The sequence below is a fragment of the Ictidomys tridecemlineatus genome, chromosome 4, assembly GCF_052094955.1.
Source record: "Ictidomys tridecemlineatus isolate mIctTri1 chromosome 4, mIctTri1.hap1, whole genome shotgun sequence".
NCBI classification, from domain to species: Eukaryota; Metazoa; Chordata; class Mammalia; order Rodentia; family Sciuridae; genus Ictidomys; species Ictidomys tridecemlineatus.
In genome coordinates this window covers 80295918-80440096 of record NC_135480.1, presented here as the reverse complement: position 1 = coordinate 80440096, position 144179 = coordinate 80295918, and the positions used below count along the sequence as shown (strand labels likewise).

Here is a 144179-nt window from a genome sequence, read left to right as displayed (position 1 = left end):
TATAGAAGTAAAAAATACAACTGATAATTTAGACTTAATAGTCATATATAGACTATTTCATCCATGATGACTGACTACACTTTCTTCTCTGCAGCATAGGTATTCTTCTCTAATATAGACCATGTTATGTAAGCTATAACATATGTTGGCATACTGTGGGGAGTCACTCTGAATGACCCAGGCCTTCCAGTCCTGAAGCAAGAGGCTCTGACCAATCACTACATTTGGGTGACTTGGGCATTGTCCCAGCTGGAATAGCAAAGGCGTGTCTTCAGGTGTAGGCGTTACCCGCCAGGGTTGAGTTACACTCACGTGTCTCTTATAACTCTGCCCCTTCCTGTCCTTTTCTGCATAGAAGTTTCTAAGAACAAGAGTTCCCCCAATAAAAGCCCACTTCTGAACGTGCTGGCTCTCTCTCACCAGCCTCTCGTGACTTTCTCTTGCTCTTCCTTTTGGGGAGCCTGAGGCTGAGAGCGGAGAAGCTGTCCTGAAGCTTGTTTAAAGGTAAAGTGTGTCTGTGTTTTATCTGGTGTCCCTACAAGTTCACACAGGTGACCTTAAGTTCAGCTGCCTACACAGGTCGGTGGTGGCAGGTACACAAATTTAATATTACTTTAATGTATTTTTAGCATCTGAAGGGCTATCTGATTGCTTCCTTTTCACTGATATTAATTTTTTTGTTCTTGATTTTTTTCTTGATTAGACTTGTTTGATTTTAATCAAATTTTAGATGTATTATTGCTTCTGTATTTTATATATTTCTGCTCCTACTCTTTTTTCCCTTCCTACTGCATAATTTGAAAATAATTTAATTGTTATTCTAGCTTCTTTCTGATACAAGTGCTTTAAGTTATAAATGTTCATCTGAGTACTGTGATGTTCATAGTGAGATCCTGATATTTTAAGCTTTTGCACTTGGTTCAAAGCAGTTTTTTTTAACCATTCTTGTGCTCTCTTCCTTGACCTCTGAGATATTTATAAGTATGCTATCTAATTTTGAAATCATGGCATGTGGGGGTATGGTTCTATATATCTTAAGGTGATTAATTTCTAATGTAACAAATCATGCAGGAAACACAGTCTGCATGATTCCAATTTTTAAAAAGTAAGAGAAGTGCTTTTTGTATTGATTGTACTGGTTACATACACATCAAAACTGATTAAGTTGCATACTTCAAATATGTGCATTTTTATTGTACTTCAGTTTTACCTTAATAAAGCTATGGGGAAAAGGAGAAAAACAAATCAGAGAAAAAGTGGGCAACTCAGCCAGGCTCATCAATCTGAAGCAAAATCACAACATTCTCTCCTGTTCAGGATAAGGTAGAGCCAAGTCTTCTCTACAGCAGGACAGGGTAGAGGTGTGCCCCTGAGAGCTTCCCTTTTTCTTAGGCATTGTTTGGCCCTATGGTTAGAATGGTCTGAGGATTGGAATATCACTAGGATTTTTCCATGGAACACATCACTGGCAGAAAGAAAGTCTTTAGAGGTTAAGTGGAGTGATACTTGCTACTTCTGGCACAGGGAGACAGTGAAGGAAGTCCCACTGCTGCCAAAATGTGCAATGAACACTTTCCTAAAGCACCAATCATCTTGAGTAAATTTCAATTGTCTTGAATACACAGAAGTCTTCTTAGTAGAGGACTTCAAGGGCATCAAGCCCTGAGCTCCCAGAATTTGGAAGGGTGTGTATCCAGAAGCAAGACAAAGACAGAGTGGGGGTACCCCCAGTTCAGTGCAGCATGGGAAAGAAGACAGTACTTGAGTCCATTGCACACCAGCTAGGGGGCCTCCTAGGATCATTACAAGGGCTATTGGAGGTAATGCAGGGACAAAAAAACCAATATAACACCTGATTCTAAAATCAGAAAATTTACTGTGTACTATTCCCAACTCTTCAAACACATAGTTAGACATACACAAAAGAAACATTCAGAAGGGGCTAAAAGCTATGAAAAATCTTCCCTGAACTCATCCCCAAGCTCCTGAAAAAATTAGTTTCTTCAACTAGGTACCCCCATAGCATCCTATAATACCCTGGCATAATACTAATCATACTTCCTTGTAGTTGCTGGCTAAATGACACTGAGCTTTCCTGATTAAAAGTCAGCTCCATGAAAGCAGGGACCATATTTGTCTTGCTCCGCAATATATTTGTGGATGTATATAGGCTAAACACAGAATAGGTGCTCAATATTTGTCAGAGGAAAGAGTATCGGAGAGTCAGCACTCCTAGGTCCTCAAGATTGTTGGCCTATCTGTATTAGTCAGGGTTATCTAGAGGAACAGAATCAACTGGAAGTATTATAATAAGGGGACGTATTAGGTTGGCTTAAGTTTATTAGGTTGGCTTAAGCGACCTGAAGCTGGATAGTTCACAATGTCTGACTGCAAGATAGAGAGCTGGGGGAACCGGTAGTTACAAATTCCAAGAGGCTGAAGCCCCAGAACAAGGAGGAATCAATGGTGCTACCCTACTCTGAGACCTACACCTTCTGAGATCACTGTCAGAGTCTGCTTTGGAGGAGTGAAGAAGTAAGAATCTGATATCCTAAGATGATCACAGCAGCAGTCAAGAACCTGTTCAAGAAAAGCTTGCATCTGCTGCTGCTTCTTTGTTCTTCCAAATTTTATTCCAAATAACCCATCATCCTATTGGTTGGTGCTGCCTATGCTTAGAGAGGATCTCTATTTCAGTTGGCTATCCCACATGCCAATCATTCATAGACACACTTCAATGACACAACCATCACCATCTTAATCCCTGACTCCTCTTAATCCAATCAGGTTGATAATTCAAATTAACCATTACATTACCTACGTAAGAAATTTTGGGAAGAACATCCAAAAGAGCCATAATAAATTTCTGGAAGACTCAGATGCAGTTTGGTTTCCAGGTCACCCAATAAGTCTTATGGTCTGACCACCTATGATCTGACAAGGAAGGGGTAATGAAAAGATCACTCAATCAGAGCTTCTCAAGAGCAGATTATATGTGTGTGAGATTGATCCCATAAGACTTTTAGCAGAGCCCAGGATAGCTGGAAATCACAGGTTTGTTTCCTGCAGCCAGAAGCAGTATCAAGCATTATCCCTGGGTGCCAGGTAAATATCCTCATGCATGACATACTGTGGAGAATAAGAAGTTGGGAAGTACTGGATGAACAAAGAGATGGTCCCTGGCCTAAGTTATTATGAGGATTGATTTATAAGACATTGTGCAATTGAAGGCCTGCAAAGATACTTCTAGTACAGAGCTAACCTGAGAAAACTGAGCTGCCCAAGAAAAAAAATCAGTGTGTGCTAGGGGAGGTGTGAGGAGGGGGAAATGGGGGGATGAGATCTATCTATGGTGCTGAATCATCTCCCAGCCAGGCTGAGCCCATCTTCTCTTACTTGATCCCAACCTATTATTTTGATCTTTCTTTCTTTCTTTCTTTCCTTCCTTCCTTCCTTCCTTCCTTCCTTCCTTCCTTCCTTCCTTCCTTCCTTCCTTCCTTCCTTTCTTTCTCCTTTCTCAAACTGGTCTTAGAATGATAAACTTAACCTCATTTTATCAGCCCACTGCAATCAATCATGGCAAATTCATATGTGACCTAGTCCAGAACATTCATTGGGCTGGCAACATTCATCACATATGAGGGTGTCTGCCTCAGCCATATAGGAATGTGCTCCTCCCCAATTCTCCTCCTCTGGACTCTATCTCCTACAGATTAATGGCTAAAAATGTGGTAACTAAAGGTTTAAGGGACAAAGAGCCAAAAGAGTTGCTGTATGGGGGAGGGAAGATCAGCTGGGCATGATGAAACTTGCTTTGATTACCGAAAGAGTTCAGTTTGAGCTCTAAGGGAGAGAAGCGCAGGCATGTATGGAATCTGTCAGTATTAATTAGGATAGGTTTGGTTATGCTGTGGTAACCAGCACAATCTTCTTGGCTGGCCATAGTAAGTTCTTTCCCAAGCAAAGTCTGCTGCAGGACCAGATGAGTCCCCAGAGTAAACATCCTTCATGTGTTGGCTCACAATTCCAGGCTACTTTTTCCTTATAGAACCTCAGTCTCCAAAAGTGCTTCTGTGTATTGGAAGAGAGTGAACTGGTGAGTTGCCACCAAGAATTAAGTGTTTTGGTGGCACACATCCCTTTTGTTCTCATTTTATTGGCCACATCTGGTCACACACCATGTCCACTTTCAAGAGTCCTGGAAAGGATATTGCATTTACCTGAAAGTAGAGGAGAATCAGATATTGATATCTTTTGTGTCATCTAGAACACTGCCTGACATAGAAACTTGATGCAATGAATTTAGGTCAAACACACCCTGAGTCCCAGTCCTGCCATTCTTAAGGACAAGACATTCAATCTCCCTGAGTTTAGTTTCCTTGTGTAATGGAGATGATATCTGTTCTTACTGTTGAGACTCAAGTCAACTAATATACTTGCAAAATTTTGTTGTTGTTGTTATTGTTGTTGTTTTTTATTTTTGTACCAGGGATTGCACTCAGGGGCACTCGACCACTGAGCTATATCCCCAGCCCTTTTTTTGTATTTTATTTAGAGACAGGGTCTCACTGAGTTGCTTAGTGCCTCACTTTTGCTGAGGCTGGCTGTGTACTGGTGATCCTCCTGCCTCAGCCACTGGAGCCACTGGGATTACAGGCATGTGCTACTGCTCCTGGCTGCTTGCAAGTGATTTGAGAACTGTAAGTATTAGTTATTAATTGCTAGAATTATTAGAAATCTTCACAAAATTTAGTTCAAGAGGGTGCTGAGGCTTCTAAACAGAGAAACAAAAAAGTACAAAAATACCCTCAGGGGAAATATTTCTAGCTGCTAGGATTAGAGAAGGGATTAAGCTTCATTTTCTCCTTCATCTTCAGTGCCTTGTACCCCTATTATTGTTCACCCATCCGTGAATTGTTGATTATCTTTCAAGTACATGTTTAAGATTTAAGGGACAATAAATAGCATCCCTCTACTCTACCTGAATTTGGGACCAACTGAAAAATTAAAATGAGTCAAGCAGAGGGAGAATAAAATACCATTTTGTTGATAATTAAGCTGGCATATAGGGAAACATGGCATTAGTGTGCACAACAGTGAATTTGTTAATACTGAATCCTAGAATTAGATATAGTCCTTTAAATCATTTCAGCATAATATAAGTGTCTGCAGAGAGCCACAGAAGCAGGGAAAGGACAGATCTGTGGTATCAAAGCAAGTATACATTAGGATGCAGACCCACCATGCATGGCTATATGGGTTGTGTACTACACAAGTCTGGAGGATGCTGTAGTCTATGTGTTACCCCCGTCCCAATGAACCCACTCCCCAATCCACCAAGTTCAGTAAGCACCGTTTAAATGACTATGCATGGTGATCCTATAAAAAAGAATGGGTAACCTTTTGAGGGTGTGAACTGCTCTGAATATTTAATGAAATACCTGGATATCTCTATGTCTAGATCTTGTATATGCTCATAGTAGAGTTTTGCTAATAACTTCAGGGGTGACATGAACTGTATAAAGCCCATCTCTGAAGAGCTCCTAAGGATTCCTTTAGAAGATGGTCTCCAAAATTCTTCATAGATTTGATGTTTTATTACTCTAGGGCAGACTTATGATTATACTGCAGGATTTTTCTGGCAACAACCTAGGGAAACTGTACAAATGATAAGGTTCTGAGAATTGGCCAACTGTAAAGCCCAATACACAAATCAGTACAGAGTGCACATCAGCCAAACCTGAAAAGCTCCTGCAAAAGCCATCAGTAACCAACAAGTTAGACTTTTTATTTCTCTTTCGACATTTAAAAATTTACTGTGCTATTTTTATAATATTTAAATGGAAGAACGGGAGAGGTAAACAACCCCTGTGTCGTCTTTGGCATTTCTTTGGAAATGGTTTCTGTTACAGCAGAGGAGATGAGATCTGCATCACTTCCAGGGTTGCCATTTTGGTTAACTCTCCAGTGGTCACTGTCCATCAGACACACCTCATAGCCCTTACTTCTGACCCTGTTATACTTCTGAAATCACAAGCAGGAGAAAGTTAGACAAGCAGAGCCATGTAGGGGAACCTTGACTGATCTTTGAAATCTCCTTCCAAGAGGCAGTGGACCCTGCAGACACAGGTGGGCATATATTAAACTTTTTACCTCATTTACATTCATGAATGATGATGCCTCTTTCCTTTCCCTTCCCCTCAGTTAATTTATAATGCAATCCCTCAAAAGCAGATGTTATGGTTTGGATATGAAGTGTCACCTGAAAAGCTCATGTGTTAATGTAGAAAGTAAAATGATGAGACTATGAGAGTATAACCTAATCAACGGATTATTTATTTGATGGATTAATTTGAATGGATTACTGGTTGGTATCTGTAGGAAGGTGGGAGCATGGCTGAAGAAGTTGGTCACTAGGGACATACCTTGGGGATTATACATTCTGTCCCTGGATTCTCACACTCTCCCTCTCCTTCCCAGCTGCCATGATCTGAGCAGTTTTCCTTTGCCATGCCCTTCCACCATGATGTTCACCTTGAACCCAGAACTATGGAGTTGTGGTTATCATGGACCGAGACCTCTGAAACTTTGAGCTTAGAACTGAACTTTTTCTCCTCTAAGTTGTTCTTGTTGGATATCTTGGTCACGGCAGTGGAAACTGACTACACTAGACTTTACTTTTAATGTAAAGAAAATCAATATATTTTTGCAGAAAGCAACTTATTTTCCTTTCCCCACAGACATAGGAACACATGGGGGTGGGGAGAGAAGCAGAGTGCACAGGTTGTTGGTGTCTCTAAGGACATTGGGAAATGGGAAGGGAGAGAACATAGACGATAGGACTGTTGTTCTCTCCTGTGAAGGACTTCTCTCTTTTGGGAGCCTCTGAAAATGACATGTAAGAAAAAGGTAGCAATAACTGCTGGGGGAGATCTTGGGGAAATTATGATTTTCTGATCTTTACCAATTTAGACTAGGCTAAACAGACATTTGATATATGTGTTTATTTTATTACCAAAAGTTGGTGCCTACTGTTCTGTGTAGTAATGTCAACCACAGAATAGTTGTTGTTCTTGAGCTTCAGAATCACCTAGATGGTTGTTAAAGTAGTTGGTTCAAGGGACTGGGAATATATCTCAGAGGTAGAGCACTTGTCTACCATTGCAAAGCCCTGGGTTTAATCCTTAGCACTGAAAAGAAAGAAAAAAGATGGTTCACATAGCTGGCCTCATCCTCCAGATTTCTGACTCAGTAAGGGAGACCAAGACTTTACACTTCTAAGAAGCTCTCGGGTAATGCTGATCCTGTGCTATTTGTGCATAGACTACACTTTGACAAACATCGGTTCAACTATGCGCATTTTTCCACTTTCTGCTTTCAGAACGAGAAAAGTAGGAGGGAAAAGACACAGAGTTTGTGTCAGTCAGTAGAGGGATGCTGGAGAGAAAGGGAGGGTCCACCTTCCCTGGTATGTCAAGCAAAGAAATCTATTTATTCCTAAAGTAATGAGAAGCCACTGAAAGATCTTAAGAGGGTAAGTCACACGATCTAAATTAAATCATTAAAAGATTATTCTAGAGGTAGTCCTATCCCTCTTTCCCCTAGAGAGACAGCAGAAAAATGTTAAGTGTTTATGTTTAAGGCCAAGAACTCCAGGTGGACAAGGGATTGAATTTAATAGCAGCAAAGATGATACCCACTGGGGAGTCAGTGAGGAAGACTGAAGTGGAGGAAGTGGATGAGAGAGAAGCATGATTTATCGGCTTACAGAATCCAATATCTAGGGTCTGGGACTAGGTTAATTGTGTGTAGCATGCAGAATTACCAATTCTTCATGTTCAAGTCTTTTTTTTCCTCCATGTAATATTCATTAATCATATCCCATGAAAGGACATGTTGATATAAATAAAATTACATAACCCACCACACAGATCAATAGACATTTCACAAATGAGAATATAATGCTGGACTTAAGGAAAACCACTGGGTAGGAAAGGAGGAGGAACTTCAGTTATAGCAGAAGAATGCATCACATATGGGATGGAAGATCTGTTTGTGACATTTCAAGAAGGTAAGCATTTTAGTGGCAATGCATATTTGATAACAAGTGAATGACACTTAAATGTATAATTAAACAGCATCACATTAGAAGTTGTTGAAAGGACTTAGAATGGGGCAAATCCAGAGCCTTTTTCATTCTATGAGTTCAATGGCTTTCAGATCATGAGAATTAATAATGCCACGAGACCCTTTAGAACTACAAATGGGAGCTATTCTCAACTCATAGCAGGATGTTTGCAAGAGCGGTCACATGTTTCTCTGAGAAACATGAAACGTGGAGAAAGACTGAGAGGAAATTAATGGCTCTAGTAAACTGCCTAGGTGAGAAGTCGCCCTTGTCATCTTGGTTGGGTCTTGGTTCTGACTGCCTTTGGAGAGTGGGTTCTCCTGATTGTTTTCTTCATTCCTCATCCTGATTCTCAACTTTCCAATCAGGAGCACCTCTGGATCTAGGCTATCACCAGAACACTCACTGAGTTCTCCCTTCACCAATAGTTTCTACCTCTCCTGCTCCTGATACTATGGAAACTGGCATCTACCAGTTCGAAGAATCAAGAAGATGATCTTTTCCCCTGAAGATAATTTCCAAGTTCTGGCTACATTGTTTCTGGATGTTATATCTGTTTTATGCTACTTATGTCTTAAAAGCTGAGAGAGGACTTCTGCCACCTAGTCTCCCCTGGTTCTGGTTCAGAACTGCCCAATCTTTATCTTCATCATTTCCTTTTGATGGGTCACATTTGGGCTGCAAGATGTGGTTTCTGCAGGCATTTTGGGATTCAGAGCCCCATAAAACTCTGGGTGAAGTAGAGCAGACCTTTTATATTTGATTTTAGTATTCCACTACCTTAATGGGTTCTGTTAACTCTGCCCAGGGGATGCCTGGCTACAATTCATGTCTCTTTCTGAAGGCAAGCTGTTCCTCCATACAAGATGTGCTGGATCTGCAATGAGCTTTGAGAAAACCACTCTACCTCCTTAGTAGCTTCAATTATATATACAAAGAAAGAATTTTACACAAAGCTGTCCACAAAAGAATCTGGTTTGGCCATTAATTTGGGCATACTCAAACCCAAATTTGGTTTCCTTTCACCCCAACTTTTTGAGGTAAAATTGATAAACATAAATTATGTATATATGAGATATATTTGCTCTCTTAGTCCATTTTCTGTTGCTGGGAACTATGAAGACTAGAGGTTTATTTAGTTTATGGTTCTGGAGGCTGTGAAGCCCAGGAGCACGGTACCAGCATCTAGTGAGGGTCTTCTCACTGCTTGAGAACATGTGGGAGGGCATGACATTGTGAGACAGAACAAGCATGCTATTCCTAGTCCACTTCTTATAAAGTCACTAATACCCTCATGGGGCCTCACCCTCCTGACCTCAGCTAATCCTAAGTACCTCCTAAAAGTACCACCTCCAAATGTCATTAATATGACTGGACATTAAATTTCCAATCTTTGAATTTAGGGGGACATACTCAAAACATAGCAATAATATTCTGATATACAGTATAAACAATACCACAATCAAGCTAACTGATATCCATCACCTCATATAGTTACCATTTTTAATAGAAATTGAGTATTTTTATCTATGAGTTTTGAAATATGCATACATTGTGGAATGGCAATTAACATACACATTAATTTTACATACTTACTTTTTTGTGATGAGATCACTTAAAATCCACCTAATGATTTTCGAGAATATAACACGTTGTTATTAGTAATTGTAGTTACCATGTTGTGCAGTATATCTGTTAAACTTATTCCTCCTATCTAACTGAAATTTTGTATCTTTAGTTTAATATCTCTCCAGCCATCTCTCCATTTCAGCCCATGATTACAACCATTTTGCTTCATGTTTCTATGAATTCAACTGTGCTGAGTTCTGGGAGCAAGAAAGAGAAGGCACCTGTGGAGCCTCCCCCAAAGAAATGACCCACAGGCACCAAAATGCTCTGTACATTTCACCTTCCCTCCCCCAGAGCAGCATCTCCTCAAATGTGCCTCTATGAGTGGTGAATGGATCTTATGCAATAGCGGGTTCAATTTTGCAGGAGAAAATATATACTTGAACATTCCAGGGCACCACCTTAGGAAAGATAAATGGCAAAGTCTTAGCTCTTGGTTTGGCTTTTTGGGATCAAGATAAAAATGCAAACATAAGAATTCCTTCCCAAGAGGAACAAGAGATGTGGACTAGGCACATCCATACAAAATGTTTGAGAGAGTCTCAGACTATCTTGTTAGGCTGACTAATATGGGTGATTCTCTACTGATGAAGGTCAATAAAGACAGCAGGAAGTAGCTATTTCTTTAAATGCATAGACAATAATGCACCACTTAGAGGAACATGAAAAAATTAAGAAAATATGGTACACCAAAGGAACACAAGAATATATCATAATAGACTTCAAGGAAATGGATATCTACAAATTGCCTGACAAAGAATTCAGAAATTATTGTTTTAAGGGAGGTTGTAAGCTATAAGAGAACACAGTCAACACAATGATATCAGGAAAATAATACATGAACAAAATTAGAAGTTTGATAGGGATAAAAATAATTTTTAAAAAAACCCAAATTCTGGAGCTGAGGTAAGAAAGAAGTAAGTCTCTTGGGCAGCACCCTGCATGACTGAGGTAGCTGGGTACTCACTGAGCTCTCAGAAAATGCAGGCTGAGGGGTAGTCCCTCTTGGTATTGAGCTGTGATGTTAAGGTCTGTAAACAAGTCAAAATAACACCTGGTATTTTGCCAGGGAAATGTTAGAGTTCGTAAAGAAGTCTGGATGGTGCCTGGCAAAATGCCAGAGGGAGTGGTTTGAGAAATAACAAAAGCAAGCCATTAAGTGTGGAGATTCCTTATTGGTTGACTGATGTATCTAGTTTATGCTAATTAAGATAAGCTGTGCAAAATGTATAAATAGCTCTGTTGTCCTACAATAAACTGCTTCCACTCCTGCTGCATCAACGTACACAAGTTATTCATCATCCCCCCCCCCCCCCCTGGTTATTATGCTGCAGCCGGACTGCGGCACTGTGACACCTTGGGGGAAGACTGATGTGGGCCAAATGAAACTTTCATCTTACTCACAGCAATGTATCTATCTATTCTCAGATTTTTTCCCAATGGTGTGCTTCTCCACTGGACTCCCAGACACACACAAAGGTGCTCTTTTTGTAAGCAGTTGTTAAATTGAAGCTTCTGTATGTGTGTGTGCATATATGTGGTGGGAATAACAGTAAAAAATAGCCTATTATGCCAATTTCTGACATCCCAAAGTTGGTTTCTAAGAATATATGCTCTGTATAAAATGATAATAAAATTCTAATAGATGACTGTAGATAACTTTTATTGAGCAGCCTCTGGCCTGGGAACCTTGTATATGTTATCTGATGTTGGGAATAATAACATCTGCCTTGTGTGTGGATTTCATGGGCTAGCCTCCATGTTTTATGTCATTTACTCAATGGATCTTCTCAACTACTCTATGTTCCCATTTTACTGTGGGAACTCAGCACACACCTTTTAAGTGACTGAACCTGAATTTGAATCTCAGCCTGTTCATGTGAAAGCCCAGCCCAAACCTGTATCCATTAGGCCACTCTGACTTCCTCAAAGGGAAGATTATAGCATGTCCAGCTCTAATACCCTCTGCCACCTCAATACACTAGGTGAAGGCACTCAGCCACATGCATTATGGCCCTCTGACAGTCAGAGTTCCTATCAGCTGATTCATACACAGGGAGAACAATGTCAGGTCCCCAGAATTGCTCAATTAGAGACACTATGTGGTCTGTTAATAGATGTGAACTTACTCAGTGAGCAACTTGGCCCTTGCTTTTAATTTCCCAGAAACCCCCTGTCCTCTCTCAGGGAAGGGGATCTAGAGAACCAGACTGAGAAGCTCAGGCTGAGATCTAGCTCTCACTGCTGGTCTTTCTTGGATGAGGTCAGACCCTCATGTTTTTCAAGCATGCAGGCCACCTAGTTGGGAACTAGGCAAAAGGTTGTTGCTTCCCTGGCCCAGTAAGTCCTGTTTCTTTGTCCAAAAAATAAGAGGATTAGACAAGAGAAGTAGTTTTTCAAGCTTAAAGACTTTTTCATAAGAAAAAACAGTAGACTCCTAGAAATTACATTTATTTATTTATTTATACAACATATATATATATATATATATACATATATACATACATACCAGGGATTGAACTCATGGGCACTCAACCACTGAGCTACATCCCCAGCCCTATTTTGTATTTTATTTAGAGGCAGGGTCTCACCGAGTTGCTTAGGGCCTTGCTAAGTTGCTAAGCCTGGCTTTGAATTTGTGATCCTCCTGTCTCAGCCTCCTGAGCCTCTGAGATTACAGGTATGTGCCACTGCATCCGGTACATTTTATTAATGCATTTTCACATCTATTTGCTTGTTTTTCCCCACCCCAATCTTAGTCAATTTTGGATACTATAACAAAAATACCATAAATTGGATGGATTAATGAATAAAAAAATGATTTCTCACAGTTCTAGATGCTAGGAAGCCCAAAATTAAGGCACAGGAGTTGCAGTATTCAGTGTATGATGAAGGCCCCTCCCTAGCTTGTAGACAACCACTTTCTTGCTATGTTCTCTCATGGGAAAAAGAGAAAGACAGAGACAGAGAACAATGAAAGAGACAAAGATAGAGAGAGTTTTATACATATTCATCTTCCCACACTGTAACATAGTACTTGGCACACAGTAAACATTTGGACGATATTTGATTAATAAATAAATCAATGTATAAATGAGTGAAAGAATGGATGGATGTCTGAAACAATCAGAAGAGTTGCTAAAATTGCAGGACTAATCTATATTGGGGTATTGGATAACTTCTTGATCTAAAGGACCATGAGAAGAGAAAAAGAAATGCCTTGCCCATGACCCACGCGGGTGATGAAATTTGGGGTTCCTTCGCATGTAATGGGCTGGCTGTGCAATAAAGCTAAGAAAGAGAAAACGGTGAAGAAACTACAGGACACAGGAAGTAATTTTATAAAGTGGGGGAGCAGGACAGCTCTCCAATCTTAGGGATCAAGCTTCCATACTGGAAAGAGAGAGCAAGAGCCTGCACTTGCTTTATTTATACGGAGGGAAGCATCAAAGGATTTCCATGGAATGTTCTTTTGTCAAATAAGGTAGGAGGTGGGCTGTCCAGTTTCTAACAGGTTGTGCCCATTCCAGAGCTACAAGAGTGGTCTCCCTAGCAGAGCGAAGACAGAGGTCACATACATTATGCAATCCATTGAATGGGAGGAGCCACAGAATAGTTTGCCCGTGCCAAACCTAAATTTCCCTAGATCAAGGCTGAGTGAAGATGCTCAAATAAGCTCAAATAATTCGTCCCACAGAAATGCACTATAAATACCTTATTCTGGTAAAGATATAGATGTGTTGATGTCATGAAGCTATTGATGGATTCAGCAATTCCTTAAATAGACCACCTTTAGGACCCATTATATTTGTGTGTGTGAGTGTGTGTGTGTGTGTGTGTGTGTGTGCGTGTGTGCGCACATTCTAGAACTTTGGTGAGACCTTCAGAATCAGAAATTAGTAACAATCTTTTCCCTTTAAACGCTCTTGATTAGGAAGACAGACAAATGTATAAACAGAGTTATTACAATATAAGGATTTTAAAATGCAATGTATCAAGCAAGATAAGTCACTTAACGCTACAGTTACAAACATCCCCAACTTTCAGTGTTTTTAATTGATAAAGCTCATGTTCATCTCCCTAATTTCCACTCACATTATTCTGACACTAAGGCCCAGGCTGACTTAAGCAGCCATTGCTTGTTGCTATGGCAGAAATGGGGAGCCTGGCATACTATTCATTGGCTCCTTAAGTGAATGTCATTTTTCTCACATTTGATTTATCAAAGTAACATGAACATATCTAATTCCAAGGGGACAGGGAATAATTTAACTTCAAGCATACAGAGGAAGAGTACAGAACATCTGGTGAACACTATTATGGTTATTGCAGAGAGGTATGAGTGAATTATACTGGGAGCATCAACAAGGGCATTGCTCTGAGTAGGTAGCTAGAGTCCTGTTCACAAAGGAGCTGCCACTTGAACTGAGTCATGAAGTCCAACACTAGTACAGAGGAGGCCAGTCAGCTGGTGGCTCAGTCACCTATGTGCTGTCTGAAGGTACTCCCCTGGGCATAACTCCACCTGCAGTAGTTAGCAGTTTGGGTTTGTTAGAATCTACAGCTTCACTAGAGACATCATGATTATGTTTACTGAGTACCTTCTCTGTGCCCAGGAAAACCTGGGGACAGACAGTTCACCTGAGTAGCTTATTCACAATGGACCATGAATTTAGACTACTGTGTCATGTTCAAAAAGATTATAGAGAAATTCACAGAGATTTCCTGAGAAAGAGGCTATTCATCACACATGCTTGTATCTAACTTCTGGACAGAGTCCATGAGGACTCTGAATTAGTATTTTCTAGAATTCCTGTGATCACCTTGCACTGTATTTTTAATACTAAAAATGACAATTCATTAATGCACACATTTAAGCTCTTCCCCAAATTAAGTAATTTTGTTTGTTTTTTCATTTCCTACCTAAGAGCCTTAAAAAGTGGGATGCTCTGAGTCCCTCCTGACTTGGGCAGGGCTTCCACAGGTTCTAGGCACTCTACTTTCCATCTTACTTGCATCATTTCATTTATTTCTTCATGGCAAACAAAAGGCAAAGGTATTGTTATCTGATTTTACAAAGGAGGAAACTTAAATTGGTGAAGAAAAGGAGATTTGTGCCCAGGCCTGTCGTGAACTTTTTATACCCATAACCACTGCATAAGCTGCTTCTGATGGAATTTTCCATATCTCAGGGGACTTGCACCTTCCTCTTTGCTTTTTTTCCACTGCAGTCTACCACTATCCTCACCTTTCTTGGAACTTCTGCTTTCAATTGCTCCTCTGCCTAGATGGAGAAGCAAGCCCAGAGAATCAGATTTTTTGTCAAGCATAAGGTCAGGAAAGGATCTCACAGTTACACCGGAGTCTGGGTGGTTCCCTTAGCAACAGAATCAATCAATCAATCAGTCCACATGAACTTATTGAGTGTTCCTTATAAACTCAACCTGGTGTTACACCTGAGAGGTGGGGATATAGGCAGAGGGTGGGAGCAGCAACAGAGGTGAGGGCAACAATGGGGTGCCCTGTGTGTGTGTGTGTGTGTGTGTGTGTGTGTGTGTGTGTTTGGTTGGTTTCCTGCATCAAATCTGCACTGAGAGGCCGAATTTGGCTGTGATTCAGACAGACAGACATCATTCTCAGCCATTGCTTGCCACTCTGTCCCCTGTAGCAACTGCTGGTTCGTTCATTGTATTTAAGCATTTTCTGGCTGCTCCTGAATGTCCAAAGAAGAGGAATTAGGGGTAGTTGTTGAGTTAGTTGGGCATGGACTAAAGGTTTTGTTGAGAAACAGCGTTTATATAGAAAGCATACTGACTTTTACTTAAGCTGCATGATGATTTGGGCCTGCAGGGAGGTGGATCTGATGAAAATTACTGGGAAATAAGCCACCAACCCTGCCCTTGACAACAAGTATTTATCAAAGACTTTTAAAGTATCTATCACTGTGCTTTTTCACTGGGGATTTTATAAGTAGGACAAAAACTGAGAAGAATTGAATACACTCTAAGAAATGGTGAATTTAATGCACTCATTACTTAAATATAAATTGTTAAATTGAAATACTCCAGAATAACTACAGGGCAGCTCTGCTGCCATTCTCCAGCTCCTTTTGATGAGGCCAAGAGGAAAACTCTCAGCAGGAAAGGCCAGACATCTCACTCCTGCTGATGCACAGTTTCTCTTGGTGGTTTGATCACAGATGTCATACCTCCAGCCATGGAGGTAGCTTGCTCCCCATTAGCTTTAGGAGACTGAGCCTTTGCCAACTGTATTGCCAGAGTATCAGCTCCTGCTGCTGCCTGCTGCTGTGTGCACGCCTATTTAAAGACTGGCACTGAGAGAGGGGAGAGATGATTCTTGATCTTTGATGTACTTAGAATCATCTGCAGAGCTTCTGAAGAACTCAGTTTCCAGGGCTTCACCATGGAGATTCAATCTGTGAGTTGGAGGTGGTGCCAGGAATCTGCCTTCTCCAAACACTCCAGAAGAGTCCGAAGCCTGTGGGAAGCCACCCTGGGAAACACTAAGGTGCACGGTGGTCAGGAAAGTCTGTGCTTCATCTCTCAAGTCCCATCGTCTCAATTTTAAAGTGGGGAAAAGAGCACCTTGCCATGTGGCTACTGGGTGGCCCTGCAGCTCACAAGTAGCAGAGCAGACTTGCACTCAACTTTATTGACCCTAAAGCTTGCTTGGCCTGTATTCTAGAAGACATCTAGAGGCTGCAGTATGACCCCTTTCCAGGTCTCTAGCTTTCACAGGCCAAATTGGGGTGCATTGGCCATGAGGACATATGAGAAGTGCATGGCCCAGAGAGGAGGTACTCAAGAAATGTCCAAAAAAAGGTTAATCAGAAAGTAATTACAGGAGGATAATTTATGAAGTTTAGTCCCATCTCTGGCCAGGCCTTCTGCTAGTGCTTCTGAGACCTGAACTGCTGGAGATGAGCCATGGTCTTTTTTTCATACAGTGGCCACTTATTTGATGGCTACCAGCTCTCCTCCTCCCTATCAAAAGACAGGTCCAGAGATATGACTCCCTTTGCCCAACACCTTTCCACTCTACCACCACACTTCCTGTCTCAGTTCTCATCTTCCTTTCTGTAAAATGGACATATTCAACTCTCTTTCTCCTGCTGTTTACGAGAAAAATGATATCATACCAGAGTTATGAATTGAATGTTTATGCCCCTACTCTATTTTCTATATTGAGACCCCAACTCCCAATATGGTGGCATTTAGGAGTGGGGCCTTTGGAAGGTGTTTAGGTCATGAGGTACTCATGAATCAGATGAGTACCCTTAAAAGAAGAGGTAAGAAAGTGAGTTAGCGCTCTTTTAGTCATGCAAGCACAGTGTGAGAAGATTCCCTTCTGCAAACCAGGAAGAGATGTCCCTCTGCAAACCAGGAGGTAGGGTCCTCACCAAGAACTGAATCGCCAACACCTTGATCTTGGATTCCCCAGCGGAATCCAAGATTTTCCTTACCAAGATTTTCCCTACCGTGAGGAAAATGTTCCTGTTGTTTAAGCCACCCAGACTACAGTGTTTTTGCTTTAGCAGCCCAAAGTGACATAGACAACTTTGTCAAGTGCTTCCTACACATAAAGGATGTTCTGACCCTTTTCTCCCACTTCCAACTAAGGATGGCCAACCACATTGGTAGTAGCACTTGCCAGAGTTCAGAGCAGGCTACTCTCAGATTAGAGATGTGGCACAGAGGGTCATCAGAGATACTTGTCCCTTGGGTCAAAGTGGTCAGCTGAGAATGAGAAGTGGACAAAAACTGGTGCTGCCCTGCTGTCTCTTTGAATGCAAGTGGTTCTGGAGAGCACTGGGGATTTGTCTTTCCTTGGGACTGGTGAAGGAAGTTGGTGATGTTTGCCTAAGGGAACATGGAGGCCTGAAGTGGAGGTGTTCCCTGGGACCTTGATTGTTCCTGCAGCTCCTAAAAGCTCCTAAAGCACTGGCTTCTTTATCAGCCAGTGTCACCAGACTGTGCTCTCTCGGCTGGAACAGTTGCCCCTTCTTCCAGCTGTTTCCCCCTTGTCCTCCTGGTTGAGTACAGAAGAAGCAGGGCAGCACAGGAATTCTCAAACAGTGGACACTTGAGTCACCAGGAAGGAACCACAAATGCACATCCCCAGGCCCCACCCGAGGGTTCTGACCAGTGAATTTGTGAAGAGGCCCAGAAATCTGCCTTTTAACAAGCATGTCTGTGAGTTCTGATGGAGATGGTGCTCAGGCCATATTGATACTGACATACCCTGGGTTTGGAGGTCTAGCTGGCCCAGGATGAGATCCTGACAGCATGGTATAGGCAGGCCTGTGGCCTCATCTGGGGAGGGTGATGGAATTTAGTGTGCAGTGAGGAGTAAACTAGACAACTTAAGTGCTTGCTGTGTTTGGACGTGGTCTGTTCTTCAAAAGTTCATGTGCCAGAAACCTGGTCCCCAGTGCAGTGATGTGGGAGGTGGTGGGATTCGTAAGAGGTGGGGTATAGGGGGAGGTACATGGGTCATTGGGGTGCTGCCCTCTAAAAGAATTAGGTACTTCTTGAGGGACCCCTGAGTTAGTTTTCACAAGACTAAGTTTTTGAGCCTGACCCCTGGATTGCTCTTTGTCTTCCTGTCTTGCCATGTGATCTCTCTCATGTTCTTGCCATGAGGTCCTCATCAGAACTAAGTAGATGCCAGTACCATGCCCTATAACCCGTGAGCTAAGTAAACTCTTTTCTCTACTAAGTTTCACAGCTACCTGTATTTTATTATAGTAATGGAAAACAGACTAATGCAGAACTCAGCATCTAAGCAGGTGCTTAATGAAGGCAACTCTTTTCTTTGGGCAAGACTTCCTTCCTGTCTCCCAGGCCTGTGCATCACCACCTGAGCACATGTCTCTTCTGATGAATTCATGGGGGTGGGTTCTCTGAAGGCAGGCCTGGCTTGTTATGGGGGCTGTAGGAAGAGGGAGATGGAATGATCCTGGAATGGAGTTAAATTGAGGAGAAAGAGAGCCCTCAGCCCAACCCTGCCTTGTCCCTCATTCCTTTTCACCTAAAGGCCTCTAATCTTTCTCTGAACTACAGGCTGCATCTCTCACCTTTGGTACGTACGTGCTTTTGTAGTTCCCTTCCTAGGTTGTCCCAGCTCCTTAATGTTTCTAGGCTCAACCCCAAAGTGACCTCTTCTTTGTTTCTGCTCTCTCTGTTCCAAAGCAATATTCCAATGGTGTTTTACACATACCCTCTGACAACAAATTGTGTTGGGATTTCATCCTCCCTTCGTTCCTTTACTTCTAGACTGTAAGCCCTCAAGGGCAGTGACTAGGTCTGATTCATCCCCAGTGTCTGTCACACCACTGGCTACAAAGATGAAGCATATAACATATTTGTTTAATAAATAAGTGAATGGATGACGCTGAGTTGATTTTGTTGCAAGAGCCTCAGTCCTTACATTTCAAAGAAGAGCATCAGCCTGACACAGGGGTGAACTGCACAGGGTTTAGAATCCAGATTTTTCTTATTTTATTAAGTTGCTTAGTTTGGGGTGAGTTAATCTCTATAAGCTTCACTTTGTACATATGTACTATTGAGATTGACGGGATCCATCTCAGTGAAAGTATCTATCTTATGTGGTTTTCAAATGAATCAATGCCTGTAAAGTATTCAGCATCGTGTCTGACACATAATGAGTACCCAACAACTCCCCAGTGTGACACTCACCAAGCCCTAATCAAGCCACACACATCACAGAAATTTTATTATTACTTTTTTCTGATGTGTACATTCTAGATTCTCCCATATTAACGTATATTACTACTTGTTATTTTTTGCATATAAAGTGTCTCTCAAAGACTCTTGTATTGAAGGTTTGGTTTCTAATGCAGCAGCGTTCAGAGGTGGATTTTGGGGGAAGTGATTGGATCATGAGGGCTCTGACCTCCTCAGTGGATTAATCCATTGATAGCTGAATGGACTATTGGGAGGTGGTGGAAACTGTAGGCAGGTGGGGCATGGTTAGAGGAAGTAGGTCACTAGGGGCTTGTCCTTGGGTACTGTATCTTGAGCTTGTGCTTGGTCCCTCTCCCTTTATCCCTCTCCTTCCCAGCTGCCATGAGCTGAGCAGCTTTCCAAGTTTTTCTGCCATGGTGTTTCTACCTTGGAGGCAGCCAACCATGGACGGAAACCGTTAGTCAAATGAAACTTTCCTCCTCTAATTTGTTTTTCTCAGTTATTTGCCACAGCCACAAAAACAAAACAAAACAAAAAAACAAATAAAAAAATCACTAACAGACTAGTCTAACCCAGAAAAAATATGCATATACTTGCTGTTCATCCCTGCCCTGCAGAACTGACTCCTTGGACTTGAATTATACGCCATCAGAAGCCTAAGTGCATCATGCTCCTTGTTGGATGGATTTCTTTTTGTGAATGACCAGCAAGAAGCTGAAAATGCACTGAAAGATTACTGTCCAAGAGCAAAATTACAAGGCAAACACAACAGATTCTGATAAAATAAAAACTGACATCAGGCTCCACCTGTGCCACTCACTATGACTCTTCACATCTGCCCCTTCCTTTCATCTTCACCACAGTCTTTTGAGGTCAGTGACCTTATCCCCATTTTCAGTCAATTTCTATGGAGATTGAGCAATTTCAAGTCATGCAGCCAACCCACAAACAGGAGCCGGTCTGCTGACTTAAAAGCTTCTTAACTCTCCACCCACAGAATTCCTCTCAAAGCAGTGCATTTGACTTAAAATTAACTATGCCACAGAGCTATAGTAACAAGAGCTGTATGGTAATGGCATTAAAAACAAATACATAGAGCAATGGTAAAAAAAAAAAAAATAGAAGACACAGAGACAAACCCACACAGATACAATTCATCTGATCCTTTATAAAGGTGCCAAAAACATACACTGGAAAAAATACAACTTTTTAAACAAATGGGGCTATGAGAACTGGTTATCTATCTGTAGAAGAATGAGACCAGACTCTTATCTCTCACTCTGCACAAAAATGAACTCAAAAATAAACAAAAAAACTTAGGAATTAGACCAGAAACTGCAATTCCTAGAAGAAAACATAGGGTCAACACTCCAGTACATAGGCACAGGCAAAGGCTTTCTTGATAGGATCCCTAAAGCTCAAGAAATAATGCCAAGAGTTAATGAATTCGATGACGTCAAATTAAAAAGCTTCTGCACAGCAAAGGAAACAATTAAGGCAAAGAAAAGACCCACAAAATGGGAGAAAATCTCTGATAGCTACTCTTCTAGTAGAAGATTAATATCTAGAATATATAATAAACTCAAAAACCTTTACATTAAAAACCCAAATAATCCAATTAATAAATGGGCAAATGAACTAAACAGATACTTTTCAAAAAAAGAAATGCAAATGATCAACAAATATATGAAAAAATGTTCAACATTATTAGCAATTAGGGAAATATAAACCAAAACTATAGCGATTTCATCTCACTTTAGCCAGAATGGCAGAAAACCAGAATACGAGTAATAAAAATGTTGGAGAGGATATGGGGAAAAAGGAACACTTGCACATTGTTGGTGGTTTTATAAATTAGTATAATAATTATGGAAATCAGCTGGAGATTCCTAGAAAGACTAGGGATGTAACCACCCTATGACCCAGCTATACCGCTCCTCAGTATTTATCCTAAAGTATTAAAGTCATCACACTACTGTGATACATAGCTGTTCATGTTTACAGCAGCACAATTCACAACAGCCCAACTATGGCTTAGCCTAGGTGTCCATCGAGGGATGAATTGATATAGAAAATGTGGTATGTACACATAATGTAGCATATATGCATAAAATATACATACATTTTATTTATTCAGCCACAAATAAAAATGAAATCATGTCATTTACAGGAAAATTGTTAGAACTTGAGAACATTATGTTAAGTGAAATAAGCCGAATTCAGAAGGTCAAAAGTCCTGTTTCTCTTGTATGTAGTAACTAGAGAAGAAAAAGGAAAAGAAAGTGGAGATGGGTGGGGATTGGCAGATCTCAGGGAAAGGCACCATGAGAAGGAGGAAGGCGAAGGGAAAGGGGAAATTCTGGGAGTGATATTGGACAAATCGTATTTTTATATTGTGTCCATGTACAAATATGTTAAGACAAATCCCAGCATTATGACAACTCCAATACATCAATTAAGAAAAAAGAATTTTTTTAAAAAAACAAACAACTAGTGTCTTGAAAAAAAAAAAAAGAAAGACAGATGTTCTTAAATATATGTGTTAGAAAACTATGGTGCTCTTTCCCTTTTGGAACAATTCAGACCTAAATCATTAAGCAGGAGAACAAGGCAGATGTCTGGAGATGTAGCTTGACATGGGGAGTAGGAACCCAAGATCAGCAAGAAGTAAGAGACTGGTCACTCAGCCACCACTGCGACTCTGTCGGGTAGAGGCAGCAATGGATGGTGGATTTTTATTCCATATATATCTGTACTCTCTAAATTTCTCTCTCTCTCTCTCTCTCTCTCTCTCTCTCTCTCTCTCTCTCTCTCTCTCTCTCTCTCTCCCTCTCTCTCTCTCTCTCATGAATAGCCTACTTCATTTCTTAAAATTAAAAATAACATGAATAAATGACAAAAGAGAAAGGGGGGAATAGAAACAGAAGAGCCACAGCCAGTTTTGGCACCTGCGGCTGCCAGGCGGGGAGGACGAGCTGGTGCCCCGGGCCCAGGAATAGAGCGCTGACGCCTGGGGAGCCCAGCTGTGTCTGCAGAGCCCACGCGATCTTGCGCAGTGGCCTGTGGGCTGGGGTCCCGGGGTAGCTTCTCCAGCCTCTGCTCCATATGCTGGGGAGGTTCACGCCCACTGTGCCCATCTGGCTCATCGTCTGGGGGCTCTCTGAGTCAAAAATATTCCTGAGTAGGGTTCCCCCTCCCCGCTTTCTTTCTACGTAATTGTACATGGCAGCAGAATGCATTTCAATTCTTCCTACACGAATAGAGGGCAAACATTTCAGTTCCCTGGTTGTACACCGTGTAGAGACGCACCATTTGTGCAATCATACAAGTACCTAGGGTGATGATGTCCATCTCACTCCACTATCTTTTCTACTCCCATTTCTGAATAGTTTTGAAAATACCTCCCTCACCCTCACAGCTCTGCCCAATCTTTGATGCCACTCCACAGGGTCCAAGGACAAAACCTGGGGTTGAAGAGCGGGGCAGAGGGTTACCCTTGAAAAACATGGGGTTTTCCTATTTTAGCAACTGCTCTTTCCAGGGTGCTCCAGGCTGAATTCTCACCTTTGAGTTCCAAGAAGCACGGCTAAATGACTTCACTTTCACTTAGCTGTTGAGTGTTTCTATTTGAGGTAAGAAAAAGAGCTACTATCTTCTGAGCTCCCCTTGAGTGTCAGGTGTATTATCTAATTGAATCCTAGGAACAACCCTGAAAGGAAGACATTGGTACAGAGAAAAACACTATAAGTAACCCCCAGGGCATGGCGTGTGAGGATCAGAGCTAAGACTCCATACCAGATTTTCTGACATCAAAACCCAAACTGAACCTTTTTTTCAGTGCACCCCGCTGCCTTTCTCTTAAGCTCCCATAGTTTGGGATTTTAACTTACCAAATATGATTTACATTGTGAGCAAAGAAAATACTACTAGACTTTAAAAACAAATAAAAAGGCTATTTATCATATCCGGACACTGTGTTTAGTTCCTTTAATCAAATTTAATATTTACCCAAACCCCACAACTCATCTGTCACAGGCCAGGAAAGCAAAACTTAGCAGTGTCAGGAGTCAAGGTCAGTTAGGGGGCAGCCTGACATCAGAATCCAGGCAGCTTGTCTTGAGAAGCCATTCCTTAAGTGCCCCTCACCCCACAACTAAGGGAGCATCCTTCCTGCATTCTGAAGATTTGTGAGGTGTATTCTTTTTTCTTTTTCTTTATTTCATGTAAGTTTATTTCCTCAGGGATAAAATTATAAAATGAAAATTGATCTCAATAGTCACGAATTAAATATAAGAAAATAAACCCTGTTAACTTCAAGCAATGGTAAATGCAACATACAAACTTTATTTAACAAAAGTAACAGGTAGTGTCAAACAGGCACTTATATTAAGAGAAAAACTGATGAGAAGAAATTTTATCTTAAACACCTTACAATAACCTTCTTGCAGTTGCATTTAACTGAGCCCTGTTGCTGTGAAGATTACAGCTCATGCACAGGTCTGGATGAATGATTTGTACATTTTTTAAGTATTCACTGAATACTACCTTATATACACATGTACATTAAATTTGCAAAAGATTTAATTGATGATCCCAGATAGACTTCATTTGTGGTGCGCTTTTGGAAGAGGTTGTCTAAAGAGAAGAATATGTGGTTCTGGCTTGTAAATCATGTAATGAACGCAGCCTAGACTCTGTTGGACACCAAGACTCCTCCACTCCTCTTCAGATATTAGATGAATTTTGGGTACTTGATTGGAAGGTTCTCTGGGTAACATGACATGCTGGTACTCATAGTGCTTGTCGAACTACTTGTCTGAGTAGTAGATCTGCTTAGGGGCCATACTGCCGGCATGCAGCCGGGCAGAAACGAGGCGGAAACCTGACTGCAGAATGGGCGAAGCAGAACACACATCCATTTCAGGCCAGGGCAACGACTCCTGAGGTGTATTTTTAAGTGACTAGCACGTAAGTGCTCAAGAATTATTAATTGTTTTTTTTTTCCTTCTGTCTGGGTTCCGGGGAGCTAGTGTAGGACACTCTGGGAGAAGAAGGAGACCCGAGAAGTACAGACTGTTACACTTTAGAGGTTATTTAGTCCAAGACTCTAACTGGGCCAATGAGTCAGTGGTGATGTTATAGTGGGAAACAAAGCTTTCCTCTCCCTGACCTTCCCCTTCCTTTTTGCCACCATCATTTCTAGGAAACTCCACAAGCCTAAGTAGCCTGCTGCATATTCTCTCCATATGCTACCACCTGACCCAGGAGGGGTTTGAAGAACCTCTGTTTGACAGATGCATGCCAATCTCACCTCAACTGGGCAGAAGTTGAAGCCCCGAAGGGTTTTTCTGCACAGGAGATTTGTATCTTGGGAGAAAACGAGCATCCTTGGCTCCCTGTGCCAACTTGATCAGTGCTCAGGGATGATTCACCAGCTTGGTTAGGAGCCCAGTTTCCCAGCTGACATGCTACCCAACGACTATCCCAGGCTAAGTGCAGAATTCGCCAGCTGGCATAGACTGTGGGCAGGAAGTAGGCACAGTACAGTGAAAAGGGCTCTGCGCTGAGAGTCAGGGACCCAGGGTCTGATACTCCTGGCCACACCTCCTTGGACTTTCCTATCCTTGACTCTAAAAGGAAGAGACAGGACTGTGATCACACCACAGGGCTTTACAGAAAAGACAGAGCAATGGGGGAAGGAGGAGGGTGAGTTCATAGCCAATGACAACTACTGCCCTAACTGTTCTCTATCTTCAGCAAGAGCTCAGAATTAGAGGCCAGGAAAGAAGACCTGACATTTACTAAGTATTGTGTTAGTGACTTACCTTTATACACTTTTTGTGGAGTCCCCCCAAACAAGTTTTATAGAACACTATTCAGCAATAAAAAGGAACAAACTACTTATATATTCTTGGAAGAATTATCCTGAGTAAAAAAAAAAAAAAAGAAAGAAAGAAAGAAAGTAAATCTCACATTATGTTTTATGATTACATTTTATAGCTTTTCAAAATTACAAAATTATAGAGATGGAGAACAGATTAGTGGAGATTAGTGGTTTCCAGGGATGAGGAATAGGTTATGGGTTGGGGCATGGCTATAAAGGAGCAGCTTGAGGGAGTTTTTTTTTTTTTTAACTATGTGATGTTCTTTACCTTGATTGCTGTGATTGTCATACAAATCAATAAATTTGGTGAAATTGCATAGAACTATACACACATGTGTGCATGTACACACACATAAATTCATGTAAAACTAGTCAGATCTGAATAAAGTTTGTAGTTAGTTTGGACCAATTGTACTCTCATTATGCAAGGTGTTACCATTGAGGAAAGCTGGGTTAGGATACAGGGACTTCTGTTCCTTTTTCTCTATTTTTGCAACTTTTTATTTGTCCACAATTACTTCAATATTAAAAGTAAAAAAAAAAAACAACAACAAAAAAACGTGTTTGAGATATTGTTAGTCCATTCTATAAATGAAAGATCTGAAAATCGCAGAGGGCCTAGAGGGTCATATAGCTCTAAATAGTAGAGTAAGGATTTAATTTAATTTCTCTGACCCAAAAGCCATGAGCTTCTTTCTCCATCCCAGGGCTTTAGGTATGAAAAGGAATTGCCAGAAGCTGGCCTATACAGTCTCAAAATCTCCTCTTCTTCAAGAGAGCACATAGGTGTGACTTTTTTTCCCACCTTGGCAGTGGAAGTCTATGACAGCCAGTTCATTTCAGAGGGACTCTTCTACCATACCCTTTTATTACACATCTAACCCTAGGCCTATCCATCAAAGCTCTGGTTAAAGAATAAAGAATGACTGAGCATCTGCAGTTTGATCTCAAGGAGTGAAACACACTCATCGGCCACTTGTTGATTTTCCCTAGGTCCTCTCCCATCTCCCTTCAACTTGCTATGTGCTTAGCAAGTGGTAGACTGAGGTTGGGGGTGGTATGATTTACAAAGATTCTTCACTTGAACACACTGTAGTCAGTCTCCTGAGTCTTCTCCTACATTCATCTGGGAACTTCCTTATACAGTTGTTAGTACGAACCCTGCCAAATCAGTTTAGCAAGAACCCTCTACTATCAATACCTAATCTCCATATCTGATCAGGTTCCTCATCCTCCACTATCCCCCAGGTGATGTCCAATCACCCTGGCCTGTCTTTAGCAAGAACCCTGTCAGGTCCAGGGACCCAGAATCCCCCTAACCTCCGATGATTCACCTTAGTTACTTTCTACCACTGATGCCCATTCTTCTTGTTTATATATTTCCAGTTACTCTGTACTTGGAGTTGAGCCCAGTCTTCCACTGCAATAATCCCATTGAGATTCCTCCTATACCTATTGAGATGGTCTTGAACAGTATGTTTTACCATGCTTTACCAATTGTTATTGAATAATTTTGTAACAAATTCTACTAAGAAGACATTAACACAAGATGCCTGAATTTTTCAGAGTTCACAAACCTGTTTGAAGAGAACAAGGATACGTAGCAAATGAGCAAACAAGACAACAACACTTAAGACAAAACTGTGTAGGGGCTGGGGAAGCAACCACCAGCTTTCACTCTAGACCAAAGCCGCTTCAAAGCTAGGAGGTATTTAACCTATTCCAGCCCATCATTCAATTTTTATTTTATTTTATTTTATTTTTTGGTACCAGGGATTGAACTCAGAAGCACTCGACCACTGAGCTACATTCCCAGCCCTATTTTGTATTTTATTTAGAAACAGGTCTCACTGATTATTGCTTAGCGTCTCACCATTGCTGAGGCTGGCTTTGAACTCATGGTCTTCCTGCCTCAGCCTCCCAAACTGCTTGGATTACAGGCATGTGCCATCTGCGCCCGGCCCATCATTCCATTTTTGTTTCATTTATGGAACACTTAAAAAAAATAAATAGAGCAACAAATATAATACTAATTGTAACTTTGAAATATTTATGTTTTTAGAGTTCTGTGGTTTTGATAAAAGCAATAGGTGAATGATTCATGATAATATTAATGTATTTAATGTTACTAATGGCAACAAATTACACAATAAGCTCTAGGTTGTTATTTCCAACCTATTTTAATGCATCGGTGTCAATTTCATTGAAATATTCACAGAATTGAAAACTTGGGACTTAATGGGTTAATGGGCAACTTGCTGTGAGCTGATGGTAAGCACTCACAGATTTGTTGAGTTTCAAAACAACAGAGAATAAGCACCCAGTCAATTAATTCTGTGTAGAATTAAAGATTATCTGTAGAAGGACAGATAATCTTTCAGAAAGGTGATTTACTTAATGGACAGAAAATCCCATACTAAAAGAAAGGCACTGATAAGGATGCAGGGACACTAAAGTACATACTATTAGGTGGGAGTAGACATGCGTTGATATGGCTGCCACTAAACAAACGTGACTTCTGGGTATTTTAAGTGAGATGTACTATAAGTAAAAAGTATATATATTTTCAAAATTTGGTATGAAATATTTCTTATATGGATAACATGATGAAATAATATTTTGGAGAGGTTAGTTAAATATTTACAGAATTGAAAATTAAAATTAATTTTAATTTCAATCATTCCTTTTTTTATATGTGGCTACAAAGTTTAAAAATTACTTACATGTTTTGCATTATATTCTGTTGGCCAGATGGTCCAGACCATTCTGACTCTATCTACAGATTAAGCTTTCTTTTGCTCCTCTTTGCCGAAGCCATCATTTTGTACAATTTCTTCTTTCTAAAATGAAGCTTTCCTTCTCTCAAGGGGGGGATATTATTTATAAAGTACTTAGCAAGATGGTAAGGAGCCTCAAGGGCCTCTGTACTTAACAATGCTTCCTTTGTTAGCAGGCAGTCTTGATATTCAAAGTGAATAAACGAGATGAATGTTAAAATCTTCGAGTCTCTTTACCTCTGAAATTACTGTTAGAACATTACCTTTTATTTTCCTGAAGTTTCCATGGAAGCTCAAGTTGTACTAGACAATCTTTGCTTCCTGTGGTAATGCAAATTTCATTTCTGGGGATTTGGAAGTGATTTTTGATGACACTTTAGTTTCCCTTGTTTTTCATTTCCTGTGTCTGAGAAAAGACATATTGATACAGGTTTCTTGGAAAATGTATTCTTAGTTCTCTTCATTCAGAGGGTCCTCTTATTTCTTTCCCTGAGGGACCTGCTCTGGCTCTGTTTTTTTGTTTTTATAACAAAAAACCCACAATATTCTCTTTTTCTGTTGTTTTCAAAGAGGGGATCCTAGCACACTGATGTTATTGGAGGGGGGAGGAGGTAGGATTTGAATCTGCAAATTCTCAATTGTTCTTCTGTTTGGATACTGTAACCAGTTTCATCTGGAAGGGCCTGAAGCCTCCAGCTCAACATCTCTCTCTTCCCCTGCCTGGATAGGGGGATCACAGAATAAACCTCTTATACACAAAAACTCTATTGCTGTTCTGACTATAATGACCATCAGTACCTTAAGTCAACAGTACACCCAGCTGCACTCAAACAAGGTGGTGTATGTGAGAAACCACTGAAAATGAAATAAGCTGGCTACTCAGGGTCAGCTGGTGTGGATGTACATGGGAGAAAACACTGCCAAGGAAAGTTTCTTAGAAATGCACCAGAAAGAAAGCCCTGGGTTAAATCCTCAGTGCCTAAAGTGGGAGAAGGAACTGGAAGATGAGGTATACTTGGCCCCCTCAAACCAGACCAAATGCAAGGAGTGTGGTGGAGATGGAAGACTGGCTCAGGGTAGAGTTCACTTCTAATCTGATGCTGTCCCTAACACAGGGGCATTATCAGAAGGTACTCACAGGGAGTGGGGGCATAAGTAAGTAATTCCTTAGTGTCTGGGTGCTGGGCGTACAGGAAGGAGGAAGCCTGCTTCCTGGCCTCCCAGTCTTGGGGGAGGGACAGAGGAGAAGGCATAAAAATGCAGCAGTTCTAAGCATTGAGGCAGTGAGCGATGGTGAGCACAGGAGGACCATCCAAAACCAGGCCAGAGGAAGAAGGAGAGCTTAGGAATGTCCTGAAGGAGATGCTGGTGCTGGTTTTTGAATCGAAGGTATGGGGAAGTGGGAACAGTAAGAAGAGTGAGAAAGCAGAGGCCTTTAAGGACCAGTGTGTGTGACTGCATGAGAAGAGGGAGGTAGGTGATCCTGAAGAGGTGGGCAGGGGTGGCCCATGGCCCCTGATATGGACTAGACCACAAAAAAAAAAAAAAATGCTCATTATCCTGAAATCCAGAGTCCCGAGGGCTTTAAAAGTGGTGATGGAGGATGTGGTAGGACAGGTTGGCATCATCAGATTTGCATTCTAGCAAGCCCAATAACAGGCATGTAGAAGATGGGTTAGACCCATAAGACCTTTTGAGGCAGTCACTAAGGAAGAGACAAGGGCCTGGAAGACAGCACTAGGAATGGAGCAGCCTCAGATGAATGGGGAGGCATAGGAACTAGTTTCAGAGACAGTATGGATCATCTAGGAAGATGGATCATGCTTCTCCTGAAGTTATTCCCCTATACAATCTCCTCTGAGTTTGGGTAGGACCTGAGACTTATTTCTAGCCAACAGAATATGGAAGGAGAAATTTTGCAGATGTCATATTAAGGTCCCAAATCAGTTGATTTTAAGTTAATTAAACTGAATTCTGCTGACAATGCAAAGTAGCTTACAAGAAGCAGCTTCCCAAGTTGAACCTCCTGATGAGACTACAACCTGTCCACATCTTGATTGTAACCCGTGAAACCCTGAGTAAAAGACCAGCTAGGCTTTGCCCAAACTCTTAACTCAGAATACCACAAGATAATAAGCATGTGTTGCTTTGAGCTACTTAGTTTGCAGCAATTTATTATGAAGCAATAGAAAATGAATACAACATCCAAGGTTCCTGGGGATGGCCCCCTGAGGAACAGCTGGAGAGCACTGAGGATAACCGAAGCTAGTAGCATTTATGGAGTGCTTAGTATATGTGAGGCATTGTACTATGCTCTGGTGCATGGCATGGTTCTGGTTTATTACAGTAAAAGGTGGGCAGGATCACGCGTCTATCCGCATATGGTCCCTGTTCCTTCCTTCCCGAGCTCAGGCAAATAACTCTCAGAAAGCATGTGATTTCTGCTTTAGATATCCCAGAGTCTATAGGCTTTTAATCAAGCATTTCCTTCCTTTAGTTATTGCCAGCTGGATTTTAACAAATTCCATGGAGCCTACTCAATTTTATGCATCCAGCCAGCGGGGAGGGAGCTTCAAGACATTTCAGAACTGATGTCCTGTTATACCTCCCATGAAGTAAAGGGAAGGCAAGAATTTTGTTTATTCATTTTTAAAAATTTTTTATTTGTTCTTTTTAGACAGTAGAGTGCATTTTTTGACATGTTATACACACATGGAGTATAACTTCCCATTCTTGTGGTTGTACGTGATGTGGAGTTACACTGGTTGTGTATTCATATATGAACATTGGAAAGTTATATCCAATTCATTCTACTGTCTCTCCTATTACCATCCCCCCTCCTTTGCCTTCATTCTCCTTTGTCTAATCCAATGAATTTCTATTCTCCCCCGCCCTGCCCCCCTTATTGTATTAGCATCCACATATCAGAGAGAATATTCTGCCTTTGGTTTTTGGGGGGGAATAAGGCAAGAAACATTAAGACACTTTTTATTACTTAGAGAAGTTTTATTTTGGGGGACACCACAGTGCAGAATTAAAACATTGTTTCACCTTTGTCTCACACCAGCCTAAGCTCTTGGCTTCCAACCCTCTTTACATGAAAGTCAGCCTGGTCAGATGCAGAGCTTGGCTGAGTGACTTACATGGAGATATGAAACATAACAGGGACAGCCACCAAAATGCACCACTTTCAAAATTCCTGTGTTTTCAAGAATAATCATTTTCTAACACATCATTTGTTCTCATCTTCAGATCTTCATGGAATAAAATTCATGATCTTAATTTTTAAAGTTGTTCTTCATCAGTTGGCAGCATTCTTACCAAATGACACAGCAAAAGTGCATATGTTTTTCTTCAGAAGATCTGAAGAAATTCAGCCACTGAAAAGAATTTAACTTGCACAATCAGCATCACTCTACTGAAAGCCATTAAATTGTAATTATGGTGATTTAAAGAAGTCAACTTGTGAAAGAGGAGCTGATTGTTTCAGTTTGTGTAGGGGACACTAATAACACTGTAGAATCCTACAAGGATTTTTCTCCTCTGATGGGCAGGGGGAAAAGGAAAACACTTCAAGACATGAGAAACTTCTATAACTTTATGGAACCTGAAGAATAATGACTGCTCAAATTGCATGCTTTAATGACAAAGTATTTTTACAGCTAAGGGGGACCCAGAAACACAATACATTTAATAAGCAGGTAGGAAAACCACTCACGAATTAACATCTATCACATTCCACAACATACTAACATCTTTGTCAATCTTTTAAAAAGGGTTCACTGTTCCTATGAGAAATAGGGTCAAATGCCAGCGATTGCCCAGATAAAACCTCACCCTCAGATTAAACCTCTATGACTGGTAATTGCAAATTTCAATCCACATCACCTTTTAAGAGACTTATTCTGGGGACTCAGACTAGGACTTTTAAAACTTCATTTTCTCTAATCACTGCAAGATAATATCAAACTTGTACTGAACTTGGAAAGTGGTCATGACTCACTCCACAATAATAAGCTAGAACTATCAGTGCTTACAGTGGAGAGCTAGTCATTTGCAGAAATACTTTTCTTTACCAAGAGGTTAAATGAGCCTCCCCTCCCTCCTGTCTCTTGCAGAGGACCATATGCCTTTAAAAATACATTACTAGTCGTCAACAAACTAGGGTTGGTTCTCACAGTTAGTCTGCTCATTTATTCAACAAGTATTTATAGGATACCTATTATGTAGGAGTCACTATTTCAGGAACTTGTGGTGATACAGCAGTAGATAATCCCCACACCCCCATAGATCTCCTATTTAACCTAGACATAAGCAAAATAAACCAAACCCAAAGGCTTTTAGAAAGGAAAGGTGTGTAACAATCTGTTTCTCAGATTTTCACAGGAACAAAGGCCACCCCAGCTCACTCTGGATGGGAAAGGGTATGTAATAAACGGAGTTTCCACACACAAAGCATAAATGTGAAAACCAGACACACCACGCAGATGGAAGTTTCTAGCTTTCTCACAACACATCTCTGAAGAAGGATGACACATTTTATCCATGCTATGTCCACCCTCTCCACACCTGGGTGAAGCTGGATGGGACAATGACTTAAAGAAGACAACAAGGCATTAGCCTCGTGACTTGGAAAAAACAGCAGTCAACAGAGCTGCCTGCTCACTCCAGGCCCACTGCTGCTCCATTCACTCTTTTACTGACTTTTTTTGGACTAACTCTAGTAAATGAAGGCAGTTACTTAAAAATACACAAATAAGATAATTAAATCTGAGGCCTGATTCAGAAGTAGTATCCTCAAGAGCAGAGGAGCCCTATTCTCTACGAGGGGCTGGCTCTTCCATTAGGCCACAGCTGCTTCTTCTCAGATACACAGGTAAGATCCTCTTGGAGTTATGTTTCAAATGATGTAGAAGCATATATAGAATTTTTGGTGTCTGTATGAGAGGGTCTGCAGCTTTAAAAATATTTGCAAAGGGGTTTATAGCCCCCCATAGTTTAAGAACCTCTATATTAGAGGCCTCTGCCTGTTGCTTGATAAAATTAAAGGTGTGCTGGAACACTGTTTTAGGAATATCTGTGCTGCTCCCAGCTGCCACACTATTGTTATGAGTCGGTTCAGCAGCTTCACAGTAGTTCCCGAGGGAGACATGAGCCAGAAACCAAGTCAGCAGTCCCGGAGTGGCCATTAAGGGTCTGTGTGTGTGTCCTTCATAAAGCAGCGAGTGCTGATGAAAGCATTCCTCCTCACCCTCAGAGATGGGCTCCCAAAAGCGGTCCGCTAAGCCAACAATTCAGTGGTTGGAAGAATTAACTTTCAAGGCCAAGATATGTCGCCAGGTATCCACACCAACTTTTCAGAGCTATGGCTATTGCTCATCATCAACTACTCCACAGCTTTTCTCCCTGCTCCCCTGAAGGAAGGTAGAGAGGGTAATTGTTCAAAATTACAATCTATGATATTGTTTTGCCCAAACATCAACCTAGAGGTTTTGTGACTATTAGGAGGTTCATCTGCCTCTAGGATAAATTATAACTATATTCTTAAAATCAGCTATGTGAGGGCAGATGGGGTTGGGGGAAAGACAATATGGTGTCTCCCAAGAACATGGAGCGTTTGATAATTTTCTAGCAGGGCTTTTATTGTGGGTGATATTTCTCTTCTTAGTACCTGCCTCGTCTATAGCCTTTTACGAGATTCTCAAGTCTTCCATCATGGGTCCTTCCCATTTGTATCTGCATGGCTAATCTGCCTAGTTGATTCCTGGGATACTGCATGTCCTACTGGAATTCAGAAAGTGAGACTGGGAAAATTAAGTGAAGCAGAGGTCAAGGCCCCCAATTATTTGAACTCTGATGAAAGTATTATACGTGGTAGGACTTGGAGAGTTCCTAGTTTCCCAAAATATCCATTTTTACCATTTCAAAATACAAATTAGGGGTAGTCCACAGGGAAGATGCAGCTTCTGAAAAAAAAATCATAACTTAGAAAAATATATTTTAAAAATCTTTTCAAATTTTCAATAAAGAAAGCAGAGAATTATGGTAGATTATCTCAGATACAACAATATAAAAGTAGCAAAATCAGTGACTTAGGTTACTGCCATTTCTAAGTCACACTATAATTCAAGAGTAATAAATATCATGCAATGGACAATAATTTAAAGCACTGATTGCATCCTTGATATTTTGTCATTAGCCGTCCTCTTCAGAAACTGTCACAGAAGTACAAATAAAATCTGCTTTTCTGTATATTCTGAAAGGCAGATAGCAGCTTATACAACTTCCGTTCTTCACCAGAATGCTATTGGATTAGGTAAACAACTCTCCTCGAGGGCCAAAAGTAAACTCTGAGCTTCCTGAGGATTACTCGTGTAAGTAATGTATTAACTTTCTAAGAATTAAATTGGAAGAACCAAAGATTAGAGATTTTTGTGTATAAAATGGGAACATACAATATATTTACATGGCAGAAATGTGAAGTTTTTTAAACATATTATGAGTTAGCCTTAAATATTTATGAAATAGTGTGTCCATTCTTATTCAACCATTTGTAACATTTATGTTACAATTTTCCATCAATACTAGGATGTTCTTCTCAAAAAGTCTCAATTCTGACACAGTATGAGTGAAAATACATTTTTAGAAGCTGGCTCCAAGAACACCATATGGCAAATGTCATTTATGTGCTCTAATCATATTAGGCCAAGTGTCCTTGACTGTAAACATTCCTGTGTTCTGATAATATTTGAGTAGAATTCTGTTTTAGATGTGTTTGACAATGCCCTGTAGATAACCTCTTTGAAAGTGACTGATTTGCTTCTTCTATAATCTCAGATTTGTCCTTTGGGCTCTCTTCCAAAGCCTTTTTTCTTGAACTGAGGTCACTGTGGTATTAACTGAGCACCCTTTATAATCTATCTCATTAACTAAGTTTTCAGCCAGATGAGCACTTGTGCCCGCTGCCCTTCACAGCGGAGTGAAACACACAGTGGTGAGAGGGCCACAAATGGCCAAGGTTGACGAGGAACTGTGGAGACGGATCAAGTGGATGAGAGCCAAGACACCAGACCTATACCCAGCTGAGGATCCTGCCAGGCTCAGGTCAATCTAGTGGTCCTCAATTAGCCAGTGAAGGCTTTTCTTGTCCAAGTCAGTAAGGGCATATAAGAAGATTCATATTAACTTATATTCTGACATGTTTATTATTATTTCATAAAACAAACGTCCCAAAGTGCCTGCTTTCTAGTAGCTCTTGGTCTTGTGGTAGCATGGGTACTGAAAGCTGTTTTTCCGAAGCTCTGAATGGCTCTTCATTGCTCTTACTAATCCTTCCTCTTTTCACTGATGAAGACTTAACACATGTATATTGCTAGAGTTTGTAATCTTCATGTTGCTTCTCATAAGAAAGTCACAAACCATTCTTCAAAATATCTTGCTGCCCATTATGTTCCTTGGTAAGACAAGCTCAATCTCTCTACCAAGACCCATTCATTTACCACAGATCAGCTGTGAACCCAACCAGGGTGCTTTAGCCAAAATGAATTCATGTCACAGAAGTCACAGATTGGTAATTCAAGAACAAAATCATCAGCAAGAAGAATTTAGAAGTCTCTGTCGAGCATTCTTCTCTCCATTACTTGCTTTAGTTTCACTGTGTATGTCCAAATCTGTCAAAATTGAAAACAAATATTTATGAAAGGCATGTAGCAGGAAGTATCAATACTAAGTAACTTCTCTTCTAAAAGATCCTTTTTATCTACTTTGCTTTACTCCTTAGCCTAATTTCAAAGCAGTGAGTTAGGTCAAGGCAACAATTAAATCAAAAACTCTCTTGGTTCCTTTTAAAAGAAAAAGTTGGAGAACAATAAATGGGTCAGAGGTACAGAGAGAAAAGCCAGTAAGACAAGACAAATAAAAGCAAGAAAGACAATAAGGAGGGGTGCTGGGGCAGCAGGCAGAATATGAGACAGAGAGAGAGAGAGAGTCAGAGAAGGAAGACAGAAAAACCAGAAAAAGCACAAAGTGATCATGTTTGGAAATTTGGGGTGGCACCAATTCATTCCTTCTCCCTTCCAGTCTTGGACTCCCCAGGGACCATAATAGGACAATGATGGTTCAGATGACAGATGGGATAAAGATGGTCAATATTCATAACGGGCTGCTGCAGAGTACGCTGTGCCTCCACAGCCTCTGCCCTGAGAGCCAACCCTACCTTTGAGCTCTGCCATCTGGGCTTCTCCCTTGGTCTCTGCCGACATGGGAGATTTGCCATCCACAATATCCATCTTGATCATGCCAAGGTTAGTCAGCAGTAGCATTGGGTCGATCCCCTGACCACTGCTTTTAATATTCTCCAGTACCTTAAGACACTTGTATGACTTGAGTTCACTTATATTCTCCTCCAAGAAAAGATTGTAGAGGCTCAAGTCGTTGTACCCTTCAGACTTGAAATGCAGAACATCAAACGTGGGCAGAATTTCGTACACTTTGAGAACATCTGTCTTCTGTCGCAATGGAACAAACAGTGTATAGATAACCACAGGGGCCAGCAGCACATACACCATGAGGTTAATGAAGCTGAGCAACTGGAAGATGCCGACTGCAATGAGCTTGCACTGAAACTGATCGGGGACAGTGCTGTCGTTTCTCAGGATCCCTGATTTGATGCTGCACACAAACTCATCTGAGAGTGAGGACAGGCTGAAGTAATACCCCAGGTACATGCATGCTAACAGTATGACAGTGAGTGTTATCAGCCGGCAGCCAATGTACTTGACAATTAAATTACTGGAGGTTTTCTTTGTCTTCAAGTACTGTTCCACAATTGGGTACTTGAAGTGGCTTTCAGATATCTCCCACAAACTAAAAAGAAAAGGAAACAAATGAAAATAATTTAGATACTCAAATATCAAAGACATAAAAACATCCAACAATGTCACTAAAAATTTCAAACACCCATATTTCTCTACCTATAACTTTATTAGGGTAGAAAGGAATAACATTCAAGTTGAAAAAGTGGGAATAAGAAAAGAAATAACAAAATACCTTTCCTCTTAATATTTTAAAGAAAGTCTAGTTAATTAAATGAGTTAGTACTCAGAAATTCTTAGAATAATACAGGAGCTTAATTAAGTGTCTGTTAAATAATCAGTTCCTAAGTAGGAACTACTGCTTTGGTTAGCTACAATTTTTTCACAGAATACATTATTCTGCAGAATAAGCTAAAGAAATGTTCAGCTCAATTGCAACACATAAGCATTAAGCAAAGAAGGTATGGAGACATTTGTGGGCACAGGCCTATGGGGCCCAACTGAAATGGTTCTGAGCCCAGCTGTCTCACTTACAGCTATTGGGACAGTGCTTTTATCTGGAAAAAACAGGTAAGTGGAGGTAAATAAATGCACTTAGTTAAAAATGTTGTTCTGAGAGTCAAATGAGATAATGTACTCAAAGACCACAACACAGTGTCTGGAATATACTAAGTATTAAGAAAAAAAAGTACAGCTATTATCATTACTGTTAATAACAAGAACTAGAGGAAGAATACAAGAAGACAAGGCACTACCAACTTTTTTTTCCCATTTCTTTCATACTTCTTTTTCTGTTTGATTCTCAAAATCCTCTGTGCTTTTCCAAAGAGGAAGCTGTATACAGTACCTTCATCTGCTGCCCCTGTGAGAACTACATATAAAAAGGAGATGCTGACATTTTACTTAACAAGGATGGTGTCTTGATAGATGTTGGGAACATATGGGTGGATACACTTTGGGGAGAGTGGGTGTTTCTGGCTCCCATAGACTGTCACTGGGTGGATGACGCCTCTCCCCTTCCATTTACAAGCAGAGGGCACTCTAAGGGCAGACTGGCAGGAGAAAGGCAGAGAATGAGTACTACCGAAACTGTTGAGCTACCTGCTAGGGGCTAAGTTACCTTTGCCCTATGTTCTCATTAACACCTGGAACCGGGCAGGCACCATCTCTGAGATCCAGATCACGTGCACTCCTTGCAGCCTTAATTGCTCGGTTGTAAACTTTGTCAAGTTCTTCCATGATAAACTTCAAGTCTGAGCAAAGATGAGGAGCAGCTGTGAAACGCCAGAACAACGTGGGCAGGTACAGGAGGATGGCAAATAGTAACAGGATGTAGGGGAAAAACTGAAAAACAAGAGGGCAAAACATAGGCTTAACAGGCTCCTGTCTGGTAGTAACAGTCACCTAATCTGCTATGTGTGGCTCACTTCTTATTTTGAGACAAATGTGCATGCCCCTGCACTTATGGAAACTGGGTTTATTACTTAGTGACAATTGCTTATGGCTAAATGCACCTGTCCAGCAAAACGTAACCAAAACTTAATTTCACAGATATTAATTTGAAATAGTCAACAACAATGTGACACAGTATTTTCTTTCTAATCATAGAAGAAAAAGAAAAAAATAAATAAAATCACTCTCATGTCCTAAAGATCAATCTCTGAAAAAAAATTCCAATAAAAAAAAAACAAGTGAATGTCATAACAGACTACTGGATTTTTTTGAAAAATCATTTATTATAGGTTTAAGAAGCAACTAAGGATTAAAACTCTGATTTTCTTTACTCTCTGGAATCTGGTAAAATGTCAAAGAAACATGTAACCTCACCCAAAACAAATGAGAAAAATTCTGGCTTCAGTGATTATCTCAATAAGACAGCTGGAAAAAGCAGTGCAAATTCACAGAAATGGAAGGAACCATTAGTGCTAGAACAAACCAGGAAGATCCAACAATCCAGCCCCCTCATTTTACAGTTGAACAACCTGAAGTCCAGAGAAGCCAACCACCACAGGCAACAGAATCGAGAAGAGGGCTCTTGGATATGAGGTACACATAAAACAGAGGAGAGGGGATTTGGAGTCAACAAATGTCAGAGGCGACTTGGAGCCTGGCCCGCCAGGGTAGGAAGGCTAAGGAAGATCTGACCACAGCCAGCAATGAGCTTGATTGAAACTCAGCTTTGTGTTCAGGAACAGTGAGGTCACTAAGCCTCTAACTCTCAGTGTCACTCCTCATGAAATGGACATGAATACGGGTGTGGGGAAGATCAGATCAGATCACATATGAAAAATGCTTCGCATGGTACCTGGCATGTAATAGGCACTAAAATATGCCAAAACCAATAGAAGGGCTAGACAGGTGGGTGGTTATTTTTAGCTCTCACAATGACCCTAGCAGAGCTATATGGATTGCTCCATTGCCCAAAGGAAGAGAGGAAGCTCAGAGCAGTTTCTCGCCCCAGATCCCAAAGCTGGTAAGCTGGTAATACCTCTCACCCTAGAACCATGCCTTTTGCATCCCAATATACTCTACTTCAATTTACTTCTCTGGAAAAACTCTCCTTACCTTTGGAGTGGCCTGACTCCACAGTTCTTTGGAGTGGTACCTGGAAGAGGCCACAATGGCCTTGAGATGATGCAAACCCTGACCCCAGCATCTGTGGGAGTGGCCATCAGAGCCCACTCCACAGCTCTCTCACTAACTGCAGCTGCACAGAAGACAGTATAGTTCCCATGACCTCATCACCATTCCCCCTGTAAGAAATGGATATTGGCACACCACTAAGAACCATGCTCCTGACTTTCATCTGGATTTCATAGTTTTTCCATCTTTGTCCTCTTTCTGTTCCAAGACACAGTGCCAGCACCCAATGTAGTTAGTTGTCCTGTCTCCTGGCTGTCCTTGGTTTTGTGAAAGTTCCTCAGTCATTGTTTCATGGACAATTTTTTTTTTTTTTTAAACAGAAAGGAGATCAGTAGATTACAGGAGGAAGACCAGGGGGAGGGAGGCAAGGAGAGATAGGGGAGGTGCTGGGGAACGGAACTGACCAAATTATGTTATGTATATGTAGGAATATGTTAGGATGAATTCTACTATTATGTATAATTATAATGCACCAATTAAAAAGTTAATTAAAATGTTCTAAGTGTATAAACAATACACATATATTCACAGGGAAAATGGGATTACATTCATGTAAAGTTATCAAGACATTTTAAAAACACATGAAGGATCCACTAGATGGTTTAATAACTCTCATACATTTGAAGTAGTGAAGAATAAACAATATTCCAGGGTACCTGTGATTTTGGTGGTGACACTACCATATGTTGTTACCTACATACAATTTTTTTAATGTTAAATTTTAGTGAGAAGTGAATGAAAAATAAAGCTGTTATTTATTTTCCTGTTCCCATTCATGGACGCCCAGTGCTATTAGGACCCACATTAGGAATCCCTAAAAAGGGGGAAATGAACAAAACGACCCTGAAACTTTATAAAGCCCTCTCACCAAGGCAGTGTTACTTTGGGTTCTGGCATGGAATAGGGTTTCTCAAAATTATTAACCCAATCTGCAAAGGGTACACCAAGTCATGTGTGGCAGGCTACAATTAGTTGAATTTTGGCTGCATAACTCAGAGTTGGCTCTAAAGAGAAACAATGCTCATTCAATCCCCGCCTACTCTGATGGTTGTCCATTAGTATAAAAATGGAACTGCATGACTGTGCTGCTTTCACAACTAAGAAAGCCTGGCATTTCCTCTGGGAACCACAGGGAAAATTATTTCGAACTTGGGCTTGTGAAATGTTTTGTATGTCACTTTTGTTTCAAAGCTATTTGAACAACAGCATTTTACCTCAAACTGTTCTCCTAAATTAAAAAGTGACTGTTTATGGTCTGTGGCAATTTTTCTAACATGCCCAAGCTATGCAATGATTATTAGTACCAATGAACAGTTCAGAAAAGTTTATTGTAATTAGAAAAACAAATATTTAAAGGTATTACATATTGAGTATTTTCCTTTTTCCTAAATCATCTTGTACCCTGATCACCTCTGTAGGAATGTAGCTGAACACTCCATTTCCTGATTTTCCCCAAGCTAAACTGCTTTGCTGCCTGTCAAAAATAAGACGGCCAACTTTCAGTGAGACTTTAACAAGGTAGTAACATCAATTCAACTGAAATAGAAATCCAGAAAGCATTAAATCATAGTCTTTAGAATCCTTTCATCCAAACAAGGAATATAGAAGACATGCAGTGCTTTGAGAGTGATTTGTTCATAGGCTCCGTCTACTCCATGTTAAGTCTGAGATGCTCAGCATCTCTTAAAACCGTGATTGTACTATTTTGTAGGATGTATCAGTTAGTATTGAGCTCTTCTAAGACAGTGAGACACTAAGCAGCTGTTCCAACAATCTTCAGTCTATTTGCTTAAAAATTTCTGTTGCTTCTGGAAAGGGCTGTAGTTAGAATAAGAGAACCTCCAGGTGGAAGAATCCTTAAAGGTGATCCAGAATACCCTCCCTCCATGGTAAATCCCTGCCACTCTATCTAAGGCAGAGAACCATCCAAGTAGGATGAATCACTCATCTCTAGAATGCATATGGTCTTGTCTTATGGGTTTAAACACAGATAGGTGAATTTACTCAGAAACAACTTCCAGGGACCTGCTTTGCACCATAAAGCAGACAGAACACATGCCCTCTCAGACTAAGTACAAGATCTGTCCCAAGATCACAAAGCATGAAGAATTAAATAGCTAAAGCATAGAGCTAATGGCCCTAGAATATGTAGGTACTAAATACTGAGGGAATAAAAAATTTCTGAGAAGGCCACAAAAACTTCATAAAAGAGGTAACAAATACCTGAAGTATGTCTTAAAGTATATAGGTAGGTAATAAAAATTAAAACAAAAATAAAACAAAATCTTATTGTGTTAAGACTCAGTCATTGGATTAGAAACCACTCTAATTGCTATGAGATTGTCATATTAATTACGTATACAATGACCCCATTTCCAAATAATGTCATATTCTGAGGTTCCAGAATGACATGAATTTTTAGGGGACACCATTCAACCCAGAACACTCTTCCAGCCTCAGTTCTTTCTACTTTCTCATTTGTGAGCTTGTTTGTTTATTTTGATGTCTTAGATGGCTGAGAATTCAGAGGAGAAAGGCTTCTGAGCAGGGGAGGATGGATTCCCACAGGGCAGCAAAGGAAGAGACTTCACTCAGGTCTGCATGAAAACAGAAATTAAGGCAGGGAGTTCCCTCCATGGAGTCTTGTCAACTAGTGGTGGTGAGTGTCTTTAGGATTCTAGATCAGGAGTCTGCAAAGGTTTTCCTTTAAAGAGTTGAAGAGTAAATACTAGAGGCTTTGTGAGCCATACAAGTTTCTGTTACAACTATTCAACTCTGCCATTATGATATAAAAGCAGTCACAGATAAAGTATAAATAAATGAGGAAAGCTGTGTCCAAAAAAGCTTTATTTACATAAAAAGAATAGGTTTGGCCTGAGCATAGGTATCATGGTTTGCCAACCCTGGCTCTGGATTCTTGCTTCTCAAAGATTGGTTTGGTCCACAAAACAGTAACTTCAGTTATCTCTGGGAGGCTGTTAGAAATGCAGAATTGGAGGCCCCCATCAGGCCTACTGAGTTGGAGTCTACATTTTCACAAGATGCCCAGCTGATCTGCACGAACACAGAATTTGAGAAACAGCAATCTGCAAGAATGGTGCCCATGTTGGTCTCCATTCCAGGCTGGAAGCAGCAGAATCTCCTGTGAAGCTGATGAAATTTCCAGAGATTCCAATCTAATGGTCTCGGTGGGACTCAGGACCTTGTATTTTCACAAGCCCCCTCAGGTAATGCTAAGGAAACCTGTCTGGCAGCTTCAAGGACTCTTCTAACTAAGTTTCTGTGAAACTACTTAAGGGAAATAAAGGAAGATTTGCCCACTTTGTTTAACATTTTTTATTCTTGTTGGTTTTATTTTTCGTTTTCTGTTTCAGGCGGAAATCTTACAAATAGTTGCTTGTCTACACTCTAAACTTCAAGAACAGAACATAAAAAAAAAAAAAAAAAAAAGGCTAGTAATAAAGCAGTCCCAGAGCACCACCTGCTGGTGTTTCTGAATGCACCCACACCTCCAGCCAAGACCCCTCTCCCGCTCTACTGGAGGCCATCAGCACTGAATGGAGAAGGGGGGGGCAGAAAAAGGAGAAAAGAAAAACAACGGAGGTGGAGAGAAATTGTGCCACTGACTATACCAGTGCCATAAGCTCTCTACACTGATTCTCACTTCTATTTTACAATGAATAATGTCTTTGGTAGGATTTGAGTCTCCAGGTTTTAACTTCCACATCAGAACTGAACTGAGGAGTGTTTAAATAAAAACTGTGCCATTAACTGTGCCGTCCTTAGTCAGACTGCCCTGGAGAACTAAGTCTGGTTCTGCACTAGGACACACAAGCCACCCCATTCCTCCTTTCTGCATGAGCATCCTGAGCACTCACTATGCGCATGCTATGCTTTATCCCAGGGCATAAGATGAACAAGATCTGGGCATGGGCTATCTGCATGGGACTTATAGACCTCTAAATAAAGAATTCACAAAGTAGAAAGGGAAAGGGGAAAAAGCTGGTCCTGCCACGGGGACATCTGGTAGGTCTGATGACAGGAAGCTGAGAATGCTCTCATGACAAGCTTTCATTTTCTCTGAAAGCAGTGGGGGAGGTCTTCTGAGGGCAGATGGCGGAGGCAGGGACTAGGCTGTTCAACTTTAGTTCCAGATAACCAGTTTGGAGGGAGGAGGCAGTGGGAGTACATGGATGAAGTGAGAGGAGGTGCAAGTCCTTGGAGATGATGCAGAGAATGGGCGATAGGGTGCCATGCGGGAAGACACAGAAGTCACCTCAGGGTGGGGAAGGAAGCGTCACTACCAAAATCCTGCACAAATGATAAAGGGGTGATTGGGAGGATGACAATATGAGGAGGACTGAGAAAGGTGCAGTCAGCATTTCAGAACATCCAAGGAGCTGGGCTTCTATTGAAGGAAGAGCAATCAGGGTAAGAAACAAGGACATGGGAAGAAAATACAAACCTCCATGATCATCCTGAACTAAGGGCCTCCTGGTCAACTTTGGGCTCCCTCCCTGGGTACAGCTAAAGCTTACCAACTGGCAACTTTCACCCACAGGTGGGTCCAGGTTTCTGAAGCCACAGAAATTAAACCTGTATCTTTTCACATGTAAAAAACATCTGAAATCTGAGGGAGATGCTGTGCCCTCCATCAGGTGGCTGTGGGACCTCAGATAAGGCATTCACTGCTTTGGCCTCACCTCTGAGCGATAAAGAGCCTGAAGAGAGATGACCCCAAACCAGCTCAACAGCCTTAAGTCTGCTGAAGGTAGAGAGGCCAAAAGAAGACCAAAGGGAAAACCTTTTTCAACTTGGAAAAGAATCTAGCAATTCCACTTCCAGGTATATGCCCAGGAGAACTGAAAGCAGGGACTTGTACAGATGTTCACAGTAGCAATATTCACAAGGGCCAAGTCAAGTGTCCCTTGATGGATGAATGTATAAATAAAACATGGCATAAACTTATAAGAGAATGCTATTCAGCCTTAAAAAGGAATGAAATCTTAAAACAAGCTACAATATAAATGGACCTTAAAAACATTATGGTAAGAGAAATAAGCGAAACACAAAAGACAAATGTATGATTAACTATGTGATCTATCCAGAGTAGATAAATGCCTTTTTTTTTTTTTTTTGTACTAGGATTGAATCCAGGGGTGTTCTACCATTGAGCTATACCACCAGTACTTTTTATTTTGCAACAGGATCTCACAACTTAAGTTGTGCAGGCTGGCTTTAAACTTATAATCCTCCTGCTTTAGTCTCCCAAGTAATTGGGATTACAGTTGTACACCACTGCACCTGGGTAAAAATTGACAAATTCTTAGAGACAAGAAATGGCAGCTCCCAGGAGCTGGGGAAGGAGCAGTTGTTTAATGGGCATAGGGTTTGGAGTTTCAGTTTGGGAAGATGAAAGAGTTCAGAAGATGGATAATGGTGGTGACTGTAGAGCAACATGAACTTAATGTACTTAATGTCACAGAAAACTACATGCCTAAAAATGGTTTAAAAGGTAGAATTTTATGTTGCGTATATTTTACAAGAAAAAAAGAGAAACTCTGAAAAAGATCAATGTAGGAATAAAAGAGCTATGATTACCAACTCTGACCTGGCTAAGAAAACCACATTAATGTTCACACCTGGAAGAGGTGTATTCTTCTAATTAGGTTGAATCTTGATTTATCTCTAATACACCTGTATTAGTTTCTTAGCGTTGTGGCAACCAAATCCCACAAACTAGATAGTTTAAAACAACAGAAATATTTTCTCTCACAGTTCTGGAGGCTAGAATTTCAAAGTCAAGGTGTTGCCAGAGTCCTGCTCCCTCCCAGACCCTTCCTTGTCTCTTACAGAGTTCCCTGTGGCAGCACAGCTCCAAGCTCTGCCTCTGTGGCCATGTGGCCATCTTCTCCCCAAGTGTTGTACTGGATCAGGGGCCCATGCTACTCCAGAATGAATTCATGTTAACTTATTACATCTTCAACAATTCTATCTCCAAATAAGGTCTTGTTCTAGGGTCCAGGGGGTAAAGAGTTCAGCACTTTTTAGGGGACACTATGACACCCCAACTGTGGGGTTTATCTAAGTCTCAATCCTAACCTCACTTGCCCTTTTGGCAACATTTAACACAGGTTATTATATTGACACAAGACTGCTTTACAGGATCCCCTGCCCTTCATTCACGTAGCACACGCTTCTCCTTCTCTCCACCCCCAGCTCTCTATCTCTTCTATTCTCCATGTTGAGTCCCCTTGTAGACTTTGCCCCACTAAAACTCACTCCCTTGGAAACCCCTCCAAGTCCTGCAGCTTTCCACACCATCTGTCTCTTGAAAGACCACAACATTTATAGCTCCAACTCACCCTGCGATCTCCAGATACCATACCCACTATATACTTGGCACATCCTGTGAGCCATAGAGCACCTCCGATTTAACATGGTCAAGCAGGACTATCTGGTTGTCATTCAAAACCTGCTCCTTCATTAGGCTTCATCAAAGCAGTGCATGGCCTCACCTCCACCCACCGCTTGCAACCAACCTTGTTTATGTCTTGGATTCTAATCTTTCCCTTATTCTTCCACATCCAATCAGAACATTTTGTTGTTTCTACCTTCTAAGACACTAAGAACCTACCCACTTCTTAACACCTCCACTGTTACTGTGTTAGCCCAGGGGTAGGCAAACTGCTGCCCCTGAGTCGAATCTGTTCACAACCCATCTTGTACATATTGTTTAATTTGGCAGAGCTGAGTAGCCACAATAAGGACTGTGTAACTTACAAAGACAGAAATACTCTGCTATCCCGCCCTCCACAGGAAAGTCTGCTGACCCCTGACCTAAGCACTTGATATCACCTTTCACTATCCTTTAGGGTAATCTTCTAATCAAAAAGTGCTGCTTTTTATTTGTTCTGTGCCTTCTCAGAAATATCGGCTTCTCTTCCCTTCTGTTCCCTGATCAGAACCCTCTCTCTGTGCCCAGCTAATGGTTCTCTCTCTGCCTCTACTCTCACCAACACACCACCCTAAGGATGAACTCTTGGAACCACCAGGTTCACCCTGCTCAGGCACCTGCAATGGCTCCCATGTTCCAGCATTTAGCCTGCACACCTCATTAGCTCTCACAGATCCTCTACAACCTAGCCCACCTTCCAGTCAGTCAAGGCCCCACTGCTTCCCAACAGGACAGGCCTCTCTCAGACCTCTGTACCTTCCCCAGGCAGTGCTTTGAGCTGGTTGGACTCCACACCCCAGCCTCCTCTCTACCTTCTTACTCCATCAGCATTTAGGTTTGTTCAGAACTGTCCTATTCCAAAATCTCTCTGGACCTCAACCTTCCCTACAGTTACTACATAGATTGTTACTCATTCTTCCACTTACTGGGAAGAGAGATTTTTCTGAAAAGGAAAAAAAAAATTGAAGAAATTGTCTACTTGCATCATTTCCTTTCCTCACCTCCCATTCACTCTTCACCCACAGCCATCTGGCTCCTACTTCTGCAATAAAATCCCTCCTGCCACGACCACCCGTGGTTTAATTAAATCCAGTAAGCTCTGATCCACCCTAATCATAGTGGCAGAGAATAACAGAGCTTCCTGCTCCATCTGGAAACACCTTCCTTGGTTTCTAGAATAACCACACTCTTGCTTTCCTATCTAGCTTTCTGATTACTCCCTCTCAGTATCATCTTTTTTTTTTTTTCATTAACTTAAGAGGTATTGGCTCTAAAACAGACACCGTTAGAGTTGACACACAGTGCTGAGGGACAAAGTCAAATGATAAAATATCAGATGAACACCTAAACCAAAAAAAAAAAAAAAAAAAAAGCCATACTCAACCAAATGTTTATTATTCCTTCAAAGATAAAATAACAATTTGACTTTGTTCACCCTAGGGTAATAGACTGTATCGGGTAACTCCAGTTATCTCAATGGCTATGGGCCATGCTGCACAGATCATATATGTCTGGTGAGATTAAGTGAGAACAGAAACTGTTCTTTCCTGTACTAGGGATTAAACTCAGGGGCACTTTCCCACTGAGCTACATTCCCAGCTCATTTTAGGTCTTATTTATTTATTTTTAAAGTTGTCAATGAAGCTTTTATTTTTATTTATTTATTTGTTTATATGTGGTGCTGAGGATCAAACCCAGGGCCTCACACATGTCAGATAGGGCAAAGGGGAGGGAAGGGGAGGGAGGGGGCAAGGGGGTTAAAAAAACAACAGAATGAGAAAGATATAACTACTCTAAGTACATGTATGAAGAAGACACGAATGGTGTGAATATACTTTGTATACAAACAGAGATGAAAAATTGTGCTGTATATATGTAATATGAATTGTAATGCATTATGCTGTCATATATAACAAATTAGAATAAAAACAACAAAAACCACCAGAAAAAAAATATCCCCAGATACAGGTTTAAAAATTTCAGTATAGCCAGATGCATGCCTATAATTACAGTGACTGGGGAAGCTGAAGCTGGGGGACAGCAAGTTCAAGGCCAGCCTCAGCAATTTGATGAGACCCTGTCTCAAAATAAAACCTATGGACTGGGGTTGTGGCCCAGTGGTAGAGCACTTGCCTGGAGTGTGTGACGCCCTGGGTTTGATCCTCAGTATCATCTTATGTGTCTGCTTTGCCACCAAGGAGTGAGATCCACGAGGAAGGGACCATGTCCCTTGGTAGCCCTCTGCTATCAAGCCCACGTCCTAGCTTACTGAGGGCCTTCAATGAACGTCAGCTGAAAAAAAAATTTTTTGCACCTGCTGTTTGAGAATTTGTTTGACTCTTTTATGAAGTTTCCAGTTCTGTGAAATTCTCCACATTTTCATAACTCTTTGAACTCATTAGTAATGATTTAAAATGGGTGTCTGAAGTGGATTTCCTATAGGTCTGTTTCCATTCTGATTTTTTTTCCCTTCGTTTTCCTGCACATCTGAATCTCTGAGTTAAGTTCTAAATACCTTATATGAAAAACCAGAGCACAAATCTGAGGCTGTAGTCAGTGACACCTTCCTCCAGAGAGGACTTATTTTTCCTTCTAGCAGGCAGGTAGACAAACTAAAGACACTGGCAATGCCAGACCTCCTTCATTCCAATGGCACTGAATAATGCAAACCAGGACTCTAGTTCCTGTGAGGGCTAGTTTAATTCTGCATCACCCCTTACTCCCAAGGAATGGCATTTCAGGGTCCCAACCTCCAAATGCAGCAGATCCTGACTTCAATTTCTGTTCCCAGCCCTGTGAATCTGGCAAGAACTCTGCTCATCTGTCCAAACAAGGTAATCTACTGAGAAAGAACTTCTTAGTCTCTCTTGAATGTAAGGTAATCCAAAGCTTGACTACCCACTGACTGTTCCCATACCCCCGCTTCCTTGATGTTAGGAAAATGGGCTGGGAGTCTGCAGGCCTGAGTTCTTATCTGTACAGCTGGCAACTAGTCCTGACTCTTGGGCCTGATCTCTCAAGGTTCTCTAACATGTGAAATGCATCTGGACAAAAACCTTTTGAGTTTCTTCTTGTTCCAAAAGTTTCAAAATCACAAATATTGCTGCAAGCTCTTAAACTAGACAATCCCAGTTATACAATCTTCTTCAGTGGCTGCCTTAATGCCCAACACAGTAGCTGGTTACAACTCTACATTTCCATAACTGCTTTTAATACATGGATGTAAATTTCCACAGCATAGACTGAGATTTACAAAGCTGTCCAACTTCAGGACCTGTGTCTATTTGTGCCACAGATCCTTATGTTATGTTGCCTTGGCTACAAAGCCAGGCAAAGCTGGCAAGGATTCATCCAATGGCTCGGCTGAACATCAAAGAGAAAAGCCCAACCCAAATACAAACAGGAGTCACTGTAGGGCACCACAATGCCAAACTACATTCAATAAACAAATATGATGGAAAACAGGCCTGAGTTACAGCAAACTGCAATTGTTCTTTTCAAAAGGGAGGATAGTGACTGGTCATCCAGCAGTAGTTTAAAGCAAGAGAGAGTCAAACAGAACTTCAGTCTTTCGGTTTTCAGAGCTAGAATTTTTTGCTTTCCTCAGTAGATGAGAATACCTGAAGATATACAAACATCTTCTCATTTCATGAATGACAAAAGAACCAGGGGTTGAATCAATGACAGGCGGAAAGGAAGACAAAGTCCTCCTTTCCTATGCACAGAGAAAACCTAATGTAGTTACTTTATTGCTCACAATGTTCTTCACAAACTTGCTAACTCCAGCCCAGGTTCTTAGCTTCCAATCTCTATGTGTTCCTGCTCCATAGCACTCCCCTGACCACAGAGCTCCTGACTTGCCTCTCTTCTCTATAGGACACAGAACCTAATATTGATGTCTCTTGTGTAGTATCTCTCCTTCCTTGCAAGGCCTGGACCCATCAGAAAGCAAAGGAATCTACTCCAAAAGCCGTGTTGCACCTAGCACTCCCAGAAGGAGTCACACTTTTGGGCTTCTGAATGCCCCAAAAATGCTAGAAGAAGCCAAATTCTATGTTGGTCCTTACTTTTTCCAAGATACCCTGTATGTGACAGAAAAGTCACTGGTGAAGGAGTTTTGCTAAATCCTGACTCTGCTACTCTCAGCCCTGCTCTTTCAAACATTCAGAATGTACTGAGAACCTCCTAGGAACCAGACATTCTGTTGGGTATTAATGGAAAGTAATAGAGACCAACAAGGTGCTTCTGTTATAGAGCTGAAAATCCAAAGCACCTGTGTCCCCATCTGCTATGCAAAGCTGCAGGACCAAGGAAGATTTTGAATTGAAAGTGCTGTGGCTTTATAATCTGAGAAACAGTCCTGTTGGCCATACCTATCCACAAGGCTGTGGACAGGCACAATCTCTCTAGGCTTCCACTTGCTCATCTATAAAACAAGTAGGACAGATTGGAAAGTTTCTCTATTACCTTATGCAGCCACAGTGGAAGGTTTCCAGACTCACTCTGCAGAGAGTTCTTCTGTTGAACAGCAGCCCAGCAATAAGAATCCACAAAGGCAGCCTGACGCCAGGAGAAAGAACTTGGGGAGAAACAGCTTATTTGGGTACCTGAGAAGCAAAACAGATTGTTTGGAATGAATTAAAATGCAAGAGCCTAGACCCTCCCCCACACTACCCACTCCCTGCAAGACTATGGCAGGAAATTAGCCAACAGGACCTTGGGGGCCAGGGCAGAGCTGTGTCTCATAGCAGGCACAGGGCCTGGCACTGAGCCTCCACTTGCAGCCACTGGTCCAGCATGCTCCCTGGTCCACATCAAGCATGCATGGAGTGGGTGTGTCACAGGCATAGGGACCAGCTGCTGGGTCCCTTGTAGGCACAGTCTCTCCCACAACCTATGCAGCATGGAGAGTGCTAAGTGCCTGGGCTTTGACAGAAGTTGTATTTAAACCTGACTCTGCCATTCATAACTGGGTGACTCATAGCTGATAAGTCACTTAGACTTCCAAAGCCTGAATCTAAAAAAAATGAGATTGACATTAACATCTACATTATAGATTCGCTGTGGTGACCAAAAAAGGAGGGCAGTTTTGACAGCACTTATTACAGCGTCTGATTCCCACTAGGAGCTTGGTGTCATACTTTTCTCGGTAAAGTAATGAGTAGTTCTTGGTATTCCTTTAAAGACTAGAGCATGCCCGCCATTCTGCCTTCCCACCCCATGGAGGGGCAGGGACTAGACTTCCCCAGACTTTGGCACATAAAAGGTCTTAATAGGTCACTTCCTCTGGGGAAGTGTGGCCTACACACTTATGGCAAAAGAGGGAAGTGAAGGGTAGGTCATCAAGAGAGCGGATGCTTATAGGAGGAGGAGGTGCATGGGAAAAGCTCTGAGCACCTCTTCTTCCTTGGCAGAGACCTCCATGCCATAGACTTTAAGAACTTGAGATCCTGCATTTTCAGCAATCAGGAAGGCACAAGGCTAACCTCACACTGCTTTTGTATCAGTGTGACTATCAATGCTTCCTATGTATCATTCACCACCAAGCTTAGGAGTATAACAGTAACACAACAGGGGATGGGAAGTTCTCGGGTTACAAATAGATAGCTTCTGGTAAAATTGTTGATAAGCTGCCAGCTTGGGAACATCTGTCCAAATACTTATTCATAAAAATGAACAATGCTGTTAGAATTTCCTAAAAGCCTGTGCAGACCAAAATGTTCTTAAAGTAAAGTTCTCATAGTGAATTAAGTAAAATTATTTCTGTAAGTAATGATGCTTCCAGTTCTATCATGGGATCTCAGGGGCCTTCCTCAAGACAATGGTACAAACTTTTGGAGTAGAAAATAAAAAATGCTAAGCATTTTATACCAAAGTTTTTGCAAAGAAGGAAGAAGATATATATATAGAGAGAAAGAGAGATTGAGGACATGTTGAGCTGCTCAGGAAATGTTTTTCATCTGGAATAGATCAGGAAAAACAAACAAACAAAAATCTAGAGGCAACCAATATTCACTGGATACAGCCAGTCCTTTCCATCATTACCACATTAAAGCTTCCCAGACTAATGGGGAGAGAGAAACCTGTCTCCCTTTTTCCTTGGAGGGGACCAACGCTCAAGAGTAGTCAGGAATCTTCCACTCATCTCAACACTTGTCTCTAGGCTGGTCCCTTCAGCAAGGTTACAACAGAGGAGGTCCCTGGACTTAGTCCTGGTGGAATGGGGTGGTCTCAGAAGGTGTTTTCTCCAAATCACCAGGAAGGGGAGAGCTTCCTAGAGAGGGTCAAGGACAAGCTAGGAAAAGAAACAGATTAAGCCCCAGTACTGAGTACTGAATGGGAAACTAAGTCAAGGAAGTCAAGTCCAGGTATGGGCAGGATCCAAGACAAGAGTAAAAAGCAAGAGCAAAGGAAGGACACAGTTAGAGGGTGCAAAGGACCTGCACATGCTGCTTGAGCAGCACTATGCCTTCACTCACAACAGTCTGCCTAACGAATAGGCACTGTTTCAGAGTGGCTGCTGCTGCTGCTGCTACTGGACTGGGAAGCCTGGGACCTGTACCACCCTGACTGGTGCCTCCAGATGTACTTCTATGTAGAAGTACATATTTCTATCCCATTTACTCTTAAAATAATAATTGGAAGATAAACAAACTTTTGTGTTTACATAGTTTTCTAGTAGTCTTGCACTAAAGAGAGTTTCCAGTCTTTTGTAACTCCACCCATTTAAACTGCTGCCAGATGATTCACCCTAAAACTCCATTCTGACCTTGGCACTCCCTTGGCTCAACATTGCCCACAGGTCCTCCCAACCCACGGTACAAATCCAAACCAGTGCTCCAATCCACTTCACTGGTTGGCATATACTGTCTGACATGTTTCCAAACCTGTGCCTTTTCTCACACTACTGCCTTGGCCTGGAGGGCTTGACCTTCAAAATCATCTGTCAATGTCCCACCCACAATGGCTACCTCAAGGAGCCATCTTTCCAATCCCAGCTCAGACATCACCTGCTCCACAAGCTTCCTCCCCACTGACCTTCCCCAGAACTTTGAAGCCATAAGAGATGTGCAGAAAATCATCTTTAAACACCCACATGTATCTTATTTCCTCTAGTTTTAGAAGTTTTCACAGGCAGGACACATCCCCATCTCTCTCAACTTCCACACCTTCCTGTACCAAACAAAATCTGTCTAGTGCTTTAAAAGTTTCAAAGTACTACCAGAAGTAATGTCTCAATTAACATGCAAGTGTTCACCATCCCACTGGGCATTTGGGGAAACGGCCCCATGAGAGCCTTCAGCCAGACTCCTGGGCTTTGCAAGGCCATGCAGCAGCTAAACGAGCACTCCAGGGTTTCCAGGAACAGCTTCAGTGAGATGCGCACTGCTTTTCACAATGTACAGAAGTTGTGAGTTTCAGGTTTACACCCTAAAGGACAAAGAACACTCCTACTTGGCTGAAGTGTTGAGGCAGTTGTGGGCTTTACACTCATTCATCTGGCTAAATATAACAAAAGACCTTGCAGTAGAAATGGGTGTTCACTGGGTCCTGTGGAGGTAGCCTCAACATCTGCTGAGTGGCCTGGACCACAGGTCTTTCCCCAACACCCTCTAGGTACCTCCACCTGGAGCCCAGGCCATGGTCACACCTTTCTGAGTGGCAGCCCAGTTGGCCCTTCATGTAGCCTAGACCTGTAACTGTGGCTGTCCCATAGCAGCTGGTAGAGAAGCAGACAGCAGCAATGCCTGAGGAGAAGCAAGACCCAGGGAAGAGAGAGCAGAGAGCCAGACAGAGGCTTCTCAATGCCACCAACACCAGTCCAGGGCCTCTCCACTCTTATCTAGCTGCAATAGGAGGGATTCTGGCCTACTTTTGCTGTAGTCCTGGGCTGGTCAGAAGGGCACTGAAGATCTTGAGGGCTGAGCAAGACCTCAGCTGCCCTCTGACAATTAAGTCCACCCTGCCTCCCAGGACCCAGAGCAAGTTTTCTGCGTTGCTTCCACATGAGAGTGCTGTGGGATGGCACAGAAATCAAGCCTCCTCAGAGTTAATGAAACCAACAAAATCACAAGTCTAACAAATATAAGAACAGGAATGGTGAGCTACAGTAAACTAGCTGGGAAAACTTCAGAGGAACTTGCAAATGGAAGCTATTCTAAGCTAATGAGAATGCAGGGAGCAGCACATGGTTGCTAATGGGATGGACCCATGCTGTGTACTTTCACCCTCATGTGAGAGACAGGAAACTGAGGCACTGAGATCCCCTGGCTGGTGAGAGATAGCTGGGACATCCACTTGGGTCTCCATCTTTACTTCCAAACTCAAGAAAGATGAACCAAAAGGCACAAGTAATTGAAGAAAATTGGGTCAGACAGGGGGAAATGAGAAGAAACAAAGCAAGGGAATTTTTTGGAGGGGAAAAAAAAATCAATTCTGGGGTGGCTGTTCTGGGAGGTACAGAGGCAAAACAGAGAATATAATAATGATTATATCAATAACAGTCATTAGTATCTACATGATGTTTTAAGGGTCTACAAAACATCTCATTTTTTAAAACAAATCTGTACACGTCAATGTAAATTACACACACACACACCCCCCTCATACAAATGGGATCCAGGTACATCATAAAACAACCTACAAAGCACTGAACTTGAAAGGGTTGTCTCTATTTAAAGGCTGCCAGGAAAATTTGAAAATTGCTCTACTATAAACTCTAAGTTCAGTGAGAACAATTACATAAAAAAGATCATGAATTTGTGCTGTAAAGAGAAGGGATGAGTAATGTTTGGCTCTTAAAAATCAACAGAACAGCAACAAGCCTTATTAGGACAATGAAGCAGGCCTGAGTCTGCTTAAAGTACCTTTGACTCCAACACAGGAAGACCAAATGACATTTGCCCCTGAAGGTTCTTTCCTGCCGAATACTCATAGATCCCAACCATCACAAAATACAGTAAAATTATAAGAATCTCATGATAACTTTTCTTCCTAAAAAAAGAACCCCATTCCTCTCTTTTTGCCTTCCCAGCAGACTTCAACCTAAACCCATCTTCCAACTCTAAATACAAGAAAATTTATATATCCTTGAAGTCCCAAATTATCCATGACTGCCTCCACTTCTCCTTTGCAGAAAATGACTCCAAGGCTCAGATGTATTTCAAAATAGTGAGGAAATACAAGTACTCTTTACAGCCCAATCTAAAAAAACGGAATTGAAATAATTTTCTTTCCCTTTAAGCCAAGCTGGTTCACTGGGTCCCTTTTTTTCATAGCTGAGCTGACTTTTCAAGAGAACACACCAGAGCTAACACCTGTGCCTTTGCTAAGATGGGCACATTGATGCTATTTTCTAGAGTTCCAAGGAGTCCTGATACTTCACTACCCATCACCTATTGTACAGAGCAATAAATAGCTGTTCCCCGTCTTAGAATAGAAGGTCTTCCCTCATGGATTAGACAAGGCCCTATTAGTATAGCAACTCCCTTTGTACCTACCAACCACACAGACCAGGATGTGTGACCACATGGCCCCACAGCCAGAGAAGAAGACACAAGGTGGTAAGCCTCAGCAGGGAGCTGACCAGAACCCCTTAATCCTATGAACAATGGTGGGAAAGCATGGCTTGCTAAATGCCAGAGAAGAAGAGGAAACTAGACTGTGGTGACAGCCACAAGTCACCACGAGACCTGGTTTATATCTAGGGAACAGACAGACTGGGGAACAAAGGGCTAGTCTGAGGGACTTCTTCCTGTGGTAGCAAGTTCAGTTCCTTAGCATACTAGGAAGGTCTAAACCACACAAAAGAAGAACTTGAATAAATCTAGTAAAACCTGACAACCATTCCAAAAGTAATATTTCCATGACTACCACGGTGTGAAGTTAGGCATCAGAAGGACCCAACAATACATTAAAGATGCAAAAGAGGATCAAATGTTTTTAAATTTTTAAAAAATTTTGCCATCTTGTGTCCGCCGAAAACTAAAAAATAAATATTAAAAAAAAATTTTAAAAAAATTGCCATCTTGATATTAACATAAAGCTCAAAAAATTTTAGTTTTATAAAGCCACATTGATATTAACACAATGCTGCATTTACCTCATCTTTTTTATTTTTTATTTTTAGATGGGGTCTCACAATGTTACCCAGGCTGGATTTGAACTCCTAGGTGTGAGTAATCTTCCCAACTCCCCACCAAATAGTTAGGACTATAGGGGCACACTCCCATTCCCAGTTTACCTCATCTTTTTTTTTTTAATTAACATTTATTTTCTAAAGTTTGCAGACCTACAAAAAAGTTACAAGAATATTACAACATCATGTATATTCAAGGTTTAGCTTCAACCCACGTCAACGTTCTGCCACATATCCTCTCTATGTATATATGATATATACATTCTATTTTTATTTTTCTGAACCACTTGAAAATGCTGCCAACCTCAGGACCTTTTAGTATCAGAATTGTGAATCCTGAAGGAATGGTCTTCTAAGAACAAGGACATTCTCTTAATCCAGTGCAAAGACTGAACTGAAAATAGCATATGTGGTATAGTTTGCTATCTGCAAAGTTTGAATGTCACTTATTCAAAACACTAGAGATCAAGTGTTTTAGATTTTGGAATATTTGCATGGACTTTATTGGTTGATTATCATAATTCAAAAATCCAAAATCTAAAATGCTCTAAAACCTAAAACTTTTGAGCTTCATCTTGGTACTCAAAAAGTTTCAGATTTCAGATTAAAGATGCTAAACCTATATTTAGATTTGCCAAACTATTCTTAATAGAAACTTATTTTTTCTTCAATCAGAATCCACGCTGCACTTAGTTGTCATGTATTTTTAGTTACCTTTTCTGGAATGGCAATAATCCCAAGGGCAGGCTGTGGGTCCTCCTCAGAACACTACCTTGGGAGTCACTGACTGGATAACAGTTTCCCCCATGACTGCTGATCTCATCTATCACCATAGTCATTTGGCTAAAGTGCCTCCACCAGGACTCTCTCCACTGCACAAGCATCTTTTCCCTGTGAATAAGAGGAGACCCTGGGAGACCATGTAAATATTTCATCATGTATACTTCATATTCCTTCCTCTTCAGCATGCTTCATCCAATGTTACTTGATGACACAAATCATCCACTCCATGGAAAAAAAAAAATCACATGTGAGCCAACGTGACTTCTACATCATTCTGATGTTCTCTTAAGTACTAATCACCTCTGAGTTCCTTACCAGCACAGAATCACCTCTTTGAGAGAGAAAGTTTTTACTGAATTCAACTGAGACAGGAGTTTGACACTCTCATTCAATTCAACAAAAGAAACCTCTCAACTAGCTATCATTATACCCATTTTATAGATGAGGAAATAGAGACTGGGAGGGTTAGGTGACTCAACAAACACTTGGCCAAGCTAGGATTCACCCCCAAGTGTGGGACATACATGATACCCTGGAAGGAAAGTAGAGGCAGACCTGGAGCTGGGCAGAGTGGAGATGACTGGACACTGCAGAACACAAGGCTGGCCAATATATAGGAATCAACAACATCCTCTCCCAGCAACCTGGTCCTAAGCTCTACACCCAAGTTCACCAAAATGTGTCATCAAAAACCACAGAGCCAAGCCAGGCGCAGTAGCACATGCCTGTAATCCCAGCAGCTCGGGAGGCTGAGGCAGGAGGATCACAAGTTCAAAGCCAGCCTCAGCAACTTAGTGAGGCCCTAAGAAATTCAGTGAGACTCTATCTCAAAATAAAATATAAAAAAGGGCTGGGGATGTGGCTCAGTGATTAAGTGCCTCTGAGTTCAATCCTTGGAACCAAAAGAAAAACAAAAAATCTCATTATATTCAATAAGCATTGGGTTTTCTTTTACTTCCTAGCAAGTTACTTGCTCTCTCTAAACCTAATTTTTCTCATTTGTAAGACTTCATAAAATTCCTATAAATATCAAAGGAAATGTCTGCCACAGTGCTAGAACACAGTGAGAGCTCAATAAATGGTAGCTAAGATGTTTATTTCTAGGTGTCAGGTGCCATGGTAAGCCCAGGAGATATATGGATGGAAAGTCCCTTTGTCATACCATGTATTGTTTCTTCTGTGCATTTATAATTATTTTAATTTCTCATTTATTTACTTTTTTTTATTTTCTAAAATGTACCATAAAAGCTAACCTTGAATTTTTAAAAGTCTACAGCCTGAAACTAGATTCAACTTCATGAAGTCTTTTTGTATCATCTCTCCCTCAAAGATGACTTTTAAAAGCTAGCTTTTGTAGCTCCTGAAACAAAGAAACCTTTTTATGTAGTAGAAGGCCTTTGGCATCTAAATTCAGTTCTGAATCAAACATTAGTTACTACATAAAATGAGAAGAACTCTTAATGATTGTTACTATTATGTAGACAACTGGTCATGAGACCGATTCGCAAACAAGGGCAATCTAAATAGACCATCATGAGTTTCACGTGACAGAGGCAGATGCTGAAGTGGCAAAAGCTCTTTTCTCAAGGGACGTCAAATAGAAAAGGGACTTCCAAGCTGTCCATTAGAGTGGGGTATTTACTACCCCATGGCCTTTGTGCCTCCAGCAAACCACTGAGAGCCAAGGGTTCAGGCCTCCCAAGGGCTCCATACTTCCCATCTCTACAAGAGACAACAGATGGGAAGGATATTTCCCAAAGGCAGAGCTTAACTCAAAAAGCATTCACAGGGCACCTACTATGTATGTGGTACTGTATGTGATGCAGAGGATTCAAAGATAAAGCAGGCACAGTCCCCACCCTTCCAGGGCTTCTAGTCCAGTGGAGGAGGCCAAGAATAAACTACTAATGATAACAGATTAAAAAAAAAAAAAAACAAAACAAAAAAACATTGCATGAGGGTAAGGGCTGAACCATGATACTCACCAGATATTCACACTTAAAGCAAGGAGAGGAGAGAACCCAGACTGGGGAAACAACACAAGAAATACCTTGAGTCTGTGGAGTTGAAAATGTGTTGAGGTCAGGGAGCAGACTACTGTGTCTGAAGAAGAGAGTCCAGCTGGGGATCAGGGCAAGGACATGCTGGGACCACACGCTGGAAAGCACAGACTTGATTCTGAATAGTGGCAAGGAGGTTCAGCAATGTGGCGTGGAGGAACATGTTGTCTCCACATTTTAGGTGCTGTAATACATGCACAAGTATTTCTGGTGACCAGCTGGGGCTACAGTGTTGAGCTGGGGTAAGACTGGCTGGGACTCTAACAGAATCAACACCCTTCCCAGCAGGAATGCAAAGAGTAGGAGAGAAGATCCCTTAGAAGCAGAGTAAGAGACCTAGTGCAAATCAGCAGTCTTCTGAGCTGGGAGCAAGCTCCCGCCATTAAGTGTACTGCCCTGTCATACGTACAACAAAAGGGTAGAAAGCACACAACACTGGCCAAAACCCAGGCCTTAGAATGAGAGCTGCACTCCAGCCCCGCTCTGTGTGCCTGGGCTCAGTTCCTGACCCCTGTCAGCCCATTCATCTTCTGTCAATGGGTCATAACAGGATTAGGGGCATTTCAGTACCTAACATGCACTGAATGTGCCCTATGTTCCACAGTATGTTCTGGTGCTTCCTGTGTATTAATTAATTTAATTCTCTCCACCCCATGAGATAGGTTCTTCTATGACTCCTTTCACTAAGGAGGAAGCTGGAGCACAGAGAAATTACATAACCTGTCCAAGGCCTCACACTGAAAGTGTGTTGTGTCTAGACTAGATCCCATGCATGCTGACTCCAAACCTTAAGCCTTAAACCACTACATATTCCACACAATCTCTCAAAAGTGGAAAAATATAAATGTTTTGAAGAATTGCTGCTGAGAAAAATATCAGGCCTAATGAATGTAGCACATACACAGTGGCTGTTAATATTAGCAATAAGGACAGAGGAAGGCATGAGGAACATGTCCCGTTGGGACATCCCCACTTAGTTGTGGCCCTAGCTAGGCCCTTAGCAGACAGGACTTTCTGTTTTGCCAGATCGTGAGAGCCAAGTGCTGGAGCCATTTGGGACCCCATCACACCACACCTGGTCCACCCCTGCCAGCCACAGTCTTATTCCACACTGTCCACTGTACTGGCCGAGCTTCATAAGTGATCACAAAGTTTCAAAGCATACTCACTAAATGTGACCAGTTTGAGTTCTTCCTGAATCAATTCCAGCATCCCCAGGACAATAGAGAGGCATGCCTGCAGAGCTCCAGCAATGGTTCCTGATAAATTTTTACCCCATATAATGTACCACAGCAATTCCAAGATATATATGATACTGCTGGTACTTAAAGTGCACCAAGTTAGTAAGCTGAAACTTCCTGCAATGCCCCTAATTAGTCTCTCCCCAAAGTATCTGGGGTATGATTTTAAAATGCTCTTAGTTCTCAGAAGAGGATATACAATTAATCAACAAATACATGAGAAAATGTTCATCATCTCTAGCAATTAAAGAAATGCAAATCAACACCACTCTAAGATTTCTTCTCACTACTGTCAGAATGGCAGCTATTATGAAGACAAACAACAAGTGTTGGCAAAGATGTGGGGGAAAAGGCACACTCATAAATTGCTGGTGGGACTATAAATTGGACAGCTATTATAAAAAGCAGTATGGAGATTCCTTGGAAAACTGGGAACGGAACCACCATATGACCCAGCTATCCCTCTCCTCGGTCTATACACAAAGGACTCAAAAACAGCATACTACAGGGACACACAGTCACATCAATGTTTATAGCAGCACAATTCACAATAGCTAAACTGTGGAACCAACCTAGATGCCCTTCAATAGATGAATGGATTAAAAAATGTGGCATATATACACAATGGATATTACTCAGCAATAAAAGAGAATAAAATCATGGCATTTGCAGGTAAATGGATGGAGTTAGAGAAGATAATGCTGAGTAAAGTTAGCCAATCCCAAAAAAAACAAATGCTTAATGTTTTCTCTGATATAAGGAGGCTGACTCATAGTGGGGTAAGGAGGAGGAGCATGGAAGGAATAGAGGAACTCTAGATAGGGCAGAGGGATAGGAGGGGAAGGGAGGGGGCAAGAGGTCAGCAATGATGGTGGAATGTGATGGACATCATTATCCAAAGTACATGTATGAAGACATAAATTGGTGTGAACATACTTTTAAAAAATAAAACCAATAAAAAATAAATAAAATGCTCCTACTTAAAAACCCTCTGAGATCCAAATAAATTCTGAGATCCAAATCCCACAAGGCCCTCAATAACCAGACTCCTGTTCACCTGTGCATTCTTTTTACACCACTTCCTCTTACCCCTTTCTCAATAGGTACCAATAACACTAATTTTCTTTCAGTTTCTCAAAAAAAGCACATCCATTCGTCCCTAAGAGGTCTCAACCATGCTGATGTGTCACTTGGCTGCAGTGTTTCTTCCTCAGTAAAGCCATTCCTGAGGCCCCATACTAGATGAGGTCCTCCACTACCTCTCTTGTTCCAATGCACTGATCAGCCAGAATTCTGAAATGACTAGGGAGGTGGCAAGCTCCTGGGACCATGTCTGCTTTCTCACTGATAGATCCTAGGGTGAACCACAGTGCTCAACAGATATGTGTCCAACAAAGGAGTATATGAATGGAGAGCAGAAAAAGAATCAGCACCTTAAGGCAGGCACAAACCACAGTTCCTGAATCAGACAGCCACGGTAGTGCATGCAATATCTAACTTTATCTGGTGCCCTCATGTTACAGGGTGAGACTGATCTCAAGGGAGATGCCTTCTGCCCACACATGGGCCACACAGCTGTTCCTTGCTATTAATAAAGGGATCATCTTTCTGTTCCATTATTCACTTCAATAGCTCAATAAGGAAAACAAACTGAGAACGAAGGGCTTAGACTGCTTTTTAGAAAAAAAAATGAGGCCTTCTTAAGAAGAAGAATGTTATGACCATCAGTCTCTGGGCTCTCCTCCTGCCAAGAACACTGGGGAAAGGAAGGGAGGCAAGTCACAGTCATCACCATTCAAGACTTATTCCAGCTACCTCCAGAGCCTGTTGAATGGCCCTGAATCTGAAAGGGAGCTGGAGACAAGCCTGAGACTGTCTCAGGTCTGCTGGAGGCTGATAATTTTGCAAAGTACCTTCAGACTGTATTAGCTTAATTCATCCTCAGTACTAAGTCAACTAACATTTACTGAATATCAACCATGTGTCAGGCCTCTATGTATTATGTCATTTAATGGGTACTGCCTGCCTTTCAAATGGGGCTGTCAGAGAGGACAAGGAATCTTCCCCTGGCAAAAGAAAAACTGAGAGAGTGTTTCTCCTTCTGAAAAGCAGCCTTCCCATGGGAAAGTGCTGTGCTTTCTGGGAACTTCAGGAACTCTCATGCTAGATCTTCAAGTGTGAAGAATATATTAATACTTATAAGAAACGTTTTAAAGGTATTTTCACATTTCATAATAAATGATATTTGAAAGTTTTATGCTTTGACTAAATTTAAACAGGAAACAGGGCTCAGAAATAAAATGTTGTTAACCTTTTTGCTTAAAAAGAAAGTTAAAGAGAAGCAGTTAAGATGGATTTCAGAGAGGTGAGAAAAAGGATTTTATAAGCCAAGTAAGAAGTGTCAGTCTCTCCAGGACTACACACCCAACAGGAAAGAATAAATAGCCCAACAGAACGAGCAGCTTCCAGACTTGGCTAAGGGTGGCTGTGAGAGCCCAAAAATATGTCTTGTGAAATCTCAGTGTAAATAAGAAACTACAAACCAAGACCTCAAGATGCCAGTTCAAGTAAGAATGGCAAATTAGAAACTGAAGATTTTAAGTGTCAGTAAAGAAGTGGACAAAGGGGCATTCCCCACCTTGTAGATAGAGAAGTATAAACTATATTCTGAAGGGCCTCTGAAAGTACTTTTTAAATTTAAATGGTGCACATCATTTGACCCGCTGACTTTGAACTCCACCTTGGATCTTGACTCCAGAGCTTTTTGATCTTAAAGTGCAGTGTGGCAACTTTAGAATCTGAGACCACTTTGCAGAAGGAGGTCTAAGTCATTAATTCACAATAATATCACATTGTTATCTGTCTTTCATAAAAATTTATTATAGGGCTGGGGTATAGCTCAGTAATAGAGAGCTTGCTTAACATACTCTGGTTCAACCCCCAATATAGAAAAAAAATTTTATATATATATATATATATATATATATATATATATAAAATACATTTCTATATATTACATATGTCAACATGCAGTGAGCTTACTATTTTAAATTTAAAAATATGTTTAAAAATTTCTCAATTTTAATTTCTAATATGGTAAATACCAAAGATAAAACCCTCAAACAAAAGATTTTTGGAATCCTTAAGAAATTTTAAGTGTGAAAGGCTCTTGGGCCAAAAAAATTGAAACCACTGCTCTACAGAATGACATTTGATGTTGAATGATAAAGTTCATTTAACTTACCAGGTACCTCCTCACTTCTGGAAACAATCCAGTATAAGCTATTCTGACCAGAATGATCAGATGTTTTTATGTGAATCAACAGATTTACATGCAGAACAACAGAAACAGTCCTAAAATGGGCTTATTTTCCTAAGAGGAAATCAAAAACCAATGAATTAAGACTGGGTTTTCCAATACATAACAATGGGAGAATTATTGGCTACAGTTTTGATGTCCCATCAAAAGAAGAAACAGACTAAAATGGTAAAGGTTTAAATATAATTATTAAAGATAATCAGAAAAAAAATAAATGAATATTTATCTGCTCCAAGGATGGGCTGTGTCTAACCATGATGAAATTGAAAAAAAAAATTAATGCATGCACAGTTTTGACAAAAAACCCCACAAATTTCTCATCAAAATTACCAGACCAAACAAACAAACAAACAAACAAACAAAACAACCCTCACCAGAAACAAAATTTGAAAGTAATTAAATTCTAGTATTGCAGATATTTTCTTTTTTCAGTGGTTCTAGTATTGTTTTTATTTGCTCTCACAATTACTAAAATGTTTGCTTATTGTCTGTCTTGTCCTACCCTCCTGCTCTATTACTGTTATTCTAGTCAACTCCAATGGTACTACAGAGTTTTCAAGTAATTTTAATGGAGATATTTTTAAAAACTGATTCTATCAAGACACATAAAATTCCTTTTAGAGATAACATAATACTAACACTCAGTATCTAAAAATGGTAAAATCCTACTGACATCCCTGTTCATTTTGATGTTTACACACACTTTACTGAATGCCTACAAGTGACCTTTGCCCTTTAGTGAGTTTATTATAGGGTGGGGAGATAGAATTCAACAATTAATTATAGGAGGGAAACTTACAGGGCAAATGCAATGAGAACCTGTATCAAGAAGTTCAACTCAGAGGGCTGGGGTTGTGGCTCAGTGGTAGAGCGCTTACCTAGTACATGTGAGGCACTGGGTTCAATTCTCAGAACCACATAAAAAACTAAATAAAGAAAATAAAGTTTTGTTTTGTTTTTTTAAAGAGGTCAACTTAAAATTGCAATTTTACCCTAAAATGATTAATTTCTTTCTTAAAACCAAGAGCACATCAATGCCCCTTCCAGACTTCCAAAGGTTACATTTAGAGGGAGTCAGCGGGACTCCCTCTAAAAACACAAGGCAGTGTTGTTGTTGTTTTCCTTTATTTACTTGAAAGAGGAACTCAAGAATGCAAAGCCATCCTGGAAAATGATTTCATCTTCTGGAAACTGATAATGTTCTAATCTCTTTTACTTTCAAAGTTGGGGGTAAAAAAACATTTGCAAAGATTTTATACAAACAAGCTGTATGTGTGAGAGTAGTAATTTAAAAGCATGTAACCACCCATCATCAGGGGGCTGCTTAGATGAGCTATGAGAATACAATGTGCCATGGAATGCTGTTCTGCCCTTCATAAAACTGTAAGGCCTGTGTACTGACACAGAAAGCTCCTCAAAACATACTAAGCAAGAAACATAAACTATGACATCATGACTCAATTATTTAAAAATTAAAATAAGATATATACATGTTATATGAATGTAGAGAAAGGCAACAATAAGCTATTCATGGCATAATGGTTACCCCTAGCACAGGGTGAAGGAAGTTGAAGAATCCTTTACCACGAGAACATATTTATGTACTACTTGTACACTAAAACACTACAAAACACTAGCAAGGCAATATCTGTGCAACAGTAGCCTCTCTGGACAGCATGCATCCTTCTCTTGGCTCTTTGGTTCTGAGCATGAGTAGGCATGTGCTTTTCTACGGAATCTATGCCATGAGACCTTAAATACTAGCCCACTCTTACAGACACCACTAAATGAAGCAACCAGCTTTACCAGTTGGTACAAGCTGAAAAGCAATCCGAAGATATTCCCAAAGATGTGCATAAATTCAGCCACAAGGCAGTGGATGACTTCCCAGCTGCTGACTCAGTTACAGGAAACACAAGAACTATGGTTTTGGAAGCAGCTGCCATTTTATCTGCCCTTTGGCTAACTGGGCCTGGCCCAATGCCTTTAATGATAGCAAAAAAAGCAGCCCTAGCTAACTTTGAAGACCCATATCCCTTTCTGTCCAGAAATGAGGCTGCCCACTGGGAGGGCAGTGTGGAAGGGCAACAGGAGAGAAGGATCCCTAACAGATTAGATGCCCTTTTCCCCAGTGGTCCAGCCAGCCTGGCTCAGGGCAAGAAACATCCTGGCAGGAATCTGGGTCACCCCTCTCCTGGAGCTACATGCCAGATTAGGATATTAAAGGATCAAAGCAGTCTCTGAGGCACTGGGCTTTGCACAGCCCTAAACCAGAGCACTATAGATTCTGTTTGTCAGAAGACCCAAGAACGTAAGTCCCATTCAGAGTCTGAAAATTTTGTCTTAGTCTGCTCCAGCTGCAATAACAAAATATCACAGACTGGGTAGTTAAAACAACATACATGTATTTTCTCACAGTTCTGGAGTCTAAGATCTGGAGTACCAGATCAAGGTACCAGCAGAATCTGTGTCTGGTCAGAGCTCTCTTCCTTGTTTGCAGAGGGCTAACTTCTTGCTGTGTGCTCATAAGCCTTTCCTATCAGTCACACTTGTGGACAGATCTGTCCTCTTCTTATTAGGACACTAAACCCATCATGGGGATCCATTCTCATGACCTCTTCTAAATATAATTACTTCCCAAGGGCCCCATCTCCAAATATCATCACAGTGGGGATTAGGGCTTTAGCAAACATTTAGGCCATAATAGTAGCAAACTTAAGAGAGTTCATTTCTTTAATAGTTTAGATATATTCCTCTAGAATTTCAGAGTTCGAAGGCCATTTAATACAATCATGCTCATATTCTACAACAAGTGGTCACCCAGCTATTTCCTGGACCTCTTTTCCCGCCCTCTATGGGTAAAATGTGCTACACTTCTAGAGGTATTTGAGGGGGCATGCCGATGGTATAACTTTGCCTCCTGCAGTCTCCACAACAAGGACAGATGTGTGGCAGGTGTACGGTGTCTGTACCATACAGAATGACACCCTTCCTTCTTCCACAGCGCAATCCTTTAGCATTTTGCACACAGATCCCTCCCTTGTTACAAAAATAACACAAAGGGGGATGGGCCATATAATCTAAGCTTCTAGATCCAATGGTACAACTTATCTCCTTCCCATAATGACATTCATCCTTTATGATCCTTATCAGATGCAAATGTCTATGAGGAAGCATGCCTGGCCTGACACAGGACAGAATGGTATTACCAAAGGGCATGAAGTGGGAGCACTTCCAAGCAACTGAGACTTTAGGAGGATATACATCCCCTCCTTTCCCTCAGCCCAGCTGTTCTTCCAGGAAGGACCCAGGATGGATCTCTAACGTGCTCTAGTATCTCCACTAAGCTTCTACTGAATTCATCTTGCCGCATGCAAGATGCAATGCAGGGTGAGAGGAGGAAAAGGAGAGGGTTGGGAAATGCCAACTCTCATTTCTCCCTAGTCCAGAGTCACAATCGAATTTAAATTGTCTTCTGTGGTATGCCAGTTACGTGTGATGAGATCCTCTCCACCCTCTGCCACACACATCCCCAACTGGATCTTGCATAGAATTTTGGAAAGGCAAAGTAGAAATATCAGGCCTTGCAAAGCAAGTACCCACTTGTGTTATTAAATGCAACTCAACAGTTAGTATTCCACTGTCCCATAGGCTTCAAAACATAAGCCACAACTCAGAAGTTAAGAGTCTCCTAGCCACTTCCTCCAGAGTGTTTCTGCTTCCAATTCTTACCGTCAAAGGGCATAGCAAGACCATTGAGTGGCTATGGCCCCAGGCTGCTTCAAAAGCTAACAGAAGTTCCCTCCACCTTGACGGTGGCACCAACTCCACTCTGCCCCTCTGGACCACATCACTTCTGTGATGACCTACAACTCACAGGAGAGCAAGATTTAGTGAATGAATAAGCAGAGTCCCCTCTGCTCTCTGTCCCTGCTGTAATCCTCACCTCTCAGGCAGCCCCATGTCAGCACCCACCATGCTGGGCCCATGTGAGCTATAGAGGTAAAAGGGCCAGAGCCCTGGAGAGCAGTGCTTTTAATCACAATCAATTTACTACTATTTGCAGTATTTTATCAATACAAAAGGAAAACTGACATGAATCATTAAAGATGATCTTCTCATTTCTAATTTTGAACACACCCCAATGCAAAGAAGAAAACAAGGATCATTTCTGTACCCCCTTTCACATAGAGCCGCCACATACTAGTTTCACCTCCCACCTAAGGTGAGACTAATTCTCTCAAGCTCAAGCCACCTTATACCTCCTTGCTTTAGCTCACACTGCTCCATATATTTGGAATCCAGCCTCAGAGCTCTTCTCTGCCCTGAATACCTCACTGTTCCTGTGAGTCATCAGAAACCCCTCCTTCTGCCCTCCCACTGCATAGGCTTTAGTATACACCTGACATTTCCCACATCCCACGAATCTTGTATTAGGAGAGTTCCTGCTCTGCTAGATGATGCTTCTAAGAGGCAGATTCTATATCTCATGTGTCTGACCCTGCCAATATCAAGGAATGACACCATGCACACCTGGCTAAATAAACAGTTAATGATGCTAAAAGCTCTCACCTTTCACTCTCTCACCAGTGTTTGTGAAGTGACTTCCATGTGCAATGTAGGACACCAGGTTCTAAGGATCAACAGAAGATTAAGTATCTTGTAGGGGAGGCAGCCACACGGTGATGTATAATGTAAAGTGTAAAGTGTATCAATGAGAGTGTCCTGGACACCCAAGAGAGAAAGAATGACTATTAGGAACAGGAAGGCAAAGCCATGTTTGGAGTTTGCAGGGGCTATCTCATGCTTCTTCTAGGCCTGTGCTCGTGGACCAAATGTGGTGGGCAAAGAGCTTGCTCCATTTAAATTACTCCACTCTGTATTGTTGTGATTGTTCACTTTTGTTTCTTTGTTTTGTTCTTGTCTGAGTACAGCTAAACTGCACAAAACTAAATATTGCATGACATGATCCCAGTGTACAAATTTCACATATTAATTTATGTACCTTTTCTCTTCTCTAAAGCCCTCATCATTCTATGTACATGAACACTCAGATATATCTGATACGACTTCCCTGATCCTGTTGGCTGCATCCCACATGCCTGTCCTTCCCTTGCAATTCCTGAAGCATTTAGAAGATATGGGAATTTGCTTGAAAGTTCTATACCAAACTACCTGCCAACCTTCACTCTTTGGGAACTGAATTCAATACTTGTCTTGTTACTGAACCACACACTGCTGAATTATGTTACTTAATAGCAGCTTCATTCTAGTGCCCAGGGGGTTTATAAATATCCACAAAATAAGGAAAGGACCCCATCTCAAAAATCCTTTCATATCCTCCTCAAAGCACAGCAGTGCTATGCACACAGCATGAGCTTAAACCCTTGCTGGGTAAACCCATTCCCAACCTCCCTGCAAATGCCTCTCAGACAAGCCATCTCTTTGGAATTTGGAAGTATCTAATGCACTTCTGGCACAGATGTCTTAAGAGTTCCTCTAGTAGATGGGACTAGAGTTGAAGGTAGATTTGGTCAGAGTGACCAAGATCTCCCTCTTGACTCTGCCCAGACGAGGGGCCCAAGACTTACTTCTTCAGCACTTGGACCATGCCTCATTTATTCCTGGTTCCTTGGTCTCTGGCACTTGGTTCAGCACACAGCTGGCACTCAAGGAGCAGTCACTAAATGGAGAAATTATCTCCAAGACCCATGCAACTTAGTGGTTTTCCTTTAGGCTAAATTCCCTGTCATCTAGAAGGCAAAAGGAAACCCCGAAGACTAACTATGTCCAGCCCAAAGACTAGTAAAACTAAAAACTTAATTTCAACATGGAACTTGGCAACTTCCTGCCAAACTAAACAACTTAGTGCTGCAGATCACAAAATTAAACTCATTACCACCTTTTCTCTAAACCTCTGCTTCAACTTCACTACTTCTATGAACAACACATCCATTTATCCAGACCCACAACAAGCTGAACAAGTCTCTGCCCTTCCTGGCCTATTAAAAATCCAGGTTCCCAAGTTCTTCTTACTGTCCCTTGATCTCTCAGAAGTAACACTTTGTTTCCCTTTCACTCTTCAAACCATCCATGCACAAGACCTCAACTGAAGCTTCACCCTAAGGCATCTGGCCTTCCTAACTCCAACCTCTCTCCTCTTTCACATCCAGATCCTGCATACCATCATTAGGCTATTGTTTATTAAGTGCTATTTTCAACCAATCTGTCCTCTGCTCAATACTTCCCACTCCTGAGACTGTCAGTCTGTGCTCTTCTGTTACAATATGACACAAGCCCATCCTCACTCTGAGATTCCCGGAACTCAGACTAATCCTCCTGCCTTGGCTAGGACAGTTGCTATGTCCCTTCCAGGAACATGTAACATGCTCTGCCATTTCAAAACTTTGCAACAGTCTCAACCTCTGCTTATACAAATTTCATCCATCCTCTGACATAAATTTTCCCCAAAGTCCAGCCTCACTGTACTCCAGCCCACCCCCAGAACAGACTTTAGCCCTCCTATACTACTTCCCAGTTGATTCATTGACAATCTCTTCTGTGCTGAAAGTTAGGACAGCTGCCAAGGAAGACCAGTCACTCAGGTGACCTTGTCCAAACTTCCAGACTTTTGAATCTCATAGGACTGTTAAGACAAAATGAGAATTGACATAAGGGGCATTTGTTCATCTCGCTCTCTATATATGAAGGCCCTCCAAGTGAAGGATCTAACACCTGCCTAGTGCAGTATTTTTCATCATTCACAACTCTACAGAACTAAAATAAGTATCAATTAAATGTAAAACAATAAAAAGAACAGGCTTTTCATGAAACACTTGTCTTCACATCCTACTTTTGGCCACTCAGGAACCTCTCTGGCACAAAATTACAGGTGACTGAACAAATACTGAGGAGAGAGGTTTAAAAGGGGGAAACAGATGTCCTGGGGCAAATCTGGTGGCAAGGGCCTCAGTCAAAAGGATGCCACAGTCCGATCAGTGGGGATGCAAACAGGGTCAAGGCGGATAAAAATGCAGGCGGGCAAAGAACGCTTCGGACCATAAAACTAGGGCCACCTTTATTCCCAACTTTCACGTCCATTGATGCTAGAAGGCCTGCCAGAGGCCTGCTGAGATTCAGGCGGTTGTGAAATCAAATCACATCTCACCAGACCCGGGCAGACCTAGATAACGTCGGCTCAGCCTGGGGCCGCCTCTCCCGTCAGGGGCCTTACCAATCGAGATCTCCTGCGCGAAGGCCAAAGAGATAAGCAGCAGCGGCAGCCCCACAGCGATGCATGTGACCATCTTGTCCACCGCTAGCTCCAGTCGTAGCCCCTTAAACTTGGGCTCGGTGGGCTCCTTCAGCAAGAAGTCTGAGAACACGTACTCCGTGGCCAGGTGGGCAATAGCCATGGCTACGGCGCGCTGGGTTTGTCCAAGCAGGCTAACTGGGGCAGGTCCGGGTACCGGCGGCGTCTGGAGGGCCGCACGACGCCTTCACCCCGTCACCGGCCTGGTGGGAGGCTTTCGCTTTCCCTTTGCTGGCTCCCGCATCCTTCAGCCTTTGCGCCTTGGTGTGTCTGGCTCCCAGCGACTCGGCTGGAGCCACAGTTGCCTGGGATCAGCGCCTGGCCAGGCACCTCTGCGGCCAGGGGTCTGGATCCAAAGCTCTCCCAGGTGCAGCAGTCCCGCCCCCGCGCGCTCAGCCTGCGCTTCTCCCCGGGGGCGGGCGACACCCGGGCTCCGCGCCACTCGCGCACGCCGCCCGCAGGCACTACAACCAACTCGGGAACAAAGCACTTCCCTCACTTCCCCGCCCCTCCGCGCGCCCCAGCCGCCAAAGCTGCCTCCCGGAGGCCCTGCGCCCTCAGCCCGCAGCGCCGCGCTCTTCCGGAACCTAGAGGGAAACCGAGTACCCAGGGGCGTGGAGTTTCCGGAAGACACGCTGACGCGCAGCGGAGTGGGCGCGGCTGCATCCCGCCCCCTGCCAGAGTCCTGGGGAATAAGCAAAGGGTTCATCCCCCGTAGTGGCCCCTCTGGAAAAATCTCCTTCCCTTCCATCCACTTCCTGGCATTTGAGATTTTTCAGATCATTTCTGCAAGTGGCCCCTTCCTTTGTGCACAGGTAGCCCCCTTTTGTGCTCCATCCCCAAAATGTCTACATGGTGAAATCAGATTAAAGGGGACTGTAACGACTTCATCATACAACGATGCCAAAATAAGGCAAATCGAACGAGCTGGCGCTGGACCCTTCCAGGAACCCCGCTTGAGAGGGAGACCTGAATTGGGAGTAAGCGCTGTGTGACTGTGTCTTAGACCAGGGTTAGCCTGTATCCTTTCCTTCCAAGTCATAGCCGCAGTCTGGGAGCCAGCAGAGAAGTGTCTACTGGTGAGTGGGGGCTACATAAAGCTGCTTCTGAACCCCTAACAGGGAGTGGATGATGAGAAAGAAGAAAGGAAATACTCTGACCACCAACACTGGGACCAGGCAGGACTTTTAAACCTGAGGGATCCTTGAGATGAGGCTCATCTGCCTTCTCTGTACTCGCACATCCATGAATGTAAGCCTCAAAACTCTCACATGTTCCTCTCCACCCTGGTGTCCTCTAAACACACATCCAAGGGCCTACACAATCCTTCAGCTGGGTTGCTCATAGGACTTCAATCATAATGTCTCCTTAAACCTGAACTCTTCCCCATCTTATTAAATGCACCACCATCCACTGATGTCCCCAAGCAGAAACTTGGATTGCCATCTTTAACTCACCTACCTCTCCCACCTGCCACAACTGATTTCCAAATTCTCTTGCTTCTCTAAATATAGCAAATCTGACAGCTCTCCACCTGAATGGAACATCCCAATTCAGCCCATCATCCTTTCTCCTAACTACATACAAAAATGTCTCCCCAAACCCACCAAGTCATTCTCCCCCACGGCTGCCAGAGGGAGATTTTTAAAGCTCTAATCTCATCATATTACTCCTCTACTTAAAAGTACATTTTCTTTTAGGTTAAAATCCAAAATTCTGCCTGGGTGTGGTGACTGGTGTCTATAGTTCCAGCTACTCCAGAAACTGAGACAGGAGGATCCCAAGTTCTAGGCCAGCTTGGGCAATTTAGCAAGTACCAATCTCAAAAATAAGTGAATAAAAATAAAATAAAAGATGGTAGACAGCTTGCCCAGCATGTGGGAGGCTCTGGGTTCAATCCTTAGTACTTTAAAAAATTTTCTTCTTTTCAAATTCCGTAGCAGGACCACTCACTACCTATCCACTATATTCACTCCTCCTCTTTCAGTTCTTCAAGTTATTTAGTCCCCTTGCTTGGCCTTCTTCAGGCCTTCCCCAGTCCAAAACACTACCCACAGTGGCAGCTTTGCCTGTCTCACTCTCACAACTCCTGTTCTCAGCTCAGTGCCCAGAAAAGCCTTCCTCAGTAGACTGCATTAGGTTAGGTCCCTTTGTTAAATAGTTTTGGCATACTGTTACCACAGGTTACTAGCTATGGGTCTTGGAGGAAGTTACTTGACCCTCCTGTGACTCCACTTTCTCATGTGTAATATGGTTATGCATACCTCTTGTGATTATGGCAAGGATCCAGTGAGTTAACACATGTAAAATGCCATCATGGTGCTGGACAACTGATGAGCATTGTATAAAAGCTTTCATTGCTTTCTATTTTTTTCTTCTTCAGAATAATCACAGCCTGGCCCGGTGGCACATACCTAGAATCCCAGCAACTTGAGAGGCTGAGGCAGGAGTATCTTTTGTTCAAAGCCAACCTCAGAAACTTAGTGAGGCCCTATGCAACTTAGCAAGATGGTGTATATAAATAAAATATTAAAAAGGGTTGAGGATGTGACTCAGTGTTTAGGTGCCCCTGGATTAAACCCCCAGTACCAAAAATTAATTAGTCAAAACTCCTTAAATATCTAAAGGATAATTTTCTTTTAACCTCTCCTCCTCCCAGTTTAACAAAAGGTAATTTTGAATGGAAAAAAACCCCATGCAACTAGCCATTTTATGATATGTGAAACTTTATTAAAAAGAGAAATAGTGCAAACTCATTTAAAAAATCAACTAAGTGAAAAGGAAAAAACTAAATATTTTGTTGTTTTATGAAAGGTGAGCAATAAATAAGGCATTTATCATAATTATTATTATATAATTATACAGCCCACACACATATGAAAACCGTAGTGCATATACTACAAAATCACATTGGTAGGCTGGAATTCAAAATCTTTTGGATACTGTGTTGATGTGACATTCAAGTAAACTACAAACAGAATTTTTAGCATTTGCATCGTGTCTTATGTAAGACTATAGCTTCTATCAAATTACCCATTTCCCCTCACCAAGATGAAGTTGAGAAAGTGTGAAAGGTCCCACCACCAGAGTATTTATTAGTCCTACTCGTTCACCTGGATATTCAAGGATCCACTGCTAAGGCAGATGTTCTAGTATCACTCATTTGGCATTGGCATCCCAGGGCAGCTTGCTCTGAGCTAAGGGCAATTTCTCAGTCTAGCAATAAACAACTTGCTTTTATCAATCTTATACTAACGTCCAGGCATGCCTTCAGAAAGGGTGGATTGCCTCATAATGGGTTGAGTTTAGTTGCTCAATATTTTATTTTTGTATGTGAGCCTTGAAAACTGTAAAATTATCTTCAAAGCTAACTTAATGGTTTAAAAAACTGCCACTGAGACTCTTTTTCTCGCCTTTCCTTTTCCTTTTTTCTCCTCCTCTCAAGGACTATATGTTGAAGAGGCAACCTGTCTAGGATTTTGAAAGATCTCTTCTCCCAACCACTAAGCTGCATTGATGAATTCCTCCTGGTGCTTCTCAAATACTGAGGATGTTCTTCTTTCATAGAAGATGGAGACCTGGGAAGAGCCCCCCTAACTGAATGAAAAGATGAGACTGAAGATTCAAGCCCAGGCTTGAAGTTCTCCCTGTTGCTGAGAGCTCACACTAAACTCTGACTCACAGTGAGAAAACCCAGCCTGCTCCTTCACAGATTCCAGCCTTCCTGCAGTCTGGAACAGAAACAGAAATTCTCTAGTTGATTTTTAAAAATGCAGACATTGCCAGGGAAACATATTGTAAAAACATATAAAATGAAGTGAATTGTAAACATTCAAGTATTTCTACAGGTTTGCATAAAACAGCAGCAATTAAAAAAAAAAAACCTTATCACTTTGCCTTGTCTAGCAAACAACGCACAGGTTATTTATATTAAGGGGAGAAAGGCCAGGAGAGTTGATTAAAGACTCCAAAAAATTCAATCGGCAGATACTAACTTAGACACTTCCATGAACTCCTTAGAAACTTGTTTTCCCTGTGAAAACTAAGGGATGCATCTTATGTAACAGTGTTGAAAAATCAGTGCTATTCCAGTTAGAAAAATGTCTAAGGCACTATAGCTTTTTCTAGAAGTTATTTGTCTAGAAACTTTGGCAATTAACCAAGGAAGTACTGTTTAATCTAAAAATTATGAAAGATGGAATATGAAAATATCTTTCACAGAGTCTCCCACTTCAGCAAATTTGTTCAGAGAACAGACTCGGTGTTGGCTTTCCTTGGTCCCACATATTCTCCTTTTTTGGCATTTTATACCTGAGGATTATTCACAGCCCATTTAGAAATAAATAAATAAAAGCAAATTGCTTTGGATAATGTTCCAGAGGATCGGAAGCCTGACACAAGACGCAGTTGTCAGCCTTCTTTGGTGAACAATGCCTTGGTCCAGTTTTCCTGTTGACCACCATCCAGCCAGCTGTGGAACCTCATCTATTCCTGCTGAGGAAAACCAAATGATTCACAAAGCATCCGTGGGGAGCGCACAAGACTGGACTTCCTGATAAGGCCTCTGCCTCCTTGCGGAGCGCAGTCTGATGGAGAGAATCACCGTGGTAACCAGGAAGAGGAGTCCCATGATGAAAAGGATGACCAAAGTAGCCTTGGCTCCTCTCGGACCCAGATTCTTGCCAAAGAAATACAGCTCCTCCCTACCTGTGAAAAAAGAAAAGTGAGGTGTCAGGCACCTGCCTCTCTCTGAGGAGTGAAACACTGAGGCATTCACATGTAGGATGCAGGAGAGAATATCATTACCGTTGGAGGGCACTGTGGCCGGGTGGGATGCCCCTCCAGGAGACTTGGTGGAGTATGGAATCCTGTTGTCTGGACAGGAAAAGTAAGTTGATTGTTTTATGAACAAGAGAAAGAGATTATTTTCATGATAAAAGCTATATCATTCTGCCAGCAAGAACTTTACCCCATCAGTACCTACCATCTTTCTTGGATTCTCACCGGGCAGTTTCATACCAGTGCACGTGTATTCTACTCCTCCCACTTCCCAGCTCCCACTCACCCACTGACATCCATCTTGATCATCCTGGCCTCAGAAACCTTGGGTCTCACACCTAAACTGTTAGCCCTCCTATTACTGCCACTGATGCCTGTACTGTGCCCTCATTTATGACACACCGTACTCCATTATGGTTACAGATTTACATATCTGTCTCTCTTACTTGACTTCAAGCTCCTTGGGGGCTTATCTGGGTTTTCTTCAAGCCTCCTATTTTCTAGGTCTACAGGAAACTTGGTGCCATCATCTGGCATCATTGACAGGCAACACTACCTATGTTCCGGAGGACTGTGTAGGTTGTCTCCATGCCAGCATGGATGTGATCAGACACATGACAGTGTAGCAGCCATGTCCCTGGGTGATCCGCAAAGAGTTCAATGGTTTGGAATGTCCCGGGGAAGAGATCATAAACATCTTCTCGGTAAGATCTATCTATCTGCAGAAATTAAAAACAAAACAAAAAAACAGCTTGGGGCTTTCTTTCTCCACAACAAGTAGGAAAAGACAGGCAAAGAAACACAGTAAGCAGAAGGAATGAAATAATAAAGAGCAGAAATCAAATAAAATCAAGAATAGAAACACAATAGAGATAAATCAAAGAAACTGAAAGCAGGTTCTTTCAACAGATGGATAAAATTGAGAAACCTTGTAGCAGCCAATTTCCATGATGGTTCCTAATGATCCCCATTTTCTAATACTTATAACCTTCGTAATTCCCACCTATGTTACATGAGGGTTGTTCTGTGCGACCAATAGTATATGGCAGAAGAAATGGCATTCCACTTGTAAAAAGTAGGCTATAAAAGACTACGACATCTGCTTTAGTCCCTCTTGTACTCTCTCCTCTTGAATCAGTCATTCTGGGCGAAGCCAGCAGCTCCCATGCCATATCTGTATGATAATGATCAGATGCATTCAGTCAACAGCCACATGAGTGAGCTTGAAAGTGAATCCTCTGGTTCCAGTCAAACCTTTGATAACTGCAGCCCAGCTATCTTGATTGCAGTCTCATGAGAGATGCCAAATCTAAACTAACAAGCTACCCCCAGATTCCTGACTCAGAGAGACTATTAGATAATAAATGTTTGTTGTGTTAGTCCATTGAGTTTTATAGTAATCTGTTAAGCAGCAATAGTTCTGCAATGCAAATCTGACCAAGAAAAAGAAAAAAAAAGGAAAAAGTCACTAAGACCTTACAGACATTAAAGAGGATAGTAAAGGAATATTGTACAATAGCTCTGTCTCCATAAATTCTTCAATTTATAGGTAGGAACAAATTCTTAAAAAGACATAAACTGCCAAGAGAAAGAATATAAGAAATAGATAACCTGAATAGGACTATATCTGATAAACTAAAATTTTATTTAAACCTTCCAACAGATCCAGATGGCTTCATTAGCAAATTCTACCAAACATTTTAAAACATTTTTATTAGTTTATTATAGTTGTATTTAATATTGGGGTGCATTTTTACATAATTATACAAACATGAAAAATAATTTGTTCTAATTCAGTCTCCCCTTTTCCTCCCTTCTTCTATCTCCCTGTTCCCTTTCATCCATTCTACCAGTCTTCTATTTATTTATAAGTTTTTAAATTAGTGCTTTATAGATATACATAAAGGTAAAATTTACTGGTATATTCATATATGTGGATAGGAAAGTTTGGTCAGTCACATTCCATTGTTATTCACTTTTTCCATCCCTCCTCCCTCCCTCTCAATCTCCTTCTTTTTCAACTTCACTGTTTTTTCTTCTATTTTCATGGGATCTCCCATTCTACCTTTTAAAAATATCAGAATATATAAAGAACTCAAAACACTTAACATAAAACAATCCAATTAATAAATGGACAAAAGAACTAAACAGACTCTTCTCAAAAAAAGAAATACAAATGGCCAACACATCTATGAAAAATAATAAAAATCTTTACCAATCAGGGAAATGTAAATCAAAACAACACTAAGATTTCATCTCACTCCAGTCAGAATGTCAATTATTGAGAATACAAATAATATAAGCGAGGGCTTCTTGCTGCATGATCCTATGGCAAAAAGGTGGAAGAGCAAGAGTGCTCATGCCAGAGATTAAGAGATCAAATTTGTAGAGTGCAGCCTATTTATAATCTGCATGAATCCATTCATAGAAGAGGGGTCCTGATGACTTAAACATCCCCCACTAGGCCTCATCTCCTCACTGCTGGAAGGGGATTAAGTCTCCAACACATCAATTTGAGGAAACACATTCAAATCATAGCAGAGACAGAAAACAGATCATCAGTTGCTAAGTATTAAGCAGAGGGAAATAATTGATACCAGAGGGTGCAACTGGGAAACTTTGAGAGGTGATGGAAGTATTCTGTTTTTTTTTTTAATTCTATATCTTGTGTTTTATTGTTTGTTCTTTACAACACTATTTGTGCTTACAGAACAAAATTGTACAATAAATAGGGTGACTTGTATGCAATGTGAATCACATTTTAATTTTTAACGTTTATATATGTATGTATAACCTTTGATAATTTCATAATTTTTTAAATGTCTATTGATAAAGTCAAAATCTGAAAAGTAGCATAGCCATTTAACACATGAAATGCTAATCACTGTAGGTAATATTTGGTATCCTTTGAAATACACAGAGGGGAGAAGATAGTAAACATTTTATTAAATTACTGCTTATTACAGTTTAAGTAGAATATAATTCTAACAAACTGGAAACAATTCTAGTAGTTTACCTTACAGATTAGATATGATTATCATTCTCTACCCTCTTCCTGGTAGATGGCACTGAGAACTTGAGATGACAGGCTATTTGGACTTTATCCCTGGAGACCTGATTCAGCAGGTCTGAGGTGGGGCAGAACAGAGGCAGTCTATTCTTTAAACAGTTCTCCAGGTGATTCTGCTGTACAGACAGCACCACCCATACGGTATAACTTGTTGCCAGAGAGCAGGAGGTCACACATGGTCCAGCCTAGCTCTTCAGGGCAAAAGTCAAGGTAAAGTTGAGGGGCCCATGCCAGAGCTCAAAATGCCTCCTTTATTGGATAGGGCTAAAATGTTAACTAATCACAAAGAAAAGAAAAGAGGGGTGGGAAGGAAAGACAAATAGGATGAAAAAGGATGGGAAGGGAAAAAAGACCAACCCTTTGGGTGCTTCCATATGCAATATTAACAGAATAATCCAGGGTGATCATAACCATGGCGATATAACTGATGAGAAAATGTTCCTCTGAGACTGAGAGAGTTTTTTACAAACACAGTAATATGCACATACCTGTTAGGAAATATCTTCAAGGAGAAGGTACAATCGCATTTCTTTGCTTCACTTGTAATATGAACTACCACCCCTCACAAGCATCACATGCCAAGGAATTCCCTTATTTCCCAGTTGAAATGCATTGAATCCATTAGTTCAAAAAATCTTTTTGAACTCACGAACAAACATTTTCCTTATACTTACTTTGAAAATATAACTCTCTGCATGATAATGGATGGTATGTATGTCCACTTCACTTCCTATTCCTAACAAGTACCAATTTGTCATTGTGTCTTCATTCATTATGAGGCCATGGAGATTTCCAAAAATCTTTCCATTAATGGCTAAGAAGGCAAAAAAGAAAATAGTCTTTGGTCAGTGAGAATACACTACTTAATTTGAGTTTAGAAATGGTCCAAAATCTTTAGGTCACCCTTCTTAGCTACCTGTGAAACAGGTAAGAGTCTCACTTACACTTAAAACAACCCTGCCATTCTAGATCCAAAATTCAGATTACCAGGAATCTTTATATAAAGAGAGGCAAGAAAGAGAAATAGCTTGTTTTTCAAAGCTGCATCTTGAGTGGTGGCACTGTTTGTTTATTCAGCATATTCTTCTTGTGAATTGGATTACAGGCTCTTTGGTGAGAATCCTGATTTATACCTTTCTGCAAATGAGTGGCCTCAGCCACATAAAAAAATCAAATTTACTTAGATAAACACTGAATTAATTAGAAGATATTTCCTTAATATTTCACTTTCTGAGAACAAGTTTAAGCCTGGCTGGTTCTCCAAAAGGACAGTTTCCTAGGGCCGAACCAATAACCCAACAATGACCAAAACACACTGAATTTATGAGAGGGTGACTCTTAGTCCTCCACTAACTTTTTATTTCATGCACTGTGGTATAACCAAATAAGTGTGTGCATTAAAAAGAAAATGCTCTCAGCTGGGCATGGTGGTGTAGGCCTTCAATCTCAGCAGCTGGGGAGGCTGAGGCAGGAGGATCAAGATTTCAAAGCCAGCCTCAGCAAAAGTGAGGTGCTAAGCAACTCAGTGAGACTGTATTTCTAAGTAAAGTACAGAATAGGGCTGGGGATGTGGCTCAGTGGTCGAGCACTCCTGAGTTCAATTCTTGGTACAGGAAGGAAGGAAAGAAGGAAGAAGAAAGGAAGGATGAGCTCTCAAAAAAAAGAAAGAAAGAAAGAGCACTCTGAGAAGCCTCTGAAAAAAAAAAAGAGCAAAGTTAGTAAGGGAAAGAACAGCTGAACTGGGAATCAGGCCATAATATTCTAATCCATATTAATAATGAACTTTGTGGCCATCTTCAAAAGTAGATCTTAGCCAGAGGGTCTATTTCAAACATTACTCCTACAAAAAAAAAAAAAAAAAACCTACCTGAAATGACACTGAGTTAAATAAAACATTAAAACAGAAACTTGGTGATGGTGTTTTATTCCACAGTAAATTACACAAATCCCTAAATTGATCAAATGGAGCGTTATGGTGACTCATACAAAAAACATACCAATAAGTAGTGACATATTTTTAAAACTACTTCTTTATAGCTTAAAAGATCTCAGCATTCAGAGAGATGACTCTAAATAGCTGGTCCAAAGCCTCAAAGACTTTGCTACCAGTCCCCACTGGCTAGGCTGGTACTTGCTGAAAAAAACTTTAGAGGAACTTCTTCAGTTCAGGTGCCACTGGGAAGAGGGAAAGGCACAGAGAAAGAGGTTGGATGCTGCCTACAGTGAGGGGAATTTCTATGAGCCTATCTCAACAATGTTCTCTTTGAATTCCAATATACCATGCATTCTGTTGCTCTCTTCAAAATCATCAGTGCGCTTAACATCCCGTGGATCTTTATTGAGATACTTCTTGATATTATCATCCAGATACCAAGATTCATTCTCATTAAATACCAAAAACAAGAGAGCAAATTCATAATCAACATCACTTCTTCTTCCCTTTTCATTCAATACTCCTTCTCGGCATGTAATCAAAGGACCCATCAGACCACTATATGTGTCCTGAAAGAAAAAGCAAACCAAATCAGCTAAGCCATTAAATAATTTAATAACATTTCATTCCATCGGCCACCATTCTACTGTAGGATCCTGAAACTAGTTCCTCTCTGGTCTGTCTCACCTCACCTTCAGCCCATGCTATTGACCACCATCTGATTAATCTCCTCACTTCCTTATTTATAAGTCTTCAGTGATCTTCCATGGCCTTCAGAATAAAATACAAATCCCTGATAGGTGTTTAAGCTCCTATCTGCTCCTCCAGTGAACTTTCTGGCTTAGGTTCCCCTGTTGCTTTCCTTGTGGACCCTGTATGATAGATAAACGGGACTCAACATTTTTCCCACACACCTTCCATTTTCCTATGTTCAGCTTTGTTCATATTGTTCTTTCTTCTTAAACCTTCTTTCCAAGGTCTCCTCTAGTACTTTTAATAGCTAAAGAGTTTACCAGATTCAGAGTCATGGTAATATGGTAATATGTAATATTACCATATTATGGTAATATGTAATATGTAATATGTAATATTTTTACATGGTAAAATGTAATATTACATTTTATTGGTAATATGTAATATGTAATATTTTTACCACCAAGTTATGTTTCTTTAAGACAAGGATACTTGCATTGTCTTAGTTTTGAGTAGCATCATTGCATGTTACAAGTACTCAATAGATGTATTTGGATGCATGAATAAACAAATATTTTTTCCATAATTAGAATTTGTAAACGTATTTTTTAAAGTGTTTTATATGTGTCTATTTCCTGAACTGTTGTAATCTCCAGGGCATCGATTCAAGTCATCTATTCTAAAAGGAAGGTTAAGATAATTCCTCACTTTTTAAAAATAAATGATGATGCTTATATTTCATATCAGATATGATTTTAGTTTGGACTTTAGTTTATGACATATAATTAAAGACCAAAGTAATTTTACATACACCTGACTCAAATCAATATTGAATCTTTGCTTTTTATTTCTCAGTTATCTATCATTCATAGTTTTATAGTTTCAGTTACTATGTTTGAGATGTGCTTTCTTTCCCAGAGCCCTATAAAGGCTTATCTATAAGACAAGATAATGCCTTTAAAATTAATAGATTTTTACACAGCCAAAACCATGAATAAAGTATATTGTGATACTCTTTTGTTACCTATCGATATATTTTCTTTTGTTTCAAGTTACTATGTAAATTCTAAATCTGATCATTGAAATATTGGGGCTATGTTTTTACTTCTTACTTGAAATCAAGGGTTAGCAAACTTTTTTGTGGGAAAGTATCAGATGGTAAATTTTTCTTTTAGTTTGTGACCCATACTGTCTTTGTCATCTCCATAAGACAATGTCAATGAGTAGGGGTGGCTGGATTTAACCAATGGGCCATACATCATTCCTGCTATAAATCATACCCACTCCACAGATACCCACCAGAGTTGTGATGACTCAGAGTTTACATGGCAGCTGTGTTACATTAAGCATCTTGGTTGCTCTCTTCACCTTACCTTCACAAAGTTTGCTGTTGAATAGTAAACCCATGGAATACAATTGGGATCAGAGGGCCCTGGCCCTGATCTTTTTGGGACATTCCATCTATAAGTTTTTACTTCTCCTGAAATGAATGAGAAGAAATTGAAAGAAATTTTTACAGCTGCTTCTGCTGCAGATGATTAACCTGCAGAAATGCGAGAGGGTCTTTATATGTTTTGGTGATGATTTATTGCTGGAGGTAGTGCCCATTCATTATTCAACTTACATCTTGGTTTCCATGGTTTCAAAATGAAATGGCAACTGCAGACTTCCTTACAGTGTGCCTTCTTCTACTGTCAACTACAATGTGTTCAGGAAATAATGATTTGTTTTACATTACACTGCTTTTCTTCCTCAAAATTTGTGTCCTTGTCCCAAAAACTATCCTTGAGCACACCTCAGTCATCAAGGGTCTCAGTCTTCAACTCTTTTGAGAATCACCAGTTATCTTTGTAAGTTCTCTTGGCTTGGGCCTCACCTCAGACCAATGGAATCAGAAAATTTTGAATCTAGGGTTAGAACACCAGTATGTTTTGAAAGTTTTCAGGTGGGTAGAGAGATCCCTTTAGAGCCAGAGAAAATCAGAGAAACTTCTTTCCAAATCCCAACCTTATGGGAATTTCTATTTAACCAACATTTGATAAGCTACTTAACCTCATTGACATTTAGTGTCCTTACCTGTGAACTCGGTTAGTCATCCATCATCATCACTTTAGTCATCCATTATCATTAGCCTGTCAGTGGTCATGACAGCTTTCCCACACCCCTACCAGAGTCTCCACCAATGCCCAATGGACACCTTTCTTCCTCCCTCTGTAGTTGCTTTTTTCTTGGGGGGTGGGTACTGGGGATTAACTGAGGGGCACTTCACCACTGAGTCACATCCCCAGCCCTTTGTTGTATTTTATTTAGAGACAGGGTATCACTGAGTTGCTTAGGGCCTTGCTTTTGCTGAGGCTGGCTTTGAACTTGTTCATGATCCTCTTGCCTCAGCCGCCTGAGCCTCTGGGATTACAGGCATGCAACACTGCGCCCAGCTTTGTAGTTACCTTTTGACCATTAAAAATTAGTGACTTTACTTGATGACTTAATAATGAGAAACTTGAAGTTTTCCTACTAAGATCAAGAAAGGAACAAGGCAAGGATCTCTCCCCAGCACTTTCAACATCTTGCTGAAAGTCCTAACTAATGTAATAGACAAGGAGAGGAAATAAAAGCTATACATAGTTGAGAAGGAAGAAATCAAACAGTCTTTGTTTTAATATTACATGATCATCTATGTAGAAAATCTGAAAGAATTGGCCAAAAAAATCTTCCTGGAATTAATAAGCCATCATATAACATGGTAAAATGCAAGGTTAATATACAAAAATCAATCACTTTGCAGCATACGAACAATTAACAAGCAGAAATTTAAATTAAAAACACAATGCCACTTACATTAGCACTGAAAAAATAAATACAAAATCTAAACAAAATTATAAGAACCATTATGAGACAAACTACAAAACTATGATGAAAGACACCAGAAAATAAGAGATGTTCTGTATCCACGGATAAGAAGGTTCAATGTTGTCAAGATCTCTGTCTTCTCAAATTGATCCCTAAATTAAAGTCAATCTAATAAAAATATCTGAGCAAGTTATTTTGTGAATATCAACCTACCAATTCTGAAGTCTATAGGGAGAGACAAAAAGTACCATAGTAGCCAACTCAATACCAAAGAGGAACGAAGTGGGAGGACTGGCACTTCTCAACTTCAGGGCTTACTGGTGGGAGGGGGAGGGGGAGAGCTGGTCAAGGTGTGCACTGTTACAGCCAGGTGAGAGAAAGAAGTTCTGGTGTTCCATTGCACAGTAGAGTGGCTATAGTTAACATTAATGCATTATATATGTCAAGACAAAAGAGAGGATTTGAATTTCCACACCATAAAGAAATGATAAATTTTCAATGTGATAGATATAATTACCCTGGTTTGGTCATTACACAATATATACATGTACTGAAACATTGTATTGTATCCTATACGTAAGTAAAATTATTGTTAATCAAAACTAAAGCTAGAAAGCCACAGTAATCATGACATTTGTGGTATTGGTTAAAGAAAATGCAGACAGTGGAAAAAATAGAAAGCTCAGAATAGAACCACATAAATTCAATCAACTGATCTGTGATAAAGTAGTAAAGTCAATCAATGGCAACAAGTTAGTCTTTTCAATAAATGGTACTGGAACATCCACATGCTAATAATAATAATAATATAAAAAACTTTGCACCCTTTAGAGAAATTAACTCAAAATGAGTCATAGACCTAAATGAAAATGTAAAGCCATAAAACTCCTAGAAGATAATATAAGGAAAACCCTAGACAGCCTTGGTATAATCATGATTTTTAGATACAACACGGAAGGCACAATGCATGAAAGGAACAATTGATAAGCTGAACTTCATTAAAAATAGAAACCTCTGCTCTGTGAAAGACAATGTCAATAAAATTAGGAGACAAGCCACAGACGGGGAGAAAATATTTGCAAGACACATCTGATGAAGACCTGTCACCCAAAACATACAAAGAACTGTCAAAACTCAACAATAAGAAAGCAAACAAAGTTACTTTTAAAAACAAAAAAGCAAAGACCTAAGAGATACCTCGCCACACCTTACTTGATGGCAAGTAAATATATAAAAAGATGTTCAACATCATAGGTCATCTATGGAATTACAAATTAAAATAACTGCATATACTATGCACCTATTAGAATGGCCAAAATCTAAAACATAAGTACTGAAAAAGTGTGGAGCAATGGAAATCTCATTCATTGCTTATGGGAATGCAAATTGTTACAGACATTTTGGAAGACAATTTGTCAATTTCTTTAAAAACTATACATACTATTACTATATGATCACAGTAAACATGGTCCTTAGTATTCACCCAAAGGAGCTCAAAATTTATATCCAGGCAAAAAAGATATACATGGATATTTGTAGCAGCTCTAATCACAATTGCCAAAACATGAAAGCAACAAAGATGTTCTTTGGTGGGTGAGTGAATAAATTATACAAACCACAGAATGGAATATTATTCAATGCTAAAAGGAAGCAAGCTATTGAACCATGAAAAGAGAAAGACATGGAGGAAGTTTAAGTGCACATCACCAAGTGAAAAGGTCACATACTTGATGTTCAGGTCACATATAGGACATTCATGAAAGTACAAAGCTTGGGGATGGTGCAAATATCTGTAGTTTCTGGAGGTTGAGGGGAAAGGCAAGATAAACAGTCAGTACACAGAGAATTTTTAGGGCAGTAAAATTTTTCTGTGTGGTGCCAAAGTGGTAAATACATGCCATTGTACTTTTTTTTTTTTTTTTAACGCATAGGGTTCACATACCAAGCATGGAGACTCTAATGTAAATTACAGACTTTGTATGACAATGATGTGTCAGTACAGGCTCATCAATTGTAGCTACTCCCAGTGGTAGCACTCTGATGAGGAAATTGTTGTTAGGGAGTCTATGCATGTGTGGGGTGGAGGGTATATGGGAAATCTCTGTACCTTCTGCTCAGTTTTTCTGTGAATCTAAGACTTCCCTACAAAATAATATTTATTAATTTCTTTTTAAAAATTTTCTGAAAGTTTATTTTCCTCAAAATTATAAAGTTATAAGTTTAAAAGTGAAACTAATTCTAAAGTCATATAAAAATAAATTTTCAGCAGCAAACATTTCCAGCTCCTTTAGCTACTTTCTATGGTAGCTACCTTAATATTTCTAACTAATATGCTTAAAGTTTCTAGATGTTTCTTAGATATGATCTACTGATCTCCTTATGTAACAAGAGGATTTCACTTTTTTTCTTTTTAAAAAAAATTATTTCTTACTTACATGACAATAGTGGAGTGCATTACATTCATAATTTTTTTGCATTACAATTCTTAATACACCTTTATACCACAATTTATCAAATCTCTGTTTGTATATATGGTATGTTGACACCAAATTCACATCTTCATACATGAATTTTGTATGATGATGACCAAAACACAACCAACCAGAGGTCTGTGTCCTTTAAAAAGTTTTTCTCAATTACTTCTTTCCTTAATTTCTATGAACTAATCAATTAGGCTTCATGAATTTTCCTTCTCTGAAACTTTTACAAATATTTTTAGGAATATCCCTGAAATTATTCACCACTTAGAACTTTATCATGTATAATCTTCATTATAACTGAAATGATTCATCTTGTGTTTTTCAAAAAAAAAAAAAAAACCACCTCACTTTTAACAACTTTAGAGAAATGTGTGATTAATAGCTCAGGTCCTAGAGTCAAGCACACTTAGATTCTACCATTACAAAAAAAGGGACCTGGCCAAGTTCTTGACCCTCCTGTTATTTAGTTATTTTTTAAATGGACATAATAATACCATATTTCATCTGTTACAGGATGCAAATTTTTTTACATTTTAACTTGTCTGAAGTCCAAAAGTGTTGTTCAATCTGAAGTTCAAATGTGTTGTTCAATCTGTAGCATGTTAAGTTTTAATTGGCATCATGGTTTTCTATAATAGATAAAATAATGATGGGTAATTATGGTGTCAGAATTGATTAAATAAGTTAGCACCTACCTTGCCAGGCTGTTGTAAAGATAAATGAAGGGTTTTCCATTTGTTGCTTTTTTTTGGCTTAAACATAAAGCATAGCATTTGACACAAGGTTAACACTCAGTGTGTGTTAGCCATTATTATTTCTTACTAGCCTGCAAGCTTACTAATGGGCCCGAGACATTTTTTAAATACTTGGTCAATGGATGAAAGAAGATTTCATACCAGGAGGGGCCAGGACATTGACATTAAGATGAGCTCTTCAAGACTCTTCATAGATCACAAAAGAGTGAGGTCTTGTGGCCCCATTAGGATGAAGCAGATCTCTGGCATTTCATACCTGGCTTTGTGATGGGCACATCGATTCGCTTCCCACTGTCCATATCCTCTATACCCTGGGCTGAGATGGAGTAGGGCCGGCTGGCTTTGTTCTTAAATATGATCAGGATGGTGTCACCCACCTCCGCATGAATCATTGGACCTAAAGGCAAAACACAGGTCTGTGTGCATTATCATTGATCTTTCCAACATCAAAGTAATTTAAATGTAGGTAGGATTAGAGAATGAAACAAGGGTTAGCTTCTTCATTAGTGCACTTCCTTTAGAGGACAACATTGTGCAGAATTAAATATCATGAAGTGTGTAGTAATGGGACCAACCTAGGTTCAAATTCTGCCCCTTACTAGAGGGGCCTTATGCAAGTCATGTAATCTGAGTTTCAAATTTTCATCAATAAAATGGGCTTAATAATACCTTTCTCATGGGGTTATAGAAAGGGTGAAATAAAATAACATATGTAAAATGCTTGTTTCACTGCATTGAACAGGTAAGGATCAATATGCTTAACTTTGTATTACTACTAAAAAATAAATTCTAAGAAAAGGCATATTCATATGATATGGTGACTTTCAGTTGTCACCTTGTGTGTGACCTTTGGTGAGTCTGAAACTGCTTATTTTCTGGCTAATGAATACAATAATAATGAAGAGGATCTCATGAAATAATGTATATTAAAATATCTGGAATGAGTGAAATAAGATGAGTGGAATAAGAAGTTATGCATTGATTTATGATCAACCCAGTGATTCCATTAAGTTGCGAAATTTTCTGTTGGAAGCAACCAGCCTGCATGCCCAAGAAGATGAGCCCACAACCCTCTAGAGAGAGCCTGTGCTAGTCTTACGATGCCATGACCCTCACCATGCCAGATGCCTGTCACCTCAAGATGCTCAGAACATGACACCCCACAATGGCAGAGTATAGCACTCAAAAAGGTCTTCATGAGATCTTACACAGCTTACAGGTAAGTAGACTGCCATAAGGAAGCCCCTCAGATCAGATCCCTATGGTTCTCTCTTGGGCATTTGGTGCATTTTATGTGCCCTCTAAGTATTTTAGAATCCCAGGACTCTCCCTGAACTAAAGAAAATAAGTGGATAAGCCTCACCCCCCCCCCAGCTGAAGGCTGCTGGTATTGCCTCTGATGAAGTCATTCATTTCTTTCATTTTATTGAGTGGAATCAAACTGGGCTCTTTGCAAGCATAACCCAAATGCCTCAGGAGGACCAGCACCTCTCCTTAAGAGGTTTTTGGATACATGGGGCCTAAATGAATGATTCCACTGGGAATGACTCATTCATTTGATATGACAAACAAGCTTGCGTGCCAATGTTAATAGGTGAGGGGGAGGGGGGTGGAGCATTTAATAATTCATCAAGCTAGGAGTCATGGTTCTGTGGAAAGTCATATTGTTTATATGTTTACTTGTATATTTTAAAGCAGCAAAGGATTTCAAGAAGTCCTCTAGATTAGCCCTCTGTTTTAAAATCCTGTCTTTAAGATAGGGTCAGGTCTCCCAGGTGCAGGAATGTGGGGATAGAAAGCAGGGGGAGCTTATCTGAGGGCCAGGCCAGGCAGCTGGGCATCAGGTAGTGCAGAGGCTGCAGGCAGACCCAGTATGTTCGGAGCCTCCCGAACTGAAACTAGACCTTTCACCCTTGGCACCCATCTCCCATGGGGGTTCCTCCTTTGTCATAAATATTTTTATGGTGCGTTAGTATGGCACTGTGCATGGATAATCTAGGACTTCGGAGAACTCATACAAACACACTGCCTGGTGTTGTGAGACATCAACTTCTTTTAAATTAAAATTCCCTAGCTCAGTAAAGGAATGGGAAAGAAGCTCAGTATTATTAGACACTGAGTAGACTGCCCTGATGGAATGGACTCCTGTTTGAGGGTTATCTGGTAGTCTTATTATGCTATTCTTTGTGTGAGCTGAGGACCCAGGACACTCCCTGATAAGGAAGATATTGCACCGAATGAATGCAGTCATGCATGAATGCAGTCATGCTACTCGGTCCCTTCTCAGTCTTACAGGAAAGGTAGGTGTGTGTGTGTGTGTGTGTGTGTGTGTGTGTGTGTGTGTGTGTGTGTGTGTGTGTGTCTTCAGACATGTGCACACGCCTGGGGCTGACGGTGCATGGCTGAAATCTGTACCATACCCAGGAGTTCTAAGTGCTCCTCTCGCGGTGGTCGAGCTTTGATCTCCACAAATTCTCCATTGGTATATTCCCTGTAAACCACTTTCTTGTACTGAGAGCCAATCCAGTTTTCAGTGTGGTTCATAAATATATCTCCATGTCTGCAAATCGGAAGCATCAAAAATTAAGTTTTTCAGAGTGATTTGGGGGTACTCTGGATCAATGCTCCCCAAACCTGGCTGTAACCAGGGTCTCTAGGGAACTGGCCTCTGGGAGTAGGGCTAGGAATTGGTCTTCAGGTCCTGATAAGTTCAGCCCAGTACGGCCCATGGTCCACCCTTGAAACAATTGCTATCCACTGTTGCCAGGTGTTGAGTGGGGTCAACCTCAGAGATTCTTAAGGTCCCCTTGAGATAGTCTTCTCTTTGTGGCACTACCTAACCTCACACACATATATATGAGTGTGCACACATTTTCACCATCCTGAATTCCTCCAGGTTTCATATATATCATTCCATACCTCATTCTTTTTTACTTGTAAAGATCTTTGCAGGTTATATTTTGTGTATGTACCTATATGCAAATATAGTTATAGCTGATTCTTCTTATTCGTGGCTCTTATGTTCTAGATAGTCATGGTGAACACTGAATTATCTTGTTTCAAGTGTGTTCCTGTTTGAGGACACTTTATTTAATAGTTGTTGGTGATTTGTTAATATTGAGCTCATAGTTAACTGCACTATAACTCATACCCAAATGAAGCTTTGCTAATTCATGTATTTTCTCCACAAGTCACATCACAATTTTCTTGATCTTAGAAATTCTGGACAGTGCTTCAGTGCTACTCTTAAGGGGACCATCCTAAACAGCTAAATAGCCAAAATGAAGAACACAAATGCAGAAGATATGGCACTAAATTAAAAGAGGAGGAAGAGGAAGGGAGAGGGGAGGGGGAAGGAAGAGGCAAGGGGGAAGAGAGGGGAGGTGAAGAGGGAGAGGGAGAGGGAGAGGGGAAGGGGAAGGGGAAGGGGAAGGGGAGGGAAGAATAATTAGCAAAAGGAGAAGAGGAGGAGGAGGGAGAAGCAAAAGAAGGAAAGAAAGAAGAGAAAGAAAGGAAGAAAGGAAAGAAAGAAAAGGCACTTCTTTACAATAGGAGAGCTGAAACAGGAAAGCAGGAATGTTCTGGTTGATCGCCTCTGGAAATGTGTGCATCAGCATTTTTTCACCACCCTGTGAATATCTTTGAATAACCAGAACAAAAGCCAGAATTGATTGAGGTGTTAAAAATAAATTTTAGCAAACAGGCAAGTTTACAAATATGGAATCCATGATGAGGATCAACTGTACATTTACATGTGTATTTAATCTATCACCAAGGTAGACTGTCACTAATGATTGATTCAAAAAAATCTAAAAGAGCTGGTTGTGGTGGCTCACACCTGTAATTCCAGTTACTCAGGTGGCTGAGGCAGGAGGGTGTCAAGTTTGAGATCAGCCTGGGCAACAGAGTGAGATCTTGTCTCAAAAAAGAAAGAGGGAAGGAAGGAAGGAAAGAAGGGAAGGAGAGAGGGGAGAAAAAGAAAAATATATCAATTTTGTTTCCAAATATGATGAGTTTCATCCCCACAACCCCATTAACTGGCTGTATTCTAAACAGAGCCACCTGCCCCACTTACCTGAATTAATTGGAATCATTCTTCATCACTTCCTGCCTCCCATGCAGCTCCCTTTCCTCTATGCTCTCCACTGCAGGGAGAGTAGCCCTAAGCTATGAATTTGACCAAGTCACTCCTCATGGAAAATAGTTTTATGGCTTCCCACTGCAAAACTCCTTGGTTTGGCTCTTCAAGAAATCCTTCCCACCTCCTCAATTGGTACCCTCTTCACATCCCAGCTCCAGGACTACTTCCTCCAGAAAACTCCCTGGCCACCTGCCCTCTCCCCACCTTTTCCCAAACAGGCTGTGTTGTGATCTCCCATTGCACCCTGCAGTTCCCTTCTCTTAAAATTGCTTCACTCTAGATGTTTGTTCTGTATCTTTCTCATGGACCATGAATTTGATTTAAGAAGGGAACTTGTCTGACCTCCACATTGTTTCACCTCCAAAAGTGAAGCACAATGCCTAGCACATAGTAGGTATTCAATAAATACATATACATCTTCTACCCTAGACTGTATACTTTGCAAAATGTAGAGAATTTTTCTTCTAGTTTTATTTTCCATGAGTCTAGTAATGCTTGCATGGTGACCCAAACACATCCTGAAGCCATGTTCTATGGGTTTCCAGCTTTCCTCCCCTGCAGAGTAGGGTGGTAATGATGTACCTACTATAGGATTAATGCACAGATCATGTGAGTTAGTATCTGTAAAAACTGTGTTGGGCACAACTTAAGTGCTATATAAGCATCTCATTATCATTTCATGAGGATGTTGAATGGGATGCTGGGCAAAAGCTAATTAAATGGATCAAGTGTGTTGTAAAGATCCCAAAATATATGGTTTGTAAAAACCTTAACAAAATGCTGGGTTCATCATATACTAATAAGTGATGATTATTGTGGTGAATCCCAGTATGGTTCAAGTAGACACATATTAGTCCACATATTAGCACCAGCAACTTAATTTCCATTTTCAAATTCCTTCCCACTTCACAAACTTCCCTCTTGGAATTGTGCTGATTGGCCCATTCGTCCTTTCTGGGTTCCTAAAACCTTCCCAGTGTGTTTTTAGGAAATCTCAAAGAAAGATTTTCAGGTCCTAAGGTGGGGAAGAGGGTCTGTACTGGTTAGGACAAAAAATGTTTTAGAAATAACCTGTATCAAGAGGTGGTTCAGAAAATAAATATGATCCCACCATGGTCTTGGGGCAAAATACAGAGGAATAGAAATCAAGTACAGAGGGGCATTTGTCGCTGGGATTCTACTTGAAGAGGTGCTACAAATGTGCCACTAGGAGAACTTACCATTTCAATTCTTTGCTAAGTGTTTATCCACAGAACTTGTACTTTGAATATGTGAAACATGTGCCTTATCTCACTTTGCCTTATCATCTATGAGGAATAACCAGAGTGGCAGAGAAGGGGTCCGATTATTTCTTTTCACCCCTCCTTCCCTAAGCACCCTCTATTTTACCATGTACTAGCACCACTAGTTTCTTGGAGAATGGGTATTTGGTTTAACTAACAAGTAATCCAATAATGGAGGGTGTTTGAAATCCTTCTATCCCCCAGGCAAATCTTCAACAGTCATTTTATTTTTTTTGTTTGTTTTGTTTTCACTTATCCATAAGGTGGCACTGTTATACTCTCTTTTCCAGGAATATGAAACCTCAAAACAAAGGCTAACAAGACAGGAAACAAATGAGTTAAGATTTGGAATAGCAGTGTGTAGAGTTGTTTGGGTGCATCACAGTCAGAGAAGGATTATATGAGGTGTCCATAGGGACTACGGTGGGGAGCAGTTGGGGGTAGGTGGTAAAATGGGGCCACAAAAGAACATAGTATGTTGCAGAAAATGAATTTGCTTTTTAAAAGACCTATGTTCAATTCCAACTCTGCCAAAGACCAGCTCGACAACTTAACTCTGCACCCAAGTTTCCTCATCTGCATATGAGATTAATATCCAAGCAGCTGGTTGTTGCAAAGTGGAGGGTATTAATTTCGGGGGAGGAGATCTGCAGTCTGTGCCTGACTTCCTCCTTATTTCACTCCATCCCAGGATACCCTGGGGAGCTCGGCCACAGGACTCTAGGAGGGCAATAGAGGACCAATACTCACAGGCCTGCATGTGGCTGGAGCCTTGCTGATTCTGTGTCTTGTAGCAATGGCTGACATCACTTATCAAGAAGGGTCAATCATGGAGACATTCTGGGTACAGGGCCCAGTAGAGAGATCTGTTCTTCCCATCCTGACTAAGAGACCTCTCCCAAGACAGGCCTCCCACCCCTCCTTGGCTTCCCCCACCTGGATCAGCTCAGACAATGGCTTATCCTTTCTTACCCTTCCCTGCGCTTCTCAATCTTCAGCAGCCCGGCCCCTCACCTGGAATCTATACACTTTCTCTGCCTCCTCAGGCCCCTTCTGTCTTCCCAGACACTTTATCGCTGTGGGATCCACCTCTTCCCCCAGTCCACCTCTCCCCCAGCCTTTCCCCTCTGCTTGCGCATCTACTCAGGGGTCACAGCAGACCGGTCACCGCATGGGAAGGTGTATGAGCCTGTCGCGGGGTGCCCTCAGGACGACCTCGGGTTCCCTTCCAGGGGTGGAGGCTGGCAGCTTCCCTAATCTGTGATCCTAAGTAAAAGCTTCTGTCTGACGGAAAAGAAAACCCGGGCCTTTTCAGGGTCCACCAGTGATAAACGCCTACAGAGCATGCGCATTCCCACGAAGAGACTTGGCGGCTTCGCCAGCGGTACCTTTCCCCTCCTGCGTCCAAGTGCTGCTTTTCGAACTCCCAGTTTTTGTTAGGGGCATAATCCCATTCTACCTCTTCAGCAGCGATGTAAAAGGTTCTTATCATCCCGTACGGCTGCTCAGAAGGGTCCCTGTTGCCACAGCTGTTGACCTCATATATCTGACCCATGCCTCTGTTGAAGTGATGCAAGGTGGAGCAAAACACCTTGAAAATACCTGAAAGAGAAAGGGCTTGGCACTGTGCGCAGCGATCGATTTTGTTATTGTTGGTTTGCTCTCAACAAACCTACATATCTTATTCCAAAATCAGTCACAAGTAAGGTAGAACCCAGGGGCGCTTAATCACTGAGCCACAACCCTAGCCCTTTTTTGAATTTTCATTATATATATATATATAAATTTTAGACAGGATCTTGTAAAGTTGCTTAGGGCCTCGCTAAGTTGCTGAGGCTGGCTTTGAACTCGAGATCTTCCTGCCTCAGCCTCCCAAGCCACTGGGATTACTAGTTTGCACCACCCAGAAGTAAAGTGGACTTTTAAAGTATCAGCTCTAAATACTTTAAAACCAGACTCAAAGATAATAAAATGCTTTGATGGTATTTATTTATGGAGGAAAAATACATCTGAAATTAATTTTAATGTAAAAATAAAACCCACAGTGTTACTAAGAAATCAGTCATTCCTGGAAAATCACTGACAGGTATGACTATCTTAGTCCAGCCCAGTTTATAAAGAACTAATTACCATAAGATGAATATCCCTGACAAAGCTGAAATTAGGCCACATTTCTGAAGTCATGGATTTTGCCCTCAAGGATTTCACAAATTATAAAGCACAATAAAACTGTAAGGTATTATTATTATTAAAGCCAAATGTGTTACTTCATTAAGATCTTGAGCAAAGGAGGTTCTCATGTCCAATGGTAGAATTTACATTTTTCTGGATGAAAAGGAAAAAATCAACTACATTTTCTATTTAAAATCAACAATTATGGTCTGGGGTCATAGCTCAGTGGTAGAGTGCTTGCCTAGCATGTGTAAGGCACTGGGTTCAATTCTCAGCTTTGCATGTAAATAAAAGAAAATAAAGCTGAGATTTTTAGGTATTGGTATCAGATAGATATATCCTAACTGAACTCACCATAATATATCGGGAACAAAATTATTGAAGTTATTAATTCCCAAAGAAATTATTGGATCAATAGATCTTCCCTTTCTTTAATGTACTGCTCTTAGTGATGATTAGAATTCCTATCCTTAACCATCTTTAAAACACAAAGAGAGCTTCAATCTTGCTATACATGTAACTCCAAATATTGCTATGTTATTATCCCTTCTAGATAAGCAACAACAGTTGTTTCAAAGGGTATTCAAACACCCCATTGCACAGGATCTTCATAAAGAAGGGTCTTTGCAAAAACACAGAGAAGACACCTCTGAAGGCAAACTTGGAAAGACCTCCCTCTGCATGTGCTTTTCCTAAGCAGCCCATGAGGTATGTGTTCCTCGTGGTTTTTCTGTAGTCAAGGGATTATCTTCTCTAAGAGCAAAGAGAAAGCATTTGAGTTGCAGGCTACTGTCTGCTCTACCCACTCTTTGAGCACTCTTCCCAATTTACAGATGAGGAAAAGGAATTAGTGAAATGACTTAGCTTTTAGGTAGTTACAGATTTATGTTCAATACCAAACTAAACCAGAAAACATTGTTATGAAGCTTTTTAGAAGCCTGTGAGGCATATGAGTAATTGGCTCAATGGTCAAGTGCCCTTGAGTTCAATCCCTGGTACCAAAAAAAAAAAAAAAAAAAGAAAGAAAGAAAGAAAGAAAGAAAAAAGAAACAAAAAACCAAAAACGTTGTGTTGTTCAAGGCATCCTTTGTTTTGGTTTGGATTGGGTGACTAATAATTGATCACCTCTAGTAATGTAGAGAGGTTGAACACTACAGGAAATTTACAAGTTTACAAGGCAAAGATTGTAGCATTCGCCAGGTACTATAGTGCACACCTACAATCCCAGTAGCTCAGGAGGCTGAGGCAGGAGGATTGTGTGTTCAAAGCCAGCTTCAGCAATAGTAAGGTGCTAAGCAACTCAGTGAGACCTTGTCTCTAAATAAAATACAAAATATAGCTGGGGATGTGGCTCAGTGATTGAGTGCCCCTGAGTTCAATTCCCAGGACTCACCCACTCCATTCCCCTACTCCCTGAAAAAAGATTGTAGCACTCCTAGTGTCTGTAGTCCTTGGGCAAAGGTTTTGAAACTCAAGCCTCAGGTTATTAATTGATGACACATAGGCATCTAAACTGAAGTTCCAGTAAAGAAGTAAGAGGTCCATTAATAAATGAGAGAGTCAGCAGTTACTCATTTAGGGTAGCATATTTGTTTCTTGTTAAGACTGATGAAAAAGTTGGATTGGAAAAAACATATCGAATGCCCAGAGTACTTGCTGTCGTCACTTTTAATGTGGCAGCTAACATATGTTCCCATGTGTTGCTCTACATTTTTAGTAAAAATGTTCCAGTTATCTAAATAGTTTGAAATCTTTAAAGGAAGAAGTTTCATTTCACATTGGCATTTCACAGGGACCTCCCTGGACTACAGACACAATGCAGCTTTCCCTCTCGGAAAACCAAGAGTGCCCAAATGAATAAAAATAGAAAGGTTCCAAAATAACTCATACAAAGGCCACTAAAAGTCCCTAGGGACGGGATACCAAACTAAAGTTGTGGCTACATATATATATACAGAGACTCAAGTCATCTACTGGGCTATCCAAGCCTGGAGGTGCTTCAGGGCAGCAGCTAGAATGATGTCGTGCTTCATGAAAGCAAAATGTCTTTTCTGAGGGATGAATTTTCGCACATATGAATTAAGAGCATTCACTAGGGATTTGTGTGGCAAAGTCATTTAGAAGACACCCACTTCTGCTTTGTAGATGTCTCTGTCCTTTACACTATGTATTCAGATTAAAATAGCCAGTATTCTCTGACTTGAATAAAAACTACTTCTATACCTTTCAAAGTGCCTAACATCTACAATTCTCAGGAATCTCTGAGACTGAGTAGGAATCTTGTCACCTGAGATGGACCTGCCAAATTTACCTGCACGGTCTGGCTGCATGAATACCGTTGTGGACACGTGGGGAAACAGGGTGAGGGAATCGCGATGAGTCCCTCGTAGGTGGATAGTGTTGCCTTGAAAATAGACTCCATGCATGTCTGTGTCAGTGCCCATTCCAATCAAATGCCAGGAAACTCTGTCCTTTTTGCACATACTTAGGCCTGGCTGGTTGCCATACATATAGCCATTGATAGCTAAATGGAAGGGAGAGGACAGTCAGAGCCCACAATAATTATGTCCACATACTGAAACCACACTACTTTAATGAACAATTATCAGGATGTTTGGGGAAGGATGTTTCAAGTTAGTGAAGAGTACAGAAGTACAGAAGACCCTGATTATCAGAGCATAAATACTACTAAGGAAGAAGCCACATGTGGAATCAATTTAAAATAGAGACCAAATTTAACAATGAGTAATAAAAATACACTGAAATTATTTAAAAAATTTAACAAACATATACAAGGACACTAATTCTAAGAATCAATAAGGAATAAATAAGGTTTTTTCTTGCATAATATTTCTGAAAAAATTGTTTAATGGCATGATATAATACCACTCACTTTACATTTTACTTTTACCAACCACAAAGATCATCATTCTTAGTAAAAATATTTGACTTCACTGTTCTCTCCAAATTTTCTTGACATAAAAATAGTTTTCTTTTGTTATTCTTATGCTGTCATGTCCTCTGTTAAATATCTCTTCCTTTGGTTGTTAATTCCTTTAACTCTGCTAGACCTTCTTTGCAATGGTTTTGCATTCAATTCTAGAAGTTACCAGACATCCCTTTACTTTTTTCATGAATTCTGCATAAATTAAAATACTTTCAATGAATTGACATGGTTTGCATGTCTAATCAGTGGGAAGGAGTTTTTGGAGGGGGAGTAAGGGAACATTAAATTCATAAAAAATTAGCTCTGAAATAAATAAGTTTGTTTTATAGTAACGTTTACTTCCTTGCCCCAATAAAATAATTGAAGTGTATTTAACAGTTTTTTAGATATGAATGAAGACCTTCTGTGCTTCCAGAGTAACAAACTGATTTTATCTTTTACATTCAACCTCAATCCATTGACAGTAGCTCTCTGGACCAGTGTCTTGAGAAGAATTTAGAAATGACATTCTCACTCTATGAGGATAAATGTCATTATCTAATAGCAGTGTCTGATGGGTGAGTGCACATACTTATGTCTCATACTTGATGTCCCCTAGAGAGATGAATATTCTGTCCTCTTCCTTCCCACTTCCTACTAAATGCCTGGGGTTAGAAAGAACAAGAAGGCCACGAATGGCTTCCTGATATAATCTTGCTGTCAAATAAATAAAATTACTTTTGGTTCCTGTGTCTGCAGAACCAGTGGTGCTTGGTAACCATACTTTAAATCTTGGATTATTAGTAGAAATTTCAAGAAGCTCTGGGGCTCCTGAGATCACATATTCTTGGGCAGCAGGGGGCGGGGGGGGGACCCTTGATACTGCTTTTGCAAATAAATAATCTAAATCTTGTCTTTCAAATATTAAAGAATATTTGTGTAAGCCATGGTGCTAATAAAGTTTAGTACTTGACTGGTTTGGTAGAGACTCTTCTCTTGACTTAGCACTCTTGTTTAAAGCTTTTCTTTCTAGGACATTCACTTGTTCAGCAAACACATTTTGAATACAGCCTTGATAATAGATGCAACTCAAAGCATTGTCCCATGTGAGGGGCAGGTTAACTTTGTTGCTTTATTCCTCCCACTGCAGTTAAGCAAGATTGGAACTAGATATTGGTTTATAGTCGATCATATTGAGATATATTATTTTCTTGGATTTTGCTTTAAGAATAACATGTCCTGCATTTCCAAAATATTTGAAAATGAGTTTTGTATTATCAAACCAGATTGGAGCTGAATTCAACATGGTCCATTCAGTTGTTTTATATTTTCTATATAACCACCTTCTGATGATAAATTCATTTTATAATTTGAATTCTCCATTAGGAATTACTATGTTTCCTTGTTTTCAGTTTAGTTTCCTTTTTTTATATTACTAAGAAGTTCAGAAAGGAATTCATATTTAATTGTAGCAAAAGTTTTCAGAGATGGTCTTGAAAATGTATTGGTCCATGCTTTACATTGGTCCAAGAGGGAACTCTATTGGAACTGAACATCAGGGACCCTGGGAGTCTAGGACCTGGTTGCTGTGGGTCACTTGTTAACCTGACTTTTGGGAATTCCTCAGCTGGGAGGGAGGCTCAGGGCTATTTTTAAATTATTCCATAATATTTTCAAAGGCCATGTTATAGCCTAGATATTATGCTTGGTCTTAAAATGAACAATTCAGCATCTCTTATCTTACAGCACTTACTTTAGCACTTGGTCAGCTGCACACTCTTGCAGGCACTGAGTTTGGACCCTAGCTTATTACTCTGCCACCTTAGGTAATATGCTCAAGACTAATGAGAATCTTGTTGGTCATAACCAATTACCAGGTGGTTTGCTATTATAACACTTGGCATAAAGAGAGACAGGGAGAGAGAATTAGGTCATTCCTCCCAAATGAAGATCTTGGATAGAAACTGCTAGTCTTTTACAAATGAGCCCTTTCAGCAGTCATTTATATTATTATACGTTGCTGTGTAAGATTACCTCCTATTATATCTTGGGTTATCAGACTGGATGTTATTGTGAACACAAAGGAATTTTGTCAGCGATTTTCTTCATTTCTGATGTACTGTGATCTTTGCTAATTCAAATTCTGTATTTCTTGATCTAAGACTGATAAAGTGTTTTAAAAGTTATAATTAAGGATCATTATCTCCAAAAGATAACTTGCAAAGCATAGAATAATTTACTTCATGACCAAGAGCAATACCCAAGAGACCAAAATTCAGATAGTTAAAACATTCCAAATACACTCACTTCAAATGCAACTAAACCTTTCATTTACAGGAGGGAAAACCATTCATCATACCATGCATTCGGTTGGATTTCACAAACTCTTTGTCTTCCTTGTCAACACTGAAGGGACGCCAGGTAAACTTCTGAATGTTTTCATCAAGATACCTGCTCAGATTCTCATCAAACACTGTGAGTAGTAGGTAAAATTCCTTGTCTATTCCTTTCTATAGAAAAGAAAGAAATGAATTCATAAAAAGTACAGCTTGCAGGAATTCAGAGCACTGATTCCCTTTTAAAGTTCACACAAAGTGGGGTATGGCTAATTAACATTAACCATAGATCCACCAGATCAATTTGTAAAACAGGATCCTGGGCATGACTCTTAATAAGTTCACTTGACACCCAGAAAATCGTCTGTCTCATTTTATCCTCTTCCCTCTCCATGTGAGTTTTTGCAAGAAACTATGTCCCTGCTCAGAAACCTTTCTGCACTATGCCCCATTGTCAGGGTTATTTTTATGATTATTAAAATATAGTCTTATAGCACCTGGCCTTATGCTATGACATCTTTAGAATAGAGATGCATGGATATGCAAACATTTCTTTCCATGTTCATCTTTCCACTTGCCTACAGAAACTGACACATCTTTTTTGTTTGTTTTGGTTTGGTTCTGGGGATTCAATTCAGAGCTACATCCCCAGTCCTCTTTATTTTTTTATTTGAGACAGGGTCTTGCTAGGTTGCTTAGGGCCTTTTCATATTGCTGAGGTTGGCTTAAAACTTGTGGTCCTGCTGCTCCAGCCTCCCAAGTTGCTGAAGTTATGTTTTTAAGCTGTTTTACCACATCTGGCTATGTTTCTTAAGTATTTCTTGCATTGAAACATAACTTTCTATCTGGCCAAATGGATTTCTCTCTCAACCAAATTCTAGGTATGAAGTGCTTCAGATTACTTTTTTTTCCCATGAATCTTATGCAAGTGGTCTCATCAGAAGTAGTATTTGACTCGGGCAACAACTTCCACAAACTGTAAGATACTTCTAGAAAACCTTGAAGTTACCATTGAATGTATACAACAGGGGGAAAAATCAGAATTATCTTACAAATATTTTCTGGCACTTAATCTCATTGACTCAAGTATTTAACTGGTAGGAAGCAAGTTGATGTCCTGGGAAAAGGACAATTATATGCTCAAAGTCCTGAATTCTGCTAACTTTCACTACTTTCTAGGTGTATTTCCTGGACTATTATTCAATGTCTCTGAGCCTCAGGTTGTTCAGCTTTATAATGTGAATAATCATTCTGCTTTACCTCATATTCTTGTTGAGGCACAATACAAAGACTCTGTTTATTATATGTGCAATAGACACTTCCAGGATCATTCCTTCATTCAGGGAAATAAAAATCTTAGATAGAGCAAGATACTTTGTGTTCCCTAAACCTAGAAATTCCTTTGATCCCAGAAGGAATTCCACACAATGCCCAATATTATAAAACATACTATTTAAATAAAATGCCTTGCAGTTTGTGAATGGTGATGTAATTGGTGAAGTAAATAGTGAAATGACTAGAATTTCCTCTTTTCATATGTGTTTAATAACATGTAGATGTAGCTTGAAGTGTTATGGTGTCCCCCACTACTCAGTGAGACCATCCAAGCCTCTAAGTTGAGACTCACAACAAGTTATCTACAATTTTTTTTTTGTTCCTTCAGCCACAGACAGTAACTTCTAGTTTCCAGCAGGTAATTACAGTCTTTTCAGTGTTGCCTGCACACTGAATTCTCAAAAGATCACAGGAGATGGCCAGTGTGGGAAACCTTGTCCACAAAGAAGGATCTCAGCTGCATTACATGTAGATCTCTGAAGATTCCACAATTGAAGCAAGACAGAGAGCGTGAGTTCCACAGAATTCCATCTATAACAATTGCTAGCTTCCTGGGTGGGCACTGGTGACTTTGGATATTTAGAAATTAAATTTACAAAAAAATAAAATAACCCTCATTATGTAGACATGAATTTCAAGAGAAATTGTTTTTGCAACTGACCCTGCATCACTTAACTAAACTCTGGCCATATCACTGATCCTTCCCTTATGCAACTCTGAAAACCTGGGGACATTTGATGACCTACCTGTGTCCCATCAGCATTGAGAACACCCTTTTTACAGACTAGCAAAGGCCCTACAAGGCCAGAACTGGTGTCCTTGATTGCGTCAACTGCTGAGAAGTATACATAGGTCAGGCAGGGGGGATCATCATCTGTTGGGCTTACGCTTTCTGGCACCGTCCACCTGTATGTGAAGGTTTCACCTGGCTTAACATGTGCCCCTGGTTTCAGGAATCCTGAGGATACAAATCAAACAGTTACTCAAAGCAACAGCCAAGAACATTAAACTTGTCAGACTGGGTCTTCATCCTTGAGCATCTCTCATTGGTGATGACATATTTTGTAGGTCGGTTGTTTTCTCTACCAGGAGAGAGACCACTGTCATCCTCTGCTGTTTTATAAGACAGAAGCTTAAATCCAAGAATTATCTTTGTAGATTGTATTCTATTTTGTACTCAAATATCAGTTTAGCAAATATTAAAAGAGTGATAATGGGCTATTCAACAATTAAGTGCAAATCCATAAAATATCTTGAGTGTCTTCTATATAAAATATACTTGGTATGATAGAAGATACCCAAAGAAAGGTAAGAAAGAGAACTTCATTCAAAGAGTTTGAAATCTGGGAGATTGAACTAGGAAATAACCCCAGAAAAACTACAAGATAGAGAAAGTATGTGAATGTCCAAGTCTAAGTTAATAAATGGCAAATCCAGGATTCATACTAAGGTTTGTCTGATTCCAAAGCCTGTGCATTTGATTCTCACATTCTATTGCCAAAGAACACAGCAAATCTCTTCTGCTAGACAAAGCCACAGACTCATTTGTCATCTTGTTCTGTGCTGTTCAAATATGTGTCCAGCATATTTGCTGAGTTAAAAAATGGAAAATAAAACCATTTTTATTGTCCCTGCTGTTCCGTCTGTATCCACACACAAAAAGTCATTCTGAACATTTTGACCAAGGAAGAGAGTACAGGTGCAGGAGATACTGCTGAGGCAGGAGAGGGTGAGGATGGGTCTGGAAGAGGGAATTATCCCTCCATTCTTTCCTTCTCCATCCCTTCTCTATCACCACAAAGTCTGCTCTCCACTGGGCCTGGCCTCACACTCAGGTATGAGGAAATATCCTGGGCAGCCGTGATGTCTGGTGCAGTGATGGAGACAGCTATGGAGAAACCAGGAGATTCCCCAAAGTAGCACCATGAGTGCAAGAACAATTCCTGAAGACAAAGGAAAAAAGCTACCCCTTGTATGTGCAGAGAACCTGTGTTGCCTGCCCTCCAAGGGAGGGAGGCCATGTGGGATGGTCAACATACCATGCTGATTTGAAATAAAGGTTTGCTGGTAGAGCAAAGCTCTAAGATTTTGATGTTAACAAAACAGTGGAAACCAGACTTTCCCCTCAGCTTTTGCCAGCAGAATCCCATGCAACAGGTAGCAGGAACACTCTCCATCGTAGAGTAGGGAAAGTGATTGTGAAAATAGCTCACTTTGGATTTATTGCATCATTGACAGGAAAGAAAAGAATGTAACATTTCCTAAGAACCTAAGGTGGGCTATACCCTGTGCTCTGGATTTATTGCATCATTGACAGGAAAGAAAAGAATGTAACATTTCCTAAGAACCTAAGGTGGGCTATACCCTGTGCTCTGTTCCCTCCATTCCTTTCCAAAGCCCTATGAGGTGAGTGTTATTATCTGCATTTGATAGATGAGAAGAATACAGTTCAGAAAGTTTCAATAATTGCCCACACTCTCAGGACTGGTAAGGGAAGGGAGAAGGATCTGGACCAGGTCTGCCTAGCTCCTGATCCTTTGCTCACTCATTCTGTTTATTTCCTAAGTCCAGGCTGAGACTTACCATCTACATTTGGGCCTGCATCAGATGCTTTGTCGTAGAGCACCCCATGGGGCAAAATGCTGTAGACTTTGTCAGCTTTGTTAGCAAAGGTCACGAGCAGGGTATCACCCACCTCTGCTTTGATGACTGGACCTGGGAAATATCAAGAGGAAGAAAGAGAAGAGGAGGAGAAGGGATAGAAAGAAGTGAGTAGGAGCAGGAGGGTCATTCTGTGTGGGTGTATACTCCCAGCAGAAACATCTCCCACTTCAAAACCAGTCAAAAGGATGGTTTTACTGTACCAAGAATTCCAAGATGGGCTTCTGTCCCAGAAGGTCTCTTTCTCTCAGTAAAAGTTGCATCAGCATATTCTATATACTGAGCCTTCCAATATTTTCCTCCTATTCTGTTTTCCCCTCTTGTGAAGTACGTTGCAGAGTTACTGTGGAAAGACATAGGAATCTAGCTGAGTTTTTCAACATATCCACCAAAGTCCTTAATTATGGAGCTTCACGTTGTTATCCATCTCACTCACCCACCTGTCTCCCCAGAAAAAAAAATGGCACAAGTTACAACAAAATTCCTAGGAAGAGCTGACCAGCCTGAATGGTGCTCATGCTCATTTTTCTCTTAGTCATTACACTTTCTTCCCCAGAGGTCCAGTAATAAACGAAGTCACAGGTAAACTCCTTACCAATATTGGAGTCCCAAAATGATTTCCTACAAAGTAATAAAGAGCTAACTAGGTTCTCTGCAGAGTAAGCATTCCTCCACCTCTTGCTGATGTCAATATGAATAGTCTCTGCATATTGTAAGCTCTTTGATATCTGGCATGATTAAGGAATGGGATGTCTAGTTAATCCAATTACTTAATTAATGGAGGATTATTTTAGAAACTATACACATAAAATAACACTTTTTGAAGTTGTGAAATATAATAATATAACCTCTGACTAATACTACATCTCTGCTATTTTATTTCCATCAATGGTAGTATCATTCTTACAGTCATATAAATTGCTTTTCTTTTCTCTTTTTTTAATGCCTCATCCCCTTATCTCATGCATTCTTATTTTGTAAAAATGTTATAGCCTTTCTTTTCAACACTCTTTTTGCACCTCCTTTTTGCCTTTTTTCCCAGTTCATGCCCTCATCATCTTGGGTTTGAAACGTGATATGAACCTCCTAACTGCACACTCTGCATCCTCTATCGTACACTGGCTCATTCATTTTTTTTCTCAGTATGCACACTCTTGCAACATTAATTTCCAAAATGGTAATTTTCAATGTTCATATACTTGCCCCCAAATCTTCAACTACTGTCAGTTGCCAATCAAATAATGTTCAAAATTATTAAAGGGCCTCTGCATTTTATATTCAGCTTATTCCAACTCTCTCCCTAATGCTCTAGGCAAATGCTCATTCCCCTATCCACTGGTTATTCCGATGTATTTACTCTCTCCTGTACAGTAGGTACTTTGCCCTTACCCTTGCATCTAAAATTCCCCCCCTTCATTATTCACTTAAATCAATTCTGTCACTCTTGAAGATTCTGTTTAAATCACACTTCCTCTGTGAAGTGTTCTTTGGCTATCTTTCTTCTTTCTGAACACCCAAAGAACTCACTTACTCTTATTTGTAATTTGCAAAGTTACTTCTCTTGCCCTGTGTACACAGCTACTTCCTCCACATAAAGTGAGAACACTGTCTTAGACATCTTTGCATCCTGCATGCCATTTAGTACATTGAGCTTTCATCTATCATGTTAAACATTGACTGAATATAATCTAATCTTTCATATTTTAGAAAGTATGCCAGGATTCTGGAAGGGTGCCAAAACACAATTTTAATGCTAATTTTCATTATTTTGTTTGGAAAAATACTGGCAAATAGAGAATGTTAATATTAAAGAGTTTTTCATATCCGGTTCCCATAAATTCTTTAGGCAAGGTTCAAGTGCTTCAGTTTGATGGAAGAATGTATGTACATATGTTTGAATGAATAAAATATGCAATTTTAAAACACATGGTGTTTTCTCATTGATCACAAAGCAAATTTCTTAAATATTCCCTCAAATGGAAAAATATATCATAGAGTAATAGCAATCATTCTTAATATCACATTGCACATTTTTAGTGCTTTCACAGACATCATTGCACATGATTCTGTAAGTCACAGAGTCCCCATCAACTTAATGAATTTTCAGATCCAATTTGAAAAATAGTATGTGCTATGAGCGCCTAGAGAACAATTAATTATGAGTTAGAAGTCAGGGGAGGCTTCACTTAAGAGGCAACATTAGAGTCAGGCTTTCAGGAAAAATGGCATTTTACTGCACAGGGAAGAAAAGGGCATTTATAGCCTACAGAGGGGGGCATAACTTATGGTAGGTCACCCTAAAGCAAAGAGCTCACCTTAAAAAAAAAAAAGGAAAAAGAAAGCAGGAAGAGAGGAACTCTTCTCCATTGGAAAAATGTCCTGTGTCATTCCCTCTTCAATACTGGTCTGTTTCATCTGTGGAAAGGCTTTATTCATTCTGTCAGTTTAGTAGTTCTTGTAGCATGTAGCACTGTAATTTGTGCATGGGAGCTACTCAAGAAATGTTTGATGAAAGAATCTCATGCTCTAAGTTAGCCAGCTTTTCATAAAGCACCAAATCCTCCACCCACTCTCAGCAGTAACATTATGCCATCTCTGCTGTTTGTCATCAGAGCAGCACTTGGAATACAAATGAGATCACAGGGAGAACCTAGCACATGCCTCTAGGGAGAGGAGCTTAGAAACATCAATAAAGAGTGCTTACCTTTCAGAGGCATTTAGCTGGAGACCAGTGAATTTGTCATATCCTAGGGGACCATAATCCCAAAGAACTTTTTCTGCTGCTATAAAGTAGCGCCTCTGTTGACCCTTCATCTTTGGGTGAGAAACACCACTTTTGCAGTTACCAACGTTGTATTGTCCCAGCATACCAGCTGCAGAACAGAGGAAAACCACAGCTAAGGTTCAGGTGAAATCATACAGTAAAAGATTGATAGATTTGACTTCAGGAACATTAAAAATTTTATAGAGAAAATTGGACTATAAACAAAGTTTAAAACAAAGGGTAAATGATAAGGGGGAAAATATCTGTAATATATGTGATAAAAGATTCATATATAAAACATTTTTAAAATAAAGAAGAAAAAAGTAAATCTCCAATAGAAAGTAAGCAAAGGGCTTAAATGGATTATTCATTAAAGAAATAATATCAGCAATAAACTAATTAAGAAATAACTTAACCTTAATAGCAATCAAACATCACCATTGTTCATGGTAAAGATTAAAAAGACTAATAGTTCTAATAATTCAAAGTGTTGACAGATGAGTAGAGGTGAGATCTGCTAACACTCTGGGTGGAACATTAACAATTTTTAAAAGGGAATTCAGAAATATAGCTTTTTTGAAAAAAATCAAATTCTGAGGCAGGAATTCCAAATTTGGATGTTTTCCTAAAGAAATATTTAGACAAAATTGCAAACATACATGCAAATTGTTTATAATACCAAAAACGTTGAAGAAAAGTACAAGTGTTGAGCAATAAAGTGGTGGTTAAGTACACTGCAATCACCTCATTATGGACACTGAAAGTATTAGCAATTATGAAGTAGCTCTGTATTAACTGACATGAAAATATTGTTATGATACATTAGTAAGTGGGAAAAGTAAGTTATAAAGCAGTACCAACAGATAATTAGCAGACTAATTTTATTTTCTAAATGACCTGTGTATTTATTTATATATAAGGGTACAGAAAATAGTGAGGGGACAAGTTTATCAATATTGCTGGGTACGATTACTGATTTTTAAAATTAAGTGGTATTTATTTTCTCAGTTTTGGGGAAAGAGTACTAGGTATTGAACCCAGGGGCAGTCAGCCACTGAGCCACATCCCCAGCCCTATTTTGTATTTTATTTAGAGACAGGGTCTCACTGAGTTGCTTAATGTTTCACTTTTACTGAGGCAGGCTTTGAACTTGTGATACTCCTGCCTCAGCCTCTCAAGCCTCTGGGATTACAGGCATGCAACACTGCACCAGGTTTATTTTCTAATTTTTTACAATTATTTTCTGAAGGAATGGACATTTTAGGAAATATTCTATATCACAAATACCAGCTTATGTCCACAACTACTGGTCAAATTTAGCAATCTCACTAGTCTCAAACATTCCCTATTTTCTTGATGTTATTTCTAGATTTGGAATTCCTAGGTCAGAGAGTTCCTTCCCAGATTTAGCAGCATGAAACCCTTTCAGGATAGAAACCTTGTCCTATTCATCCTTGTCTACTCAGACCAGTATCTGGTACACACCTACTGAATCACCTCTTGAGTTGAATTTCACTGGAATAACCCAGCTGACTAATGCTAAGATTAGTTGCATACAGCTAACAGGAAAAAGAATGTGCTATCAAAGCAGCCTTAAACAGTTGGATTTCTGTACCTAAGTGACTGTGTGTAGTCAGTAGTATCTAAATTTAATCAGACATTATTTCTGAGCTAACACATTTTTCTCTTCCTATTTTTACTATCTTAGGCCAGACTCTTTGTGTCATAATTCTAATGTTGTTGGTGCTTCTTAATTAGCTTTTAGTGGCCTAAATTTGAACATAGAATCCTTTCTGCACATATACATCATATCAACTTTCCCAAACTGCTGCAATGATCACAGTATGTTGCCTAGTATGCCTGAGGATCTTGGAGGATCACAATTACCTTTCCAGACACAGTGCCACCTCCTTCACTTGACCATTCAGTGCCCTTCCCACCAGGACCCAACCTGCCTCCCTAGCCTTCTCACTTATGGTTCTCTATCTAGTGTGAACCTCATGGTCCAGCTAACTAAGGACCTCTTCTATGTTGTCCCAATGAACCAGGACCAAGTCTTTCAACAGGTATTTAATCAACAAATGTTTTTCATCCACCTATGGTGGGCCCTGGAGAACGCTGTGTGTCAATGTCTCTGTTTAGGAAGAATGTGCTTATAAAGTAGCCTGGAGATGAGATGAACTGATATAATTACTTAAAAGAACTGTTCTAAAGGAAATTCAAGAATTGGATGGGGAATTGGTCCTGATTATCTAGAAAGGACTTTCCAGGGCTGGAAAAAAAATTATTATTCTATTCACTGTCGCTGAAAGAGAACATGTGCTTTTCTCAGTTCATGTTTCTTATACCTGGAAAAATTTTTCTTTTCTTGATCATCTACTCAGTTCCCACCCACATTTCAAGGCTTGGCCCTTCAGAAGTCTTGCAATTGATCCAAAATAGTGACTATAGCACCCAAAGAGTGTTCTCTCATTCTGCTTCACATTTTACTCATTTCATAAATATCCAACCATGTCTAACTACTAGCAGGTTCTTTGAAGTTCGGACCATTTTTTCCATCATCACCTTCATCCTGTTATTAGGGAGGTGATTAATAAATATCTGTTGACATAATGCCAACTCAATACACACTGTATTTTCCTATGTTTAATGTTTAAGTAGACACAATACCTATAGGAACCTACATAACAGCAAGCCTTTAGACAGGTACCAGTGGCTGTGCGGTTCCACCACACCATTCTAAGCATCTTCTCACAGGTCTCCATCTCTGTTACCTTGTAGGTGATCACTGACTTGGCAGGTTATCATCCATTTCCCAGGGTTCTTGACTATCATTTCTGTCGTAAGGAAGGTGGCTGGGAACAGGTTGACAGTATCAGTCCGATGCCCTCTGCTGATGAAGGTGTTTCCATAAAAGTAGATAGAATGGATGTCTATTTCATTCCCCATTCCAAATAGGTGCCAGGACACGGACTCACCAACACACATTTCTGGCTCGGGGAAGTTTCCAAAGAGGTATCCATTGAGGGCTGAAAACAGAAACACACTAGTGGAAGAGACTCCCCTGCAGAGGCAAGCAGGACCAGAGATGTTGGTAATGTATACTCTAGCACAGCTGGGAAATCAGTGCAGATCATTTCTAATGTTTTCATGCAGAAATTCTGGATCTTAAAAAAAAATGCCTTAGAAAGGAATGAAAATCTTTGTATTGGTCTTTTTTTTGAGAGAAAAGTACCTCATAAGATGAAAATCAGCATACATTAAAAATAGCCTTGGAGCTTCTGTTTGAGTAGTCATGTGCTCAAGCATAAAGCCAGCCCTGCTCACACTTCTGGGATGGCCTAGTCACCATCTAGCCTGATTCTCCATTACTCTGACATCCACATTGGACTCTATGTTCCTTGGAACTAGAAACCTGTCTCGCTCATCTTACGGCTTATGCAACCAAGCAGGAAATACTGGCACATAGTGTTGTGAGGTATAGCTAGCAATGAGCAGTGAAATGGAAGCAAGGTCACAAGTGTACTTTAAATCACTTTAGGATCTTCTCTAAGCTACTTTCAAAGCGGCTGAGAAAGCAAAGGGTGCTTGTTTATTTGTAGAAAACAGAATCAAAGGAGCTAATGGGAAAAATACATCAAAGAAAAGAATTAATGGGATTAATTCTTGACAGGGTCCATTGAGATTGGTGTGAAGCTAGGAATTATGGCTATGGGTGTCTCCATCTGTCTGGGAAGGAAGAGTCTTTTAGTAATGCAGGTGTACTAAAGTAACTTCTGATCAGCTTTTGAGCCCAGTGCCCACATTAACATGGGATTGACTTGTAGACAACAGCCCCCTAAATAGGATGGCCACCATGAGGGTTCCAGAGAGGACCAACTAATGTCAAAAACTCCACTGCCCAACACGAAGAAGGAGTTAAACACCTGATTGGCAAAGAGTACAGAAAGTTGTCCCCAGTTCTTCTGGTAAACACCAAACAGTAATAGATTTGGAGACAGCATTGTCTCCTTTGTCGCTGCTGAGAGATTCTCCCTAGAGATTGCTCTCTGCTTAAGCCTCACTTTGCTTTTACTTTGTGTTCCTTTTGCATGGCTTTTAGTGTCTGACTTTAAATTTTCTCTTTTCAGAACACAAGAATCGAGTTTTGGCATTTTAGCTCCCCCACTTTTCTATGATGATAATTAATTAAATGACAAAAGCAAGCTAAGATAAAAAAGAAAAGGAAATGGTTAGAGGACACTATGAGATGTTTATATTTTATTACTTTAAAAAGCAGAGAGGAAAAGGCAGCTTTTATTAGATGATAGTGGGGCAGAATCTTATCAGTTGAGCTTATGCCATTAGGCCAGCCCTAAATGCTTTTAAAACATCTAAATGCTAGCCAGGACTTGACCAGTGCAGTAAAGAACTTAATTCAGATCTTAGGAAAAGTCACTGCATCCCTTCTTTTTTTAAATTCAAACTGAGATAAAAAGGTACTGTTACTAAGATAATACTTAGATTGCACACTTAATTCTAAGTCATTTTAGTAAATTTAAATAAATTGACTGATAAATCTTGTATTAATTGAACATCTTACATGGATTAGGTTTTTTGTTTTGTTTTGTTTCTTAAATATACTTGGTCAAATCTCCTTGGCCAGTCTTGAAGAAGGATTGATTGTTTTCCAACACCTCTTTGCACACAGGCTGGTTTTTATTTAAAGTATGGTCTATATCTGCTTATGTAATTCATTCTTTTTTGGGGAGGGGGGTGCATTCTCACTTCAAAAAATAAAAACTATGGAAGTATTATGTGAGTAACCGAGTCTGAAGCCATCATGTTACCCTCGTAGTTTCCAGCAACATTTGAGACCTTCACTCCCATTTTGTAAAGAACAGGAATAAAGCTGATCATGCAATGATTTGAATTTAGGTCTTTGTTAACTTCAATCTGCAATGTTTCTCTGTTTCCCTCCCCTTTCTCCTCTCCCTCACTTTCATCCATCCAAAAATGATTTCCAAACACCACAAAGGGTATGTTGTACAATGGAAACAGAGTACCCACGATCATGTCTCAACCAGCTTTAGACTCAAGCATAGCCAAATTAAACTTTATTTGCTATGAGAATTCTCTCAAATTCTCCCAGGCAACAATCTGTCACTAATTATCATTTTGACTTTATACAAGTCATTGATATTCTTTTGTGGAGGGATCCGATAATCTTCAGTTCCTTCCCTTTCTTTTATGATTTTAGGACTACATTGAGGCTGCCTCTGTTAAGATGATTCTGAGAGACAGGCAAGCAGAAGATGGGGATCATTAGCAACAAATGAAGTGAAATGTTTATGTTGAAGATTTCCCTTATGCTCACTAGCACTCTCTAGGAAAAGACTGAAAAACATCACTGGATTCCCAACATCTTAAGATGATTCATTAACCCACTGCTCTGCAAAAGAGACATGGGAAATTTTTCTGTTTCACCTGACAGTGTAACTACAGAAATTCACTATTTTAAACAAATACAAAGTCTGGTAGACAATGAAAGCTCGATAAATCTTGCACTTTCAAAGAATGCCTAGGACACATAACAAATTCGCAAGTGTGTACTTAAATCCCATGTACAGGAAAGATCTTAAAATTTAGCAGCCACTCATAAAATGCTTGATGGACAAGGCAAGAGGTTGGATTATTATGCGGTAAAGATTTTATTCTCCTTTCTGTCAATCCTCTGAGCTCACCTCAGGCACTGATTCTTTCCTGAGTTTAACATAGATTCTCCATTATCTCTCCCACAGCCTTGTCCATTCTTCATACACAAATTAGCTCATTATCTATTGCCTGTCTTCCCTCCGATTGTGCAGGCTCCAATGTATATCATGTCCCATATCACTGCCATCACTGAGTTATACATCTTGCCAAGCCAGGTTTGGCATTCCCGTGCATCTTGCCTCCTGTGTAGTACCTTGCAACACAAGGGTCCCTGGCATGTGTTTGAGGACACAAGATACTCACCGTGCATTTTGTTGCTTCTCTGGAAAACAGCATCATCTTTGTCCACTGAACTGGGTTTAGTGCAGAAATGTTGGATATTTTCATCAAGGTACCAGCTTTGGTTCTCATCCACGAGTGTAAACATTATAACAAACTCTCGATCCACATCAGTCCTCGTCCCTGAGTACCTGTTCAGAATACCTGTTGGGAACATTCAAGAGAGTAAAGAGTTCAAGGTGAATGAAATCAAAGTGAGCTTTCCTTCCTTCCTATCAGGTAGGTCAGAAGCTTGCCAAAGACCTAAATACCCAAGGATAGACCACAATATAAAGTGACCTAAGACTTTGGTGGAAATGACGAACATAGAAGAGAAAAAAAATCATACAACAGAACTCTTCACAGTCATGGTCTTAGAAACCTAGCTATCTCTCAAGAAGGTAGACTTTATTTTGTGGTACTGGGGATTAAACCCAGAGATGCTCTACCATTGGGCTACATCCCAAGCCCTTTTAATTTTCTTTCTTTTTTTTTTTTTTTGAGACAGGGTCTCACTGAACCACCCAGGCTAGCTCCAACTTGCAATCCTCCTGCCTCAGCCTCCTAAGTAGCTAGGACTCCAGGCATGTGCCAACAGGCCCGGCTCATTTCTCTGTATTTTTTTTTTTAAAGAAAACCATCTGCTTCAGAATGCTGAAGAATGTGATGAGTCTTAGAATCTAAAGTATTGCCCTTTGCTACAGTGTCAGATTGATTTTCTGTGTTAGAATAATTGTCTTAAAAGAAGTTCAGAAGAAGAAGCACATTCTGTGTAAAACAAGAAAAGAAAGTGAACCAAAGCCTGAATCTTGTTCACACTTTGAACACACCAGGTAGGCACAGGCTCCTGGGGTTGGGGGATCCTCACCTTCCTTACACACCAGTAGGGGGCCAATCAGCCCAGAGCAAATGTCCTTAGGGGCATCAATGTGTGAATGGTACACCCAGGTCAGGCAGTTGGCATCTGCAGAAGTAGGTGCATATTCTTCTCTCACTGGCCAGACATAGGTATAGTTTTTGCCGGGAGGAACCATGTCATCATCCTTGTTCCTTCCGGATGTTCCATCTGGGTATAAGGCTCCTTCCAAGGGAAGAGAAAGCATAGTTAGAACACAGAGCTCCCTTGCTGTAGTGGACAGGACCAGAGCTTTGGAATCAAACATGACCAATTTAAAAAGTATTTCAAAGGGACCTGGGGCAAGTCACTTCAGTTCTCAACGCCTCTGTTGTTCATCAGTGAGACTAAAATATTAGTATCTACCCACAGTGAAGAAAACTAAGTGATGCAATGTGTACACAGTGCTTCCCCCAGAAATACGAACTTAATAAATGCTCATGATAAAGATTTTCTGCTAGGCCTACTGCACCAGACAGAAAAATTTCCATCTACCTTACTTGGTATTAACTGGAGAAGGAAGGAGAAGTAGCCACAGGAAGAAATAATGAACAGTTCTTAAAGACTTATTTTACATTCTGCATCTGTGTAGGTCTCACAAGGGATAGAAAGCAAGGGTATGATCTCTTTCTACTTCTAGGGATCTTACAGTTCTGTGGGGCAGACCAGAAAGTACGTTATGAACTCACGGGACCACTGGCGAAAAAAGCATGCTCATGTGTGGAATGTAATTTTGGGTCAAATTATAGAGTACCTCAGAGAAGACCTGTAGCAAGATGGAAGAGACCTGTAACAAGATAAAGGGTCTTCACAGAGTGGTTAGGACAGGTAGACAGGGAAGTCCCTTGCTCTGTCTTATAAACTAGGATCTCATGTGATTTTTTTTTTCCTTTTTCTTTTGGGTACCAGGAATTGAACTAGGGAGCACTCAACCACTGAGCCACATCCACAGCCCTATTTTTGTATTTTTTATTTAGAAACAGGGTCTCACTGAGTTGCTTAGTGCCTTGCTGTTGCTGAGGCTGGATTTGAACTCCCCATCCTCCTGTCTCAGCTTCCTGAACCACTGGGATTATAGGTGTGAGCCATCTTGCCTGGCATGATTTTTCAATTAGGAAACTGCACTGCTAAAAATAGTGCAAAAACCACTTGGGTAGAAGGCTGGTGAGCACTCTGTGCACATTATAATTATCACAAGCTTCCCTGTGGAGGTGGCATTTGAGGGGCCTCAAAGGACTGGGAGCAACTGGACTGTTATTAAAAAGAAGGTTGAGGGTGAGGGACGGAGAGGACTGGATGCACTTCTGGTCTGTTCATCACTTACTCACTCTTCCAATTTATTCTTTCCACACCATGAATTAGGCATAAACCACATGCTAATAAATGTAAGGCATCAAGAATGAAAATTCGAATAAGACAGCAAGCACCAGTGTAGCCAAGGAAAGTCCAAGAAAAGACACGAACAGAAATCTAATGTGATCTGTCAGCACAATTCACCATGGAAACATAACTTTCTGTTTGGAGAGGGATGCCACAAGAAAACAACAGCTGTTAAGCCCCTACTATGTGCTGATTATACAGGGTACTCTGTATTATCACATTTACTTTTCAAAGCCACTCGATTTGGTAGGTATTTATATCCACTGTGTAGATTAAGTTAACAATGCTAACATGTGGCTGAGGCACATTCAGATCTATTTGTGTTTGACTTCCCATCCAAATTATTGAGAATAGAGTGTATAGACTTATTTTTAAAACTTATTTATTCACTTCACTGTCTTTCACATATTAGCTCTTAATGACTTTTATTCTAAAAAGAATATGAATCATTTTACAAATTAAGTATTTTGAATACTTACTAATTTTAAATTATATTTAAAATTAAGTCAGAGACACCTATATTGATAAACTCAGAAAAAAACCTGTACAAAGTAGGAAATAAAGTATAAAGTATAGCTCTAAATTTCTGGTTATATTTAGGTTACATTGTTAGATATATGTTTAATGTATATTAGGTTAATATAATTAAGTTTCATTATTTCTTTGTGCATTAAAGGAAACTTAACCATATCTTAAGAGAGAGAGAGGACATTTTGCTAGTACTGATTTGTGGAAGAATATTTTCAAGAAAACCTTATATATACATTATTGAATAATGTAATGAATTAGGTCTTCAGTGTTTTCAAGAATGGCTTCCAAAAGATACAAAAATACTCTTTTTAAAATAATTTCTTACATTTTTCTCTCCATACGAGCTAAGAGTATAACACTGATTAACATATTGAAAAAACAATTTTTATTCAAAATGAAACTAATGTCAAGCTACAATGCTGGCTCCTTCCTTCCCTGCCTGGTGCTTCCTCCTTGGGGCACCTATTCACATAGTTCCACCAAATGAGCCACACACGCAAGTGGCTTCAACTTAAATCTCCAGCCTGGACATTATCTAAGAGCGTCTTTGCATTGATACCTGTTTATTTGACATCTCCACTTGTAAATCTCAAAAGATCTCAAACACAGCTTTTCTCTGAGAGTTTTACTTCTCCTTTGCCAAGCCTGTTCCTCAGTCACTGCTTCCTCTCTCAGGGGAAGTCACCATCAGTACTCAATGCCACAAGCCAAAGCAAAAGGAACGTTCTTGTCATCCTTCTCCTCCTCCCTCTGACTTCCAAACCACCACCAGACCTTGTTCCTGCTGCTTCTCAAATTCATCGATGTCTGTCCATCTCCACCATCACAACTCTCACCCAAACTGCCATCATCTCTCACCTGTGCTTCTGAAGTAACTTCCTTGCTGGTTTCTATTCATCTCTTGCTTCTGATCCATTCTCCAAGCTATAGCAAGAGTGATCTTTCAAATCTCAAGTCCAATTATGTTGTTCTCTACTTAGTCATTCATTCTATGGCTCCCCATAGTATTGAGATTAAGGTCAAATATGTTTGCCATGGATTTCAAGTTACAGAATGGTCTGACTCAAGCAATCCTGAATTCTCTGGACTAGGTCAGTTTTCTAAAGTGCGTTCATACAGAGAGAGGACAGCTAGCTGATAGCCAGTAGTTAACCTCACAGCCACTGAAATTAATTGGATTGACTAGAAGCAAATCCTATCTCCATGACTTGTTATATGATCTGGGAATTCACTTCTTTTCCATGAGTCTTAGCTTCTTATCTAGAAGACAATGATAATTTTAACACCTACTTCACAGAGTTGTTGAGGCCATGATACAATATCTACAAAGCACTTATCAAAGTGTCTGACAAATAGCACCCATTCAATAAACACTGGTCATCATTTATTCCTAGTATTTGCATAAGTGTTTACTTATATATGTACTTCTTATATACATATGTGTGTGTAATGGCTTGATTAATTTCTATTCTCATGTGAAACTCTAAGTGTTTTAGTCAGCTTTTTCACTGCTATGACCAAAGACCAGTCAAGAACAATTTTAGAGGAGGAAAGATTTATTTGGCAGCTCATAGTTTCAGAGCTCTCAGTCCATAGATGGCTGACTCCATTCCTTGGGGCCTGAGATGAGGCAGAACATCACCGCAGAGGTGTGTGATGGAGGAAAGTGGCTCAGGACATGATGATAAGGAAGCAGAGAGACTCCACTAGACAAGGACAAAATATATACCCCAAAGGCACACCATCATCAACCCAGCTCCTACCTGCCTACAGTAACCACTCAGTTAATCCCTATCAGGGGATTAATGCACTAATTATGTTAAGGCTCTCACGACTCAATTATTTCACCTCTAAATCTTCTTGCATTGTCTCACACATAAGTTTTTGGAGGACACCTAAAATCTATCTAAACCATAACAACAAGTTCCATGAAAGCAAATTCCAGCTTTCCTTTTATCATGACCTGTATCCACAGGATCTTCCCCAGTGTCTGGTATGGAGGGAGCTCAATACATACCTGTTGAATAAAATAATAAATAAGTGGCATTATCTCATACTCTCTTTTTCAAAAGTCTTATGAATGAAATGCATGGTTGGGAATAATCTGAATTTCATTATGGAGAGGCTGAGGGTAGAGAATTGGGGGAAATTGGATGGGTAGACGACTTGACTTGAAACTTCAATTGAGACCATTCATTTTGTTTTGATTGTATGATACAAATTAATACAAACATCAATTTTTCTAGAAATTATTTATAATTTATTGAATAAATTACTAGTAATACTGTTTATTACTCTTATTACTGTTATTATTATTGGGAGTTGCTGATGGCTGTTACTGAAATGAGGAGCTAGAATTCCATGCAAATCCTCAATGTCACTTTTCAATATAAAGAACATCATTTGGGATCCAAAATAAAGTATACATATAAAGTAGCAAAGTGATTTGGGATGGATAGTATATTAAGTTGTTCTGAAAGTCATTCCCAAAAACAGAGTTTGATAACATTAACCATAAAAGAGAATAAATAAACTACATTGAGTTAAGTATCTTCTAGGATATGTGGGCTTTTAAAAATTATAATTTTCCACCCATGAAATCTGGGAATTTTGAGGGTTAGTGACGTTTGGGAAGAAATACTTGTTCATAAATTGTGGAAGAGTACAAAATGCGATTTCTTGAAGGACAACTTGTAAACTCCTATCCACCCCATCAAAAAATATATATATAATTTGCAGAAATTTCACTCCTAAGAATTTATCCTAAAAACATACTTGAAAATGTTTTCAAAATATAAAAACTGGAAACATCTCAAATAATTACATATTCATAGAGTGAAATACAGCACAACTATTAAATGTACTAATGTGAGAAAATCTCTAAGAAAGTAAAAAGTGAAAAACAGAAAGGACATAGTATTATAGATTAAGCCATTATGTATAACTTAATTAAGATATGATCATGCATACACATAGGCACACACACATGCAAAAATATGTATATAAATTTCTTCATAAAAAACTATAAACACCTGTTAAGGTGATTGCTTTTTGGGTAGGAGAAGAGAGAAAAGACTGGAGATTGCTTTTCTTTCATTCTTTCTTTCTTTTTTTGTGGAGGCTAACAATACAAACAACAAACAACATAGCACTGTCTCTAACAAAAGACCCCTTTACTGTGCCACATTGTGACAGAGGGCACAACAATGGCTGGGGTATATGAGAGAGGGAGAGATCACATGTTAAGACAGGAACACAAAATGAGGGGAAGGGGATAATCTTGAAAACTCCTCCTAGGCTCCGCCTCTTAAAGATCTAACCACCTCTTAACACCACCGATGTTGAGAGCCACAGCCAAAGGGGCCCCAGAAAACTTCCAGCTGCCAGCAAACTTCCAGCTGCCAGCTGATGATTGGCTCACAGCGGCCCCAGCAACATCTAGCTGATTGGCTCCTCTGCGGTGATGCTCATTGGGCTGTTTCCCTGTCCTTTCAGACCACGGAGCTGCTCATTGGGGGACTTCTTTGGCTCCGCCCATGTGACCCAGCCAATCGGCCTCAAGAGCAGGAGGATTGTGGGAGGTGGAGAGGCTGGTGTTGGGGTGAGAGGCTTGTGGGAAGCCGGTGGTGGCAGTTGGGCTCTGAGGGTTTTTTCCTGAGGAGCTGTTTTGTTTGGCGTGTGTAGTTCTAAAAATAAAGTTAGTTTCTTTTGACAAGTGGCTCCTGAATTGTACCCAGCCAGACTGTGGCACACCTCATTGGGGCCCAAGCCTCCCACACATGAAACCATAGGTGACTCACTCAAACCAACCCATACTACAGCAGCATGTTACACAGTGCAAAATCTATATGATCTTCAAATACACAATAGAAAATAAAAGAAAAAATGAAACTTTCTGCAGGCCAATTTGAACCAGACCTCTGAGTATGTGAAGATATTTGTTCTCCTTAGGGGAAGGAAAATATAAATACTCGAAATACAAAGATTGTACTTCACAATCTTTGGTTGAAATGACTTTTTAAATATATATATATATATATACCTCTCTGTACTCTCAAGAATTTTTAACTATCTTTTTATGCAATTTTTTTCTTCAATTTTGTTTAAATTTTGAACTAATTAAGAATCAGATTGTTTTCCACATCCCCCTTATAGTGTCATGCATTTTTTAAAAAACAATAAAATTTGTTTTAAAATAGTAGAATAGTCCTGATACTTAAACAAATTTTACAAGAAGATCAAGAAAATAGTATTTCATTCTATCATTAAATGAAAAACTATATATAAGAACTGTAGTGCAAGTGCTGACATACAGTAGCTGCTCAATCAGCATTAGTTCCATTCACTCATCCACTTCTAATTTCCGTTCTCTACCCCTCCCTGGAGGCAGCAACAGTGTATTTACTCATCTTTGCAACCCAATTTTTCAGCAGTGTCTGGTTCACAGTAAATGCTAGGTTGGATTTAGCAGAGACCTCAAGAAACAGAAAAGTGTGACTCATAGTCAGGAGAAAAAAAAAGAGTGAGCAGAAACTATTCCTAACTGCCACAAAGGTAGAATACAGCAGATAAAGACTTCAAAGCAGCTATTAAAAAGTACATAAAAACATCTAAAAGGAATTATATTTAAAGAATTAAAGGAAAGTCAGACAAAATGATTCAGTGAATGGTGAATCTCAGTAAGGACACAGAAATTATTTTAAAAAATAAGCATATTAGACTTATGGCATTGAAAAGTACTATAAATGAAATAAAATACTCATTAAGGAGCTTACTAACTAATTCAAAATGACAAAAGAATCAGTGACCTTGATGACAGATCAATGGAAATTATCTTATTTTTAATAGAGTGGGGAATTTGATAAATACAAAGAGATCCGAACATAGATACATCATTGTCAAGTTGCAGAAAGAAGACAAATAATATTGAAACCAGACTCATCACCCACAAGGAGAATCAAAACAGTTAATGGCTGATTTGTCATTTGCACACTGGGGACTGCTCAAGTACTGGGAAAGAGAAATCAGCAGACAACGCTATAATCCAGAAATCCATTCCTCAAAAATAGAGGCAAAATACAGACATTATAAAAAGCAAAGACTGAGTTTGTTGCTACCAAAATTGCCTTCCAAGGAATATTTTTTAAAAAGCACTTCGGAATAAAAGAAAATGTCATTAGAGAAAATAATTTGTATTCAAGATAAGAATTAAAAAGCAATAGAAATGGGAAATATGTGAGTTAATATAAAAAATTACATAGCACATTTTCCATTTCTTAACTTCCTTAAAAGTCATAAGTAATACAAAGTATGAAGTACAATATATTATATGTACATAATAAATATATATCTCATAGGATATATATATATATCAAAAATACATATCTTAAAAATATAAATCTCACACTAGAGGAAAAGAACTTTATTGAGGCAAAGCTTATATATTTTTCAAAATTTAATTGGTAAAAATACGAAATACATTGTGATAAGTTAAGGTGCATATTACAATTTCCAGAACAACCAATAAGAAAATTACTTAATAATATACAGTTTTTAAAATTCAACAGAAGATTATATTCCATGTATACATAATATACTCTACTTTCATTAAAAAGAACAAATAAAAAATAAAAATCAGCAGAAGAAATAAAATAATATATTCTAAAATGTATTAAACACAAAAGAGGACATTAAAGAAGAGCCAGAAGAACAAAAAGACAAAAAACATATAAAAACAATTAGCAAAATGACAAATATAAATCAAACCAGTCAACAATCACATTTAATGTTAATGGTCTAAACAGCTCAATTAAAATTCAGAAATTATCAAACTGAAGGAAAAAGCAAGATCCAACTTTATGCTGTCTATATTTGTGTCTTAAACTCAGAGACATGAATGTGTTGAAAGTAAAGTAATTCAAATAGAAGCAATAAGGGACTATTCTGATAACAAACAAAATATATTTTATTGCAAGAAATATTATTAAAGAAAATGACAGCTATTTTGTTAAGATCGATGTATCAAGAAAAAAATACCAATTGTAAATGTATTTACACCTAATAAAACAGCTCCAAATATATGAAGCAAAAACTGACACAACTGAAAAGATTAATAGACAACTCAAACATACTTTTTGTAGATTTCAAAACTCCACTCACAATAAGTGATAAAACAACTAGGTAGAAAGTCAGCAAGTATACAAAAGACCAAACAACACTATAAAACAACTCTAAATGACATCTATATAACATTCCACCCAGCTATTGGAGAATATACTCTTTACAAGAGCACACAGAACATTCTCACAGAAAGATGATATTCCAAGCATAAGATGTCTCAGTAAATTTAAAAGCATTGATATCACAAAAAAAGTTCTTCAATCATAATGGAATTGAATTAGATATCATCTACAGAGAGAAATCCTGGAAATCACCCAAATATCTGGAAATAAAACAATACATATCTAAATAACCATGAGTCAAAGAAAAATCAGAAAAGAAATGGCAAAAAAAAAATTGGAACTGAAATAAAATGGGAACAAAGCATATTAAAATTTATGGGATTCAGGAAAAGCTTAAAAAGTAAATTTAGATATTTAAGCACCTATGTTAGAAGAGTCGCCTCAAATCAATAACCTCAGCTTTCACCTTAGAAAACTAGAAAAAAGAAGCCAGGGGTTGTGGTGCATTCCTGAAATCCCAGCAGCTGAGGAGGCTGAGGCAGAACAATCACAAGTTCTTAACCAGCATCAGCAACCTAGCAAAACCCTGTCTCTAAATAAAAAATAAAAAGGGGCTAGGGATGTGGCTCAGTGGTTAAGTGTTCCTGGGTTCAATCCCTGATTACAAAAAGATAAAAAGAAGAAATAATGCAAATTCTTTACAAAGTCTTTTGGAAAATAGGAGAAGGCAGACTTCCTGATTTATTATGATGTGTTCCCTTGATACCAAAGGCAGATGATGACATCACAAGAAGACTACAGACCAGCATTCCGCATGAAGGCAGGCATGAAAATCCTCTAGAAAATATGAGTAAATCAAATCCAGCAACATTTTAAGATTTATATCATGACGAAATCAGATTTTAAAGTTGCAAATCAATGAATAGAAAAAAAATCAAGGAAAAATATTACATGGTTCACAGAGGCAGAAACTCATTCAACAAAATCTAGAACTTAAGTTAAAAACTCTCAACAAACTAGGACTAAAGGCAGTTTCCTCAACGTGATAAAAGGTAACCAAGAAAAATCCATAGCTGGTATCATGCTCAATAGGGGGAAAAACTTTTTTTAAGAAGTGCTTTCTACTTAAAATTGAGAAAAAGGCAAGAATGTCTGCTCTTGTCACTATTATTAAGTAATGCTCCACAGGTACTAGCCTATTAGGTAAAGAAAAAAATTAAAGGTATATGGATTGGTAAGAAAAAGCAAAACTGTCTTTATTCAAGATGACCTACATAGAGAAAATCCCAAGGAACCTACTAACATATATTAATAAACAAGTTTAACAAGCTGATATAAGATCAACACACAAAAATGAGTTGTATTTTTATGCATTGGTAAAAACACTCCAAAAATGAAATTAAGAAGATTATTCCATTCATAAGAGAATCAGAAAAAAATAAGATACCTTGGAATAATTTTAACAAAAAAATGCAAATTATGGACACTAAAATCTAAAACATTTTTGAGAAATATTAAAGATCCAAATTTCATATTCATTTCATGGACTGAAAGACTCAATATTGTTAGTATGTCAATTCATTTTTAAAATGCAGACAGAAATTTCTCCACAATTGATCAATACACTCAATGCAATCCTCATCAAGATATGAGTTTCTGGTGTTGTGGCTCAGAGGTAGAGCGCTCGCCTGGGACATGTGAGTCCCTGGGTTCAATCCTCAGCACCACATAAAAATAAATAAATAAAATAAAGGTATTGTGCCCAACTACTTCTAAAAAAAATAAATGTTTAAAAAATTATTTAGGGGGTAAAAATTAATAAGATGATCTAAAATGTATTTGGAAATGCAGAGGGGCTAGAAGAGACAAAAGTCCTAAAAAGAAGAACAATGATGGAGGATTTATATTCTCAACTTGGAAACTTCCTATAAATCCACATTAATCAAGTACTATTGGATAAACCAAGTGTGGCATCAGTGCAAAGATAAATATATAGATCAGTGGGATAGAACTCAGGCCCTAAAATAAATCCCTTACACTTATATTAATTTTTATAGTAATCTAAGATTCATTCATCTTTTATTGCCAATACCCAGTGTCAATCTCTAACACCTACTGGGTATTTCATGGAAGACTTATGATTGAATGCAAACCCTTTTAACAATGTGTATTGGTAGCAAATAAAAGTGAATCTAGAACCCCTGTGTCACATGAGGTAAGGACCTAGCCATTGCTCTGAATTTTAACAACCACCCCTCTGGCAGATCCAGTAAGGTTAAGGGTCAAGGTCTCATGGTGGCCTACTGAGATTTGTACATAGTAAAGGGAGGGCAAAAGATCAGTGTGGAGTGGTAGGGAGAGCCCCAGAATGGAAGAGAGAATGGGTGACAAGTAGCCTATGTTTATCACAACTCAGCACCTAACCAGTTGGAAGAACTTGTGGAGGCACTTTCCCTCTCTGGCTCTTGACTTCTTACCTTTATGATTCCAACATCATATATCTGGGAGGTACTACAGTGTTGAGAGAGCACTTGGTACATGCCATGACCTAGGCCAGGCACTGGGGACAGTGTCCAACACATCCCAGGATAATCTCTGCTCCCTGGAAATCTATGGTCTAATGTAGAGACAGACACTAACAAAGAAGCAAAGAAAAAAGTTTCCTTTTGCTATGCCATTTTGATAAGTGCTATTGGATAAACCAACAGGCTCCTCAACATGGGAGAAATGTTCTTGAAATAGGGTGTAGAGAAGGCTTTTTTTGGGTAAAGAATTTGTAAGTGTCCTTAATTTAGGGATCCATGGCTGATTTCAGGGACTCTAAGAATCCCTAAACTTTGAGTTCCAGATTTTGTGCACATACATATTTTCCAATGCAAAGGCTCCAGACTTTCACAGATGTTCTTAAGGATCAGTAGCACATCAGTGTTCATAGCAGCATTATTCACAACAGATAAGAGGTGGAAACGGCCTAGGCATCCACCAAGAGATGAGAAGATGAACAAAATGAAGTATATACATAGAATGCAATATTTTCTGCCTTAAAAAGGAATAAAATTCTGGCATGCTTAAGTATAGATGAATCTTGAAAGTAGTATGCTGAGTGAAATAAGCCAGACACAAAAGGATAAATATTGAATAATTTTACTTACAGGAGGTCCCTAGAAATTCTTGGACAGATGTCTATAGAAATTACCAAGGAAGGAGAGAGAAAAAAGGGAGGTCTTGCATAATGGATAGAGAGTTTCTGTTGGGGGTAGTGAAAAGTTCTGGAAGTGGATAGTATTGAATGTTGAATAACATTTAATGTACTTAATGCCACCAAACTGTACCTGTGAAAATGGTTTAAATGGTAAGTTGTTTCTTATGTCTACCTTAACCACAACTTTTTAAAGGATCTGTGGCAGTGGACTAGTGGATCTTAGAATACCATCAGCTCTATAAAGGTATGCTTTCCAGAAACATGGAGTGATGAAGACAAAGATTCAAAGATGCCCTAGTTCCTCCATATTAAAAACAAAAACAGTCACAGCTATCTTATTTTCAACCTGCAGCAAAAATAATACTTTTAAAAAATTAAAGAAAAGTCATAAAAGTATCCCTTATATTTGCAAAACTTCTTAAAATTTACCTGCCATAACCCACTTGAATCAAATGTATGAAATATGATATGTCAAGAACTATGTAATGTTTTGAATAACCAATAATAAATATTAAAAAAGAAAAGAAAAAAATAAAAGAAAAAAATTAATGTGTTCATCCTTAACAACTAAGAACTACCAAGTCCTTGCTACAGGTCAGTTGTTATCAAAGGACTGAGAACAAAGGGAAAAGCCATGTTCACTGCCAGAGTTCTCTCCTTTAGCTGTGTATACCTGGTAGGGTATAAGCAGCCAGACCTGGAGGGGACAGCAGCCAGACAAGCTTGGCTGCCCTGGGACATGTGTCTGCACCCAAACTCCTCCTTGACGATAAGGTGGGTGGAATCAGAGTTAATGGTACTGTGTCGACACATTCCCAGATACAGTGACCCAGCAGGTGCAGCATCATTCAACCCATTCCACCTGGTTATGAGCAAGACTGCTCCAAGGGGTGCTGCTGTCATTTAAATCCGAAATGTCTCCCAAATGTTAAAGACTTGTTCCCCAGGGCAGCAGTAGTTAGAGATGTCCAATCTCCTTTTTCTCTTATCACTTTTGCTGAGCCACACAATCCTGTCATGATGGGCTTGCTGCCTTACCATGGCCCCAGAAGCAATAGGCTTGATTGATCATGGACTAAAACATCAAAACTGTGAGCCAAAATAAACCTTTTCTCTTTGTTAAGTTTATTTATCTCAGGTATTTGTTATAATGATGGAAAACTAAATAACACAGGCAGAAAATGCTTCTGATGTCTAAGAAGTGCTTCTATCTCAAAAGTCTAAGAGTATTAAAGAATTTTTTTAATTAGGGAGGAATCCAGAAACTACCCCCTCAAAACTCAAGAAGAAAGGCCTGTTTCACAAAGCAAGCACCAAGACAACTGCCTAGCTGAGCAGTGGAGATCAACATATTGAGACACCACCCCTCAGCCAAGGATGCAACTAGTGACAGCAGCGGGCTGCTTTTCTGTTTGCTATTTAGGTGCAGCTGAGGGGCATTAGAAAGAAGAAAGCTGTGTTTCTGGGGGCATAGTGGAGTGAGCATATGCCAAGGGAGTCCAGCAGCCAGACAAGCTTGGCTGCCCTGGAACATGTGTCTGCACCCAACCTACCTGCTCTGTGTCAACATAAAGAAGAGCAAGAAGGAAGGAAGAAAAGAAAGGGGAACAGATGGATGGAGATAGGGAGAGATGGAAGGAGGGAGAGGAAGGCAAATTAATGTGTGTGATCATTGTGCTCTTAGAATCCCTTTACTTGTAATGGACAGTTGCCTTTGCTCTGAAATGGAAACAGGACCTCAGTAACAGAGAACTGGTACTTACCTTCTGAGTCTTTATTGTAGAAAACACCATGTGGATGCAAAGAGTAAGGTCGAGAAGCAAAGTTCTTGAGATGAATGACAATCACATCACCCACTTCAGCCCTCAAGATGGGGCCCAGGAACCCAAGCCAGGAGGGCTTGGGGATCTCCGTGGAATAGGTCCCATCTGTAAAGTGTCTGTAAACAGCCTTTTTGTAAATATTGCCTATCCTGTTGGGCCCTCTTTCAAGAAACAAGGTTGCAAGTCTAAAAGTAAGAAGAAAAATATTTTAAAATTAAGATTTTATTAAAGAGAAACACTAAGCACTTACCTTTAGAGATTACATGTATGACTTCTCATTTAGTGTTCAACATAATCTACCCTGTGTAGAATTGGTAAGATTATCTGTAATTTACCAATGTGGAAATGAGGTTCACTTAAGTGACAAAAGGTACAAATAGAATTCACAACCAAACTAAAATCAAAGAATTCTAAAGTCATTCTACTCATTTGCTCCTTTTTCATTCAACAGCCTTCCCTTAAATTTTTCATTTAACAATTATTGTGCATTTACTGCATTCCCAGCACTTTGCTAAGTGCTGTGGAGGGAAATAAAAGAGTTTTTAATCTAATAATGGAGAGACTAAATACCTGTAAAAAGCAGTGTATGATTAAGTGCTAATTGAGTGATTGATAGATTGATACAACAGATACAGGCTCAACTTTTCTAGAGATAAAATAGTTCAAAGAAGGAAAATATCAGTGGGAGTAGAAGAGATAAGAAAACACTCAACAACAAATATAGGTATTAAAGAGTAGGCTTGGATAACAACAGGAGAAAGTGAGGATACTGAGACACAGAGGACCAGCAGCATGAAGACAAACATGCATTTAGCAGGGGAAAGGGGGTTAGAGGCTGGGCACAGGCCAGAGAAGGGGAAGAGCAGGACATGTGCATGCATGTGAATTCTAGAGATGCACTGAGAATGAATGTTAATTTCAAGTTCAAGAACTTAGAACTAACCTTGGAAGCACAGAGGTTTCTCATGAAATGGGAGACATAATAATTGGGATTTAAGGACCATTCTTATGCCAGGCAAAGGGGAGAGCAAAGATGAGGTGCAGAGAGACTATTAGGAGTCTAGAAGAGAGCCGTGCAATAGAAAGAAAGGAATGGCTGTGGAAAAATGAAAACATAATCCTATGACTTGATGTGACCAGATGCCCTCCTGGGGCCTCAGGGTGGGAGGAGACTAAGTGCTTGGGGTCTAGCAGTCCAAGACAGAAGCAGCACTGGTGACACACTTCAGAGTGACCATGCCATGAAGGTGGTGAACTTCCTTTCCCACTCAGTCTTCATGCTTAGCCTGCAGTTGCAACCCTAGAAGTGCCAGCTTCTGCTTGAGCAAGCGTTCTATTGCTCCTCAGTGCAGTTATCCAGGTATAGCTTTGTACACTCAGGGAATGAGAGGCCACAGCACACAGTAGGCTACATGGATGCAAGCATCCATGCATGCATTCCTTCTCAGTCATTCAACAAACATTGATTATGTTGAACCCTGTACTCAGTATTAGGGATTCAGAGAAAAGAAGCAAAGTCCTTGTCTTGAAGGAGCTCTCATTCTGGAACAAAGAATTATAAGTCCACTCCAGAGTAGATGCACAGATTATGTTCTGGGCATCCACTCTAGAATGAAAGACAGGTCATAGGAGGTTTCCTAGAGGAAGCAATGCCTAAATATACTCTCAAAGAACAAAGATGGATTAAATATACAGAAAAGATGGAAAAGTCTGAAGTAGTGTGCCTTATGGAGTTCTGGAAATGCAGCACCTATACTCCATTCTGTGGTCTAAGAGCACACCCTCCCCATTCTCATCCTGTGTGCTTGGATGGAACTCCAGCTCCAGCTCCTGTGATGGAGCAGGTGACCATGCCTAACTCATGAATCCGATGTTCCCCTAATACATCATTGTTGGAGCAGGACTTGTGATCCTGACCTGGCCAATCAGTGCCATCATCCCCTCTCCAGCCCACCCTGGACCGTACTGATTAGTTCAGGGACAGCACAGAGTGGCTGCTGGTTGCAATCTAGGGGATCTAGAAATTGTGAAGGATCTCCTTATTTCATGCTGGAGGATGTGGCTCTAGAGCTTGGGGCACCAATTGGCCAGGCCCAAAGGGAGTCTACCTGAGAGGTGGGTGTTTCTTTAATCACTTAAATTTGCTTTATCTCTTCTCATATCCTCTAATTGCTTCCATTATCATGACTACTTTCTTTATTTTTACCTTTCCCATTTCTTATATCTCCTATTCTATTTTACTCACTTTTAAGAATTTAATCATTCATCTAATTCATTTTTTAAAATGTGACAAGTGCTTAGCAGGTGATATCCAACATTTATTTTGTATTTCTCTGCTTCCCCAAATCCTTTATGATTTATTTTTCTTTCCCCAGTATTTTTTCAGTGAAATATGTCCCAACCTTTCCTAAAGGATATGCCCCTGTGTCTTTAAAGGAACAATTAGGCAGTCCACTCTGGACAAGGATGAGCACTTCATGCAGTTCTGATCACTTCAGGTTTGCAATGAGTGTCCAGTGATTCTAGAAGTGGTAGACCAGTGGCATCTAGAAGACCCTAAAAGATCTGCCCTATGAAATGTCAGCCAGAAGCCTAATGCAATGACCCAAGTCTCCCAGAATGCTCTGCATCAGTTCTTCCTCCACCTCATTTCTCTCAGCACAGGGCACGATGATACCCTTTGACTCCTCCCTCTTCTCTCTGAGTCAGAATCCTAAGCAGATCCAAGCACTTGCTGTCCCAGGCCCCAGACTCAGACATTAATAGGTGGAGCTTGAAGCTAGACCCAGACACATTCCCCTTCTGCTCAAAGATAGAACCAAGGACAGTGCTCCTCCTGAAGTAGATGTATTTCTTAGACCAAAATATATAAAGTTTATACATCTGTGTGTCTGAGTCACCACACTGGGACAAATGTAAAGATACCTGACCACTCTGGATGGGGACCAGTGAAGCTTTGCCTTGTGCTAGGCTCTGCCTCCATCAGCACACAGAAGTCCTCTGAGAACTCTCCCAGCAGATTCCACACACATTTCCCTATTTCAATCCTGGGATGAGCTTGAAAACCATTCTGATGACTTCCAACAAATACACACCAAGGATTCATAACATGCAAGGTGCTGGGATAGGTGTGTCAGACACGAAAATGAACAAGATACAAGCCCTGAATAAGTATGTTTATGATCAAGAGGAAGAGTCAATAGTATTTACACCCGAGAGACTGTTAAGAATATAAGAACAGAATAACATGCTCTGGGAAATTTTGGAGTCAGGAAGAAACAATGAACACTCCAAGTGGAAGGAGCAGCTTGAACAAGGGGCCAAGGTGAGGGAATTGGAGGTCAGCGAGGGAATCACAAGCAGCTTTATATGGCCAGAACACTTGGAGCTGTGGAGACATCTGAGAGCTGCATTATGGGATTGGGCGGGGGGAACTATACCTGCAATTAAACGTCTCTGAAGATTCATGAGCAGGGAAATTTGGATCTGTGTTTGGAAAAGAAAATTTTGGCAGAATCCCAGTCTGGGCCTCTTTTGTCATATCTGCTCATGTGATTTTTTTTTTCCATCTGCTTTCTGCTCATCAGACCAATCCCTTTCCCAACCTTCCACTTCTGCGTGCTGAGTCACTACAACTGTACAGCTGACTAAAGCCCCATCTAACTCCATGCCTGACTTGGGGAATTCTATTATTTGGCAACTGATTCAGCTGAATCTCCCACTCCCAGTGGCCCAGATGTAATTTCCACTTGCATCATCTAACCTGGGTGTTTTGGGGTTTGCTTTGTTTTGTTTTGTTCTTTGTTTGGATTTGCTTTTTTGGTTTGGTTTGATTTTGGCAACTTGGAAAATTTCACTATCTCCTTTCATTTCAATGTCATCTATTCCCAATTCCTCTCCCCTCTTTCTGGGTCCTATCCAAGCAGAGACATTCTTTTGTTGATGGAGTCGCACTAGGTCTGACGGTCTTGGTGTTAATGAATGGATTTTCATTTCCCAAACCATTAAGATTGGGAAAAGCACTATAGATCCAACAAGTAGAGAGAGATTTTCAGGGTTTCATCTTCATTTCCTCAAAGAAGCATGATACAGACCTGTTAGTACATCAGCGACTCAGACACAAGCACCAAAGCAACTCAGACACAAACACCTAAGCAACTCAGACTCGGGCACCTGAGCAGTTCCTACTATGAAGCTCCCCAGCAGTCTCAGATATGAATGATGCCCACCCTTCCCAATTTTTAGGTGGACTTTGAAGATGGCCAATGTGTCAGATGGCCCAGAATCCATCCTGCAGTGAACACAGATCATGGGATGCCTTCTCAATGGTAGAAGAACCATTTAGGCCCAAGGCGGAGGGGTACCTGAGTTAAGCTGGGGGAAAGGATTCAGAGATTCAAATTAAAGCAGAGAAGTCCTCTTCAGAGCAACCAGACCTTGCTTGCTTTCCTTTCCAGACTCATCGCCTTCCTCTTTGTCCCACTCCCAGGTCCTGTCAGCATTCCAGGACTTCCACACACTCTTTCCCCCATGCCTCAGCTGTCTTTCTCATTGTCCACCTACCAAGCATCCTTCAAAGTCAGTTCAAACTCCCTCTTCTCTTCTTCTCTATAAACATGATACTCTGTTGTGTACTAGCAACGGCACTTGCCAAAATGTGTTAAGGGGAGATGTGTAAGTCTCTAGTTTGGAAGCTTGTTGAAGACAAAACTCCTTCAGGTGTCTTTCTTATTCCTAATGCTTTACCTAACTTCCTAATTTCCTAGAGCCTAATTTCCTACTCCAATTGCCTGAAAGATTTGGAACTCAATGGCTTTGGAATCTAAAGAAAACACATTTTAAAAGCTTTGAACTTGCCCCCATATTGGCGACTTAAAGCTGGTATCATTTTGCAAACTGTATTTGCAGAAAATCATTTGCTCCCATGTTTGACTTTAAGTATTCTCTAGGCCTAGGATAGCAAATAGGCTTCATTTTATGCACCAAATCTGACGGATTGGTAGTGGCTACTTGGAAAAGGAGTCACAGTTGAATTCAAGTGGATGGGGACATCTTCTGTGCAGGTGGCACTGAGCACACCCGACACCCAGCTGTCCCTCTCACTCGATGCAGACAGTCAGGCAGCACAACACTCTAGGAAGTGACCCTTGACGCAGTGGGGTGACATAACACCTTAGCACTGGCAGAACACACACTTTTTCTCACATGGAGGCCCCCCTTATAATCAATCTAATCAAGGCATTTACCCAGTGATATCTGACTCCAGGGTATAGTTTGTAGTTATCAGGAAAAAATGTGGTGATCATGTCTCAGAACTCCAGCATGTGCCCTTATGAGCCTGGCTGTGCTGGACTTGTCTTCCAAAGACTGTTCACTTCTTCCCAGGGACCCACTGGCAAGAAGGGCTATAGCCACCTTGCCTTTTTGTAATTTATAAATGGAAGCTTACCGAACCACAAAATTTAAAAAGAAAAGCATTTAAACAGAGCATAGCACAGTTTCAAAGTCAAGCTTTAAAAAAGTGATCATCACTTCCTCTGTAACCAGCTGAGCCATCTGGCATGCACCAGACCACCTGATATGATCACAGGCCAGTCAAACTCACCAGCAACTAAATACTTTTTAACAAAGCTGGCCTTGGGCTCAGAGGCTGGAGAACCTTCAGGAGTCCCCAACTGAGCCAGATGGTGAAGCAGCTGGATTTCACTTCTAAAGGGCCCTGAAACATCACTGAGAAGCCAGAAGCATCACAGAGGCGGTGAATAAAATTCACTGGAAATGACTTTGAAGGCAGAGAAAATTACAACTTCTAGAACTTTTTCAAGGTGAGTGTTATGTGAGATTGGATTAGCTACCTGATGTGGGGTTTAGGAGACAGGTGGAGAACCCAGGGTTGTGCTTCAGTAATAGCAGGAGGTCACTAAAACCTTTCCCAAGGAGGGTGGGTTGGTCCAGTAGACTGTAAGGTGGGCTCTTTTCTACTGTATCCAAAGGGAGGTTGAAAGCTGTCACCACCTTCTTCTCTCCACTGTTCTGAGCCAAGTAGGAGCTGAAGAAGTATTCACATAATCAGCTGAATGAGCCCTGTATCACTTATGTCCTGGAACACCAGCTTATTAACTTGTTCAGGCTACTCACCATGCATCAACCATGACCTCCTTGTGATGTGATCAGTATGGGGGGTGGGGGTTCCTGGGATGAAGTGGGGAGCTATGGGCTCAGGCTACTCATGGAGTTGCCAAGGGTATATGTGCCTGGAAAAGGTTGGCAACCCAGGAAATCCAAGGCTAGACCTCACAGAGGCTATGAAACTCTCCTCCCTCCCAACTTCCTGGGTTCTCCCATCTGGAGACAGGAATCATGTGAAAAAGGAAAAAGAATGGTTGTGATAGCAAAAGTTTGGAAAGATAGAAGTGGTTTTCAACTGGTGACTGGGTGGATAAATGATGGCATATTCACACCACATAGGCGCCAGTGCAGCATGATTTGGAAAAAGCAAATTGTAGAATAGCATGCAAAGTATGACCCATTTGTGTGGGTTTTAAGGCAACATCTGTATAAGCATATGAAAAGTAAAGAACTGAAAAGTGACCAGAGAAGCCATAAAAGTGTAGCCTCTGGGTCATAGGATCATGGGGTCTTCCCAGTAGCAGGAGCTGGCCCTCTTCTGCTCTATGATGCAGAGGTTTATACTTCCATGTGCACGAGAATGTGATTTAAAAAAAAAAAAAGTCTGGGTGCCTGATCCTGGGGCTTTATAATAGAGTCTGTTGTATTCATCAGTCTAACTTATTTGCTTAGGTTAGTCATGCAACATAAGACCAATGAGATATAAGCAGACACCATTTGGTGGCATTTCTTCAGATGTAGCTGGCAGAGATACTTTTGTCCTTTGCTTTTACTCTTATTCATATGTGAAATTAAGATATGATGACTAGAGTTCCAGGAACTATTTCAAGATAATGAGGAAGAGGGTCACACCCTACAGACAGTCAAGTGGGAAGGAATCTGGGAGCAGGTGATTGCCAGCATTTGGGTCTCTTTTGTGTAAGGAAAGGAAGAATGAGAGGGAGAGGGACAGGGACAGGGAGAGAGGAGGGAGGGAGGGAGGGAAGGAAGGAAGGAAGGAAGGAAGGAAGGAAGGAAGATCTCCAGTGTATTTAAACCACTTGTCTTTAGGCTTCTGTTAATTAACTAGCAGATGAGTACAACTCCTGATTGAACAGATTGTTCAGAAGGAAAAGGAGAAGGAAAAAGCAAGAGGAAGAAATGAATCATCCACAAGCTACCTAATTAGCACCAGCACAGGCAGAGTTGTCTAGTTTTATGGGTGACACTGGGCCACCCAATAAGATAGTGACGGAGCAAGTATTAGACTCAGAACCCCTGATGTGCTCTCTGGGCTCAGCCTGATGGATCAAAAGCTATAATTTATTTTTATAGGTCCTCCTCACCCCAGCTTCCCTTTACAGGGAAGACCCTCTGAACTTTTCTACCTTGTTCTCCCAGCACATGCATAAGCACGCACACATGAAAACACATACTCAAGCATGCACACATACACACATGTGAACACACACACTTATTGCCGCCTTTAAACTTCTAAAATGTCCTGACCCCACCCCTGTCTGAGACCTTTCTCCATCACCTCCAGGTGTTACCATGACTTGTCTGGCAGAGCCACCCAAACAAGAGGCGAAATGGAGCATCTGAGGGAGGTAAAGTGCTCGCTGACTTCCCACAGCACTTATTATACATGCTGCATATTTTATCTCTGAGTTAAACATCTTGTTTTGCACATTCCTGGAGATGTGTCAATCTTATTGCCCCAACTGTCAATGGTTGTCCCAAGAGGGGACTAGGTTTTCTAAACTGATTTTCCTCAAATGTCCACCCAAGTCCCACCTGCACTAGAATCATTAGGGATATTTGCCAAATGTTTAGGTTCCTAGGCCCCATTTCAGGGCCAATGAATCACACTTCCTGGTGGCAAGACCTAGAATCTGTATTTTTTCTAAGCTCACAAGTAATTCTTATAGTAGAGCTGTCCAGGGCTTGTTGGTTCTGGTCCTTCTTTCTTCCCAGCATAAAGAGAATGCAAATAACCTGTCCTTTGAGTTATTGGAGCTTCAAGGTTCCCTGACGAAGATCTGGAGTGGAAGTATGTCAGGGCCTTTATCTGTCACTGCAAGACCCTCTGTGCCTCTGCTGCAATGAAAACCTCCTGTTAAGATGGTGAAGTGTCAGGACCAAAGCTGCCAGGACTTCTGAGTGCCCTGGAAGACAGTTAGTTCCTTCTATGAACTCCAGTAGGCAAGAAATAAACCTTTCTGATGTTGAGTCCCTGAAATTTGGGGATTGTTTGTTGCTCCCATATAAACTTGGCCTATTTGGATTAACACAATTCTGGTGTTTACCTAAGTTTGGGGATCACATTTCTAGAATATATAGCACAAAATAAAGAACATAGTTAGCTATATCAACTAACTTTCCTATGTACCTATATGAATACACCACAGTGAATCTCACCATCATGTACATCCAGAAGTCACTAATTTAAAAAAAAACTGGAAGTAAAAACAGAAGATAATAGAGAAAAAGGAACAGGGGAGGATGGAGTGGAGGAAAAGGGGAAGGACTGGGGACTGAATTAGAACAAATTATATTCCATACTATTATAATTATGTCCAAATTGATGCTAATGCTGTAACTGAAAAGAACTAATAAAAATAATACAAAATTTAAAAATGGGAGGTCAAAAGAAAGAGAAAACAGTTTTTAGTGTCTATTCAAGCAAATTACCTCTGAGAACACATGATACATTCGAAATAGTAGCTGAGAATCCCCAGCTTCTAGAATATGCAAATCTTGCCCAAGAAACAGAGCGAGGGGTCACTTCCAAAGAGCTATTCATAAGAAGCAACCTTCAATTCACTTAGAGAGCACCCTTAGAATGCCTGCCCCGGTGAACTTTGTTACCCAGTAGCCATAAGAGGCACTGAATAGAACATCCCCAACCTTTAGTCTCACATTGACTTAAGCTAAGGAGGTGTCTATTTCTTGCTGTGAAGGAATCCATTGAAGAGGGGAAGTTTCCCACTAGCAACAGCCTTAATGACCGGTGGGGATTTACTACCACACTGGCATCATCAAGGGACAACACCATGATGTCAGACACCTTCCAAAAGCAGGTGAGGTGAACCAGTATCTGAAAGAACCAGCCTATTGGAATCATCCCAACATTACAAATGGAATTCCAGACTAGATCCTGAGGGGTTCCTAGATACACAAGGTGTGCACCTCACCAGCAATCCTTTCCCCAAGATCTTTCAGTAGGATTATGTTCCCCATTGCTCACTATGGAACAACTGTTGGACATCTACTATTGATGGGACATGAAACTAGAAATAGATGAGCAAGATATATTAATTTCAGTCCCTGAACTCAAGAGACTTTTTTCCCATCTGGTTGGGAAATCAAAACATACACGTTGGAGAATAAATAGCAACATACAGTTTTATATGTTAATTGCCAACTGTGCTATAAAGAGCCTGAATGTCTGGGATGAGGAGACACGGAGTGAAGAGGAGCCAGGAAAGAAGGAACGTCAGCAGGAGGAGTGGTTGAAACAAATGTGTGACATCATTACAGTTACAGCAAGAGCAAGTTGCGGCGTTGTCTGAGCTTGAGAGGAGATGGTGCTCATTGAGGAGGAAACAAGACCAGATCCAGGACAAATGCCATTTGACAAAAAGGGTGGAGATGGAGATTACACATTATAACTCAGTGTAGCCACACCTTCCCTAATTAGATTAATAATTTTCCAAGCCATCCAGGTGATGTACTCCTATACAGCTCTTTCATCCTGATTTGCCCAACACCACCTAAGCCTTGGGTCTTTCACTCTCGCCCTTCATTACTACCACCACCCAGCTGAACACAGGCAACTTGTGTCAGAAAACACTTCCACGATGTGAAGGAGAAATGAGCCTGAATCCCAGTTTTCCACCCGGAGAAGTCATCTGCATTCTCCGAACTCCAGTTGCCTCTTTGCAAACCAGTAGCCAGGATAGAGGATAGAGCTGTCATGGGGATTAAGTGAGAGGAGGTGTGCAGCCCACACTCAGCCTGGGGGAGCCTGGTGCTCGGTCCATGCCAGTCGTGAATGTTTCTGATAAAGCTCTCTTAGCAAAAAAGTGACCACTTGGCATCTCTTTCCACAAAGCTCCTGCTCTCTAGAACTCTCTGAGGTGGGAGAACTGCCATTTTTGATGAAAGGGAATTATAAGTGAAAATAAATGGGATCAGAGTGGCCATGCATGTAAAGCCATCAGCAGCCACAAGAGGCAAGGAACAGCTTTTCGCTCAGAGCCTCCAGAGGGTGTGCTGTGCCAACACCTTCATTTCAGACTTCTGTATCCCAAACCAGGAGAGAAAAAATTGTTTGTTTTTATTTTATAATCGTTATTATTTTAAGCCACAGTTTTTAGGCATTTGCTACAGCAGCCAGCAGGATACTGGCTGGTACCCACGAACCCAATATATCACTATTTCCATTTTACTGAGGAGAAAACAGAAGCAAAGAGAGATTTGGTCAGTTGTCTAGAAAGCAGAGCAAGAATTCTGAATTTCTCAAGTGATGGCAGAGCTCCAGACTTCATCAGAAAACTGGGCTGCCTTGGAGTCTCTGCTAGACCATTGCCGGACCACACTTGGCAGAGGAAGCCCTCCTTGTTCCCACCTCTTCAACCCCTTGACCAGGGACAGATCAGTCACCCTTCTGCATGGCATGTAAAGCTTTTAGAACAATGTATGGAGCACAGTAAGGATGCTGTGACAGTGTCTGTGAGCTCACCAGACCCCACCAACCAGGCCTGGGGGCCCTTCTATGTGGAGGTGAAAAAAGGAAGAGGGAGACTAAGAAGATGTTTGTGAGTAATGGTAAGCAGGAGAGAAGGAAGAACGTGGGAGAGGGCTAGAACCACCTTGCAACACTCACACTCCATTTATTCTTAGTGACAGAATTGAATCCCCCCCACTTTTTTTTATAGACAAACACATAGCAGATTTTTCAGGCCCCTTTGCAGCTATGAGCATCCAATGAGGTATGAGCTGAACTAGTTGGGCAGGGTTTCCATGAAAGCCCTTTAAAGGGATGAAACAGCAAGAATTATGCCCCTCTTACTTTTCCTTCCCTTTCTTTCTGGAACATCGATATAATGGCTGAAGTACTAAAAGCCCCATTATGCATATCTTTAAGGAAGGAAACCACATGCCAAGATGGCTGAGTCAGAGACATAAAAAGTTCTGAGTACCCTATCATATCATCTATCCACCAGCTGTGGGCTACCCACTTCTGGGCTTCTTATCAAGCAAATTCAAAATCCTAATTTGTTTAAGTTGCTACATTTCATACTCTCCTGTCAGCTAAAAGCAATTGCTTACTGATATAGGGCATGACAGCAGCTCCAAGAGAGTCACACAGCATTAGATCCACACATGATTTTTGATGCTGGTCAGATAGAAGTTCAGATTAGAAAGTCTAAGACTAAAGTCTAGTCAGATAATATCCTCTCCTCACTTTAAAGCTTACAAAAGCCACTCTATCTCACTTACTTGCGTCACTCAATTGGCCCTTTTTTCAGAGACATGTGGGTCTCTCCCTCACACTCCTTACAGAGCCTGCTCCTAGGGAGGACTCAAAATCCCTTCCCACCAACTGGGTTGATGTGGTGATCTCGCTAGGTAAACTCTAACAGGTCCTGCAACCATGGGTTTGAGCAAGGGTCAGTCTCACTATGTCCAAGGCCAGTCCTGCCCAGCAGCTAGCATCCATGGGAACCCTGCATTTCATTAAAGGGAAAAATTATCTGTGTTTGTGTTGGTTTCTTAATGAGATCTATGGTAAAAACTGTGGCTTTAACTAAGGTGACCCCACTCTAGTCCCAATAAAGACCAGGTTTTACCACTGAAGCATAGTCACACTCTAATTAAGTACTTTATGAGCCCAAGCAGGACGGGAATGAGTGGATCAAAATGCTGACACCATCCCCAGACAAATCAAAGGAACGTGGTGTCCCCATTAAGCCCAGCGAGGAGGAGGAGGAAGATATTTAGGTAGAGAAACATACTTCTAAATAGCATATAACTCCAAAACCCTGCACTCTTTGGGAAATATGAGTGACTCATGTCTCAATCATATTTTTGAACCTTGAGATCAAGCAAAGGTACCAAGTTAAAAAGTGAAATCACACCATCTCTTTGTTACAGAGTCTTGGTAGAATGATTTATTTCCCATTTCGCTCTTATGCATCAGATTCTCTTAGGCTCTTGATACTGCCAAATTCTGTTTCCAGATGTTTTTACATAATTGAAACACTGGCACCTACTCTCTTATTTTCCCAAATTTTCCCTGTTCCCCTTATTCAAAGGTAAAACAATCAAAACAATTAAAATGATAAAATGATTAGTCTTTGCTTTAGTGATTCCAAATGCCTGGCTTTTTGCTTTGTCCTCCATGGGATACTCTCAGTGACAAAGCTCTCTGTAGAGAAAGGAGGTTATTCAATATATTTGGATCTTCTTCCCTATCACCACAATGTTTTTATTCCAGCTGAGAGGCAAGAGATATAAATCACTTAGAGAGTAAAGCAGAGATCATAAAAATGATAAAGACCAAGTACATAATTTTAAAAAAATGTCAGGAAATAGTTTAGAACAAGCCAGAGTTGCAGAAAAGTTTTATGCATAAATGACAGGGGATGAGGGTCTTAAAAAACGAGAAAAGAATGAAAAGTACAGAATACTTAAAAAATTGTCACATATCACCACTACCATCCCAGGCTTTCTCCAACTTCCATTCCTAGGACTGAACATTTGTAAATCATTTTCCTTTTATTCAACATTGCAAAAATCTTTCTGATTGGATAAGATATTTTTCATTCAGTTTCAAAACTGCATTTGAAATTATACTTCTCAAGTGATTTTAGTGACTATATTTCAGTTCGTATGTTACACAAATTAAGGTGAGTGATATTCAGGTAGATAATGTCACATGTTCAAGATGACACAGCAAGTTAGGGCAAAGTCAGACTAGAAGGCAGGCCTCCAGATCTCTATTTCAGGGTCTTTTCACTCTCCGCGGAATACTGGGCACCTGTCTGTCTGTCCTCTTTGTATCATAGCATTTGTCTGGGTCTCAATATCCAAAACAGCAGACTGTCACGAAGTAGTCTACCCAAACTGCAGGAAGCTAAGGACGATGAATCACCCAAGACGGCTCCTTCCTGCTCTGGGGAAAGTGGCACAGTACATAGTACACTTGCCGAGCTCCATGTGAATCCCTCCATCGGGGCATCTTCATGTGCAACTGGCTTGTGTATCCTGTGGTCTACAAGCAAGGTCAGCAGCCTATAACAACCATACTTTCTAGGGATCTTCCCTGAATCACCTGCCACAATGACTAGAACGTCCCTGATGTGGTCACTGATAAAATCCAGCATATATTGTTGCTCACTGAGACTCCCTCTTCAAGAGTCAATAGTCAGCCCCACACAAATACTGTCCCTCTATACTCCAAAAGGATACATTTGGGAACTTTAACACTATAAGTGTGACATCTTAGCATGCCAGCTGCTCCCAATGACAGAGATTTATTCATATGGAACCAAAGCATTCCAAGCCACCTCATTCTATTAGGATACCTAATTGTTTTCATCATGCCTATTTTCTTTTCACCCCAAGAATTTTCATATGTTTTGTTGTACTTTCTTCAAAGCACCACCTTCTGGTTGAAATGATCATCAGAGAGCCCCTCAGTTTTTTCCTGTACCCACCTTTGTGAAAATAGTATTCTAGCATAGGAGTATTTTAAGTGCTTTGGGATTTTGAATAAACCAAGTAGCTGGTTTGGTCAAAGATCGTTAGTGATTATTTTCAACAACTCTCAGGGAAGAGAGGCTAAATGTGACTTTGGTAAGAATTGGGACTTTCTAGAAGATTTTTACTACTGGGATCTCTGGCTTCCCTCAAAGCTAGGTTTAATTCAGTGGGAAAAGGTCACCTTTACCAAGAAACAGGTTGCATGGCAAGAAGAAATATAAGCTTTGGGACCAAAGCAATATAAGTTTGGTGTGTCCATTTTCTCAGTAAATTCTGGCAAGAATTTAATCTGAGAGCCTCCATTCTTGATTTGTGAAATGGGAATAATAACACCTACAAGCATAGGGGACTGAAAGTCCCTAGTGGAATTCTTGGGTCAGAATAAATTCCCACAACAGCAATACTGACACGGACATTTTTGTAGAAAGATACAATTTCTGTGCTTTTTACTTATTATATGGAGAGACAGCCCACCATAACATTTAGCTTGAAGACTGAATTCACTACACTTAATGTACACATTTTAAACATTCTTCTGTCCTATAGCTGCTCATGCTGAGCATTTTCTAGTGACCCCTCTATGAGGCCACAGAGTTCTATTTTTAGAGACAGTTGCTGGCAGTTAGGATAACTTTTTAGTGCCATATCCACTTGTTACAGTAAAGACTACCACCAACGAAGGTCAGCAGATGTGAGGTCGAAAGAACTTGAGAGCTTTCTTCAGAAATAACCCTATAGACATTAAGTTTCCCAGTACAAAGCTCAAGGAAAAGCTCTTGGCAACCTGGTTGACAGGAGCATCATTGTTCTTTTAGAAATGTAACATGACTATGCCACCATTGTGTGGTTAGAAAAACCAGAAGTTCTGTATCCAAGCCAAATGGATCTTAGCTCTTTCTTCCAGAGGAGGGGGAACAATTCTTAAAGTCTTATTGGCAGAACCAGGTCGTTCTGAATCTTATCAACTAAGCTCACCTTTAGGAAACAGAATGCGAATGTTGATGTAATGTGCTCTGCCTATCGAGAAAGAAGCAAGCATTCAATTACCTAACAGTGGTTCAGAAGATGTTCTGAGAACCACAAACCTGAAAATGTACATACTGGTTTCTAGAGGCAGGAGGTAACCTCAGAGGGAGATCCATGAAACAAATAAGACATTGAAGATGCTAGACTCTGGAGGGAGGGTGAAGGAAGGGAACTTTATGGAAAAATTAAAAATTGGGGGCATAGAATATTCCAGTACTATCTTTTCCAGCTATGCCATAGGCTCTGATAGGATACTGCCCTCAGAATTGCCCTCAGGATGTTGTGGTTCTCAGAACATCTTCTGAACCACTGTTGTAACTGAATCCAAGATGGACCAAACCTTTCACCAGAGCCATTTCTAAGTAGATTCTAGGAAACTCTTAAAATACCAGTCATAGCTATTGTAACTTCCCCCTATTTTAAATATTGCAAAATAAAACCTGAACATAACGACTTACAGCATAGTTGTTTCCAATTATGATGTTTCATTCTAAAAATAAAAACTAAGAGAGCACTACCTGTTTTAACACTAAATAATTCATGAAAATTCTCAGATTTTCATTCCAAGTTTGCCATTATTTTTGCCTTTTTTTAAAAACAAACTGAGTCCTGAACCCCCTAAAGTTGTTAGTGAAAATTATCCTTTTATAGAATAAGCTATTATTCAAAACACCTGGTAAATTTTGTCTCTTCACAGACAACATTAATAGATGGCTCAACAAATATGTGGAGCTAAGAATTTCTCTTACAAATTGAAGGTCCACCCATACTATGGTTCTTCAAGCAAAAATGAAACCCTCCTATTAGTCTCAATCAGCCCGCCTCCATTATAACCACCCAAGGAATACAAACTTCCCCACAGAAAGACAAAAAGAGGCCAAATCTAGGTTGTGGGGACCCCAAATTCACTCACTTGTCTTCTGAAAAACTTGTGTCCGTAATAACGTTCTTCCCTTGGGGTACATAGTTCCAGTATTCTTCCAGAATCCCAATGTGGTACGTTCTGGTAACTGCACCAACCAGCCCAGACAGACCCAGGAATGCGAGGAGAAGGATGCAGCCAGCCGGCTGCTCCCGAGGCATTGGTGGATGTAACTCAGGCAACAGCCTGCACAGGAGACAACCCTGTTGGTCCCTCCCCCTCACTCAGACCTAGTTATAAAGGAGGAATGGACCAGGCCCAGCTCCTCCTCCTGAGGTAGTTCAGAGTTGGAACAGAGGCTGATAAACTTGTGTAAGCAGAGTGAGCCTGAAGAGAGAGTTGCTATGATGACAATATTTTTGCCAACCATCCAAGAAATGTGTAACTGACTTATTTATTTACTGCCCAACCTAAACAGGCCTGTTTCTGTGAGTTTTGCTACTCTGCTCTGACATGAGTCATTCATCTCTGCCAGAAATGGTAGTGTAACAACTTGAGCTGATGGGTTTCCCCCCTACCTCTTTTATTTTTCCCCACTATTGCAGAACCTTATTACTTTCTGAAAAGTGGGCTGACCTGAGTGGGAGCATCAGGAAATATTCTGAGCACTAAAGAAGGTCTCATCTCTGTCGGGAAAGCAGAGGGAGTATTGTATTCACCCTGCAGCTTGTTTTATGAGGCTACATGAAACGATCAAGCCACATCATAAAGTTCATAACAACACTGTAAAACCCCACTACTGCTACATTAGCTCATGCACCATGTCCCCCAAATCCTCTCCAACCCCACTAACAAAACCCAGGGGCTTAACTACCCAGTTCAGCCAAAATCTTAGAAGCCGTCATCCCCAAATAATGAGCTGCCTCTCTCAGGATGAGTGACGATGACAGAGGAGGAGTACCCCTCGGGCACATGAAGACAAGATGCACCAGCAGGTCCTTGGGTAAAGAGGTGAAGGGTGTGCCATGCTTCCATGTGTTCTGATCCGTGACCTAGAATCTCAGTGTTGAAAGAGACCTGGTTCAACCTTGGAAGAGAGCCAGTCTGATCCCCAGGCAGATTGCTCTTGAGGCAGCAGTCACAGAGTGACGGAAACAGCCTCATGGGCTTTAAGGTTGGACAGACTTAGATTTAATTCTAAGTCCCACCACTTACCAATGTCATGGCATTGAGAAATCACTTAATCTCTCTGAAATCGAGGGATTCTTAAGATCTAAAAGATGATGCCTGCTGCA

General features: G+C 40.4%; 2 protein-coding genes, 1 long non-coding RNA gene and 1 pseudogene across 4 annotated transcripts; 1 reads left to right on the top strand and 3 right to left on the bottom strand.

Annotated features, from left to right (window-relative positions):
* Positions 1-23988: 23988 nt before the first annotated feature.
* LOC101969333 (cyclin-dependent kinases regulatory subunit 2 pseudogene) lies at positions 23989-24329 on the bottom strand (annotated as a pseudogene).
* Positions 24330-31131: 6802 nt separating this feature from the next.
* Panx1 (pannexin 1) lies at positions 31132-71522 on the bottom strand. The gene is made up of 5 exons (XM_005337190.5): positions 70835-71522; positions 50527-50666; positions 38080-38303; positions 36362-37011; positions 31132-35816 (listed from the first exon to the last, which is right to left on the bottom strand). Exons 1-5 carry the CDS (start codon positions 71013-71015, stop codon positions 35737-35739), a joined length of 1275 nt encoding a protein of 424 aa, XP_005337247.1. The 5' UTR covers positions 71016-71522; the 3' UTR covers positions 31132-35736.
* On the top strand, positions 70871-78439 carry LOC144377165 (uncharacterized). The gene is made up of 2 exons (XR_013437833.1): positions 70871-71000; positions 74358-78439. It is a non-coding gene; the product is annotated as an uncharacterized LOC144377165 (long non-coding RNA).
* Hephl1 (hephaestin like 1) lies at positions 75426-143105 on the bottom strand. Of its 2 annotated transcripts, none has more exons than XM_078046881.1 (20): positions 142936-143105; positions 127056-127300; positions 113971-114183; positions 113088-113267; positions 109865-110119; positions 107031-107199; positions 104530-104669; positions 104249-104380; positions 102412-102623; positions 100354-100504; positions 97380-97592; positions 94285-94498; positions 89893-90032; positions 87729-87869; positions 82761-82867; positions 81041-81263; positions 79436-79575; positions 76248-76410; positions 75719-75787; positions 75426-75661 (listed from the first exon to the last, which is right to left on the bottom strand). In XM_078046881.1, the coding sequence occupies exons 1-20, from the start codon at positions 143103-143105 to the stop codon at positions 75426-75428; spliced, it is 3513 nt and encodes a 1170-aa protein (XP_077903007.1). The 2 variants fall into 2 exon arrangements, with proteins under 2 accessions (XP_077903007.1, XP_077903008.1); XM_078046882.1 differs by having other exon boundaries at positions 75426-75619.
* Between the last annotated feature and the right edge of the window lie 1074 nt (positions 143106-144179).

Bases quoted from the DNA above. Each gene is read 5' to 3' on its own strand.
- Panx1 (XM_005337190.5), bottom strand. From the start codon at position 71,015: ATGGCTATTGCCCACCTGGCCACGGAGTACGTGTTCTCAGACTTCTTG. The intron at 50,667-70,834 runs GTAAGGCCCCTG...TTTGCTTCTCAG, and splicing joins CGCGCAGGAGATCTCGATTG to GTACCCAAATAAGCTGTTTC. The intron at 37,012-38,079 runs GTAACTTAGCCC...TTTTCTTTTTAG, and splicing joins AATGAGAACATAGGGCAAAG to TTTGTGGGAGATATCTGAAA.
- Hephl1 (XM_078046881.1), bottom strand. From the start codon at position 143,105: ATGCCTCGGGAGCAGCCGGCTGGCTGCATCCTTCTCCTCGCATTCCTG. The intron at 100,505-102,411 runs GTAGGTCATCAA...TCTTTTCTATAG, and splicing joins TCAATGCTGATGGGACACAG to AAAGGAATAGACAAGGAATT. The intron at 82,868-87,728 runs GTATGAAATGCC...CATTCATTTCAG, and splicing joins TGTGCCCATCACAAAGCCAG to GAGAAGTAAAAACTTATAGA.